Below are 144,179 nucleotides of genomic sequence, written 5' to 3'. Positions count from 1 at the left end.
AATTGCTTGCTTATACAAAACGTTTCTATAAACTTTTTTTTTGGGGGGGGGGAAAGGAATGTAATTAATTTCATCAGCATTTACAAATTCTTTGTGTACATTTCAGGTTTGTTTGCAAGAACAGCCTTTAGCCTCATTTTGCAATGAAATACCATCTATTTGTGAAGGCTCTGATGTAAGGTGATAACTAATGTATAATTAAATTGCTTCCTTATATACATTTAAAATGTTCTATAAAGTAATTTTTTGGTAAAAGGAATGTAATTAATTTCATCAATAGTTGCAAAAAAAAAACAACCTTTAGTCTCATCTTGCAACCAAATTGTAATTAATTTTAATTAATTTCATCAGCATTTGTGAAGGCTGTGATATAAGTTGATAATTTGTGTTATTAAATTGCTCATGATTATGGAGATAATTGATCCCTTGAAAAGCTGGAAATAAATTTTAAAAATCTATTTTTAAGTGAAATAAATTTTAAATATTAGAAAATAAAATAAAAATAATCTAGAAAATGCTGAAAACAATAGAGTCAAATTTAAAAACCCACCACAGTATAGGGAAAGAGACCTGGAAGTTTCATTTTTATTTTGTGGATTTATTATCTGTTTAAGTTTGGCATTTAATCCAAAGGGGCTTTGTCCCTGAAGGACTATTGTTTTCGTTTTGTATTGAAACACTATAAATGGCTGCATCACTTTTCAAATTGTTTCCACCAAATATTATCATCCTGTACTATATTTAAAGAAATTATATAGTGAAGAATCTGCATAAATGCATGTATGTTTTTCGCATTCTGATAAAACAACGGTACCTAGAGCCATCAAATTTTGAATGACTTAATTCTACTGTGTATATGGACATCTGGAAGCCCGAATTTGAAATTCGGAATTTGTTTTAATATAGATTTTATATGTTGTAAAACTTTAACGAATTTTTGATTAACAAACTTGACGATTTCAAAGCGAACAATGGCAATGTTTTACAGAAAAGACACTTTTATCTCCAGCGCGTGAGACAATGAATCGGGAATTCTGAAGATATGCTCATTTTAAAATTATCTTGCAATATTGCTGTTGAACTGAACTTTATAGTTTAAGTGCGAAAAACTTGATATTTAATAAATAAAGGTAAAACACAAAATGTTAAAAAAAGCCCCTTTGGGTGTAATTTAAAATCTGAAACCTTTCAGATCTTTTTTGTTTGTTGTGTTCCCCCCCTTATATATGATTTATATATGATTATTCATATAGATTTTTTCTTTATTCCAGGATGTTCTTTTAAGGACTTTTATAAAACAGCAGACTGAATTGATCTAGCTTCTGCAATGCCAGAACAAAATATTACTGAAAGAACTTACAGCAACCAAAAAAAAAATGAAATTAATGTTTTAAAAAAATGGCATAGCACTGAAATTCAACTTCATGACCTTCAAGTACAGCACGAGGAATTGCTGAAAGGAGTGAAAACATTTCATTCAGATGAACAAATAGCAATATTGAAAATTCCTCGTACAAGCATTGCAAAATGGTCTAACGAGGGAATAATAAAAGGCCTCAAAGTTAGATTTGCCTTGGGCAAGCATGGTTATAATTACTTGCACAGAATAGGTTATAGAGAATAGGTATAGAATAGGTTATAATTACTTGCTCATCTCAGTAAAGAAGACCTCTTCCCCTCACATTTTGATAAAATGAATGTTGCTTCTGCTGTGAGTTTTTTTTTTTAATTAAAACAGCTGTGGGATTGGAGAAGGCAGTAGCTTTAAAAGAGATAAGCCCTAATGCTCTTACAACAGTATGGTGGATAAGATTTATATGTCAGTGTTTTCAAATGCTTTCCTGTGCCTTCATACAGCACTTTAAATAAAAGACTTCAAGGTCTTGAAATGAATTTTGGAATCATCAGTGACATGATTGAACTTTTGAAAATTAAAGGAGAAAAAATGAATGCTAGTGATAAAGACTGTATTTTATCATTGGATGAAATGGAGATTTCTGGCAATCCTGATTTTGATATTTCAAAACGTAAATTTATTGGTAAATGTACATTAGGAAATCAAAAGGGTGCAGGAAATCACTATTTAGTTATTTTACTAAGAGGTCTGAAGCTGAAATGGAAGCAAGTGGTTGCCCATGAGATAACTGGACAGGTAACAGGATGCCAGCTGAAACAACTTGTTGTCAATGTTATCGAAGCTGTCATTTCTGTTGGATTTAATGTTGTTGGTATTGTTAGCGATATGGCAGCAGTAAATAGAAGCTTGTGGAATTCTTTGGGAATATCTGTTTCTCGAAACCAAAGAAATAATTTCACTACTGAAATTAAGGGCAAAATTATTTATGTATTTGCAGATGTGCCACATCTTTTAAAAAATCTCTGGTCTGCAACTCTTAATCATAGTATAAAACTGCCCAGTTATGTTTGCAGTAAAGAAAATTTCATTACTTTGCATGTATCTGCAGGATTTATTAAAAGATATCTGGTTTACTGAAACAAACCAAAATTATGGTTTGAGAACTATGCATCATCTCAGTAAAGAAGACCTCTTCCCCTCACATTTTGATAAAATGAATGTTGCTTCTGCTGTGAGGTTTTTTTTTAATTAAAACAGCTGTGGGATTGGAGAAGGCAGTAGCTTTAAAAGAGATAAGCCCTAATGCTCTTACAACAGTATGGTGGATAAGATTTATATGTCAGTGGTTTCAAATGCTATCCTCTAGATGTAGAAAGAACTCAATTTCTGTGACAAATAAAAGCAAAAAAAATTGAGTTACTTTTTGAATTTATTAATGTTATACAGCTTATAGAAATTGGTAAAGGGTGGAAACCATTACATACTGGTTTGATTCTCTCTACTTTATCAGCCATACAGTTAGCAGAGGCCTGTTTTCTGAATGATTTTCAGTTTATTTTGACCAGCAGATTGACACAAGATGCTCTAGAAAATGTATTTTCTCAGATACGCAGAAAAGCTGGTTTGAGGCCAAGTGCTTTGCAAGCTGTGAAAGCATTAAAGCTTATCTGTTTATCTCAGTTTATATCTCACATTAAGAACTCCAGTCATGCTACTGATTCAGATATTTATTTATTAAACTATGTGAAAGATGAATTTGAATTTCCGAAGGAGAAAAAAGCTTTAGAGCCTGTTACCATACCAGAAGTTTCTGACGTATCTCTACAGAATCTCACCCTTAGTGAGGAAAATAACGTCTGTTATATTGCAGGAGCTGCAATAAATTCTGTTTTGAAAAATGCTTGTAATTCATGCTCAAAGTTTCTCTTAGTTTGTGAGCAAAATACTCCTTCCATCGATGAAAATAAGCAGTACATAATTAATTTTGCAAATTTAGGTGGGCTTAAATGTCCTTCTCCAGAAATTTTTAAATTGTGCCTTCTGTGTGAAAAAATAATTCAAAATTTTCGAAACGAAATAATACATGGAAATGTAATTATGGATGTGGAATTTGTTAATATGATTTGTAAGAAAGCAGGCGAGGTAAATATTCCCTCCTGTTGCAATATCAAAATAAAGATAATAAAATATTATTTGACTGCCCGTGGAATTGGTCTCAAGAAGCTTCTTCAAAATAAAAGGCAGCAGCGGCAAAGTTTTGCATCTCCTGCTTTTAAAAGGAAGAAAGTAAATTAGAATCTAATCAAGAGTTTAAGAAGTTTTTGCTGTTCAGTTCTGTCTGTAAAAAAGTAGAGTAGTTGTCACTGAAAATTTGCTGCTTGTCTCTTCGAATAATAACTAGGCCCACCAACAGCTGAATGGTTAAAGTTACTTAATGCTGGGAGTTCCATCTTCTGTTCTATTTCCGAACAGGCTGGCTGCATGGTTGGTTTTTTTGTGGGTTTTCCCCATGTGTAATGTGAGTACAAGCCAGTTCTCCTTACAAAGTCCTCTACAATAGAAGATCTCATAGTCAGCTAAATCGGATTTACTTTAGTGTGACCTCAAATGAGGCATCAATTGTGAATCTGTTTTGGCATGTTATTAGGAATTTTGAATGAAACATTTATTGCTGTTGTGAAAGAATGATCAACTGATGTTTACCTTACTAATCAATGTCTTATAGTATTGTAATGGCTTGCAGGATTTTTTATAATGTGATGTTGCATATGCTTCTTTGTTACCAAATAAATAGAGTATGTTCCTAATCCGACATTTCTTCTTTTGTACCAGGGTTATGTAATATGATGTGATAATTTGGATTTGTTTATAGAATACATAACAGTATTTTTTGACATTCTAATAGAACCAGTGTATTTTATTTATTTACTTATTGCTTTAAAACTGATTTTGAATCAAGGCTTACTTCCCACCCCTTTGAGTATGCACATAAAACATGTTTAAGCTATATTTATAATACAGTCAAAAGTCGTTAATTCGGACACCCGTAATCCGGAATGATCTATAATCCGGACCTCAAAGCTAAAATCTTTCTGCGCATGCGCCGCATTGACGCATGCGCATAGGCGTTTTACTCGTGCGCGCAAGACATTTACGACTGCGCATATGCGTCTGCGCAAGTGCAGAATACGTTTTCGCGTGCGCGTTTAATGTATAACGAACGGTATAAGCTAAAATTATCTAATTATCTATTTCAGTTAATGTTGATAATTGCGTTGTTCCTTAATCTTCGAATTGGATCCGGCTTATTATTTTTTGCAGACTGTAAGAGCAATTTTCTAAAAGTAAACTTGAACTTTCGATTATGTCAAATAGAATTTCCGATGCTGGAGCTCCCAAAGGATCTAGAAAACGAAAGTATGTTTCGATGTCCATCAAACAAAAACGAATTGCTACAAAAAATGGATAAAAGCATATCCTTTGTTTATCTAACCGTTCCGAAATCTGTTTATCAATTTCACGCTGCTCTGCGCGGGGGGGGGGGGGGACGTCGCGGCGCGCAATGAACTGGAAGTTGATCTGTCAACACTATCGTTATCTTCAGGGCAGATGTTTTTATTTTATTCGGCTTATAATTCCTTACTAAATGTAGTATTTAATTTCGATGTACTCCGTCTTTATACGATTTAAATCAAATTCCTCGTCATTATAAATATCACGAATACAAATCAAATAGTTTTCTGGTTGCAATTTTCTAATTTCGGCTATGCGTAAGGTATGCTTTAGGCATCCGCGCGTTGAAAGAAATGTTTAATAAAGTAAACAAATAAATATTAGGCTTCTTTTTTCGTAAATTTTGATACCCTTTAGATCATAATTGCTCATTATTTTATAAATTACAGTTTCATATTTTTAATTTTATAATTTCTGCATGCCATCTTACCAGATTTAAACTGATGATCTATAATCCGGAAAAATCGATAATCCGGAATCGCCGAAGTCCCGACGAGTCCGGATTAAAGACTTTTGACTGTATATCAATGAGATATATATAAATGAAATAAGTCTCTTAGGTTAGCTCCTTTAATGGAAAAAGAACAAAATAAAAATTATATACTTTGAAAACAAGAATACTATCTGAATAGTGTTGGCTAAGATTTATTCAGATGGTTTTTTGCATTTATTCAGACATCTCCGCATATAAATGACAATTAATTATATTATATTATCGGGTTGGAGGGAAAGTTCTGTCGTATTTTAAATAGGCAAGTGATTTTTCTTGTAAATAAAAAAAAAAACATCTGGCTAGTGAGTCAATCGGATTTTTTTTTTGTTTTTTTAGCTGCTGTATAATATAAAAGGTGCCCTTTTTTACCATTCATCATTTACTTGTAATATTTAAAGGGAAAAACATGTCGGCAGATAAAGTGCATTTATTACACTGCATTTTATATGAATTCCAAAAAGGAAGCAACGCATCTGTTGCATGTAAAAATTTATGTGCGGTATTTGGAAAAGATATTGTAAATGTTCGTACTTGTCAAAGATGGTTTAGCAAATTTCGTTCCGGGGACCTGAGCCTCAAAGAAAGTGTTCGATCTGGACGACCATCCAAGATCGATAATGATGTTTTGCGATCCATGTTGGAAAATAATCCACATTTAACAAGTCGAGAAATTGCAGAAGAGTTTGGCATTCATCATACAACTGTTGGAGATCACATTAAATCTCTTGGGTTTGTGTTAAAGCAAAGTGTTTGGGTTCCACATGAATTAACGGAAAAGAATTTGTCTGATCGTGTAAGAATATGTTCATCACATCTGATTAGACACAATGTGGAGCCGTTTTTGGACAGGCTGGTTACTGGAGATGAAAAGTGGATTCTTTACGAGAATATTAAAAGAAAAAAATCTTACTGCAAACCAGGAACATCATCAGCAACAGTTCCAAAACCAAGTATCCATCAACGAAAAGTACTGCTTTGTTTGTGGTGGGACAGGAAAGGTCCAGTGTATTACGAGTTGCTGAAACAGGGAAAAAACATCAACGCTGATCTGTACTGCAATCAGCTGGATAAATTGAATGCAGCTATCAAAGAAGAAAGGCCAGCATTAGCGTCCAGAAAAGGAATAGTGTTCCATCACGATAATGCTCGCCCACATACTGCAGTGGTGACACTACAAAAACTGAATGCGTTAGGATGGGAAATCCTTAGTCACCCCCCGTATTCACCTGACATTGCACCCTCTGATTATTAACTGTTCAGATCTCTGCAAAATTATCTAACGGGAAAAAAATTCAAGTCTTTTGAAAGTGTTTCTAAGGCAGTTGCTGACTATTTTAACTCCATGGATGAGAACTTCTACAAAACAGGAATTTACAGGTTACCTGGAAGATGGCAACAGGTTGTAACAAATAACGGAGCATATATAATTGATTAATATTAAACACATATTTTTATAAATGAATTCAAATATTTTCTTTAAAATACGACAGAACTTTCCCTCCAACCCAATAGTTTTAAAAGTAAAACTAATATAATATCATTCTATATAAAGCTGTTTGATGTATAATGGAAAAAATTCAATTACTGCAGTATGTTTTAATAAAATTTGAATATAATAGACTGAATTGCACTACATTAGACAAAAAAGCAAAACATTTTTATTTATTTATCTTTATTTTCACTATATGTGTTTGTCATATGTTTGTTACTAGAGGACTTATTTTATAGATTTGAAGCTAAATAATATTTTTATGTTTTTACTTATGCAAATTAATTAATAAAAAGAACTGTGATTTAAGTATTGTCTTTGCTGTGATATAGATTGAATCTTATTATGTTATGGAATTATCATTTAAATATTCAGATACGTGTAATATTAAGAGCATATGTATGTAAGTATAATTTTTCCAAGTGTAATAAAAAGTAACTATCAACAACAAATAAACTTATAAGTAAATAGTATCTGTAAATTCTGTATGTAAAGGTATTATTTTTATTTTTATTTATTTGTGTGTGTATTATTTTAATATTGTTTTTAGCTAAATAAAGAACAACAATATATATATATATATATATATATATATATATATATTGTTGTTCTTTATTATTATATATATATATTTAATGGAATTTTTTACTCTATTAAATCTATGAATCCCACAGTCATCTGAGCATTGAAGTAATTTTTATAGCATTCTGCACTTCATTCTAAAAGCATTATAATTTAAAGGTGTATATCCTGAATCAGTATTTAAAATCATAAAGTGTTTAGCAGCTTTTTCTGGAAACACACACAAAATAACTTTTTTAACAAATTTGCTACAGTAATAGACGTTTGATTCCATGTGAGCAAAATTCAAATAACATATTAAAAATAAAAAACAAGAATTAAAGATCAAATCTTGTCCTAAATTAATGGAGGTTGAGGGATTTCCCTCAACCATATTAAGAATGTGGTTGAGGGACAGCTCTTGTCAAAAAATACATTTTGAGAGGAATAACATTATGCATGTATTTAAAAGAAAAAATTGAAAATTCAATAAAGGAATTCAAAAAGAAAGTATTTTTAACTAAAAATACAAATTTGAAATATGATATGTGAAAATGTTTTAGAAACTTTTAAAATAACTTGAATCATACAATAAATTTGGCAATTAAAAAAAAAATACGAGAAAGAATCTGCACTTCAGACAAAAGAAGGGGAAAAAGCCACACATCTTTATAGGAGTGCAGAAAAAAGCTGAAATTTGGATTCTCTAGAATGTTAAACTTTAGCGGACAGCGCTAAAGAGCCAAAGTTGCCGCTCCACACCTAAATTGCAACCCTAAAGCTTAGATTCAAAATGGCTGATGAGTCAGCCTGTATCTCTAGTAACTCTACTTGGGGTCAAAACGTAAAAGTATAAGAATAAAACTAAACTCTAATTTAACTTTAGAATAATAAACGTGGAAGATTGGCCTTATATTAACAGGAAGCGTATGTAGTACAGAGAACTGTGAATACTACAATACGTTTAAAATTTATCAAGAGGATTAAAACCTCTGGCCTGGAAGGCAACAAGCAACTGCGTAACTTCTAAGGTAAGCGGCCTGCTTCGACTCACTGCTTCCTCTCTTCGCTTGGCAAAAAGCCACAACTTAAATACTTGGCGTTCGCCAGACAAACTTTGCATAAAAACCTTAACGCTTATAATTCTGGCCGGAAGTAGAAAATAAGAAGTGATAGTAAAGATTTAAAATAAAATAAACGTTAGTAAAACTTAAGATCCTTACAAACTAATTCTTTTTACTTCCTTGTACGAAGTAAAAAGGAAGCATTGTAATTGCGAAAAGTTTCAGGCAGCATATTTCAACGAAAATATCAATTTTGACCGCTATTGAAAGCAATTTAACTTAAGGATGTTTTTGAGTGACATCTGTACGTAAGGACAGAATAAAAGACTTTTCCTCCAAAAAAATTATAAATCTGCTTTAAAATGAATTCTGAAGAGAATTTTTCGTGGTGTCTTCACGTACGTACGTATCTCGCGTAACTCAAAAACGGGTAGCCTTAGAACGTTGAAATTTTGTATATAGGACTGCTATAACATGTAGATGTGCACCTCATATTTTGGTTGCAATCGCCCACACCAAATATATATAAACATATTTATATATATACATATCCACTCTGTTACCCGGCTCAGTGATCTCAGTTTCTTTACTCTTATACGTTTATAAATTGTGCATTTTTTGCTTTAAAAATGATTGAATTATGTTGTTCTTATCTTCCGGTTACAACAATTTAAAAGTTGTTTAAGTGCGGTTAAGCCTAATTTTTATTAAATAACATGGCAGACATGTTTGTTTACATTTGAAACAGCAGAATAGTAGAGTTGTTGCCAATCTAGAGAGACTAAGCTTCGCAACAACAAAGATAATGCCTTCATTTATTATTGCAAATCAAATCATGCTTAATCCTTTCGGGAATTTTTTAGATGTGTATTTAATTATTTCAAGGCACACTAGGGCTATCTGCCTAAGGGAAGGGATGCCTTCGCGGAGGCATTTCTAAGGGAAACTGGCTCGTATACACGTTACACATGGGGAAAACAACAGAAACACCCATGCAGCCAGCCCGTTCGCGGGATTCAAACCTTGGATCGAACTACCAGTGTTCAGCGACTTTGCCGCTCAGCCGCTGGTGGGCCTATTTTTTCATGGAAATAAGTGTTTAAAATTTACTTCGTAATTTTTAATAAAATTAATTTGAGTTTTTATGTATTTTTGCCTTGTCGCGAAGTGAGAACTGAATTAATTGAATGAGAAATACTGAATCGTCTGTGAAAAACTGTTTCTTTTTCTGTTTTGTTTGATTAATTTCTTTTATACATTGTTCTAGCTTTATTATAGTATTTGAATAGAACATGTGGCAATGATTAGGTAATTCTTCAAATGATATAAGTTAATGTGCATTCTGAGTTATAATATGAACGAAATATAATGCTTTTAAGTGAAGCTAGTGCCAGAGTGTCACTACGGTAAACAAATATAGTGAATTTTAAAGAGTGCATTTATTCTATTGTGGTTTATGCGCTATCGACGAAGTAGATTTAATTCAATCCAATAAGTTTAAATGAAATGCAAGAAAATATGTGTATAATTTAATATTCCGTACAAGGAAGTCATGTGGTGTACACATCAGATTTTTTATATAAGTATTCAAATAAATTTATATACATAAAGTGACCTCTATTTATTTAACATACTCTAAATTGCATATGACTTAAACTTATGTACTTTTATCAGTTTTAAAGATAAAAATATTAATTCCTGAGACAGCAGTATATAGATAGTCACATTAAAAATGAAAAGTGAAATAAAATTATGATGAGAAATGCATTTAACAGTGAAATGCACATTCAGCAAGCCATAAAATATGAAATACTAGGCCAATTGTTTCTGCAAGCAATATTTGGACACACAAATCCTGATTTCTTCAGTAATCTGTTTATGCAATTGTATTAATGTTTAAGTATGTAATACATGCATAATGAATGTTTACTTTTAAAATTTACCCTATGATGTAATATTTTTAATGCTGCTTTTTTTAATTTTCCTTGCAAAGCACTAATTTTTTTTCAGCAAATATCCCACTCTTCCTCCTCTAAATTAACAACAAAATCCTGGAATTTCATTTACTGTATTTATTTGCTTAGGTCATGTGCCTGAACTTTTAACTATTTTAACGTTCCAAATATATGTTTAATTTCTTCTTAAAACATGTTAATCTAAACATGCATCTTGCTCAGCAGATTCAGATATAATAAGAAGCCATTGCAAGTTATAAAAATTTTTAGTTACAATACTTTTACACTAGAAAGAACTATATAAATAAGTAGAAGAGATAAAAATATATTTATGTTAAGATTTTATCTACTTCATGTATTAACACAGTTTTCTAGTTTTGAATTATAAACATTTTGCACCAAAACTAATTGTTAAATAGTTTGAAAAATATTTATCAGTTAAATTTCAAATAAGTGGGATAAAATATCTGTATCATAATATTATTACACATAAAACTAGGGTACAAGGAAAATAAAAGTAAAGACTTACTTGCGAAGCCGTTGTCGTAAATCTTTGATTTGTTCATTTTTAGTTGCTAAGATTTGCTTCATGTTTTGGAAAGCTCCAGTCTGACTAAATTTCAACTCTAATTCCTGTGTAGTAGAAGTATAACATATTATGTTATAGGTGCACAGTTTGAAAAAATAGAATATAAAAAAGTTTGAAAAAATAGAATGCTTAAGGTGACCAAATTTTTAACATTGGTAAAGTGGGATACCATTGACCAGGGGAGGTTGTTGATTAAAAATTTGGTCTATATGAAACGTCTAAAATTTTCACGGAATGCAAAAATAGTATTGTAATATACATTTTTTTATTTCCACATAAGTGCAGTTTACAAATATAATACATTAAAAAAATTATGTATAATATTATTTTATTCTTTGGCATATTTTTCATTTGAATGATTTTTTTTTAAAGTAAATTGCTGTCGTTGTTTAAAAGGTCATGAAATTTTTCACAAGAATTTGTTAAATTATATTTCACACATAAAATGGTTTTCAAGGTGTCAACACATAATTGTGATTTTTCTGATGTCCATACTTTATTTACCGTAGAAAACCACATCCAGTCGCAACATTAGTTCCTGGTAAAGATAGCGCATATATTTTCTGTGCATTATAATGGTTTATACGGTTTGTTTCAAAATGATGAAATATTTCTAACCATTTGTTCTCTATTGTGATTTTTTCTGATGCCTAAGATTTAACTTTTTCCTTATCAATATATTTTTTTAATAATGATACCTCATTAAAAAAATCATTTTTAGAAATATTACTATATGGGAAATTTTGAGTAATATGATCGAATGATTTTTGCACATCATTCCAATTAAGTTCTTGTTTGAATGTAATCCAATGAAAATGTTCGATATCACTGTAATGTACCATCCATTCTAAATAATCTATGCAGTTACTATAGAACTTTTTAACATGATTCATGATATCTGCATGATTTATTGCACCTTGTTGTTCTAGCTGGCTTATACTATTATGGATAGTTAATCGAAGAAAATTATTTTCTAACCGCTCTTGACACTGGAATTTTAGATTATTAACTTCATTTGCTACTTAGATACCCGAAATTTTGTCACCTTCAATAACTTTTATAGCATTTTGAAAAAGAGCTGCTTGATTGTGTACAAACTCTAGCCAAATTTTTTAAGATTCTTTTTCAAAGAACTCTTCTAAAATTCTAGGGCATTTATCCTGTGATAGAAAGTAGAATTTCAAAGGATTGTATATTTTCAGATATTCGACTTCCGCAGTTTCACAAAATTCTTTAAGCATTTCAACAAGCACAGTGTATATATAGAAATAAGAATATATTTTAATAACAATATTTTCCACATCTGCGGGCAACAAGTCAGGAGCTGTTTGAATGGCATTATGTATTATATACGTGCTGTGCAACCAACACCAATAATGTTTTGATTAAGGTTTTTGTTTAATTTATAAGAGATATTATTTGTACCTTTTCTCGCTTTTCGTCTTGCATATTTGCACTCATGTTATCTGCACCATATGCAATCATTTTATGTTTTTTTTTTTTTTTTTTTCCAAAATATTAACAATGGTACTGAAAATTGTTTCAGAAGCTTCGCCGGACAAAGAAAAGAAATTTAAAACTCTAATTTTTATTCCAGTTTCCGAATCAAAAAATCTAATTATGGTTGGAAATAACTTTATATCCTTATGATTAGGTACTTCAGAATATATGAATATAAAATTATTTGTTCTAGATTATTGTTTAATTCTGAAAATGCATGCGGGGAAAGCACATTATACACAATTGCCTCGGATTTTGTTCTGGCATAAGTCCAAAAGACACTAATCCTGCTACTGCTAATTTCTTTTCTTCGTCTCCAGAAGTTATTTTCCGAAAAAATTCCTGTATTTTAGAGGAAGATGCAGCAGTATTTAAATATCTTTTATGTTTCTGTGTCTCCAAGTGCTTTGAAATATCATTCTTCCCGCCAAACGAAATAGAAAATTCACTATTACATATCTCACATTTTACCATGTAATTGCTTTTAGTTTTTTTTAATAAAAGGAAATTCACATCTTAAATCATCATTGAATTTGCATTCTCTTTTCTTACTCACTGTATTAAAAATCTAAAAAAAAATTATATTATAAATTATTATATACATATTGCTTAAAACACAGTAAGTAGGTACATGAAGATATCTTATTGTTAGTTTTTATAAATTAAATTAACTTGATTGTTATAAAGTAACTATATTTTAAAAATTATTTTAATATTTCTTTCTAAATAATAACAATACTAACTTCTATTATTTTTCCTCTGAATTTACCGTAATGTAAGTCGTAAGTCTCACTTTCAAGGCCTGCGCTAGACATTTTGCAGCCACAATAAAATATAAATAACACGAGCAATGTCTGCTAAATTCAGAAAAATATTTGTATTTATGAAATAAATTGCTAACCTAAATTATCTGAATAACTCATTTGTTGGCATCACTTGTTTAACTAGCACTAGTATGATGCAGGGGTGGCCCAAGAGCGATGCGTAGTGCAGGGAGAAAATTATGGCACATGCGCATGACGTCATGTGAGTGACAGTCGTTAGTTCTTGGTCTTTGTTTACATTCGTTGCATTAACAGTTTGATTTGATTTGTGTTGTTAATGTGCTATTATACCTAGTCGGAAGTGGCAAATTGTGCTATAGCATTGTGTCAGAATTATACACGGCAATACGTTTCTTAGCGGAAAACACTCTTTACAACCAGATAAAATAACTGACTATTTTTTAATCAATTTATGTAGTTTTCATACATAACTGTGATGTAATTTTACAGTTATTTTTCATTTTACTGCTATTTTACATTTAAAATTGAAAAATTTCTCATTTTTTATCATAATCTTCATTTTGTGAATGAGACTTACATCATAGTGAGGTATTTAAACTCAGTGACATGTTTACCAATACTGAGTACCTGAATGATTAGTTCATAAATTCACTTATCCAACTTCATTCACATGTTTTAGTTACTTTCTTTACATCCCAAATGTAATTCTATGTATTGAAGCAATGTCTGTTCGCAAGCAAGCATTGCGAACTAAGTAAACTGATACATGCTTCACTGTGAGAAAAGAACAATTTCTTGACCACACTATAATGCAAACATCGTATGATTGAGTGACCTATTTTCTTCGGTGTTATTTAACTGATGCAGTTTAATTGATATAACTAAGTGACACATGCTTAACCCCAAAAGGAAAACAAATCTGTGTATTGTGCTGAAATACAAATAGCGAAAGATTAAGTAAGATATTCTCTTCAGTGTTATTTAACTGATGCATATGTTTTAATTTTGATTCCATGTAATTTGTTTTTAATTATAAGAGAAAGACAAATAATTAAATACTGAACACTATTTTGAACATAACAAAAAATTTTAAGATACAACCTGATATAAATACATTGATAATTAAAAATATTTAATTTGAATACAGGCTGAAATGAAATTAAGATGTAGGGAAGTTTATTACCATTATTATTGTGCATTCATGTGTAAGAAATGTATTTTAATTATTACATTTTTAATGTATGGAGGGAAGAACAGGACGTGAAAATCGAAGATTATTTGCTGCAAATAAACATGCCAGGATAAATGTTCTATAGAAATTTTAGGAGTGTAAGGGATTATAAGAGTGCTATTAGATAAAACAGAAAATATATGAATTTCTGCTGAAGTCTGAAGTGAATCAGTATAAGTAAGTGACTTTAAAAGAATGTGATAAGTCTATTTAAAAGTATAAGGATGTGATATTAAGAAATTTGTAGAATTTTAGGATAATTAAATATGAATTTGTTGGTTTAAATCTTTTTATATATATTTTTGCTTGAGTTATGTAATTTAAACTGAAAATCACGATCATATATTTCTGTGGAATGTCAAAGTTCATTTGTATCAAAAAAATGCATGAGCAATGCAAATAAATATGAAAATACTTTTTGATTATGTTATTACCGTGGTTTTAGCAGTTATGCCTTCATGTGTTTATTCAACAGGATTTATTTAATGCAGACAATACAACACAAAAGTATTGAAAAACACCTTGTTTTACAACATTTATTTCTCTTAATTAACTTAAATATGGTTTTTCATTTTCTAATGATTTCCTTTAAGAAAAGGATGTAATGTTTACATTATTTTCAGCATTCGTACGAATTCTGTGCATAAAATAAACATTTACTTTAACAAAATGCTTAATCAGAAAGTATATACCCCGTATTTCCGTTATGTTATTATAACTATCACATATACAATGATCATTTTGCTTTAGTTTATGTTCCCCCCCCCCATTACCAAAATCATGTAGCGACCCTTGTGTCTTGTCACCCGGGTGACGTCATTTCCAGCAACCAATGGCACGCTTTTCCCTTTCCTGGCCTAACCTTTAATATTAAAATATTGAACTGCGGTGCTTAACCACCAGGGTGCCTGGGCGCCATAGCCCTACCCCTCATCGAATAACATGATAAAAGTTTCGAATTATAGAACTTTGAGTATGATGTGTATCATCTGAGAGACAGTTACAAAATGTTTTCGTCGTTGCCAATGCCAAAAAATGCCATTGTTCATTAAATCCAAATAATGGTGTTAAATTCCAACAACTGATCAACAATGCTAACTTTGATAAGCAGTTCTCGACGATCCATTCTGAACAATTATTTTATTATTAATGTTTAACATCATAAAATTAACTAAAATAATATAAAACTCATATCCTAGCCACATGGCCATCCAAAACCGTATATTCCCTTCCCATTCCCTAGCTTGTCGTGCTTCCAAAAATCGGGACTTTTTTAAAACGTTGCGGGACAAATTGTTAAAAATCGGGATTGTCCCGTCAAAAGCAGGACATATGGTCACCTTGAGAGTATCCAAGGTCTTGTTTATCTTCGTTATTTCTGAATGATTTTAATTTTATATATAACTATTTGCAACTCATACATAAAAACATTTGCAAAAATTAATTAAAAAGTGGTTATTACAACTTAAAAACTGTAATTAAATTTCCTTATAAAATCAGGATAGTTAAAAAGTAGCATAAATATTTTAAAAAAATATTTTATAAAAATATGCATTTACTTTTGCTTTGCATAAAATAAATGCTTTTTAATATTGCAATAAAAAGAGTATGGATTTTAAATGTTGTCTTAGTAAAAATATTCAATGTAGCTTTAGGTATTTTTGGAAATGCAATGATCTATTTTAGAAAATTGCCATTTTTCTTAAATTTCTTTTTTACTATTATCATCGAAAAGAATCAATTAAATGGCTTCAATGAACATAAGATTTTAAAGTTTATTCGTCAATATTTATTAGATCATTTTTGGCATAATCCTCTCTAACTGCAATGCACTGGCAACCTTTTTTTCTCCATTCCTCAAAAATTGCTATCATGAAACCTCTTCAGGACTTGCAGGGAATTATCTTATATTGCATCAAAAATGGCCATGAAGCAATAGTTTTAATGATGGATATAAGAAAATAAAATCACACGGTACACAAATGAATACAGAAAATGCTGGGCTGTATTTGTTGAACAACAAGAGCATTGTGAACAGATGCATTCTTGTGATACGAAATCTATGAGTTATTTTCCTAAAATGTATTTCATACAAAATACTCACATCATATTCTCTGTCAACTGATTAGCCACTTGATAAAAATCTGTGATGTACAACAGTTGAAGAAAAAGTGGATATTACCTTGATTTAACAGCTCTCATATGATCTTTTCGCTCTTGTTTTAACTTCTAAGTGCCATTATTAAACTATTTTTATATTAGAAAGCTGTATTCATGCTTCATCTCCGGTAATAATGCATTTTAAGAACTTGCCATAAGAAATTTCATGGGACACTTAAATATGTTGTTTTGGGGAAAATTCAACATGTTTTAAAATTTATATATGTTAGTATGTATCCAAATAATATAGGAGCTAGTTAGTAGCTTCCAAATAATATAGGAATTTGTTCAATTATATCCCTAATTATTAAGCAATAACTGTTAAACATCAGATTGCTAATTTGATTTAAACGTTGTTTATTAATTGAAGTGGATATCTTCCAGAGTGTGGTTGATCTTTGATTCATTCTGTGCCTTCCTGAAATAACATGTCCCATTTGCAAACACTCATTTTGAATAAATTCATGTATTGTAATATTTTGAATGTATTCCACTGCAAAAATAAAATTTATTGCATGTTGTCTATTTACTATGAATGAATTTATTTGGGAAGATTTCTTATTAATTTTTATTTTCTTTATTCATTAAAAACAAATTTATTTACAAATGATAAAAAGAAATGAATTGTGAATTTTTGTTAAATGTTGATGAAAGTTATAAAACTTCTGAAGAAACTTTGAAAGTAATATTTTCACGTGCATATTTTAAATTAATGATTTCCAATACTTTTTGATTGCAGTAATATTTCTAACAGTAGTGACAACCTATATCTGAAATTTGTCAAATTTTTACATCTCAGTGTCAGGAGCATATGCTATCGATGAGGGATCCTGTCTCTGATCCCATCAGATACATATCTTATTGTCACAGTATTTTGTCTAAAAGAATACTGGATGAAACACTCATGAATATTTTTAAAAGAACTTAAAAAAAAAAAAAAAAAAATATGGTAACATAAAAATTCCAAGAATATTATATATATATATATTTCCTGATTTAATATATAAATTTATTTATAATTATTTATTAGGAGAAAATATCCTAGACATAAAATATTTCAGTATAGTATTCATCTGTATACATCTAGTGCTGAACTACATTCATTTTAAAGAACTGAGGATAATAATGCATGAAATACTGCCATTTTTTCATTTATTCTCACAAACTTTTACGTGCATTGCAGATTCAAGCAGTTATACTGCCCTGAGGTGTTATTTACAATGGTTTGCCTTAAAATTCTTTTTTAGATACAATTTTTGTAATTATTTGTTATACCTAAAATTATTGTCTTTCTTAAGAAAAAAATATAACAAATCATTTTATTAATATAAAATATTGTTGCATGCTCATGGGTTCATAATAGATCCGAGTGCACACAAAACCGATGGTAGTTTGATAAAATTTATTTTACCAAAAGGAACACTTAACAGTTCTTGAATTTTCCTCAAAAATATTCATAAAGCTCTTCTCAGTATCACAGAGCACAGTGAGTAGTTACACTTGAAAACTACTAAGAACATTAAAACACAATGCAATGCAAAGCGCATCTAAAAAGGGAAAACTTCCACACAGATCTTTCAAGACTCCAAACTCATGCTGATATAAACAACTAAGAAACTGATACTCTCCCCAATCTTATATAATTTTCCTTTGGCCAATGAGAAATCTTTAGTACATTCCAATTCTTGAAATTATTGAATGCATATGAGGGCCGGATATGGTTACAGTTACGTATAGTGATCAATTACATTCATCAAATGTTGGCAAGTTTGGCGACATTTGATGATTTCTCACCAAATTTGGCGACAAAAAATAGTCATAAAAAAATCATCAGGGTGACGATATCTTATCAATTTAATGAGACAGCCATTTACTCAATGTTAAATAGACTTACCCTGTAATCTTACTCTTTCCAGCAGAGCTTTCTTTCAAGTATTTCATGTTACATTATACAAAACCTATTTGAATTTCACTAAAATTGTTCACATATATACAAAATTCATAACAGTATTAATGCTTTTTGATAAAAAGGAGGTAATGCATTGCAATAAAATTCCTTTCATATATGTTGTCTGTAACATATAAAACAAAATTACTCATTGTATGTTGCCTAGAAATACATTTTTCCTATACATACCTTTTCTGCTAATTTCAGTTGAGACTGAACCTCAAGAAACCTTTGTTTTGTTTCCATTAGATCACATTGCAAAGTTTGTTGAGTATAGGCACTCTCACACATAGTCTGAAAAAACATATTCTCTTCTTTTCAGTTTTCTATGTAGAACATGCATAATTATAATTTTTTTCATGAATATAAAATATAGTTTACAGATAGATGCATAATCTGGAAGAAGAGTTGCTTGTAATTTTATTTATAGTTAAATATGTAAGATCAGAGAAGGAAAGCTAAAATTATTTTATCAATGAACCTGGAATATGAATAGTATTTTCGTAATATAGTTTAGAATATTTGAAAAGGAAAATATGTTCCTTTTAACTGTAATGTTATTTTTATTTATTTATTAGTCTAAAGGACTACTGTTTTCATTCCGCGTTGAAAACTTTAAAAGGCTGTATCACTTTCCAAATCGTTGCCACTAAATACTATTTCCCTGTATTATATTTGAAGAAATTAAATAATAAAGAATCTGCATAAATGTATGCATGTTTCTCACATTGTGATAAAAAACAGTACCTAGAGCCATCCAATTTTGAATGACTTAATGAACTTAATACTGTGAATATGGGCATTTGAAAGCCCAAATTTGAAATTTGTTTTATTATCAATTTCATATTTTGTAAAACTTTAACGAATTTTTGATTAACAAACTCAGTGATTTAAAAGTAAGCAATGGCAACACTCTATGGGGGAAACAAAACCTTTTTATCTCCAGCACACGGAACTGTGAAAATTCTAAAGATTGAAAATTCTAAAGATATGCTCATTTTTAAATTACTTCGCTATATTACTGTTGAATTGAATTTTATGTTTTAAGTGCAAAGAACATGATATTTAATAAATAAAGGTAACACAGAAAATGTAAAAAAAAAACGCCCCTTTGGACGTAATTTAAAATGTAAAAACCTTTCAGATTTTTTTTTTTTATTTATTTAAATCAGCCTTGAATATCAAGTTTTTTACTTATTATTTTTTTCCGAGTAAAAAAGTGAATAGAAAGTTGTAATGCTTGAAAATCAATAGTTTAAACATTCAATGAAAAATAGACAAAACTTCTGTTCTGCATACCAACAGAAGTGTTAATATAGATACAAATATGTAATCATTGAGCTGGTTGATAATTAACTTTAGTTTCAAAATTTTTTATTTGAAATTAATATTTGAAAGACAAAATTTGATAAAAAAAAAAAAGCAAATGAAAATTTTTACTAGATTTACCTGATATTGGTCAGTTATCCAAAAGAAATACTGCTTAATAAATTGAACTCAATAAATAACATTATGTAAAAATTAAATGCTGTATTTTCCATAATATTAACTAGTTTTAAATTCAGTCAACTTTGACATGCTTACTATAATCTACGGATTCATAGAAACATTACCAGCACATAATTGTGTATGAAAATATGTGCAAATTATACAAAATCAGAAATTTCCATTAAGCACATTTCTTAACGAAAGATTATGGCAAATCTGAAATATTTCCTGGGACAAATAATTCAACTTTGCTTGCCTACGAAAAGTTTATTAAAAAAAAGGAAAATAAATTGCTGAACATTAATACTTAACTGATTCCAATTCTTTCTTGACTTGAAACATTTCATCTTCTAAATGCTTTAACTCCTTTTCCACACATTCAGTCTAAGGTGAAATATATACATTTTAAAAACTTAGATATACAGAAATGATCATAATTCAAAGTGTGAATTTACTCTTTTATCCTGTTATGGTATTCCTTTATTGAATATTTTGACAGGATAAAAGAAAAATATTACTATATTCCTATATTGAATACTGTAAATTTATTAGCTTTGGAAATACAGGGATGTGGATACAAAGATTCTCATGTAAAATACTCATATTCTAAACAATAGGCAAAAGTGTACTTTTATCTTCAGTTAAAATTAACTGAAGATTATTTGTAATGCTAGGAATGTTTACACCAATATTTTATTTCATAAAAGATAATCTTTCAAATTCTATAAATATTAATATTAGACTTTACACAATTGAAAATGACTGAGATGCAAACATTTATACTGATAAATGGCTATTGACTTCTACTGATACCATTACAGAGTAATTTGCAGTTATCACATTAATTAATAAATATGATAGGTTTCAAATTTTCATACTAAAAACAAGTAATACAGAAATAATTCATGCTATAAATATTAAAAGATTGATTCCATTAACACAAAACATATTTTTTAGAGAAACAGCTACAGTGGAACCTCGAGATACAAGCACCTCTATATATGAGAAATCCGAGATACGAGGAAAGTATGAGGGGAAAATTTGTCTATAAATATGACCAGTGACTCGAGTACTGAGCAATGAGCCAGGCTATTGGTATACGTGGCGCCATTTTCCGATCCCGCTTGACTCGGGGAATCCCTTCGTCAGATCACTCAGTGTTCTTTGATCTACGTGTTTGTGTGCTTGTGCGTTAATTGTTTATTACATTTAACGTGAAAATAATTATTTCATGATGCCTCCCAAGAAGATTGTTGTCTCAGATAGTGCTTCAAACAAAAGTAAGGAAGCCATGGCCATTAAAATTAAGAAAGAAATCATAGATAAACATAAGCGTGGTGTAAGAGTAATGGAATTGGCAAAGACTTATGGTCTTTTGACATCAACAATCTGTTATATTCTGAAGAAGAAGGAAGGTTTGGTTTGGTTTGGTTTGTTGAGATTATGGCAAAGCACACTAGGGCTATCTGCCTAAGGAGAGGGATGCCTTCATCGAGAACTTTCTAAGGGAAACTGACTCGTATATATGTTACACATGGCGAAAACCATGAAAATGCCCATGTAGCCAGCACGATCGCGGGATTTGAACCTTGGACCGAACTTCCAGTGTTCAGCAACTTTACCACTCAGCTGCTGGTAGACCCAAAGAAGAAGGAAGAAATTAAGAAACTTGATGTAGCCAAAGGAGTTACTGTTACTTCCAAGCACCGTCCAAAACTCCTAGAAGCTGTTGCTGGCGTAAATTAATGAAAAGTAGTTAAAAGGTCCACCACTTGAAATCTCAGAGAAACCTTTAAAATTTATGAAGTTCCACTTGCATATTTCCAGCTAAAAAACATGTCAGATACAAGTAATATTTGATTAATTAAAAAAAATTACATTTTTCCCTTTCCACTCAGTCAATTCTTCTTGTACTTGGGCTAGATTTTCAGCTAAAATAGATTTTTGTTCTAGTATTTCAAGTGTCTGTAAAAGATAAATCAATGAAATCAGTAGACAAAATAATTTTGCATGGAAATTTATTTGCTTTATATAACAAAAGGTCATACACTTTTCATTTAATATGCAAGCTATTGACATATTTATTGAATTAAAAATTATGGAGCCAAAGCCTGAACTGGTACATTTTGAAGGTAGAAAAACATTTTAAGTAAATAGTTTATGAAAAATAGTTGATATTTTTTGGTGTTGTTAGTCTAATCAAATATTTTCAATATTAAAAAAAAAGACCAATTGCAATACATGAAAATGTAGGAATAAGAAATATCTGTAAGGGTTCATATTTTAAAAGTCCTCCAAAAGAGGTTTTTAAATCTTTTTCTTTTACCCTGTCACTAAGCTCACAGTCTACCAATCTGCTGTTGCATTCACTCCTGCTAATGAAGCTTAGTTTTCTTCGTACTTGCACCATATACAGTTCAACAGCAAAATTTCAAAAAATTTAAAAGCAGCATTTGTTTAGAATTCCTGTTGAAGTGTTAGGTGCTGGCATATATTTTTCTATTTTCTCAGTTCATCATATCAATATTTAGTTTTTTTTTTTTTTTTTTTGTAAGATGTCTTGCAAAACTTGTTTTTATCTTTTTATTATTAATGTTTCATGTGTTGAATTTGTTAATTAAATTTCATGTTCTTCGCATTTATGCCAAATAAAATTCAAAAGCACAAAATATTTAAAAACTGTGTCTTTAGGATTTCTGATAGACAGTCTCACCCGTAGGAGATAAAAATGTTTTATTCCCTACAGTGTTGATTGCTTGATTTCAAATCATTGGCTTTGTTAATCAAAAATTCATTAAAGTTTTACAAAATATAAAATTCAAAATTTGGGCTTCCAAGAGCTTGTGTTTGGGTAAAGGACTACATTATTCAAAATTTGATGATCCTAGGTACCCTTTCCTTTTTGTAATGAAAAAAATATACCTACATGCATGCAAATTCTTCATTATTTAATTTCTGAAAACATAATATTTGGTGGTAACAATTTGAAAAGTGATACAGCTGTTTATAGTGGATGACGGAAAATCTCGTTTTGAGATTGATAGCTTTCGGGCTAAAAAATTATTATTATGCATACAGTAAGCAACTTGGATATCAGATAGGAAGTACATGCTTTTGATATGTTTCTGCAGTTGTTTGGTTGTAAGTACTGTATATTTTGTTTCTAACATGCTAAGTTAATCATATTTTAACCAAGGAGTGATTTTCAGTGATGAAGAATGGTTGCCTGATGAAAAACAGGTTAGGCTCACACAGAAATGTCCAAAATTAAATGTACCTTAAAATATTCAAGACTGGAGAGAGTTTCAGAATGGTCTGTTATCAACTAGGGCGAAGTTGCTACATAACAATGGTTTTAAAAACCTATCAATGTTATTCATAATATCAGGAGACACTACTAATACCAATTACACAATTAACTTTCAAATTTGCAGTACATACAGAAAAAAAAAAAAAAAAAAAAAAAAAAGATAACATAGCATAATTCTGTAATATCATGCAAGTACATAGATAAAAAATATTGTCACAATAGTGAAATGCTAAAAGAAAGCCAGGATAAAAATTCATCAAGGTGAGAAAGAATATTACACCAGTCAGCTTATTTTACTTCAGTGACATATCCTTGAAAACAAAAGATATCACTAGAAATTATCATTGTTTTCTTTGAACATAAATCCAAATGAGGTCACATATGTTGATTTATGAAATCATGTAGCAGGACTACTCAAAATAACTAATAACATATATGAAATTGTAGCTGCTGCTTAAACTGTAAGTTATCTATGTTTGCCATTATATGTTAGCTATAGAAAACTGCACTGATGAATCTACTTTAAGCTTTTACAGTTTAAAATTGTATACATATACATTTCAGATTTTCAAATTGTAATTGCATTCTGTTTGGGATTGGTCATCATGTAACAATACAACATTTTATACCTAAACAAATTATTTTTAATGAATGCATAGAATTACACTAACTTGTCTGATAATTATTATCTAGTTTCCAATATTGAATGTGTTAAAATTGAAGTTTAATCCTGAAAGACACAATAATTTAATGCAACAGTAAATTTAAAACAATTTTTAACTGATTCTGAAAAAGGCAAGAAAAGAATGAAAAGTACTTTTAAACTTCTGACTACAAACAGATATTTTTTTTTACTTTTTAAACAAATGCAGAAAATGCTATATAATATATATATATAATAAACCCAATTTTATCTAAAATAAAGTATAATACTATGAATAAAACTTAAATTAAAAATTGAATTTTTAAATAAAATTATGAACAAATGCTTGATATTGTAACAATATTATAAAACTGTTAATGTAAATCTCAGATGCAAATGAAATTAATATAAATTAATATTACAATAAATTTTATATTAAAATAACTTTTAAAAAATTATACCCGAGTTTCCACTTCTCTCAGTTTATCACAAAGTTTTTTATTCTCTTCTTTCAATCGGTCAATTTCCTGTATGAAATAAAATGTAAAATTATTATGAACATAAGAAGTACACAGAGTTCCCTCTATATTCACTTATATCCTAAAATTTTACACACATTACAACACTGAATATCAATTTTATATTTTAAGAAGTAAAATATGATATATATCTGTTTTAAATCTTTTCATACATGCAATATGCTTGAACGGATAGCAATAATTCCCACAAGTTATTTAGAAGAAAGAAGTGAACTAATACAAATTTGTTTCAAAAAGCATATACCCATTGTTGTTATAAACACACACACACATAGGAGAAGATTGTACAAGTTATACCACCACTTAAGTCGTACCTTTTAAATATTAGGTGTAATACCACACCAACTGCACTTCTTCTCGCAAAACAAGTTACTCTCTTGCCAACCATACTGTTTCATATCATGTTCATCTGCCTGTAACATTTGTAAGGGAGACTGTAAAGAGAATATGATTTAGTGTCTAAAATGCAAAGGATGAGTACATGAATTATGTGTTGAAGTTGATAAGAAAATGAAAAAATATCTTTGTGATCATTGTTGCAATTAATTGTATAAACAAATTGATAAAAAAAAGTTTTATTATAATTGTCCAATTTTAAAAGTAGTACGACTTAAGCTACAGGTGGTACAACTTAGAGTATTGGTTGTCTAAGTCATTAAGTTTATGTCCATAAATTTTATAATTTTATCTAAGAGTAACTGTCTGTAATTTTATTGTAATCTATATCATCAATGACAGCACAAGATATTATCACACATAATTTTTATTTTTTTCATAAAGCTACAATTTATACTTTTTTTTTGGGCCCCTCTTAAGTGGTTCAACTAATGCAACCTTATTCTACATTGATAGCATCACTACACTGATAAATGAGGGAACATACAGCTAAATTTCTAAGATCCTTTAAATTCTGACTTCACAAAAGTTAAAACTGTTAAATCTTCTCATAAACTTCCAACTCAGCTTAAAAAATCACTCATTCCACCTCATGCTAACTGTGCTAGGTTTTATGCTCTCCATAAGTTCACAAAAATGGAAATCTTTTTCGATCTATAGTTTCTAACTTGTAGATTACATCACATCCTTTGGGAAAATACATAATTTTTAGATGTTCTCCTTTACTTTCTAACAATATTTACCCTGTAAAAAATTCTCTTGAAATCATTGGTAAACTTAAAGACATTTCTTCTCAGCATTCAGCTGTGGTTTCTCTTGATGTTAAATTACTGGTTACTAATGTTTCAGTCAAAGGAGCACTAAAATACCATGACAACTAACATTTCTTCAAGAACTCCATTTTACACACATTGAGGCTGAAGAGTTAATTTGTCTGATTAAAGTCTTTTTAAGTCAAAACCACTTTCTTTTCCAAAATAAATATTGTTGCCAAATGGAAAGCTTAGCTATGGGTAATCCCTCCATCCTTTACTTGCTGACACTTACAAACACTATTTTGAGGTCAAATTACTTGAGAAACTATCTTTTTGTCTCTGGATTTGCTACATAGATGATACTTTCACACTTTTTGATGGTAATAAAGAAGATTTATTCCAGATTTTATCTGTTATAAATTCGATTGATCCAGCCATACAGTTTATTTTTGAAACTTAATCTGATAATATCCTCCCTTCCTTGATATTCTTATAATCTGCAATGAATCTCATTTTAACACTACTGCTTACCATAAACCCTTTTCTGTTTGCTTGTCTCACCACACTAAATTATATCACCTAGCTAACAAAAAATGGCTTCTTTTTACTATTATGTATTTTGCGCTCTCAAAGTTTGCTCCTCTTTGATTGCTAATGAACTCAATTATTTGAAATCATTTGCCATTGGCAGAGGATTTTCTCCCATGGTTACTGCTAAAAACCTTTAAAATAATTTCATTTTGCCATCAAAGAAGACATTATGCTGTTAGAAATAACATTAATAACCTTGTCATCCTTCTATCAATTATAAAAGTGCATGGTTTCTCCAGAAGTTCAGTTTTCAAGTCATTTTCTCAGCTATGAATAAAATCCATTCTTCATGAAGTTCTTAAAATAGTCCATTTCAGAATTTAATTCTTGGGGAATTTGTAGCATAAATTTTTAATGTGGTTTGAGGTATATTGGCCAAACTAAAAGAGTGTTCACATTATGCATCAAGAAACACAAATCTTATATGCAAAAAGAAGAAATAAACAGGTCTTTCAAGGCTAATTACAGTTGGAAATTTAATCACAGTTTTGACTTGGGTCTGCTAAAATTATCCATAAAGCTTCTTTAATTGATGAATTGGATTCCTTGGAGCTTCACAAAGATTTATCTCGATCACACAGATTCACAAAGATTTATCTTGTTTAGTTAACGACTTTAATTCCAATATCTTTCTTCTTAACACTTTTAGAATGCTTATTAACTTAATTTTTTTATGTTTCGTTACTATTTCTGTGGACAGATAGCATTACCTTCTCATTCATTTTACTCTTTTGCTTTTAGTTTAAAAGCAAAGCCCTTCTTTTCAGAATTTCTTTTCTTCATCTGATGAGGAACCTGCACCTGTTGCCTTTGAAACTAATAGTTCCTTGGTTAAAATATACGATAAATAGAAGGTTGTTGCTTTGCTTAATTTTATACATCCATCTACTCATACGTGAAGTAACAGTTTTAAAAATTATATCTATCAAGCCAATTAATGCAATCAGTAATTTCAAACATTAGAAAAATAAAATGCACCAAATAGATTTCTATTTCTAGAGTAAAATGCAGTACAAACAATAAAGAGGCAATAAAGTAATACAATTAAAGCTAATAAAAAGTAGTCGGTAATCATGTAGTATGCAAGCTATCACTTTTAGTTATTGCTAAGATAAGCTAAACATGACAACTGAAACATATTTTAAAATTTTAATAAATGGCAAGAAAAAGAAATGATTAAAACAATAACTAATTTTAGTGCCACCACCGAAAAAAATAACTAACTAAAAGTGGTAGATTGCATACTACATAATTACCAAGTAACCTTATATTTTTTCAATGCTTTTATTTTACACATTTAGTATTTTCACCCTTCATCTCCATAACTTAAAAATAATATTCTTCACAACTTAAATGTTTTACATAGCTTAAAATTTATTCCTTTTCTATGCACATTATATGCTTCATAGTTATTTTTATGACAGTTAAAATAATAATTTTAAATAAATGTTAATCACCAATTGAAGTAATTGATTGGCTCCAACATTTTCAGCTAGGGGTTGTAGTTTATTCAAACGCAGCGGAGAGCCAGTTAAAGATTTATCAAGAGAATTGCTGTTCACAAATCTTTCTTCAAACTTATTTACTTTTTCCAACATGTCTCTAAAAAGACAAATATAAGATATTACACAATATTAAACATAACAGCATCAAGAAATCAGAAGAATGATATATACAATATATATTAAAGAATTCATCTACAAATTTATTTCCTCTTTCTTTCACAATAAGAAAACTGTGTTAATTTAGTTATACTATGTAATTGTAATCAGGAAAACTGAAATACTGATATTTAAAAATGTTATTTTTTTTTCATATATTTAAAACACTGATGAAAAATTTTGCTTTCATGAAATTTTAAAACTATGTATATATATACAAAAAGTAAAGAGTAAGGAATTTATAACTTATTTTACACAAACACCAAAAAAGTGAAATTCAATACCACCAAATATAAAAATTTCCATAAATATACAATATAAGAATTAAAGAAATGTGAAATTAAAACCTAAAAATTATATATACATATACAAAACACACATATATGTATATATATATATATATATATATATATATATATATATTTATAATAATTTATTTCCTAAACAGTATTGATTAATTGATTATATTATCTCCTAAGTTTAATTAAAGTAGAAAGTTCATACAACATTATATATATATATATATATATATTGATGATAGAAAAGGAGTACATGAAAAGCTCTGCTCTGCTATTTTAGATAATAATCTGAATCATTCTTCACCTCATGAAGATATTTTAAATAGTACTTCTGCTTCTAATACTCGATAACAAGTAGTGAATGAAAGAAAAAGTAAAGAAGAAAGCATTTAATACCAAATGGGTCTTTTAGCTTCATGAATATTCATTCAAATTCCACACTATTTTAATGTTGATTAAATGGAAACTAGATTTAAGTTGATAAAAACAATAGAAAGTTGCTTCGTATTTTCCACTTAAAAATTAATAAAGAGGAAAAGGATTTTATGACACAAAATTTTTGTCAAAAAGAGAGGGGTAAAGGGTGCTGATAAAATGTGTTTATAACAATTCTAAGGTAGTAGTTATATAAGCATTCTTTATACATTCACAAATAAGTAATAAATACTAATTATAAAAATAATACAAAGGAACATATTTAGGAAAGATATTAGAGATATAAAAGTAGAGAACATTTTACATTCAAACTAACTGTCTGACTGCTAACAGAATACTATCAAAGGCTAAGATGTCTGACTGCTTTTAAAGGCTAAGGTGTCTGACTGCTTTTAAAGGCTAAGGTGTCATATACAGATACATGTGGTCGCCAAATGTGGTGATATTTTGTGTTGGATAGAGATTTTGGTCAGATTTTGTTTGTATGACAACCCTTTTTTAAATGGAAACTTTTGTGGGGAATATGGTTTTATTTCATTATGGTGATTTTTTGGTTATGTGTTGAATTATGGCATATAGTTCCATGAAGGAAGTTGTGGAAAGATATCAGCTACATGTTTTAGAGTGTATCCAAGCTAGATTTAATTCAAGAAGATATGTTGTTGAAGTTATTAATGAAGCATTTGTTCATAGTTGTCTTCATGCTGACAGAAGTGTATTTTGGCAGTTTTTATGGGATACAGGATTTTTGATTTTTTTGAAGCCATACTTGACATGTGAAATGTGCGGCTGTGATATGAAGATTTGGAAGAAAAATTGTGTTTTTGATGAATTTGTGTGGATTTCCAGAAAAATTGTTGAGGGTAAAGAATGTGGTTCTGAATGAATTTTGGGGTTTGGATCCTGGTTTTCCTGCAGTAAGTTGACTTTAGAGGAAATTTTTATTGCAACATTTGAAATTTTGAACCATAGAAAGACATCTGATATAGCTAAGTCGTGGCATTTTGGTTCGCATGCTTTGTATGATTGTCATAGTTTTATTAATGAAAATATATTGGATTATATGTATGATATGTCTGTCCTTACAAGTTTTTGTTTGAAATTAATATTTTGCTTTTTTGGTAACTATTTTGATGGTAAGTAAATTTGTTTTTATTTTTTTAATTTTGTAGAGAGTTATTTTAATTGTTGCATTGCTTTAATTTTGTGTTGTTATTTTTTTTAATTTTTAAAATTATTTGAGTTGAAATTGTTTGGAATTTATTATTATTTTAGTCTAAAGGGCTGTAGTGTAGAATTGGGTGCCCCTTCAACTGGCAACAAATTTTGTTCAATTTTGGTGATGAAACCCTATTTCTGGTTACCTTAATAATTTTAACTTGGTTTTAGCTTCCTGATTTTTTTAACCCATTAGCCGCTGGTGTTGCGTTGATGCAACGGTCAAAATAAATGTGTATATAAATATAACTACTTAAGATATTTTTACAAGCACATGATTTTGTGTAGGGAATATTATGAAGATTATTTCTGTAAAAAATATTTGCCTTCAACAATCAGTTTGTTTATAATAATTAATTTTATACTTTAAGCAAAATTTTCGACCGGGTATTTTTGCTGAAAATATTTAACCAAAGAATCACCGTCTTTATGAGTGATCTATTTTTAGTCAAGGTCACCGTTTATCAGAACATTACATCAGTAAGAAGTTTATATTTGTGTTGGGAAGGAAGGAAAGATAGGTGTTGCGTTGATGCAACGTCAGAAGGAAACGGGTAGTCAATCTCCTTTTTCCCTCATTCCTTTCGAAGTTCTGGTTCATGCTCTGGTTGTTTAAAAATGCCCGGAACGAGGTATCTTACAATAGAAGAAGCCCTTCAAAAATTTTTTGATGAAGAAACAGATGATGATAATGTGAATAATGACCAGAATGAAACTGCCATTGTTGTTGTTCCCCTAGAAATTGCAGAAACTAGTAACAAAGAAGAAAGGAATGGCAATGTTTTAAATAATGATAATAATATTTTACCAAATAATACTGCTGGGGAAGTTGAAATTCACGTAAGAAGTAAGTTTCAGCCTTCTAAAAGCAGTTATAGTCATACTAAAAAGTTTAAAAAGCAGAAGACTGAAATCTTGAAGTGGATAGAAAAGGAACTGTTAGTTATGTCTCAGTAAAAACATGAAGAAAAATTTAAAAGAGAAATTATAAAAGACAAAATACAAGGTAAAACTAGTGCAAAGATTTTCGATTTTCTTTTTGGTTTAGACATTTACTCTCTTCTCGTTGAACAGACAAATATATACGCTCAGCAAAAAAAAAAAAAAAAAAAAAAAGCCCAGAATTTATTGCATCTGAAGCCTGAGAAGATTTATTGGAATATTATTGCTTACACGATATCATTCTTTACCTTAAGAAAAAATGTGTTGGTCTGTTGTACGAGAATCGATATCATGTTTGCAGTACAGGAATATGAAGCAGAACTTGCATTTGACAATAGTCAAATTGACAATACTGATAAATTATATGAGGTGAGACCGTATCTAAACTTACTGAATATCACCACTTTTTACTACTGGAAATATAAAGTCTCTTTTAGATTTCAGACGCGAGAATGCATTATTCCTTTTGAAAACTCCTATTGAGAGTGTAGAATTAGCCAGAAATAGATCAGCAACAGGAAGACCTAGTGAATTCAGCATTCAAAAACCATTGCATGGAGATGGTAGACATTTTATCGTAAAGTCCGTTGATAACAAAAGACTTTGCTGTAAAGAGTACCATAGCCAGACTGTTTATAGATGCAAAGTATGTAATGTAGCTTTACATCATGGTTGTAATCAAGCTTTTCATGCTTGAATCTTTCAATTGAAATAAACTGTATTTGTAAAAGAAATACAATGTATATTTTAATATTAAATTAATTACAAGTAAAGTGATTTGTAGATTTATAAAACGTTACACAGCTAAAAAGTAATCCTGCACTCCACTCAAAAAAAAACATCACATGAGTACAATCCTACTCACTAAACATCCATAGTCTTATTCTGCTGACGTTGCGCGAATGCAACACTCGCTTTTTCCACATGTAAGAGCATTTTTTTAATTTTCAATGTAAATTTATGTTATAAATGCTTAATTTAATATTTGTCATTATTTTCATGAGAAAAGAAACATTCCTTGCAGTTTTGGCGGTTAATGGGTTAAAGTGAAAATAGATCGATGTGTACATGGACAAAGTCAAGGCAGTGCAAAATGCCAAGTTTGTGCAATTCTCTAATGTTTTCTTAAGTGCAAATAGATCGATATGTACATGGACACCGAGTTTGTGCAATTCTTTGACTTCTTATTTTGGTTTTGTGTAGTGGCCATCTTGAAATTGTGCCTTCCTGCCGCTAATCTTGGCATCAAAAAAGAATTGAAAAAAAAAAAAAAAAAAAAAAACAAGGGGCAACCAACTGTAAACTTTTCCCTTTTAAATTTGCCGTCACACATTTTTGGTGAGAACCTTCATGCTTATCTAAATTTTTTGTTTTTATTTTGGATTTTTAGTGTAAATCGCACATGCGAAAACCATGTTTTTTTTTTCCTTACATTTTAGGCTTTAAGTTTGAAATGTAAACAGACAATTTAGATAAGTAAAATCAAGGAGTTTCTCGCCAACCCAGTCCATATATGACAGCTGTTCTGATTCAAAACTATCAAAGTGACAACTAAAACAAAATACTATAACAAAAATTAATAAATAGCTTTCTTTATTATTATTATTATTATTAACTTTCCTTATTATTATTAATATTCTTTTCCTTATTATTATTATTTCCTTTTATTATTATTATTTTGCCTGTTGACATTCATATTAAATAATCAAAGAGATTTGAATGTTTTTAATGGATTTATCATAATGCATCATGTAAACTATATTATTAATTACTCTCATGTTTTTATCTCTCTTTCATTTTATAAATATTATAAAAATCACATTACATTAAAAAGGCTTCAAAATTAGTAGTACCTATTTTCCAGTTCTGAGATGTCAGCATTAAGTTTCAGATGCCACTGCTGTGACTGAACACACATCTGACACAGAAGAAGTGCTGCTGTATGAGCTGTGTTCATCAATTCTATCTCAAGATCACCTTTTAGCAATGAACATAATTCATCTAACATTTCTTTTACTTCTTCAACTGTATACGTTTCTTCCATTAACCTAAATTATAATATTTTACTGTCAAAAAACATAATTTTATGATCACAATGAAAAAACAATTCAAGGGAAATTTCATAAATTTTATGCAGTACATATTTAAAATAATATTAAGTTATTTTACAGCACTAATTGTAATGATTTTTACAATACCTACAATCAAATTTAAGCACTATTTTATATGGCTATAAGAGATGCACTCAATAAAAGAGATGTTATTCTAAATTAATTTTGATATCAAACATCACATTTCCAACAAAGAGATTAAGTCATGCACCAAAACTATTTTGCAATTATATTACTAGCAGATTTGTAGTATGCAAGTACCTAATATTAAATATTTTAAAAGAGAATCAGAGTTCTTGTACAATTTAAATTATAAGAGAATTTATATATAAAACAAACTCTTCACAACTTAAAACTAATTAAAATAAGATTTTGAACACCATGAGAACCTTTCTTTTCTAAATCCAGATTTTGATCATTCTACAGAGAGAAGTAAGTTTTCTAATTGTGAAGGAGCTTGTTTTGACAGGAATTTCAGATATTCATTTATATCTCCCCCTCCCTGTAGTTAATGTGAAAATAATTAAGAACTTTATTTATTTAAGGTAAAACTTTTGATAGAAAACACCTTTTATCCCTTTTTCTTGGATAGGTTGATTATAATTCTGATTTTTTAGCTGTGTAATTTGCAAATCATATTTTTTAATGCTTTCATACACTTTTATTTCAATATATTATTTCTGATGTGTGCTGCTTTTCTGATTTACTGTTTATTACCTTTCATTAGTGTTTACTAAAAGTACAGGAAATTACATGAACTAAATATCATAACCATTCTAGACTTTAAAATTCTGGTAAATGTATTACAGACGTAGAATATTAACAGAGGTTTCTACATATATACACCTAGGCAGAACCCTGTGAAATATCAATACAGAATCATTTGAAATATATATACAACTCTATAACTTTCCATACTGAATTCCGCAAAGAGTTTGTAGCAGTCTCAAGGGTCAATCAAATGCTTGCACGACAAAGCAGTTCAAATATCAGGAACTGTCACACATGAGTTCTTTTATGATAGCAACATGGTATTTAATTGCCACTTAACAGATCCAGGACCATCACTACTCAGAAAAACTGGCCATTATTCTAAAGTTGACCAATATTAAACCTTATTTAGAACAATTTATAATTAACATTAATCATAAATGATTCTAATCAAGTTTCTACCTTCTAAACAATTTTGGAAAAAAAAAAAAAAACTGTTATTAAGTAAGAGTTTATCAGTAAAAAATGGAGAATCAATTAAAAGATGCATCAAGATCTTTTCAATTTTTGACTATCAAGATGTACATAAGTTTACTTGAAGGATGATTCATATAATTAAATTAATTTCACAAATTAGGTATTATGAATAGTGATTACAGTCTTAAGAATCATAAAGGTAGGATAATAATTTTTGACATTCCTAATTTCCTGATAGCTGGAATGTTCAACAGTAAAGAAAAAATGGTGAGATTGACTCAAATACATCCCTACTATCAATTTTAAGATTTTCAACTCAAACAGAAAGTTACAGTATTTTCCTAAGAAATTATTTCAACATGTTTTGATTTGAAATTATTGAAGACAGAATTTCTGAACTGAAATCAATGCAAATATAACATAAATACATAATTATAGAAAAAGTAATATTAATTTGACTAGAAATATAATTTATCATATTAGATACAAATCATTTATTTTATCTGTAATTCACATATAAACTAATAGCAGTTACACTTTCTAACAACAATTCTAAAACCTGAACAGTTTTCTACCAAAAAAGAATTAATATTCTTTTTGAAGAAGAACGAAAAGGTAATTTAAAACTTTCTGAAAATGCATGCATATCTCTAAAATTAATGACAATCTTAAAGTATGCTGCCCTTACATTTATTATTACTTTGACCAGATAGAATATTCTCTTATTTTGTGCAATGCTCTACTGCTAAAGAAGGAAGTTACTAGACTTTATCCTTTTAATGATCTTGTTTAAAACTATTAGTGCATTTAAATGAAGTAAAAATAATGACATCTAATTCTCAACATAAGCACTGCCTAAATAAAAAAAGTGTTTTTTTTTAACATTATTTATGATTCAGATATTTTAACATCTAAGATTCTTATGTCTACATACAATGTGCATTTTAAATTACCTCGACAGTTTAATGTCTTCAAAAGTTTGCTCCACAGTTCGTAAATGCTTCCCTCTTCTAAATTTTGCAAATCGTAAATAATTTCCAATCATTTCACTATGATGGTCATTTAAAGTAAGATCTTCAGCCTGTAATTTTTTTTTTAAAAAAAAGATTCAAATAGTCATATTTTATGCAAATATAAACATTTAATGTCATTAAAACATTATGAGGTTATTATTATGAAATACTCCATTATTATGGCAAGTAACTGTTAAATAAAGTTTAATTATTAGCAGTACTTGCAGTAATACTTATGTATCACAGCATTAAAATCACTGTGCTAAGATTATGGTAATTTGAATATGGTAAAGCACATGAGAGCTATCTTTTCAAGAGAAGGCATGCCTTCATGGAGGGCTTTGTAATGGATACTGGTTCATATTCATGTTGCACAAATATTAATCAGGTAGCCAGCCCCTTCATCTGGGTTCAAACCCAGGTCAAAGTAACAGTATTCAGCAACTGCTAAGCTAAGAACTACCACTGTATTACTCCATACATCTAACAGCGTTATAAGTATTCATAAACAATACATTAATTAATGTACAATAATAATTATAATATTATTGAAAAATAAACTAACCAAAGTGATGTTAGTAAAATACTACACTCGCTTCACATTCATTTCTTTTTTAATTTCAGTTTAAAGCTCCTTAAGTGAGACAGCTTTATCTGAGAATGAACCATTTTTTCAAAAAAAAAAAAAAAAAAAAAAAAAAAAAAAACACTGGTCTTAGGATCAGGAGACCTTGGTGGCCATCTGAAAAATGCCAAATTGCATTTCCATGTCATCTAATTCAGTAACATGGGAGCTCATTATTCAGATAGTAATCACCTTCACTGTACCTAAATTGATGATAAGAAAAATTGGGCACAACTTTATAATTAGTGAGATGGAACTACACCTACATGATAAATTTTGACTCTGGTATCTTGCCCCAATTGTATATGTATCTGTCATTCCAGGAAATAATCACATCTGCAGTATATCAAGATATGGCAAACTTATCATAGAGTCTCAAAGAAAAAAAAATTATCCATACACCTTTGTTTGAGAAAGATAACAGAAGATATTTAGCTTTCATAAATCCAATTTCTGTTCAATTGAAAGCATGACAAATTTTCATATTAAAAATCAACACATTGGAATGACTTACAGTTCTTCACAAATAAAATATAACTTCATCATTGAATATTAAATTGGTAACAAAATCATTGTCTTCGAATGCTTCTTGCATGTGATTACAAAATTCATATGGCTTGATATATCATGCTACAAATATTGCAATATCTACAAATCAAGCAGTTTCAGTTGCAGCAGCCATCGCAAAATCTTTCAAATGGTTTCAAACCATTTGAAATTCCTAGCATAATTTGTTATTTTTGAAAACATACATGAAATTCTATCTATCTTCACTATTTGATTAGAAGTACTTAGCCATCCGAGCTTTTGCCTTTACACTGCCAACCAGATTTCAAAAACTACTAATACCATGATAGAAAGTTAGGGCAGATGGATATGTAGCTATTAACTTTGAAATGCATACTGCATCGTAACAACACATAAACGTTTTACACATTCTAAACCACAAACTGCTTTCTGCTGATCATTTTGGAAAAGAACTCATATCTGCTTCAGTGTCTCACAAGAATGTTTGCATGCAAGTTTAAAAATTTCAGATACTTTGTTTCATTCATTTCAAAATAATGTGCAATCTACAACTTAAAAATTACAGATCTTTAAAATTCATGAATTATTTGTAATAACACTATACTTCAAAATATTATAAGTATTTCCAAAGATACACAAATTATCAAAATATAAAAAAGTCTACATAAATATTTAACAAATTTTATAAAGGAATTACTTTTTATGCAATAATTAAGATGGTAACTTTAATACAGAAAAACTGATTAATTATGGATGTATCAACAATAAAATAATGAAAATTTGGTACATTTTTGTGTTCAAATTGTTTGTCATGAGATGGATTTATAAAAATTAAAATTACAACAAATGCATAATAATATGAATAAATTTCTACAAGCAGAAAGAAAAAAATGATAAATAAGGGGCGAAAAATTTCCTAAATTTGGCGTACGTAAATAATTCAAGTATTACATAAAAATAAGCAGTATTACTTCACATTTAAATGCATAATTTCAACATTATTTTTCCAGTTTCAAGAGATCTTTGCAAAAACTGCACAGGGTTTTGCTTTTATATCAGAAAACAACATACTATATACACAATTCAATATTTTTCGCATTAATTTTTATTTTTTGGTTATTTCACTTAGTTACATAATATTTCTATTAACAGTTGCATTAATGTATAATTTGGGGTTCATCAGTTAAAAACTTAGACATAAAATGATATCATGTTATAAATTTTATATAATATATTTTAACCAGATTTAAATATTGTTTACGTTTTCCATATCTCGTTGCCATGGTTACCATTATAACTAGTTGCGGCAAACAACATTTAACATCAGGAGCGTGAAAAAAAATGCATAAACATTCTTTCATGGAACAAAAAACTTTCCTTTAATATTATGTGTCTACTTACCATGATCGGTTAAATTTTATTCAACAGTGTTCAATAATTTAGTTAAGCATTTAACTTCTACGAACACCCACACATCTTTAATACAGAAACTATAGTTCCGTCTGACCGACGTTCAACGTCGACGGGAGGGAATCGGCGCGAAAATAACATAACAACACATGCGCGCAAGAGTTTTGGCAACGCCCCTCGGGAGGCTTTTGAAATAGTGGAATCATGCAGGTAAAAGTAGTTGAACTGCGGTGCTTAACCACCAGGGTGCCTGGGCGCCATAGCCCTACCCCTCATCGAATAACATGATAAAAGTTTCGAATTATGAGAAATATAACTGAATGTGCTAAATAATTAAATGAGCAAGAGTTTAAATTCATAATTGCTAATAGTTAAATACACATTTTTTTTCCTTAAGTACCTAATTACTAATCCATACATAATTAACTATTTTTTAACAACTATTTCACAGAAGAATACATGTACACACAAGAGAAACAAAATACGAAGTGCGACCAAAGAATCTATATGGAATCTCTCTTTGGTACGGCCGTTTCTAGCGGGTAATCTAAAGTGGTGCCAGACACCAGAGTACCTGAGAGTACCCTCATCGAACAAATTATAGTATAGTTTCGAATATATGTGAATTATAACTGAATGCATTAATGAACATATCTTAAAATGTTGTGGATATACATAATTATCAGGCAATGGTACATAAGTTTTTGACAGCATATCTCCTAACGGTAATTAAAGCAATAATCTGGATAGAAAGCCAGTCAAGCACAGAAGCTGTCGAGTGGTAGAGCTGGAAAGAGAACATAGACAAACATGGCAAAACAAAAGAGGTAAGTGCGCTACTTGGCCGTTTTTAGCGGGGGGGGCGGGTAGAACGCGTAAAAGCACGCGGGTGGCCAAAATCAGGGGCAACAGGACTCTCGCGATACCACGCCTAAATATTTCAAATTCATTGTAAGTACTTGTCATATGTAAGTACGTTATATACAATTTGTAAGAACTTAGTGAGTATAAAATCAAAATTTTATTAATCTGAGCATTTGTTTTTAAGTTTACAATTGGGGGCGGCAATTTTAGAAAAATGCACAGATACACAGATCGTATTTTATTCTCAAGTGTCAAGATGTAGAAATTTTAGGGAAGTACGCGGGCAGCCAATAACCTAGGAAGGACCCTGGAGGTTAGAATCGTGAAACCATGGGCCGATGCTATTCGCACTAGTGGTGCGATTAGCCGCCTGAGCTATTCGCACCAACATTAACCACACATGCCAACACCTCCTAGAACTAACTGAAGGCCACGGCGCGTTTCCCAGGAGGAGGTGTGACGTCAGTGTCAGTAGGGATTGTATTTCATTTAACTCTCCCTACCCAGGACTGTGGTGGGTGGATTTCCGGAGTTTTGACGGTCATTTGGTCAGAAATCGTCCATAAGAACAGTCGACATTTTCTTTCTTTTTTCAGATATTTCTATATTATAAGTATTCCACTATATTATTTGTTTTTCAAATTTTTGATATGGTTTACACATGCTGTGTACCTAACTGTAAAGGGAACTATCCAAATGGTCCAAAAGTACAGGTTTTCTCTTTTCCGAAAGAGAAAGAATTCTTAAATAAATGGATAAAGTCGATTCATAGAAGCAATTTCAAGCCAACAAAATTTTCGAAGGTAAGTTGCGTTTTTTTTTTTTTTTTTTTTTTTTTTTTTTATGAATAAGTTTATACTTATCTGTGCTTTTTAAAAAGTGCTTCTGTGTTAAGTATGTTATAATTATCATAAACTAAAGCGAGTACATACATTTATAGAAAGTAAACATATTTAATATTATTGTAAGTCTAATAGTGATTATATAAGTATGATGATTTAATCATACTATTAATTTAATTTATAGCAGATAGTACTGTTTATCATCATGCTAATCGTTCAATCCATAGCAGATGGCATTCTTTATCGTCATGCTAGTCAATTTGTAGTAAATAGCATCATTTACCAAGTTAAGTAAATTAAACAAATGTGTGACTTAAAAGTAGGATTAGATTAAATGTAGGATTAATAAAAATTCAAAATTATAAATACATTTTGTATGTTGCAAAATGCTTGCATTTAAATATCTCGATACATTTGTCACAGGAACAGCGTATTTATTAAAATCCGAAGACCTTGAAAAATCTTGATAATATCTCTGAAACTAATACCAATTTTGTTTCTGATGTTAATGCGAAAAAATACGCTATTTAAATTTTTGTGAGTTCAAGCCTGATATTCTTAAAATTCACTTAATATAACATAAATAATTAAATATGAAGTTTTACAAAATCTTGTATTTAATTCTAGTTTAGATAATTAAATCCGATTATAACAATCTTTGCATGCAAGTGTTTCGTATTTTTTGTAAGTAAATAATTAAATTTATGCAACACTTTATTTGACAAAAGATTTTTCTATCGAATTAGACATTATTCTTCAAAACTAGTACCTGTTTCACTTTATACAATTAATAGATAAGTATGATTTTCTTTCTATTAGTCGTGAATAAACATTAACTTATATTATTTTAGTGGCCGACCAGCGGCCGAGCGGTTAAATCGCTGAACACTGGTAGTTCGGTCCGAGGTTCGATTCCCGCCAACGGGCTTGCTGCATTGGTGCTTTCGGGATTTTCCCCATGTGTAACGTATATACGAGCCAGCTTCCCTTAGAAAGTCCTCCATGAAGGCATCCCTCCCCTTAGGCAGATAGCCCTCGAGGCTTTGCCATAATTAAAATAACTTAACCTGTATTATTTTATGCTACAAATTTAATGAAATTTAATAATGTATGCTCAGTTTAAAGCCGAAAACTTAATGTATACAAATTCTTGCTGATAGGTTTGTGCCCTTCATTTTCACCCTGAGGACATTTCAAAATGTACAGAATTCGTTGATGAAAGGACTGGAAGGAAGGTGACTGCTCCCTTATCGAGGTACAAATTAAAACGTTTTGCGATTCCTAGTATTTTCCCAAACTGCCCAAAATATATTTCAAGGGAATTTATCGTGAGAGAAAGCCCAGATGAACGTCGTAAAAGGCTAGAAAATAAAAATCTTCAGTGGGCTGTAACTGAAAGTATATCCCAGTTTCAGACGAATGAAAAAGAAAAATCCTTTTGTTCTTTTTCTGAATTTTTAGATAAGATGGGAAAAGAAAAGCTACCTGGCTTGTGGAACTGTATTAAAAGAGCACGGGAAGCTATCTTTTTAATTATTGAGCTAACACCGTGCCCTGAAATAAATATTTCAGCATTAATAAACGAAAAACTTGAACTTTCAGTTTACATTCGGTAAACTGAACTTAAAAAATTTAATAATTTAACTTTGCCAGCATGTAGATGAGGTAATTTCTATTTTAAACGCTTTGTTGTCGTATGAATTTAAAAGTGATGTGCAGAATTTAAGAATAAATTCTGTTTGTGAAACTTCAGAAAATATTGAAGAACAATACGATGAAAATAAGCAGAAAGCCATACAATTCATTAGGGAGCAATTAACATTAATTAATACATCCAAAGAAAACTTACGGTATTCTCCAGAGAGTATGATACTATTCAGTATTTTATGTACAATTTCACCCCATGCTTATAAATTTTTAAGGAGTTCTGGGTGTATTTTGGCTCCTCACCCTCGGACAATTCAAAGGTTATGCTCATCTTTGGTAGCTAATTGTATATTTTATATAGCAGTATGTCGAAGCAATTTTTTTTTTCCAAAGAAATATTGTCATACATACAGGGTGATTATAATTAAAGTTTAAGTTTCAAAACGCTATAAAAAAAGAACCACTGATGAAAATGATGTGAAATTTCAAAGGAATGTTATTGAAGAAGGCGGAAAGCGTATGGCAGAAGAAAAAATTTAGTTTCAAAAGTTAGCAACAGATGGCGCTGTAAGCGGCAGAATCACGACGAGAAACGAGAAGCGATTCGTAAAACAATGGCTAAGGTGGAAGTTACACATTAAAACGCATTGACAAATTAGAATTGTTGAATAATTTTATTTGCATGACTGTACATATCACATCGAAAGGGACAAATCGGTTTCAAGAGTTTTGCCGCGACATACCGCATAAGAACCATTCATCAAAGAAGTTCGGAACTGTCGCGAGACTGGCACAAAACATGTTCAATATGGTGTCCACCGTCGTGTGCAACAAGTTGAAAGCGACAAACAGCATGTTCCACAACGGATCGCAGTGTCTCCGGGGTGATGTTCAGAATGTGTTGCGAAATGCGTGCCTTTAATTCCGCTAAATTTGCAATTGGAGCACGGAACACACATCCTTCAGATACTCCCACAGCCAGAAATCACACGGAGTAAGATCAGGCGATCGGGACGGCCAAGCTGTAGGGAAATGACGGCTGATAATTCGAGCATTTCCGAAATGGCGCCTCAACAGCTGCTTCACGGGATGTGCTATGTGCGGAGGAGCGCCATCTTGCATAAAAATGATTTCATCCACACATCCACGCTGTTGCAGAGCTGGAATCACGTGGTTGCGCAAAAGAGACGCATACCTCTGACCAGTGACGGTTGCAGTAACAGGACCGGAAGCACCCGTCTGCTCGAAAAAATATGGTTTTAGGATGAATGATGCTGTAAAGCCACACCATACCGTGACCTTTTCAGGAAGAAGTGGTACGGGGTGCGTTGCCAGTGGATTTTCTGTTGCCCATATTTGAAAATTCTGGGTATTCACGTATCCTGTCAGATGGAAATGGGCTTCATCTCTCCACAAAACTTTCCACGGCCATTCATTATCCACTTCCATGCGAGCCAGGAATTCTAACGCAAACGTCTCCCTAGCTGTCAGGTCAGGCGGAAGCAACTCCTGCACATGGCCAATTTTATACGGATAGCATTGCAGGATGTTTCGTACAATTTTCAGCACCGTGCTCGTAGGCCTGTCCAATGTTCGGGCAATTCCTCGTGCACTGCACGGTTGCACACCACCGGCCGACCCCTCCTGTAATGCTGTGGCCACTTCTTCAACTACCGTCGAATGCACTCGTTTTCTCCCTCTACCAGATTGCACATCAAACGAACCTGTCGTTTCGAATTTTTGCATCATTTTCTTTAGACCTACGACACTCATTGGACCAACGCTTTCTTTTATACCCTTCAGTGTCCTGAATTTTTGCAGAGCTACTCTTGCACAATCATCATTCTTGTAATACAGCTTTAACAGCAGAGCGCGGTCCTGCAGTGAAACACCCATGGCGAACGTCTGAGACGCAAAATGAGGAACAGCCTGGTACCTGACGGCTTTATAACACTGAAATTTAACTAACATTTTAATTTGTCTTCTTCCGCTTGCAGCGCCATCTATTGCTAACTTTTGAAACTAATTTTTTTCTTCTGCCATACGCTTTCCGCCTTCTTCAATAACATTCCTTTCAAATTTGGCGTCATTTTCATGAGTGGTTCTTTTTCTATAGCGTTTTGAAACTTAAACTTTAATTATAATCACCCTGTATATACGCATGCATATACATACATATGGAAATAAAAATGTATGGCATGATATTTCATAAAGACTACAATTTAAATTCTTTCTAAAGATAGAAATGTAGTCTTTATGAAATATTATGCCATACATTTTTATTTGATGAAATGCAGTCTGTGATAAAAAAAAAAAAAAAAAAAAAAAAAAAAAAAAAAAAAAGCAATATTTATCGTTCCCCGTTTACAGACAGTTTTGAATAATTCTGAATTGACTGCAAAGACAATTTCGATGATTTTCTTCTTTTCCTCTATCCTTCCTCTTTTTAGTTGACTGATTGAAAATAAGCATATACATATTATCTAAAGTATTTCTGTATAAATTGTTTCGAATTGTAATGTATAATTTAGTGCATCCTAAGGCCATTTATATGTTAGTAATTTTATTCGGCAGTAATAATGCAATGATAGTTGTGTTTTTTATTTGTTGTGTTCAATATCCCAGTTTAGGATTTGTTACATTTGCCTTCCACACAATACTGCTAAACCATGTTATAAAATTTCCCTGTAAAGATCAGAGGTTAGCTATTTAGATCTATATCAGATCTCTATCAGAGATTTGATATTTGCCATTTAAAATGCAAAATAATATGCAATTCTCTCTGTGCACCTAATGTCTCAAATAATTATAAAAACTTATTTAAATCGTTGCAAGCTTAGCGTTATTTGTTTCAAACATGAGTATTTATTATTATTCGGCAACATATGTCAAAAATAAGATATATTACTTATACTTATCAAAGATGTTTATTAGTCAAGACATAAATTGTTGTAAGTATAATTAATACGACCCTTGACCAATAAACATCTCTGATTAATTATATTTGTTTTCAACTAATGATTTTATGTTGCTACATGATTCCAGGTAAATTAGCTTCATAATTTAAATCAGTTAGAATTTATCTCAATTTTTTAGGATCTATATCCTGCCTTCATGTCTTAAATTGTCTTTCTGTTTAATTGTTGCGTACAAATAAAATTCCGATTCATTAAGTGTGAAGTTTCTTTCGTTAACAAGAGTTTCTCAGCGATTAAATTTAGTAACATCAGTAATAACTTTTAATGGAATTAAAAATTCTAGTTATTCGTATCGAAAACATTCTAAAAATAAAAATCTCGGTTCTTCACATTCTAATGAAAGCAAGGTATTTTCCAGATTTATAAACGATGAGAATTAAATATAAAAATTTCAGTTTTTATATAAGCCTGTCAAATGGATATTTAAGAAGGCACCCTTAAAGTTGGCGAGGACGAAAGTATCCCTACTGCAGTGACGTCACGAACTGCGCGCCGTGGCCTTGAGTTAGTTCTAGGTGGTGTTGCACATGCGCATTGAGTTGTCGGAGCCGTCATTTGAACGCAATCGAAAAGAACGGATTCTACGTACGCGAACTGCCTAAGTGTTGTAGTGAATCTTTTTTTTTTTCAAAGGCGGGTTACTACCTTGGCGTAGTTTATCATTTTTTAAGCGTTGGCGACTTTCAAAAGTTTAGAAAGGAAATTGGGTTCCTTTTCTTCTAAATTTTAAAAGAAACAACACATTTCCTTTTATTACATGTATAAAAAAGGACAGATTAAATAGTATATATAAAAAAAAGGGTAGATTTTTATGTTCACAATGTATGTTTATCGTTTTCCTGAACGATTGGATTAGTTTAAATGACTGATTTGGGGCGGGACAAAATCTTGTTTACATTTTTTGTACTTCTTAGAACACAAAGATGTGTTTTGCCCAATCAAGACTTTAATTCATTCCTCTTTGAAAATTGTCTCAGAAAAGATAATAAAAATTAGACAGAGGATTGTGTAGAAAATTTAGACATGAAATAAGTTAAAAGCGATTAAATCAACTATTAAATTAAATTGAAACAAATAATGGGATGTAATTTAAAAGACAGAAATAATTTAATGTAAGAGATTTATATTTAAAAATTTGCACACACAAATGATTTATCAGCTTTTATAAGGTTTTATTTAATAAATAACTTTGATTTTGAAATATAAACATATGTGGATACTGAAAAAGTGATGAATATATAAGACTATTGTAATGTTCAGTAAGTTTTCTTATTGAATAATAAAGTCTGACAGTCCTGTGCTATAAGACTAGGGTCTAAGTTTGCACAAAAATTCCTCAGTTAAATAAAATAATTTAAGTAATTTCTGCAGCCTTTTTGTCAAGACATTAAAGATTTTTTAACTAATTACACGTCCTCGCTTGCAATTAGAACCATCATTAAATCCATATTTTATCTAATCATTTCCTGAACATTATCATGTATATAGATTGACCTCGTCTTTGTAACTGATAATTATTACTTGCAAATTATTCTCTTGCTATTAACAATTAACAACTATTAACAACCCTTTCTGTTGAACTATTACCAACCCTTTCTGTTGCTGAGTTAGGGTTAACAACTTTCGCTCTCCCTAACGCCTGCCTTACAGAAATCGGCGTAAAATGCTGGTACATGAGGTGATTGTGCTCATTCGCGAACGTAGGTGGTGTGAATAGCGTCTTAGCTATTCGCACCGTCAGTGCGATTAGCCACTGGGGGAACCATAGAGGTTAGAATTCAAACCTCCATGAGTGGAACCGAAAAATTTTTAAGCATGCGAAGAAAAGTGATCATTGTTTCTCTGTTTTAAAGTGAAATGCGAAACTGCGAAAAAAAGCAGCTCGTACTGAGTTTACTTCTATGCATTTTTACTAATAAATATTTATGTGGTCTAACTGTAAGAACTGGTTGCTGTTTGAACAGAAATTTTTGAGAAACATTTTAAGTTTCATATCTACTGTTATAGTTTCATTATAGTTCTTTGAAGGCAGATCTAAGCATTTAGCACTTTATATCCACCTGAGATTATTAGTGCCATCTTGTACGCTATTTCATATTTTGGGATTTATCTTCCCATCTGTTTAATGTAATCTGACGGTGTCCAAGCTATAATTTCTAAATCAAATGACACCATGAGAAATCACAATGACAGCATGAGAAATCCGTGTCAAACTGCGCAGTATATAGGCTCAAAAGCGAGTTCGTAATTGCATTTTAACGTATCGACGAGCGACAACTGTAAACAATGCCAGCCCAGAGAAAATGACAATTTAAATTCTAAACCTGGCCTTATAACTCTGTAGTACGGTAACAGGCCTCTAAGTTACATAATTTTTCTCAGTATAAAAATAATTTGTCCAAATTTTATTTCTTTACTTAACCGACTATCCTAGTAGTGTTTTAGGATATTCTAAAGTCGATACACGATTATCTGAACTCCAATACAATAGTGATTTCTGAAACTTTACGTATTCTTTTTTTACTCGGCGTTTGAAGGTAGGGAGAAATTAAGAAATACACACAATAATATTATATTAATCAAATGGACCATTTTATCATTGATATAAGTTCAAACAAGATCATTTTGTTACATTTTTCCTCTTTCGAAGATTAGTTTTAATCAACAAGCTGGCAATGACACCGACAAATGAGCAACCTGTTTATGAAAGATCGGGAAACCTAGTAAGTACACAGAAAGCTGTATATTTGAAATAAGTCCCGAATGATTCGAAACAGCAATTACACTAAACAGAGAGAGTAAGTATAAGATTTATTTTGTGAGAGCCTTAAAGATTTATTTCGAGAGATCTTGAAGATTCATTTCGTGAGATCTTCAAATAGAAAGAGTTTACTAGTATCTATCTGTCGACTTACTAGCACATAATACCTTTAAAACTATCTCCAACTTCTGATTGAAATCCTAAAAAATGTTTCGAACTTTACCATAGATCAGGGGTTCACAACCGGTAGTACGCATACCACTGATGGTACGCAAAGGAAAACTAGGTGATATACAAAGAAGCAGAGTATTTTTAACTATCAAATTCAAAAATTAAAACCCCAACATCTTGAGTGAGTTTTTTCTCTAACACTTGTAAGTTTGTGGGATCTGAGCTTTGTTCAAGAGTTGTGGTGGTAGTAGTACTTCGTAGTGGTGGTACTAAAGCTTTTCAATTTTTGTTTAGATGGTACGCGTTAGTCAAAAGGTTGAGAACGGCTGCCATACATCTTCTGCCTTTTGTTACTTTTCTTTCCCTCCCAGAGCTTTACTTCAAAACTTCGTATTGAAGTTTGATGTATAAAAAATAAAAATATGTTTTGATCTGCATTTATTCGCAGACGAAGCTATTTTAACTTCTTTTTTTGAAGTAGAGGAAGTACTGTAATTGCGAAAAAATTCCGTTATCATAGCTCAATGAAAATATCCATTTTGACTATACTTGAGTCCATTCTGACTTTTTTTTTTTGCGTGATGTCTGTACGTACGGACTGAATAAAGGAGTGTTTTATCCAAACCAGATTGTTAACTGCATTTAAATTGGATTCAAAAGAGAGTTTTTTCGTGAAGTCTGTACGTACGTGCATACTTATACCTGTATCTCACATAACTTAAAAACGATTAATAGTAGAACATATATATATATATAGAGAGAGAGAGATGTTATATATATATATATATATATATAACAAACATTCTCTACTCGTAAAAAGCAAATTTAAAGTTAATTAAATTTTAGGTACAGCTTGAGTATAGGACCCCACTGGTGATTTTTGGCTTGGCGCACTTTTTGGACGTTTCTTTTTCTGGTAACCCAGTAAATTCTAGAAAACTCTACTTCGGCAACCCTGTCGCATTCCCGCGTGTTTTTTAAACCGGAAAGTCTGATTTTCATCGAAGGAGCAAAATATTGATGTATTCAACAAATTTCTCGAAATTGTAAGGGACATAATTTGGGCAGAGTATAGCATTTCTTTGTAAATTTACCATGATTTTATAAACTTTACTAAATTTCCAGCATTTCTTTTATTTTTAATTTAAACATGTATTCTGAACTCCTGTTTTCAGTTTTATAACTTAAAACTTGCATTTTCAATATTGATGCTTAAAATATGCCTCCATGTACTTGTGTACTTTCAAACTTTTCCTTACTTTTAATTTAAACATGCATTCTTAACTCATTTTCATATTTTAAATTTAAACATGTATTCTGAGCTTCTATTTTCAATTTTACAGCTTGTAATTTGTATTCTCAGTATGACTGCTAAAAATATGCCGTTACTGTGTTGTATTCTATATATATGTTGGGTATGTGCTCAGTGATAATTACAAGATGTACACAAACATCGTTTATTCTACATTGCTCATCTACTATTCTATATTACAGTTATGATTAAAGATAATAATAGATACAGTTACATATATAATATCTCCCTTTTTTATAAAAAATAACAATAGTAGTAAAATTAAATATATTCTTTTAAATAATCAGGTTTCTTAACAGTCCTACCAGATCGAGTAACGTAGTTATGTCCATTTGAAAAATTTGATGATACTATACCTCTTTCACTATTTGGTGACACAACACTTCTGTTAGGTTTTGAAGGACTTACAGGCACATCTAAATTTGTAGTGCTCCTACTATTTTCATGTATCTCGGGTTCATCTATAGCTTCATTCTCATAGTTGTTTGGTATTGCAAACTCTTTCTGATTATTTCCTTTAAGAAGGTCTCTTCCGTTCCTTTCTACAATTCTTCCATCTGTTCTTATAATCCTATATGAACATGGTCTTTCTGCCTCTTCTATAATTTTCCCTCTTTCATTTAGTTTTTCCCTTTCTCTTTTATGTAAACATGATCTCCTGTTTTCAATGGTTTTAACGGTCTTGCATTCCTATCATAATAACTTTTTTGTAAGGTTTGTCTCTTCAGTAAATGTTGTTCATGGTCTTCATATCGTTTAACTTGGACAAAATTCTTTTTTATAGGCATCAATCCATTTACTTTTCTTCCAAACATCAATTCTGAAGGTGACTTAATTTCATCTGAAATAGGAGAGTTACGATATTCCAGTAATGCTAAATATGGATCCTTGTTGTCAACTACAGCTTTTTCTAACATTCGCTTGACAGTTTGAATATGTCTTTCAACCATTCCATTAGACTGTGGATAATTTGGACTTGAAGTTCTGGTTTCAAAATTCCATCTTCTTTCAAAATCTTTATATTTCCTGCAATTATATTGTGGACCATTATCGAATATACTATTTTCAGAATACCATGTCTTGCAAAAATTGATTTTAATTGCTTTATCACTGCTACACTTGACAAATCTTCCAAATGCCCAATTTCAACATATTTGCTAAAATAATCTATTACTATTAGATAATCCCTTCCTTGAAAGTAAAAGAGACCTGCTCCCAATACTTCCCATGGACCATTAGGTATTTCTTTAGATATAATTGGTTTTTTAGTATTAGCTTTTTGTAAACTTAAACATGTTTGACAATTCAGTACCAAATCTTCAATTTCTTTCGACATTCCTGGCCAATATAATATTTCTCTTGCTTTGATCTTGCATTTTACTACTCCTAAATAGCCATAATGAATTCTGCTTAACATATCTTTTCGTAAACTTCTTGGTACAACAACACAGGAATTTTTAAATATTAATCCATTTGCTTCTGATAATTCTTCTCTAAAGTTAAAATATGGTTTTGCCAATTCTGGAACCATACATTTTTCATCTGGTCATCCAGTTTTAATTAATTTTCTTAAAACTTGTAGTTCTTTATCTTTTTATGTTCCCAGTTGAAAAACTTCCATTTGACCATTAGACTTTGGTATACATTCTACAACCAATCCAACATGAGCTTCTATGTCTCCTTCAAAGAAATCAGGTCCTTTATCAGTGAATGATCTTGATAATGCATCCGCTATAAAAAGTTCTTTTCCTGGTTTGTATTTTATCTCAAACTGATATGTCTGTAATCTTATATGCATTCTTTGTAGTCTTACAGGGCATTTATTTAATGGCTTTTTGAAAATTGATTCCAGTGGTTTATGATCACTTTCCACAGTAATATTTTTTCCAAATATATACTGGTGAAATTTCTCACACGCAAATACAATAGCTAAAGTTTCCTTTTCAATTTGAGCATAATTCTTCTGTGTATCTGTTAATGCCTTAAATGCATATGTTATTGGTAAATTATTCTGTAGTAAGACTGCTACTAGTCCTTCTTGAGATACATCTTCAGATAAAACTACTGGCATCTTTATATCATAATACTGTAAAACTGGTTTATTTACTAAGACATCTTTTAGTCTTCTAAATGCTTTTCCATGTGTTGCATTCCAGTTCCAGATAACTTGTTTTTTCAACAAATCTCTTAAACATGATCTCAATTCTGATACATTAGGTATAAATCTAGAAACATATGTAATCATCCCTAGAAAAGTTTCTAATTCTTTCACATTTTTTGGTGGTTTTATATCTAGAATAGCCTTAATTTTGTCGTCATCTGGTTTTAAACCATCTTTAGAAAATATATGTCCCATATATTTCACTTGATTCAGCCCAAATTTACATTTATTTAAATTAAATTTAACATTCTTTTCTTTGGCTTTGTCCAACAACTTCTTTAATCTTGAATCATGTTCTTTTTTATCTTTACCCTAAACTAATAAGTCATCTATATATATTTGAACTCCTTCTAAATCAATAAAAATTTCAGAAAAACTTCTGTGGAAAACTTCTGGTGATGAACTCAGTCCATATGGCAACCTCAAAAAACAATATCTACCAAACGGAGTGTTAAATGTAGTAAATTCACAACTTGAATCTGACAGTTTAATTTGTCAAAATGCTTTGTTTGCATTTAAAATACTAAAGACCTTTGCATTTGTCATTTGAGATGAAATTTCTTCAAAGGTTGGTATGTGATAATGTTCTCTCAGTATATTTTGGTTAAGCTGCTGAGGATCTAAACACACTCTTAAATTACCATCCTTTTTCCATACTACCACTAATGAATTCACGAATTCTGTTGGTTGGTTAACTTTCTTTATAATGCCATCTTTTTCCATTCTTGCTAATTCCTTTTTTAATGGATTTAATAAGCTAAGTGAAATTTTCCTACAGCTTACCAACAGCTCCTGGTTTTAATTTAATATGATATGTATATCCAGTTAAATTCCCAGTTCCTTTAAACAAATCTTGATATCCTTTAAAGATTCTGGTAACTTTTCATTGGAATCAGGATTTACTGTACAAATCCTTTGTATAAGTTTAATTTTTGCAATGTAGGTAAACCTAAAATAGCTGGAACAGTTTTATCACATGCTACGACTAGAAATTCTATTTCATTCTAGTCCCCTTTCGATGTTTCACATAATAATTTACATTTTCCAACTACATCAATTGTAGTACCATTGTAATTATTTAAAGTGACTTTTGATTTAGTCAAAAATTTCTCTCTTAAATTTATTGTTTAAATTTAGGCAATGGTAGCACATTACACTGAGCCACAGTATCCAACTTAACAAATAAATATTTAGATATGTTTACTTTTTGTTTTTCAAACTATTCGGTTTTATTTTTAGAAAATGGATTTGTATCTTCTACTGACCCTAAAATATATTCATTACCATTATTATGTAACTCATGCTCTAAATTATTCTGTACAACATTAACATTTTTATAAGTGCACATTTTAGAAAAGTGATTTTTCTTTTTACAGTACAAGCAAATCTTATTATAAGCAGGACAGTTGTATAACTTATGAAAAATTCCACATTTTCTACACGGTTTTGGATTATTGTACTTGATATTATTCCTTGATAGTTTGAAGAAGATTTAGTACTTTGTTGCTTTTGTTTTACAGGATAGTTTTTCATACAAGGCTGACTTTTTCTCTCTGAAGGTGGAAATTTATTAGGTTTGATCGCTTCTATTTTATTTTCTTCAGTTAAAGTTTTCAGCTGAAGTTCTGATAATTCAGAAGCTTTACACATTTTAATACATTTCTCCAATGTTAACTGATCTTCCCTTAATAATCTATCTTTGAAATTTTTATTTAGAATTCCACTTACTATTCTATTCCTTATTAAACTATCTTTTAATTCTGCAAATCCACAGTTGCTACTTAATTTCTTTAAATCGGTTAAGAAATCATCAAAAGATTCACCTACATGTTGTGTTCGACAGAAAAATATATGTCTATCAACACTTTCGTTTGCTTTCGGTATGGAAAAATTTTCGAAAGCTTCAATTACTTTGTCAACATCCTTCTTATCTTCTTCACTTAAATTAAAAGTTTTAAACTTTTCAAGTGCTTCTTCACCAATAATGTGTAATAAAATAGCTACTTTAATTTCAGGTGATTTAGTAATACCACCAGACGCTAACATATAAATTTGGAACTTTTGTTTCCATTTCTTCCAATTTTCGCTTAAATTACCTTCGAAATTTAGATTACTTGGTGGCTTTAATCCATCCATATTTAATTTAGGGCTTTAAATACTTTATATATGTGGGGTTTCTTTCAAATCAGAGCACGAACGTACCATTTTTAAATGCTTAATTTTAATAATAAGAAATAAAAAGTAATAAAGATAAATTAAGTAGAGATTAATGTTGCAGGATTAAGTTAACAGTCCACCGGATTCATATAATGATGCACAGACAATCCTTTCACACAAATGACTATGGCTAGCTTTAAATAGTATTACGGCTAATGGCATAACAGGTAAAGGCGAAACATCAAAAGAAGACCAAGAAGACCGTCTGTCTTCTTTAACTCTTGAAGAAATGCGAGCCGTCTGCTCACATCTACTCTTCACTCTCGACCACGTCTGGACGCTATCTGACGCTGTCTGGAATGCTTCGCACTGAGCTATGCTGCGATGACGTCATTGCTGGTATTCTAATTCAGCATCGGGCGTTGATGATTTCCACAGCTTCGGCCAGCCTGAAGAGACATCGTCCTCGATGTCTGTTAAGTGGACATTACCATCATGTACCTGCAAAGATAATAAAAGAAACAAAAAAAAAAAAAAAGAAAAAGAAAAAGAAAAATAGTATCAGGTCCTTAGGTTTTGAGCTGATACAAACATCAAATTAATTTGACCATGGCTTCATATGGTCAGCCGCAGTAGATGTCAAATTCGGTCCTTCATGGCATCCTACTTTTTCAACTTCATATCTGTCATTTGATCTAACAGCTATGATTTTATACGGTCCATGAAATTTAGGTCGTAGTTTCAAACCAGTCCCATATTGAGTTCTCTGAATGGCTATCGAGTCGCCAATCTTGTACAGTTTCGGTTTATTTCGTCTTTTGTTAAATTGTTTTCGATTCTCTTCTTGAATCTTCAAAAATGTTGTTTTTCGCATCTTCTCTCATTTCATCACGTTCTTGCATCAATTGCAAGAATCTAGATTCATGCATATATCTAGATTCAATATTTCACTAATTCTCAGATCTTTATTCTTCATTTTCGTGCCTATGAGAAGCTTAAACGGTGAATATTTTGTACTTCTCGTACTTGTGCTGCTGTTGCATATATCTAGATTCAATATTTCACTAATTCTCAGATCTTTATTCTTCATTTTCGTGCCTATGAGAAGCTTAAACGGTGAATATTTTGTACTTCTCGTAGTTGTGCTGTTGATTATTCTCTGGACATCTGAAACATACTTAAACCATTTCATTGAATCTTCATGTGACAATTTCGACAAAACAGGAATCAAAATTCTATGGATTCGCTCTATCTGTCCTTTACCTCGTGGAATACCGGTAGTAATTTTGACATGTTCTATGCCTTCTTCAGTACAATAAGCTGAAAATTCTTTCAATGTAAAGGCAGTACCTCGATCTGAAATGATTCTGGCTGGATTCCCAAATACAGTCTGTTGTTGCTTCAATTTCGAAATAACTTCTTGCGTAGTTGGTGATTTCACTGGATAGAACCAAGTAAATTTCGTAAAAGCATCGACCACAGTCAGAATGTGTTGGTATCTCTTGTTCGTTGATGGAAGAGGTCCAATAAAGTCGACATGGTACGTACTCAAGGGAACGTTTTCCTTCGGTACAGGATGAAGAAATCCTTCTGATTTTCCTTGCTTCTTGTTGTACAGTATACATTCTATACAGTTAGCAATTACTCTTTCAACTTTGCATTTCAGTCTGGGAATATAGAATTCTTGCTCTACAGCATTCACAGTTTTGTCTACAGCAAAGTGACCTTTTTTATGTACCTTCTGTATGACTTCGTTCTGTAAGGATTCTGGCACTACTAGCAGATCTTTACCATTTTCAAATTTGTACAAAATATCATTTATCACTAAGAATCCATTTTCTTCTCCCTTCTCAACTGAATTCTTTATCAATTTCACATGTTCATCTTCATTCTGTTGCTGCGCTAACCGAATCTTCTCAGTTACATCGGATGTGTATGATGTTAAAATCAGAGCATTTCTACTTAGAGCATCAGCATGTTTCATTTGGCTTCCTGAACGATGTACAATTTCATAATCGAATTCTTCAATAAACATTGCCCATCTTGCAACCTTAGGAGTTAAATCTTTTTTATCTAAAGTTTTCTGAAAAGCACTCAATCAGTTACAATTTTGAATTTAGACCCTAACAAATAGTTTCTAAACTTCTTCAGGGCTTCTATAACTGCAAGGGCTTCTAATTCGTAACTACAGAGTTTCTCTTGCTGCGGGGAAGTCTTCTTACTCATATACTGGATTGGGTGATGATTACCATCATCAGACAATTGGAGTAGTACCGCACCAAAGTATTGATTACTAGCATCAGTATGAAGTTCTAATAGATGTCCTTGTCTAAATATATGTAGAACAGGTGCTTGAGAGAGAATTTCTTTCAATCTGCAAAATGCTTCCTGTTGTTCGGAATCGAACTTAAAACCAATACCTTTTCTAAGTAAGTCGCTAAGAGGTTTAGCTATTTTAGCATAATGAGGAATGAATTTACGAAAATATCCCGTTAGTCCTAAAAAACTTTGTAGTTGTTTACAGTTACGCGGTTGTGGAAAGTTTCGAACAGCAACAGTTTTGGAAGGTGATGGTCGAATAGTTCCGTTTTCAATTACATGTCCCAAAAATTCAATTTTACATTTTAAGAATTGGCACTTTTTGAAATTTATTTGTAATCCGTATTCCCAAGCAGTTTTGAATATTCTTTCTAATTTGTCAAACATTCAACTTCATCATTAGCCGGTAATACTATATCATCCATATAAATAATTAGTACACCTTCATTTAGCAAGTCACGAAATACTGAATAAATATACCTTTGAAAAACATTTGGACTAATACATAAACCAAAAGGAGCTTTAAGAAATTCGTAAATCCCATTATGTGTTACAAACGCAGTATATTTTGTGCAATTTTCATCTATGTCTACATGGAAAAAGCCATTTTTCAAATCTAGTGTCGTGAAGACCTTTGATTGTTCTAAACGATCAAGTACTTCCGGAATTAAAGGCAGTGGAAATTTGTCTGTAATAATAAAATAATCTTCTTATTTAATTTCCGATAGTCAATGCATGATCTTTTAGAATTATCCCGCCTGTTACACAAAACAATAGGAGCCGCATAGTTAGAGTTGCTAGGCTTTATTATTCTTTTCCTTCAGCCATTCCTTAATTTGATCCTCAACAATTTTTTGTTCCGCAAAAGGCATGTATCTTCTGTTTTGACAGACAGGAATTTCATCGCATTTATTTGCATCTTGAAGTCAGATTGTCTATTTTTCCGAGGCTGGTACGAATTAATTAAATTACACAGTCTTTCTTTATGTTCTGCATTTGAAATATGCGATAAATCAATCTCGTTGACAGAAATAGCATTCACGAGATGTGATTTTTCAAGCCACTTCCGCTTTCGGGGTTTTTGTTTACATTAACAGAGACGTCCGACGATTGAGAAAGATCATAAACATTATTCAATCACACAGCAATATTCAAATTTCCCATAACGCAACGAACGTTAGCATTTCGATATGACTCAGCAGTTATCAAGTTTACATTACTTTTATTCCGATGAGAAATTATTTGAAGGCCATTCTCGGTAAAAGAGAAGTTAAACTGATTCATTACATCCAAACCTAATACAATTTGATTACATAACGACTTGACCATATAAATTTTCGTACGAAGTGAAAAACTATCAATTAAAATATCGGAAATAAAAAAGCCGATGGAGGTACGTTTGCTTTGATTCAATTCTGTTTAATGTGATATTGCTACAATTTCAATTAGGAGAACCAATCTGCTTGTGTAACTCCACGCTGCATATCGTCACATCCGAACCAGTGTCAACTAGACTTTCAACTAAATGATTATTTATTTCTACTGTCTTCATAATTCTATGCTTATCAAAAATTCGTTGTATTAAAGCTTGTTTCCCGGGGGGCATATTTCACAAGTGCACATCTGTGTAGCCACCGAGGGAGTGGCTTCTAGGGTGGACCAATGAGCATCCAGTAATATTTCTGTCATGTCACATGACCTTTCGTGTGCTTTAAGATTTAAGCAAGATGGCTGAAAATATTCTGCCACGCAATTTTTTTTACAAAATAATTAAAGCATCGTCGATTGCTTCTAAAACTTTTCATTGCGAAGTTAGGTGAAATATAGGAATTTATGAAGATTTCACTATCTGGTTGAAATAAATACAAACACATGTTGGAAACTTCGCAAAAATATCGATGTGAAATATTATTTAATAAGTAGTAAATAAGATGAAGAAAGAAATATGTGATAAACATCTGAGCCCAAATGCAATCTTTACATAAAACTTTACTAATTTGCATTCGTATACATTTAGAGCATTAAATTTCCCATTTAATAAATGCTAACTCTCAAATGTACTGTCTACACAAGAAATACTCATCAAACAGAGGGAATTTATCATCGAGTATATTCAATTTATTCACATATAATTTTTAATGTTAAACAATGGATATAATCAGATCATATGTATTCTGAATCTTACATTTTAAAAATCAAAAGAATGCAAGCACTGAAATAAGAAAACACTAGATTCAACACTTTCAGTCATTCTCCGCTCAATTAAAAAATATATATATACTTGAATTCTCTTAATCCACATAATATGCCGTGGACATCAATCCTAATATTAATGCGTGATAAAAATCGCGAAAGCGAAATGTCAGCGATTAATCAAATTCAGAAAACGAAAGCACCACGAGATGTTCTACTATTACGTCATATATTTATAACTGCGAAACAAATGCAAATTAAAACGTAAACTACATACGCCCACATGCACGAAGATTTAGTATCACAAGAGCAATAGCAGCTCATTGGTCCATTTTCGAAACCCCTCCCTCAGTGGCTGCGCTGATGTGCACTTGTGAAATATGCTCCCGGGGGTATGCTCTGGACAATCAGTTGATTTATGCCCAAAAATTTTACATTTAAAACATTTTATACCCTTCTATTTGTTTACACAGTGCGATGACCGATGCCCAAATTCCTGGCAATTAAAACATTTGATCTTATTAACGTTAGATTGATTTCGGTTTGATGATGTAAGCTTGCTTCTATCTTTAACTTGGGTGTCTACTTTCGGTTTCGGATTTTTAAACTTATCATTGTCCGATCTCATTTTATCATAAATTTTAAGGCCTTTGTTTAAATTCAGATATTGTTTCGCAACCACATAGTATAGTTTTCCTCACTACAGAATCGGGAATACCATCAATAACATATTTAATTAATGAAGCATTTTCAATATTACCTCGCGAACACATTTCTTTCATTTTCAAAAAATACTCATCTAAAGATTCATTAGGCATTAATTTACGCTTACATAACATTTCATGCAATTCAGCAGAATTAAAAGCTTTACCATATTCAGATTTCAAAAACTTTTTTTAACTTACACCAGTCATTAACTTTAGGTTCACTCTGAATAAATAGTTTCGCTTTACCTTTTAATGATCTTTTAGCAAAAACTAATTTATGCAAATCACTCAATTTCAAAGAATTTATAACATCTTCAAATTCATCAATCCATTTTTATCAACATTTTCATATGCATTACCAGAAAAAGTATTAACAATACTTTCAATATCCGAAAAACTAAGATGAGGTTTAAAATGATCTTGAATTGGAAGCTGCATACTGTTATTTACTTGAGACTCGTTGAAACCAGGATTGTCTCTTTGATTATCATCAAGCATTACTTCAGACATTTTATTAATAGTTTCATCTTCAATATCACTATTTTCTTCATGCAAAATATTTTCAAATAATACAGATAAATCACACAGGAAAGAGACAATTCGGCTTACGACTTCTGATTTTAAACCTTCTGAATTTATGCACAATACATTGCAAACTTTAATTAACTCATTCAAAGTAAAACTATTCTGCACTGTATCTATTTTCTTATTAAATTCTTCAGAACCTGGTTTAAATATAAAGCCAGAAAATTCACGTAATCTTTTCCGGTTATTTCAATCTCCATCAGTATTAAAAATAAGCTTATGCAAACTTTTGATTTCAGAACTTTTACTGTTCTTTAAAGCTGCTTCCAATTCTGGAATTTCTACTAACTTTATATTGGAAAGAAAGTTTTGTACTCACCCGACAGATAATCGTCTTCAATAGGGGGTAATCCACACACTTAAACAGTAATCCAATAAACCGAATAACTCGTGACAACAGTTCACTCAGTTCATAGTTCAGAACACTGTTGGCACACTTTCGAGTTCGAGGCCGCACGGGTGGTCGCCATAAATTGTGGGGTTTCTTTCAAATCAGAGCACGAACGTAGCATTTTTAAATGCTTTATTTTAATAATAAGAAATAAAAAGTAATAAAGATAAATTAAGTAAAGACTAATGTTGCAGGATTAAGTTAACAGACCACCGGATTCATATAATGATGCACAGACAGTCCTTTCACACAAATGACTATGGCTAGCTTTAAATAGTATGTACGGCTAAAGGCATAACAGCTAAAGGCGAAACATCAAAAGAAGACCGTCTGTCTTCTTTAACTCTTGAAGAAATGCGAGCCGTCTGCTCACATCTACTCTCCACTCTCGACCACGTCTGGACGCTATCTGACGCTGTCTGGAATGCTTCGCACTGAGCTATGCTGCGATGACGTCATTGCTGGTATTCTAATTCAGCATCGGGCGTTGATGATTTCCACAGCTTCGGCCAGCCTGAAGAGGCATCGTCCTCGATGTCTGTTAAGTGGACATTACCATCATGTACCTGCAAAGATAATAAAAGAAACAAAAAAAAAAAAAAAAAAAAAAGAAAAAGAAAAAGAAAAATAGTATCAGGTCCTTAGGTTTTGAGCTGATACAAACATCAAATTAATTTGACCATGGCTTCATATGGTCAGCCGCAGTAGATGTCAAATTCGGTCCTTCATGGCATCCTACTTTTTCAACTTCATATCTGTCATTTGATCTAACAGCTATGATTTTATACGGTCCATGAAATTTAGGTCGTAGTTTCAAACCAGTCCCATATTGAGTTCTCTGAATGGCTATCGAGTCGCCATTCTTGTACAGTTTCGGTTTATTTCGTCTTTTGTTAAATTGTTTTCGATTCTCTTCTTGAATCTTCAAAAATGTTGTTTTTCGCATCTTCTCTCATTTCATCACGTTCTTGCATCAATTGCAAGAATCTAGATTCATGCATATATCTAGATTCAATATTTCACTAATTCTCAGATCTTTATTCTTCATTTTCGTGCCTATGAGAAGCTTAAACGGTGAATATTTTGTACTTCTCGTACTTGTGCTGCTGTTGCATATATCTAGATTCAATATTTCACTAATTCTCAGATCTTTATTCTTCATTTTCGTGCCTATGAGAAGCTTAAACGGTGAATATTTTGTACTTCTCGTAGTTGTGCTGTTGATTATTCTCTGGACATCTGAAACATACTTAAACCATTTCATTGAATCTTCATGTGACAATTTCGACAAAACAGGAATTAAAATTCTATGGATTCGCTCTATCTGTCCTTTACCTCGTGGAATACCGGTAGTAATTTTGACATGTTCTATGCCTTCTTCAGTACAATAAGCTGAAAATTCTTTCAATGTAAAGGCAGTACCTCGATCTGAAATGATTCTGGCTGGATTCCCAAATACAGTCTGTTGTTGCTTCAATTTCGAAATAACTTCTTGCGTAGTTGGTGATTTCACTGGATAGAACCAAGTAAATTTCGTAAAAGCATCGACCACAGTCAGAATGTGTTGGTATCTCTTGTTCGTTGATGGAAGAGGTCCAATAAAGTCGACATGGTACGTACTCAAGGGAACGTTTTCCTTCGGTACAGGATGAAGAAATCCTTCTGATTTTCCTTGCTTCTTGTTGTACAGTATACATTCTATACAGTTAGCAATTACTCTTTCAACTTTGCATTTCAGTCTGGGAATATAGAATTCTTGCTCTACAGCATTCACAGTTTTGTCTACAGCAAAGTGACCTTTTTTATGTACCTTCTGTATGACTTCGTTCTGTAAGGATTCTGGCACTACTAGCAGATCTTTACCATTTTCAAATTTGTACAAAATATCATTTATCACTAAGAATCCATTTTCTTCTCCCTTCTCAACTGAATTCTTTATCAATTTCACATGTTCATCTTCATTCTGTTGCTGCGCTAACCGAATCTTCTCAGTTACATCGGATGTGTATGATGTTAAAATCAGAGCATTTCTACTTAGAGCATCAGCATGTTTCATTTGGCTTCCTGAACGATGTACAATTTCATAATCGAATTCTTCAATAAACATTGCCCATCTTGCAACCTTAGGAGTTAAATCTTTTTTATCTAAAGTTTTCTGAAAAGCACTACAATCAGTTACAATTTTGAATTTAGACCCTAACAAATAGTTTCTAAACTTCTTCAGGGCTTCTATAACTACAAGGGCTTCTAATTCGTAACTACAGAGTTTCTCTTGCTGCGGGGAAGTCTTCTTACTCATATACTGGATTGGGTGATGATTACCATCATCAGACAATTGGAGTAGTACCGCACCAAAGTATTGATTACTAGCATCAGTATGAAGTTCTAATAGATGTCCTTGTCTAAATATATGTAGAACAGGTGCTTGAGAGAGAATTTCTTTCAATCTGCAAAATGCTTCCTGTTGTTCGGAATCGAACTTAAAACCAATACCTTTTCTAAGTAAGTCGCTAAGAGGTTTAGCTATTTTAGCATAATGAGGAATGAATTTACGAAAATATCCCGTTAGTCCTAAAAAACTTTGTAGTTGTTTACAGTTACGCGGTTGTGGAAAGTTTCGAACAGCAACAGTTTTGGAAGGTGATGGTCGAATAGTTCCGTTTTCAATTACATGTCCCAAAAATTCAATTTTACATTTTAAGAATTGGCACTTTTTGAAATTTATTTGTAATCCGTATTCCCAAGCAGTTTTGAATATTCTTTCTAATTTGTCAAACATTCAACTTCATCATTAGCCGGTATGACTATATCATCCATATAAATAATTAGTACACCTTCATTTAGCAAGTCACGAAATACTGAATAAATATACCTTTGAAAAACATTTGGACTAATACATAAACCAAAAGGAGCTTTAAGAAATTCGTAAATCCCATTATGTGTTACAAACGCAGTATATTTTGTGCAATTTTCATCTATGTCTACATGGAAAAAGCCATTTTTCAAATCTAGTGTCGTGAAGACCTTTGATTGTTCTAAACGATCAAGTACTTCCGGAATTAAAGGCAGTGGAAATTTGTCTGTAATAATAAAATAATCTTCTTATTTAATTTCCGATAGTCAATGCATGATCTTTTAGAATTATCCCGCCTGTTACACAAAACAATAGGAGCCGCATAGTTAGAGTTGCTAGGCTTTATTATTCTTTTCCTTCAGCCATTCCTTAATTTGATCCTCAACAATTTTTTGTTCCGCAAAAGGCATGTATCTTCTGTTTTGACAGACAGGAATTTCATCGCATTTATTTGCATCTTGAAGTCAGATTGTCTATTTTTCCGAGGCTGGTACGAATTAATTAAATTACACAGTCTTTCTTTATGTTCTGCATTTGAAATATGCGATAAATCAATCTCGTTGACAGAAATAGCATTCACGAGATGTGATTTTTCAAGCCACTTCCGCTTTCGGGGTTTTTGTTTACATTAACAGAGACATCCGACGATTGAGAAAGATCATAAACATTATTCAATCACACAGCAATATTCAAATTTCCCATAACGCAACGAACGTTAGCATTTCGATATGACTCAGCAGTTATCAAGTTTACATTACTTTTATTCCGATGAGAAATTATTTGAAGGCCATTCTCGGTAAAAGAGAAGTTAAACTGATTCATTACATCCAAACCTAATACAATTTGATTACATAACGACTTGACCATATAAATTTTCGTACGAAGTGAAAAACTATCAATTAAAATATCGGAAATAAAAAAGCCGATGGAGGTACGTTTGCTTTGATTCAATTCTGTTTAATGTGATATTGCTACAATTTCAATTAGGAGAACCAATCTGCTTGTGTAACTCCACGCTGCATATCGTCACATCCGAACCAGTGTCAACTAGACTTTCAACTAAATGATTATTTATTTCTACTGTCTTCATAATTCTATGCTTATCAAAAATTCGTTGTATTAAAGCTTGTTTCCCGGGGGGCATATTTCACAAGTGCACATCTGTGTAGCCACCGAGGGAGTGGCTTCTAGGGTGGACCAATGAGCATCCAGTAATATTTCTGTCATGTCACATGACCTTTCGTGTGCTTTAAGATTTAAGCAAGATGGCTGAAAATATTCTGCCACGCAATTTTTTTTACAAAATAATTAAAGCATCGTCGATTGCTTCTAAAACTTTTCATTGCGAAGTTAGGTGAAATATAGGAATTTATGAAGATTTCACTATCTGGTTGAAATAAATACAAACACATGTTGGAAACTTCGCAAAAATATCGATGTGAAATATTATTTAATAAGTAGTAAATAAGATGAAGAAAGAAATATGTGATAAACATCTGAGCCCAAATGCAATCTTTACATAAAACTTTACTAATTTGCATTCGTATACATTTAGAGCATTAAATTTCCCATTTAATAAATGCTAACTCTCAAATGTACTGTCTACACAAGAAATACTCATCAAACAGAGGGAATTTATCATCGAGTATATTCAATTTATTCACATATAATTTTTAATGTTAAACAATGGATATAATCAGATCATATGTATTCTGAATCTTACATTTTAAAAATCAAAAGAATGCAAGCACTGAAATAAGAAAACACTAGATTCAACACTTTCAGTCATTCTCCGCTCAATTAAAAAATATATATATACTTGAATTCTCTTAATCCACATAATATGCCGTGGACATCAATCCTAATATTAATGCGTGATAAAAATCGCGAAAGCGAAATGTCAGCGATTAATCAAATTCAGAAAACGAAAGCACCACGAGATGTTCTACTATTACGTCATATATTTATAACTGCGAAACAAATGCAAATTAAAACGTAAACTACATACGCCACATGCACGAAGATTTAGTATCACAAGAGGAATAGCAGCTCATTGGTCCATTTTCGAAACCCCTCCCTCAGTGGCTGCGCTGATGTGCACTTGTGAAATATGCTCCCGGGGGTATGCTCTGGACAATCAGTTGATTTATGCCCAAAAATTTTACATTTAAAATATTTTATACCCTTCTATTTGTTTACACAGTGCGATGACCGATGCCCAAATTCCTGGCAATTAAAACATTTGATCTTATTAATGTTAGATTGATTTCGGTTTGATGATGTAAGCTTGCTTCTATCTTTAACTTGGGTGTCTACTTTCGGTTTCGGATTTTTAAACTTATCATTGTCCGATCTCATTTTATCATAAATTTTAAGGCCTTTGTTTAAATTCAGATATTGTTTCGCAACCACATAGTATAGTTTTCCTCACTACAGAATCGGGAATACCATCAATAACATATTTAATTAATGAAGCATTTTCAATATTACCTCGCGAACACATTTCTTTCATTTTCAAAAAATACTCATCTAAAGATTCATTAGGCATTAATTTACGCTTACATAACATTTCATGCAATTCAGCAGAATTAAAAGCTTTACCATATTCAGATTTCAAAAACTTTTTTTAACTTACACCAGTCATTAACTTTAGGTTCACTCTGAATAAATAGTTTCGCTTTACCTTTTAATGATCTTTTAGCAAAAACTAATTTATGCAAATCACTCAATTTCAAAGAATTTATAACATCTTCAAATTCATCAATCCATTTTTATCAACATTTTCATATGCATTACCAGAAAAAGTATTAACAATACTTTCAATATCCGAAAAACTAAGATGAGGTTTAAAATGATCTTGAATTGGAAGCTGCATACTGTTATTTACTTGAGACTCGTTGAAACCAGGATTGTCTCTTTGATTATCATCAAGCATTACTTCAGACATTTTATTAATAGTTTCATCTTCAATATCACTATTTTCTTCATGCAAAATATTTTCAAATAATACAGATAAATCACACAGGAAAGAGACAATTCGGTTTACGACTTCTGATTTTAAACCTTCTGAATTTATGCACAATACATTGCAAACTTTAATTAACTCATTCAAAGTAAAACTATTCTGCACTGTATCTATTTTCTTATTAAATTCTTCAGAACCTGGTTTAAATATAAAGCCAGAAAATTCACGTAATCTTTTCCGGTTATTTCAATCTCCATCAGTATTAAAAATAAGCTTATGCAAACTTTTGATTTCAGAACTTTTACTGTTCTTTAAAGCTGCTTCCAATTCTGGAATTTCTACTAACTTTATATTGGAAAGAAAGTTTTGTACTCACCCGACAGATAATCGTCTTCAATAGGGGGTAATCCACACACTTAAACAGTAATCCAATAAACCGAATAACTCGTGACAACAGTTCACTCAGTTCATAGTTCAGAACACTGTTGGCACACTTTCGAGTTCGAGGCTGCACGGGTGGTCGCCATAAATTGTGGGGTTTCTTTCAAATCAGAGCACGAACGTAGCATTTTTAAATGCTTTATTTTAATAATAAGAAATAAAAAGTAATAAAGATAAATTAAGTAAAGACTAATGTTGCAGGATTAAGTTAACAGACCACCGGATTCATATAATGATGCACAGACAGTCCTTTCACACAAATGACTATGGCTAGCTTTAAATAGTATGTACGGCTAAAGGCATAACAGCTAAAGGCGAAACATCAAAAGAAGACCGTCTGTCTTCTTTAACTCTTGAAGAAATGCGAGCCGTCTGCTCACATCTACTCTCCACTCTCGACCACGTCTGGACGCTATCTGACGCTGTCTGGAATGCTTCGCACTGAGCTATGCTGCGATGACGTCATTGTTGGTATTCTAATCCAGCATCAGGCGTTGATGATTTCCACATATATACGTATTTTTAGCCACTTCCAATAAAAATAAACAACGCACTTACCAGCGATAAAAGTTTCGATTTCACAGTAAACAACTTTCCATCATGCTTTTGTTTAGAATATCTTTACCGACGCTGCATGGTTCTTCAAGAAAGATTTTCTTTTTAAATCAACGACGGGCTGCACAATGTGTTGTATTTTATATATGTTGGGTATGTGCTCAGTGATGATTACAAGATGTACACAAACATCGTTTATTCTACATTGCTCATCTACTATTGTATATTACAGTTATGATTAAAGATAATAATAGATACAGTTACAGTTACATATATAACAGTTATTTATTTATTTTCAGTTTCACTGTTTAAATGTATATTCTAAATTTGTATTTAAAATTTTTCTTGTTAAAATGTGCATTCTAACATCTATTTTCAATTTTAACTGCTTTTACAAGACTAAACGGTTGATCTTTACATTATGGTAACTTGGCGATTTTTTGGCGAAAATTTGGCAACCAACTCTCCTACAGCAATTCTCTACTTTTTTTTCCCGCCGCCATTTTGTCTTCACGAAGTAAAGACATGTTTCTTTTCTTTTTATCTACCGAACACTTCTTCCAACAATCTACTAGCCGAATTACACTTATGCTAGAAATTTTATCTAACAAAACTGCTTAATCATGACAAATATTCACTGCAAAATTGGGAAAAAGTGCACAATAGCAAACTCCTTGCGCGTTTTTCAAAATAACATATACACGTAAACCATGTACATGTCGACTTATTTTTACTTAAAAAAACATCCCAGAATTGCACAAAAATGGCATTGCGCACACTCTTCACTATATCCATGTACACCGCTTTTTTCTCATAAATTAGAAAAATTTCACGAAAATGCATGACAATTTTCTAAATCTTTAAACCCGGTAAAAAGAACATATATGAAATTACCTGATCGCGAAAAAGTATATACCCTTTCCAAATATGAACATTTCCACATATAAAATAAATAAAATATCCAAAAACTTTTACCTCTCAATTATCTATTATATTATAAACGTCACCAACGAATTCATACCGCAAACATTACAAATACTTCGTGTCAAATATTTAAATTATTTCCATGCACGTTTACTTCAACTAAAACGTATATCAAATTCCTACAAACATAAAATTCACAAAATAACTATCATTTAATTAAAATATCACTAAACCATGTACACGTCGACTTATTTTTACTTAAAAAGACATCCCAGAATTGCACAAAAATGGCATTGCGCACACTCTTCACTATATCCATGTGCACTGCTTTTTTCTCATAAATTAGAAAAATTTCACGAAAATGCATGAAAATTTTGTGAATCTTTAAATCCGATAAAAAGGACATACATGAAATTACCTGATCGCGAAAAAGTATATACACCCTTTCCAAGGATGAACATTTGCACGTATAAAATAAATAAAATATCCAAAAACTTTTACCTCTAAATTATCTATTATAAACGTCACCAACAAATTCATAACGCAAACATTAAAAATGGTTGCAAATACTTAGTGTCAAATACTTAAATTATTTCCATGCACGTTTACTTCCATTGAAACGTATACCAAATTGCTACAAACATATAGTTCACAAAATAACTATCATTTAATTAAAATATAATTAAATTAAAAAACACTACTTAAAATATAAATAAGCACATACATTAAATTAATAAAAATTAGCTTACAATCATAATTACTTTAAACTAAATCATTGCTAATAACAATTTTCCAATAATACCATATTATTTTATTTACTCCTTACATTTAGAACAATGCATAAAAATAATATCCTCAAATAATTAAAAATACTAACTTACCTAATCTTCTTCAGAATCTTGATTACGTGTCCGATAAACTTTTCTTATTTCCTCTGCTAAATAAAAAGCAAGCGTATGTGCGCCTGTTGCAGGATCTTTAAAATCATTCTTATAGTTCACAGCAAGGTACCAGGTAAAATAAATAACTTAATAAAACATCTTTGCTTCTATCTCGCACAACCTTAAAGAAACACTTATCCCTTTCAATCTCACTAAATACCCATTTCGAATTCACTTTAGTTAGGGCCATGGGATCCAAAAATTAACGAACACTGTTTCACACAACACAAAATAAAGCTAAATACAAAATTTCCAGATTTTTTCCCGATTTTCCCCTTTTCCGATTAAAGAACCGTAATTCGTCCATTAATATCACATGACATATCCCATGATCTCTCATTTCCCTCACACAAAATAATGCGTAATCGGAACTGAGTACTGCTCACATTATTACCAAAGTTCCAGGTAGTAACCTTTATCGCCTCCAAAATGTCGCCAAACTACCAGTTACCATATTCTAAAGATCAGCCGGCTAAACTTTTATTTTCAATATTACTGCTTAAAATCTGCCCCTACTTACTTATGTACCTTCAAATTTGCTGTTTAAACATATAATCTAAAATTTTTTCTGGTTAAAACGTACTTTCTAACTTGTGTTTTCAATTTTAACGGCTTTTCCATAGCCAAAAAATCGCCAATGGTGTCCTATACTCAAGCTGTTCCAAATTTTAAATAATGAAATTTAATTGCAAACAAATAAATGATTAATTATTGTTACGAACTAATCTATAATATCATTTAAATTCTGAGAGCACATGTAAATCAAGTGCAAGTATCAAAATCTATGAAATAATATATAATTCCAAAAAATTTTTTAATCCTAAAAAATTTATAAAAAGGCATAAGTGAATAATTGTTGAGCAGGCTGGAGACAGACTTATCAAGGGGAAGTTGCCTCCAAACCTAACTCTTCAATTATTCAATTCGTGTTTCGTCATCCATGTAGGCAAGGGTAAAAGTTAAAACCAAAAGTAAAACTAAATGTTGTGAATTACTAAAAAGAAATTTAAACAAGTGGAATTTTGAGAAATTAGCAAGTAAATGACTAGAATTAAAATTTTAAAAAGTTCAATTAGAAGTAGAAAACCAAATTTTTTAGAAAACCAAAGTAATTTAAAATTCTGTAATAAAACGCAGGCAGTTGAATCTCTAATGAACAGAGACAATTTTAATGTTATAGAATGCTGAAAAGCCGATCCACAATGAATAGGAAATTTGGCAGGACTCCCTTAACATACTCCATACTTATACAGTCACCCATAAATTTTAACATGCATTTACCATAATTTCACATTATTTATCTGTATTAATTTCACTTATTTCTTTAACGTTTTCAAGATAAACTTTGAAGAACTTCATAGAATTTAAAATTGTCAAATAATAATTTCATTCTTAAAATATTGCAAAAATGCAAAAATATAAATTGAGACATTTAAACAATAATAAAAAAATATTAATCGTATTAGAAACCTTCCTTAAGTAAAATCTAAAAATTCTTTACTTTTTATCAAATTCAGTATTTTTTAACTCAAATATACGAAACTGCTCTATAAATAAATCATACAATTTTTTAATTAATGACTTTCATCTTAAAATGATTTAAACAAAATATTACCATCAATAAATCATAAAGCAATACAATTACTTATAAATGTAATATTATTTTAAAACTTAATTTACTCGATGAAGAAACATTGGTTTTTGGAACTTAACAGAGCTTCAATACTACTTTTCATGAAGTCCATTCTTTGAATGAGATGAGCACTGAAAACGCAAACGTGCACAAAACACTATTCCGTATTTCACATTTCACCGATAAGGATTGTTGATCTTCAAAGCACTTTGCATATTTAATTTACTTTTATGTCATGATCGAAAATGCATAAACATTGCGAATATTTGAAGAGAACACTACATTGCGACACTGATCTAATGACCTTGACTCGAAACAATTTTTCTTCTGTGCATCAAATTAGTGCAGAATAATGTTATATTTTATTTTTCTCTTTTAGGGTTTTGAACTTGCATATACTCGATATCCATTACGAATATCCTTTACAAAATCGAAGATTTGAAGAAGTGGTCGGTGAATGCAGACACTGTGATGACTAATCCATTGGACAAGTTGGACCCAAAGGTACACATTCCTGTCGACTCTGTTGTAATCTGTAGCAGAACGCAGGCGGTTGAATCCGTAATGAACAGCAAAAAATTTGATGTCGTAGAATGCTGAAAAGCCGATCCACAATGAATAAGAAGTTTGGCAGTCAAGGCATATTTAATTCAACTTTTATTTCAGTAAACATTTTGCGGCCACAATCAAGTTGGCACATTAATTGTGCCTACTCAAAAAAAAAAAAAAAAAAAAAAAAACTTCTCTCTAGCGCGAAGAATTACGATTTCGCAATTCTTCGTGAATAGCAATTACTTTACTGACTAATTTCTGATTTTTTTACAATTTTTCAACTGCTTTTGGCCAGATTAACCCTTTCTTAGATTTTCGTCATTCTGTTTTCGCCTTCACAATTTTTTTCACGACTCAGTTTTGAACAAGACGTCATTTTATAAGAATAGCATCCATCTTCCATCTTCGAACCCCCCCCCCATTTATGGATCCAAGGTTTTCCCCAATGGCCGTTACGTACTATTGGCTACTGCTTCATTACTTTTGTTTCCCCCTTTAACGCCATCTCACCTAATTGGAGAATTTTACTTATTTTGTATTGTATTATTGTTTATACATAGTGTAACTTTTTTACTCTGGAACTACAATATCAAATGTACTTTTAAGCTATAGCTTTTTAGAACTTTCCTCGTCTTTGCAAATATATATATATATATGTAAGACATAACAAAATATGATAGCTGTTTCAAAAAAAAAAAAATAATAATTGGAGACCTCAAAATTAACATTCTAAATTTGATGATCTGCCCCTAAATTCATCTCTTCTCACAGGTTCCAGATTTTTCTATCTTAACGTTTTAATGCAGATGCCTCTTGTCCAATCAAATTAATTGTAAACCAAAACTCTGAACTGAAACTTTCCCACTCCCAATCTTCTTCCTCTGAAGTTCTATCATAATCTTCCCTTTTTCGCATAAGCTATCCTGTCAACTTTTTATAAATATGTAATAATTCCAAATGTGTAGATGAAAACAGTGGAACTTTTAATAGTTTAACAGTGGAACTTTTAATGCGTAGATGACCGAGAAGACCGTAGTGGCTTGAGGTGGCAGAGTGGAAAGCATGATGACGCAATTTAGGACAATGTATCTTGAAAAATGACAATGTTAATTTTTTTTTTACGTATATCAAATCATCCTTTTTTCGGACAAGATGTTTCCTAATTATATTTGAATACAGAAGTTACATTTTGAAGTACGACGTTATCTTAAGCATGTAAGCGGCAGTTTCACCTCAGTAAGTAGTTTTGCAGTAAGCAAAGTTTCAGCTCAGAGTTTTGGTTTACAATTCATTTGACTGGACAAGAGGCAACTGCATTAAAACGTTACGTAAGATAGAAAAATCTGGAACATGTGAGCAGAGATGAATTTAGGGGCAGATGACCAAATTTAAAATGTTCAGTTTGAGGTCACCAATTATTTTTTTGAAACAGCTATTATATTTTGTTATATATATCTTTATATATATAAGCGGCTATAGTGTGCGTCGCCGATAGTTTATTGTAGCCACTCCGAAAAATGAGCGCGGAAATTAACGTTTCCACAGTTTTTAATTAATATCTCAACCGATTAAAGTCGTATGAAAATGAGAATATCGATGGATTCGGAGAAATTTTTGGAATCTGAGGATGCGCGTCTCGAATTTCAACTCGGCGCCGTTCCTTAGATATTCGAGAAAAAAGAATTTGGCACGTAGCCAAACCCCTTTCATAGGGAAAAACCACGAAAGAAAGTGGAAAATGTAGGGTAAACGTAGGGGAAAATTAGTTTTTAATTAATATCTCGGCTAACTAAAGTCTCAAGAAGACACGAATGGTCAAAATGGCGTGCCACGGACCTGCGGAATTCAACGGTGTGCTTCGCTAAGCCCGGGAGCCAGCCGTTTCGTAGGAGATAATGTTACTTCACCCCATATATATATGCCGCTTAAGTGTCTGTTTGTCGCCGATAGTTTATTGGTTGCTTGCGTAACTGTACTAGCCAATGGAGTGAAGTTGCTACGGCATAGGGTTGCCGTTTCAGTTGAGACGTACACAATTTCCTGTAAAACTTGCCTTTGCTATGACCATCAGTAAGTCTCATGGCCAAACGCTTAAGCGCTTGGACATGAGACAAACTTTTTTTTTACCTGAGCCTGCATTTGGACATGCTCAACTTTATGTTGCCTGTTGAAGAGTTCGAGAAAGAACGGACGTAAAATTAAAAATATTGGATGGTCCTCTGCAAAGCGAGCTTAAAAATGATGGAAAGATCTACACAAGAAATGTTGTGTACAAAGAAATCTTTGACATGTGAATTAACATTTCATTACTTAAATCACCTTTATTTATTGAGCTAGCGGTGGCTCTTAAGAAATGTACCGCCAGTGGTTTCCTTCATTGCACTCTACTTTAAGTAATTACGCAAGTAGAAGGGGGAAACCCATGGGGCAGTAAGCAAAGGGTCGTCCTCGCCGCCTGCCCTGGGTAATTCAGTTTAAATTAGCAGACACCTTTGCACAAATCATTTTAATTACAATTTATAATATCTAGAACAGCGGTCATTTCGTATGACCGCCGGGCTTTCTAGTATATATATATATATACCCAACCCCATGGCAGGCTTAAAAGTCTTTACCCAGCCTTTATTTTCGCAATCGTTGGTCACTGTTTTACAGAAGTGTTTTAAATGGCGAAATATTCCTGTTTTAGTAATGTCAAATGAAAAAAAAAATAATTTTCGACAAACAGCGAAATCTAACTACATATATATTAATAGTTAATCTATGTAGTTAGTCAAACAATAAATATATAACAGTATTTAATATCAGCTTATTGCTGTAAGTATCTAACAATAGTTAATACCAGTTGTTGCAACAAAAAATGTGTATTATTTAATAGGCCATATAAGGAATCTTATGTGGTGTCCACATAAGATTTTCGAAAAATGTTTCACTGTATTGACAAGTTAGGCGAAAGCAACATGGAAATTTTGTCTTTTCTCACACGCAGCCAAATAGCTGATAGTATGACGAATAAAAATCGATAATGGCGATTAATTGTGCAATAAAATGCAAACAAGTTTGAGTTTATGATAACTGTTAATACAAATCAAACTTTCAGTGCGGCATTCACTTCACGAGTCAAAAGATAAGATTCTCTTTTACAAAGGCAAGCGACTAGTAACAGAATTTCCATTCCAACTATTCATTACCAGCAAATGTGTTCGCAATTCTTTTTGCTAAATTTCTGTTAACTCTAGTCTGTCCCTAATATTGGAATAAACTCCATTGTTGTAAAAGTGATCTGTCAAGCTAAGGATATATCTTGTAATTGGTGAAGTAACTTATAAGAATAATAGCACCCTTCCAAAATATAATGAGACCTTATTATTAAAAAGATTTACCTCATAAATTATTTATTTTTGTGCTTTCTGAATTGACTGAGTCTGAACTTGAGTTAAAAATTATCAATTAGTTCTGAACATTATTTTTTGGGGGAAAAGGGGGGTTTCCTCAACATAATTTGTGAAATAGATTTTTCTACATTAACGATGAAAGTCACGGCAAGTTATAATTTTCTTTATTCACTATCATTCCGTAAAAGCATAAAGTAGGAAAAGCTGGAGGTTTCTCGTTGCCACGGATATATAATTTTTGTATGAAAATACATGTACATAATTCTTTACACTAAGTATTCAAATAGATCTTTAAAACATACTATTCATTTACGCAAGTTTAAAATAAGTGACGTAAGAAAAATTTTTTATTTGCTAACATAATGCGTACAGAAAAGTTTCGGACACTAAGCTTCAGAATAGCTACATCATAATAAAATAAATAAGAATTTCTTACAAACCGAAACGAAAAGTATTTTCAGCAGTTACAAAGAAATAAAAAAGACATTAAACTAAAATATATTGTTTATTTACTTCAAAGAATTTAAAATATTATCTTCTAATGGTTACAAGCGAAAACAGTGCGGCAATGGCATCACAAACGGAAACATCGCGGTGAAAGCAACGGAGGGCAAAACATCGTGGGAGAAAAGAAAGCAAAGCAAACTTCGCAGTTTTCAAACATCGTTTTGGTACAAAACATTGTCGTAGAAAATATCGCGGTAAAAAATAAAGCATCTACAAATCATCGCATGATGATACAATTGCAGACATGAGTTTTTCAGGCTTTAGAAGTTGTGAATGAATATTCGCATAATGATTTATGAGCGCGAGAAGGAATTAGGAATATTTTTAACTCTATATTTCATATTTTTGAATTAATCAATAATTTTTGCTAAAAATGCAAGAAAGAAATTCGCCTTCAAAGTCTGTAAATGAACTGATTAATTAAACAATTTTAATTAAACTGAATTAATTAATTAAATAATTTTAATTAAACTTAATTAATTAAACAATTTTAATATAGGTAATCTCATGCTATTTATTTCCTCTTATCTAATATTTTCTAGACTATATTTTTTCTGAAACTCTACCTATACAACTTTATAAAAGAGATTAATTAAGTAATGGCCCTTTAATAAATAACTCTATAAGTTTAAAATTCTGATAACTGCAATGCATAACATTAATTATCTACTTATTTTTAGTTTCTGAATGCGTAAATGTATTCCTTGCTTTTTTAGCCAAAAATTATTGATTAGTTCAAAAACATGAACTATAGAAGTAAAACTATTCCTCATTCCTTCTTGCATCAAATCATTATGCGAATATACATTTAAAATTACAAGCTTGAAAAAACAACGATGTTTTAGAATTGCGATGGTCCACCAGAGGCTGAGCGGTAAAATCTCTGAACACTGGTAGTTCTTTCCAAGGTTCGAATCCCGCGAATGGGCTGGTTGCATGTGGGGTTTCGTGGTTTTCCTCATGTGTAATATGTATACGAGCCAGTTTTCCTTAGAATGTCCTCCATGAAGGCATCCCTCTCCTCAGGCAGATAGCCTTCGAAGCTTTGCTGTATCACATAAACCAAAACCAGAACTACGATGTTTTCTTCTTGCTTTCTCCCCCCCCCCCAAAAATTTTGCACGAGGGTTTTACTTTGCGTTCTGTTCTCCGCAACGTTTTCGTCCGCGACGTTTTCGGCAGACACCTTTCTAATCAGAGTTACACTTTTTTACAAAGGTCAATTCTTTCATGTAGTATTACAGAAACAGCCAAAAACATACTTATAAACACAGTAAAAAAATCATTTTCACTTACATAGAAATGAAAAGCATCACTTAAAATCACTTTACATACAAACTCGTATCAGATAGCATGCATGTATGGTTATTCTAGTCAAGCTGCCTCTTCAGAAGTCACATAATGTAATGAATAAGATAATCTTGTGTTTTTAAATGTTTACCTACATATACATCAGCATTCCATACAATAGCTACGTCTCATGAGTGACATTTTCTAAAGGTTTAAGATGCGAAATGCAGATATATAAACATTAACTTTAAAATCCCACTATGTTATACTTGCATACTCACTAAGACACTGAGGGGTAAATAATTTGTCTTTTTTTTCTTCACTAAGCATTACTCATATTTATATATTACAAAATGATATAAGTACATCTAATTATCTCACATAAGCTCTTTAAATAAATGTTCAGTTATTATATCATGTTACATTATGAATATTCCACGTAAAGTGCACTTCATAGATTAAGAATAATGCGACTAGATAAAGAGATATAAGATGTATCAGTTTAGCGACATTGCCAAAAAAATTTGGAAATGCCCTAAATACTGCTTTCAAACCGACAAAGTTTTAAAGATGGAACAATGTTAAATCCTTTTCGATACCTCTATAAAAAATAAGTTGCTGAATCTTTTAGACTAGTTCGCCCATTCAACAATGGTCATATTTTACTCAAATAATAACAAAATTACCGGTAAATTGAGGTTTCAGCAACAATTGGCGCAAAAAAATTAACACCCGCTTTGACTTAATAGGTTAAAAAGAATTTTTGAGCCTTTTAATACGAGATATCCTAATATTATTTGCGACATCTTCAACAATAACCAAACTATCTCGACTAGCTATATGAACAGTTAGCTAACATACACTGTGATCTGAACGTGTGTATAAAATTATTCCTGCTATTAATTTGAATGACTATTCATAAAAAAGATGGCAAAAATGCAACAAGTACTGTCAGAAATGCAAGCTCCTTTAATGGCTTTGACTAGAAAAACGGAAGGAAAACTAATTACCCTCACTGTAACTAGAACTCAAGCAATTACTCTCATTTCTGCTAACTACGATTCTAGAAATGTGCATATCGCTGTAGATACCGATTAAATTGCTAATCATATGAAATGGGAAAATGAGAAAACAAGAAAACAAGGTACTGACACGTAAACTTTCTTTCCTTTGATACCGGTTTCCCTGAAACCCATACATTTTCTGAAAGCTTATGCCACAAGTAGAAAAACTGAAATCTTAGAGGCAGAGGGACAAGCGTTGAGGAGCTATAGGATCCACCAAGTATCAGTATAATGTTGGAAACATGACACCAAACGTAACGAAAATGCGCGTTTCACATATTTATATGAGTTAATAATACGGTAAGAAGATGGAGATTTCAATATAAAGGAAACAACAACTCGTTGAAAAGAAACGATATACGTTGGGATGTTGAAAATGTGACTTGTTGTTAACTTTAAAATCTATTACAAGAGACAATCAATGTGCAGTTCATCAAATAAACAGTGAAACGGGAAGAGAGACAGATAACATTGAGCATATTTTACAAAAGCGATAGCCTTACTCTTTGCACACTCATCATTTGTCAATGAATCGAAGCAGTAATCCACATTTCAGGTTCGTCGTCCAAGTATCCACCCTTAAAAAGGCATACTTAATCAAATTCTTGAAACGATGAGAGCTGAACTGACATAGTGAAAAGTCTGCAGGGCCAGAAAACTATCGCGATGCCAAAGGTACTCCTGGTGTCTTGATAATGATTGTGTCCATTATGGAAGGAACAAAATATTTGTAGTGCTTGAAGAAATAAATATCCAGAGGCTGGATCTTTCCTCTACATTCTTCAGGTACTAGTTCTTTTATTAGGACTTTAACATCAGGTACTTCGGAAGCAGACAATGCATGAACATACAAGAAATAGGGACAGTTACTACGGGAATATGTCCATCTACACACACTTTAATGATAATTTATGGGTCCTATAGCTCCTAAACGCTTCTCTGACCCTAAGACTTCACAGTTTTTCCACTTGTGACATAAGCTTTCAGAAAATGTATAGGTTTCCGGAAAACCGGTATCAAAGGAGAGAAGGTTTACTTGTGAGGAGGAAAAAAAGAAAAAGGAAGATTGCTGAAGATCTTGTGAGACAATGCTAATACGATTAAACAAGAAGCCACAACTGGGGTAAAAAAAATGCTTTCAAATATATACTTAATATAAATTCGACACCTTAGGACACTGTCTGACTTAGACTGTCAATGAAATAGTTGAACTACCGGAGAAGATAATGATAATTGCTATAAAATAAAAACTGGAATGACTAGGTGGGGCAATCCAGAAGCCAAGTCTGTTCTTAAATATTTTACACATCAATCTGTTTCAATTCCTAAAATTTATTTTTGGATTCGGAAAAACTGTTTGTTGGTAATCCTGAAACACTTGATATGTGAATGGCTAAATAAAAAACTTTTTCTCCCTTAAACTGTTGATATGACAAGTTATCATGGATAAAACGAAAGCAATATGCAAAACACTCATATCAAATAGCATGAGATCTGGGGATGTATTGAGATACGTGGAATAAGCTGGTTATCGAATAAATACTTTAAAATATGAGATACATATTATACTAAAAAAGGCTGAACAGTAATAAAATATTTTTACGACATCATTGCTTCTAGCAGCAATTTTCAGATAGTTTTCTGACCGATATTTATAAGATCACAGAGGATCACAGACGTTACCAATAATATCAATAGGAATAGGAGTTTAAAGAACAAAATATAAACCTCAGAGCTCAATATAATCTTTGGTGAATCTAAGTAACATACTGACTAGATATGGGTTTTATTGTATTAACTAAGTAATATCAAATTTCTCTCCTTCTGGAGATATCGGTATCGAGGAATGAAATTCATTTTGATCTATTCCACATCATGCGAGATGCAGTCTTCAACCGCTCCAAAAAGTTCTGCGTTGGAGACCATTGAAAGAATCATACACAATTCATACAATATTAAAATTTTCATATTTCCGGAGACATCAGCAACGCGGTGTGAAATGTATCCGAAGAGGATCTACATTGCGAATGATGAGGTCAGGCATAACATTCACTCTATCCCTGGGGTCCAAGGATACGATCCGGAATCTTCTAAGTATGTTAGCCAACACTGTTTTTTCCTCCATAATAGCGAATTTTTGTCCTGAAAAAAGAAACAGAAGAATTAAATCCATGAAACAGTACTATCTTTATTGTTTATATTACTGACAATGAATACAGCATGAACTCGATGCGTTGCCGGAAATTCTAAAAAACTGAAAATCGGACAACCTTAAAATGAGACAGTTAACACTTTTTCAATGAGATAGCTTAATAACAATAACCGCAAAGAACCAAACACCATTAAAGTATACTCATATTGGATCCCACGTAAGTTCATAAGGTATTAGAATTCACACACATTAAGTGAAATAGTTTTATTTGCTAAATTAGGCTGCTTGTTTTAAATCTTATTTTCTAATTATAGATCCTAATTCAAAGTTTTGTTGCTCAAAGTTTTGAAACGTGTTTGTGATCTCTTATTTCATTAGCAGTCTTTTACTTTAAGATCTTAGTTCTAAAATGTTAAATATTGACAATGACTTGCTCATTCAGTGCTACCATATTGGAATCGTCATGGTACGAAAGGACACATGCTATAATTCCCTAAAAATAAGACAGTATTGTTCCCAAAATTTTGACGTGAAGTTCGATCTCAGGCGAATGGGCTCGCTGCATGGTTGGTTTTCGTGGTTTTCAAATGTGTAACGTGAATACGAGCCAGCTTCCCTAACCTAGCTTTTCCCTTGACGAAGGCATCATTCCTTTCGCGTGCTTTGCCATATTCTAATTAATATTACCGTAATATTTGAAAAATAAGATAGTTTAAAAATACATTATACAATATAAAAATGATTACATTTTGTCTTTCTTGAATACACGAGCTTTATTTGAGAGGCAGGTTAGATTTCGTTTCGAGCAGGTTACGATCGCATGGATGTTTCTAGAATATTCTAGAATCTATTTATTCTGTAGTCTTTGGTGATATAAATTTAGCATTTGTTTCTAATTTTTCTGAGGGAAAAAAAGCAAAGTGTTTGCGCAGGTTTTACCTAGCTGAGTACTATAATGAGGTATACTAAATGAATAAAGTAGTGCAAAAGGTAAAATCTAAGAAAATCGTACAGCCCAATAGTAAAGGGAAAAAAAGGCCACATGAAACTAAAAAATAAAATTAAAATAATTATTAAAAAAACTTAAAAATTATGGTTGTACTATTTGCGAAAACAAACGCAAACTAGAAAATTCACAAAGGTAACTAGAAAATCTGATCACAGAAATGTTTTTTTCAGTTAAAGACAAAGGTAAAAACAATGGAGTCAGGGATTCTAAAACAGATCTTCCTCCTGTTCAAGAAAGAAATCCGTTATCAGATTGAAACTTATGGCTAAATTTAACCAATTTAGATGATTTAGCCGAACATACACCTGCTAAACAAAAGGGGATTATTAAAATCTGTTGCTGATTTTGATGCCATACGAGTTTGTATTGGGTCATCCAGAAAGTTCTGCGGTTTTTTTATGATAACTATAAATAAAGCAACATAAAAACATAAGAAAATTTCATTGAATTACATAATCACCATTTGTTCTATGACTTTTCGCCATCTCCCCGGCAGCTGGAAAATTTTTTTATTCAAAAGTAGTTAGATTTATTTGCAAAGGAATTATTAAGATGCTGTTGGACTGACTTCAAAGAAGTGAATTTCAGTTCTCCAGGTTAGTTTTAAGTGACCTGAAGAGATGAAAATCTGAGGAGATAAGGTGTCGTGAATATGGAGAATGATACAAAACATCTCAGCCATAATCAGAAAGTTTCTGTCTGATATTCACCGAAATGTGGGGGGCCCGGCATTGTCATGCCGGAGAAAACACCTCAAATATAGGTCAGTTCTGGGCGCTTTGCTTTTAAAACTGCCGTTTGAGAATAATATATTTCAGAATTTGTTGTTTGTTTTGTGGCAACAATTCATACTATATCATTTCTTCGTAGTTCTACAATACACAAAGCATCACGTTCTTGGGAGGCAGGTCACCTTTTGATGCTACTAAAAAAGGTTCTTTGACTCAGGCCCATGATATTTTTCTTATAACATTATTATTTTATAACACGCCTGATTTTCAGTGATGAGCAATTTCAAGAAAGGAGCTTCTTTATTTTTTCAGCAAAGAATCACATTCCGGAGCTCGAGCAGGCATATTCTATTTAAAGTATATTTTGTTTAAAGTATAGGGAACCCACACATCGTAGTGGCCTTTTTTTTAAAGAAAAAGAGCATAATATGGTGATATTGAACTTTTGTGCTCTCCATTCTTGACACTGTGCTGAAATAAAAATAATGTTACAGCACATAATTAGAATATGCAACGTGATCAGAAAAGACCGTATTTACACATCCGCTTCAATCAGTGTCACTCCTAATCAGCAGTGACACAATAATTAGAAGAAAAAGCGGTTCTATTAGAAAAACCGCAGAATTTTCCGGATGACCCAATATAATATGAGCGATCATCTTTGATTCACGCATTTTTACGTATTATCTAATTAATTTAAAGAATCCTGCACTTTTAGAATCAAGCAGAAAAATATAGCCAAAGACAAGTTCCCAGTTAATGACGTGAATTCGAAAAATTTTAGCAAATGACGACGTCTTTGAATCTTCATAACAAAACAGTAGGAACTGAGATGAAAATATTTTTCTGATTAACTAAGAAGCTGGGCACATCTCTGTCAGAATTGTTTTTCTCAACAGAATTATAGAATCGGGACAATTTAAGACTCTTCAAACCTGATTATTCTTCAGTATATTCTTAATAAAAGTTAAAAACTGAGTAGCTATCAAAATGATTCAAGGGAATTAGAAATGATAGTTCTCTTTCTGCTTAGCTATCATTCATTTTCAAACTTTTAGTGAAACACACAAAAAGAAATTCCAAAAATGCTTTTGGTGAACTTACCTATGCAGTTTCTAGGTCCTGCTGAAAATGGAACATAAGAGTATGGATGTCTTCCAACGCTGTTTTGAGGAAAAAAGCGTTCTGGATCAAACTTCTCCGGTTCTGGAAATGATTCTGGATCCCTGTGTAACATCCAGGGGAAAATGAAACATACACTTCCCCCCGGTATTTTGTATTTTCCTGAAACACAGATATGATTTATGGCTATAATTAAAATAATCCAAAAATACATCTACAATTCTTACATGCAAAATAGTTTACAACCTCTCTAATATTAACATGTAACATGCATATTAGCAAGTTTTTGTCAAAATAATTAAAGCACCGTTTATTGTTTTGATAAAAATTTGTTAGTTTGCAGCAGCTACTCAGAGTTGATTTGGAATATTTTATTAACTTAACGCAGAAAACCGTGAAAGGTGCTGCCGAGATGTTAGTGATGGATATCGACTGCTTACTTTATTCCTTAATAATTCAACGATACTGATGTCCGAAAATTTGTGCGTGTGAGGGATGATATCTTATTTTGTCTTTGTATTTCTAATACCACAGTCTAGATATATAGATTTTATCATCCTACAATAAAAAATACTTGCATCACAGAATGGATCTAATTAGCTAAAATTTTGATTTAATCATTCTCGGTCAATCTCTCTTTCAGTATTATAATATGGCTTGCAATCATGTCAGATTTTCAGCATATTTGAAAGTTGGTAATAGGGATTCGAATTACAGACTTCTTTAGGTGTTCCCTTGATATACACATATCCTGTTATGAGAACAAACGTGAAAGATTATTCGTTTACCGGAAGACTTTCATATACCAGTCAATCAGGATTTGTGTTTATCGCTCCGGCTCCACTACAGACAACGCTTTGCAATCGTATATGTTACAACTGGTGCTTAATACTATAAATGGTAATTGCTATCTAACTGTAATAGTTGATACTCGAATCTGCAAAGGTTGATTGAGCTCAGCAGTTACCTATAATGCAGTTGCTTTCCTTTTCGATCCCACAAACCGATTCAATGCCCGTTAGTCTCTCTCATTCAGTTTTCTTTCATACACTAGCATATTTTGTAGAATAGGCTTTACCCTGAACTTATAAGCTGTTATGACCATTAACTTGGAAAACACATTACACTGACAGATGGTCCATGCAGACGTGAACCAAGAACTTGCCTTCTGTGAATGCCGGCGAGGTGGACAATTTAGCGCGATGGTTACAGAATACTTACTGACAGCAAACAGCACAGCAATTTCAAAACTATTTTCGCGAGAGGAAATATGTCATTTTTATCAATACGGAGCACATATACACAAAACATCAAACTGTGCTACCATCATTTTGATAGATATACATCTTCTGTTTTTTAAACAAATATTCATCTAGGAATAGGTATTATGTTCAACTATTTGACAACTGCATGAGGTCGACGAACGCCAGGGTGACTGGATGAGAACAAGAAGAGATTACATTATAGGAAAATTAAGTAGGATATTGTCAGTTTGGATGGCCAAAAATAAATAGTTTAACTAATGGTTAACTGAACCATGTGATCAGTTCAGTAGAAAATTGGCATATTCATAGACTAATTGAACAAAAGGAATAATAACGTAAAGGCTCATTAACGAAATAACAATTAATTTACATGAAATTTTAATTAGATTTTTTAACTTTACATTGAATCAAATTTTAGCTTTAAAATTCGCTATCAGACTTTTGATTGTTAATTAATCGATTCCTAAAGTTCCGCGATCCAGATTTTAAGAAATCGTGCAATAACTCATAGTGATGCCTCCATTTATTAATGGTATTCACTTCTCTTTCGTAGAAATATTCTTTTGTAAAAAGTGGTCTATTTAACCAATCGATTAATGCAACTAAAGTGCATTCTGTGTTAGTTCGCATAGCAACTAGAACACAAAAACAACACACGTCACAACTGCAACATTAATCAATAATTTCAATAAATAAACAGCTTACCGACTTCGATGGAGTCATTTAATTCTCTCGCAATGAATGGAACGGACGGATATAAACGAAGAGTTTCCTTTAAAAATTAAATGCAGTACATTAATATAGGCAAAAACAAACCGGATCAAAATAACAATGCTCTTTCATAATAAAAACTGAGCATTTAATTAAGGATTAATTACGGTTGAGAAGGAAACAGATTATAAAACAAACTGAAAAAATATTATTTTATTTATTAAATAAATGTACAAACGACGGTATATAAACGGTGGGATCTAGAACTACCAAATCTTGCATACACATAGTCCTCCCCCGGAATATACGCACTTCCTAGCCCGAATTTTAAAAATTTTGTTTCATTTGTTGTGGGAATTTAATGTATTTTCATAAACCGTCTCAGCGATTAAAAGCAATGCATTGTCACTCGGAAAAGTGTAAGATACGTTTGCTTCAAATTAAAAGAAAAAACTCTTAAAAATAACCTGTTCCGAAGAGTAAGCTATTTGTTTTTCAAATTTAATCAACAAATCCAGTGATTTAAAAGAAACGCGTTGCCACTTCTCGAAATAAACTATTTTTATTTTCCCCGCGCTAGTATGTTAAGCATAGGATATATTATTTTTCTTTCAAATTTTATACATCTTTTATTGTTTAACATATTAAGTAATTTGAAAGCAATAAATGCAATATTCATCTCTATTGTTGTTAACTACTAGCTGGACTTGCAAAATTATGCTAGGTGGACTCATTAAATTCATTACAATTTTTTCTTTCTTATAACAACTTAGGTCTCAACATATGAGTCAGATGTTTTACGTCTCAAAGGAAATTACTCGAAATTCAGTTGAAGTAAATACCAGTTTTAGTTTAACCGTTAAATCTCATGTCAACCCATTGAGAATTTAATGGTGGCTTAATGCACTCAAAAGGAATTATGTGATACTGGCTAAATATACGGATCCGAAATGCAGGTATGACACAAACTTCAACACTTATCGACAGCACAGAACTCTTTTCATTTACTAAAATTAAAAACATCCAGTACCACATCATATGCACTGAAACGTCTTTCAATAAGCTAGAGTTGCACTAGTTTTTAGAAGCATTATCATGTATTCACAATAGTTAAGTTTCATTTTCCTTATTTATTCATAACTAGCACAACATGTTGTTATTTCTGGAAATTAATAAGATTTTTTTTCCAGGCATAATTGTTTAGCAGTAAAAGCCAGCTGTAAAGCAACTCTTTTTTTACTGTTTCAATCAGTTTATTAATTTAAATTTAAGGGGTACTATCTATACAGAGAAACAGAAAACAATTATAGAGGATGATTCAGTAATATGGTTGCACTTCTGTGCAATGTATTATTGGACACTGTAAAGAAAAATGGCAAGTGGTATATTGAACTTGAAACTTTATTAGTCCAAAGGGGAAATTTTCCCAGAAGGGCTATTAATGTCGTTTTGGCATTTAGCGTAGTACACTATAAAACGGCGTTTCACTTTTCAAATTGTTGCTACCAAATATTAGCGCCCTGCATTATATTTAAATAAATTAAATAATGAAGCATCTGCATGAATGTATGTTTCTCGTATTGTGAAAAAACAACGGTCTCTAGAGACATCAAATTTTGTATAATGTACTCCTCCACTCGATTATGGGCAACTGGAAGCGTAAATTTGTAATTTGTTTTATCTATTTCATATTTTGTAAAACTTCAACGGATTTTTGATTAACAAACTCAATGATTCAAAAGCGAACAATGATAATACTAATACTGTACAGAAAAAAAAAAAAAAAAAAAAAAAAAAAAACATAAAATTCAATTCAACAGCAATATCGGGGGGAAAGAAAAAAAAATTAAAAAGAGTATATGTTTAGAATTTCCGATACACAGTCTCGCGCGCTCGAGATATTTTTTTTTTTTTGTTTTGTTTTGTTCAGTGTTGCCATTGCTGGCTTTAAGATCTTTGAGTTTCTTAATCAAAAACTTATAAATACTTTATAAAATATGAACTAGATAACAAAACAAATTCCAAATTTGTTCTTACAGATGCCCATATTCAGGTGAAGACCTACGTTATATCTTCAGCGCGCGAGACTGTATATCGCAAATTCTAAAGATATACTCTTTTTAAATATTTTAAAATATTGCTGTTGAATTGAATTTTATGCTTTAAGTGCAGAGAACATGATATTTAATAAATAAACGTAACATAAAACGTTACAAAAACGCCCCTTTGGCGGTAATATAGAATCTGAAAGCTTCCAGACTTTTTCCATTAATTTTCTTAATTAATTTATTTATTTCATTTTAAATAAGACTCACGTACAAGTCACAATAGTTTAATAATACGATGCTGAACATGCAGCAAAAATTTACACATGCGACATGGTGCTTTTGCTTAGTCGCCCATGGGGCAACTAATGATAATTATAAAATCAGAAAAATCATTTATCGAGAATAAACAAATCAGGTGAACGCTTGACATCTATCTGATGCTCAGCACTGATCACGATAATAAGTAATTATATTTTGGGATTATTTCAATAAAAGCACAAATATTTAATAAAATTTAATATTGGAGCATCTAAGTTGTACATTACACACATTCTAAAGCATTTGCATTACAGCAACCTTATTACGTTACGGTTCGCAGTTTGGTTTCGCTGCTGACGGATTTCCTACCAATAATGATTGGGTTAGCATTTGATCCTAGAATAATCGTGAAGCCATGAGACTTGACGTTATTTTTAATGCGACACTGATGCAGCTTATTGTGGGAAAACGTAAAAACGATTACTTATGCCCTCCAAAAATATTTAAAAACATAATCTCTAGACCAAATTTTGGCATATGTATATTGAAAAGTTCTGAAACGGTTCAGAATTTAACGATCGTGCTTTTTACGCCGTATCTGAGTTCGCAGCTTACCAGTCTGCTATTGCGTTCACGCCTGCTAATCCATTTCTTTTTGTATCTTTAGCTTTATTATTAAGCATAATTTTCTTCGCACTTAGCTATATGCAGTTCTAGCATATGTTTGGAATATTTCGATGCAGTCTTAAGTGTTGGCATATTTTTTCTATTTTTTTTAGCCTTTTCTCAGTTTATCATATCAATGCTTAATTTTCTTAGTAAGATGGCTTGGAAAACTTGTTTTTTTTGTCTTTTAATTGTTAACGGTTTGTGTGTTAACTTTTAAATATTATATTCTTCGTACTTCACCACATAAAATTCAATTCAACAGCAAAATCTCAAAATAGTTAAAAATAGCATATCCTTAAAATTTAATATATATAGTCTCGGGCGAGTTTTTGTCAGTCTTTTTTGAGTTTATCATTCCTCAGGTCTTTTTATTAGCAGCGTTTTATCTTTTAACTTTATTTAGATACTTAAAATCGTTAAATAAAAATGCCATATAAAATTCAACAACAAAATCACAAAATATTTAAGAGAATATATCTTTAGAATTACCGACAGAAATGTTAAGTCTTGCCATATACTCGTATTTTTTATTCCCTATATTATTCCTCAAAAATAATACATGCCGATAGTGGCAACATCCTTTTATTTGAAAAATGATATAGAAACAAAAGTGATACGGACAAAATAGTGAGGATTAAGATTAATAACACAACTGGTGCTAAAAATAAAAAAATAAATATGAGAAATCTCAGCAGCACTGTTGCAGCAACATCGGCGAGAACCGGAAGCATTCGTAACGACAAGCAGTTTAAGGTTACAATGAGTTTTCTTGAATTTGTTCATCAATTTTGAAGACTTAAATTTCCAATGGCACTACCTCATTTCTCCTACCCATAATACTTTGTCATCACAGTATTATGGGTCAGTGTCATTCCATCATCACACGATGCAATCTACATGTAGCCATATTTTCGACTCACACTGTATTTCTCTATATAGATAAAACAGTTAATTGTCGCGCTAAGTGCATAAACTGGCTGAGATAAGCACTTGATGAGATAATTTTGTTCTTAAAACACGGAAACTGCATCATCTGTGCTCTGAAGTGCATTGAGTTATAATTTTAATATCAGGTAACACATTACTTTTATGATAGTTTTTTTTTTCCTGTAGCCTGAGATGATGAACCTATACTTAGCCGACCCCTGAATTGGTCAGGGAAGTTTGTATCAACTAAAGAGTACGATTAGAATCACTAATGCCGGAGTCGAGTTAATGGGTTAAGTTAGATTTTGTATTTTAGTGCTTAAAATACACGAATTTCTGAAACTCTTAATTAACAGTGGTTAGTAATAGCTAATTTTAGTTATACTACAAGAAGTAATAAATCTTTTAATTTAGCATTTGAGTCTGTTACTTAAGTTTAATTAGATTTATATCTGGTTGAACAGACAATTATTCATCACAGGAAGGAGCTGCAATTAAATAGTTAGTTATGTTTAAACTTTATAGTTACCTCTATGAAAATTAGTGGTTAAAAAAAACATCGAAACTTCACTAAATAATGCAATTGAATTTATTCTTAAGAGCTGATCTGTGAATAAAATATAAGACTTAAGGCAAACTTGTTCTATTTATTAAATATGTATATATATATATATATATATATATATATATTAAGTTTAAAAAGTTTGAATAATAGCATAAATTTTTGTAAAGTAATAGTTTTTTCGGAGGAAATGTTCTGAGATGCTGAAAAAGAAAACAATAAGTATTACTCGATTACACTTTACCAAATAGAAAACCAAATATTACTATACAGAAAAAAATCTAAATGAGAAATACAACTGAAACATAAATACGTTTTGTTTTCAGATAAGGGAGTGGAGGACATTTCATATTCAGGCATTCTATTGAAAGTTTAAGGTTGCATTATTTCATTTAATGCAAGTTGGTTAATTCTAAGAAGATTTTTTAATTAAATATAATTTTATATATTCAGCGAAAATTCTGTTTGCAGTTAAGGGGATATTATACATTTTAAAAAGACAGATAATCTGATGCTAAGGAAACCTAAACAATAAAATGTACCTTTATAACACATTCCAAATATTTCATCTGTGTTAGATCTTCACGTGTTGCAGTACGATTTGGGTCGTCTCGGAATATATCATCCAATTCCCTAAAGACTTTTTCTTGTGCCTCCGGATGCAAACCTAGCATATGCAGTGTCCAACAAATAGCCATAGCTGTTGTGTCATGACCCTGAGGGGATGATACCTAATTTAGTATAATGGCACTTAAAACAAGGTAAAAGGAAATGAGAATGTTTGCTGTTACGTAATTAAAAATAATTTATGCTATGAATCTTTAAAATTAAATCTTGCCATCCTCATGTGTTTAAATTAAATGGTCACAATCAAAAGGCAGGTCACAACTTCGAAATTAGAGTACAGTAGCGTAAGACGAAGATAAGCGGAATTAAATCATGTATATATATCAATCATCGGAAATTCGAATCTTATAACGGAAATTCGAATCGGATGATGGGAAAGCCTTTCCGATGGCAGCTGGTACTTCGAAGTTCCCGCACGTCCTTAAAGAACTATATAGCAGCCCTACGGGAGGCCACTTTGGAATAATGAAGACCTTGTGGAGACTTCGTGAGCGCTTTTACTGGAATAATGCAAAGGATAACGTGCAAAAGTGGTGCCGATCTTGCGATGCCTGTGCAGGTCGGAAAGGACTGAGGAAACGCAGCCGAGGCAAGCTGCAACGTTACAACGTAGGTGCGCCGTTTGAACGTATCGCCTTTGACATCTTCAGACCTCTGCCACGAACTACTGATGGCAACAAATACATACTCGTTTTCATTGATTACTTCACCAAGTGGTCTGAAGCGTATCCTATTCCTGATCGAGAAGCTGTTACAGTAGCTGAGGTGATGATACAGCACTGGATTTCCAGGTTCGGAGTGCCTCTTCAGTTACATTCCGATCAGGGAAGGAATTTTACCTCGGTAGTAATCAAAGAACTATGCAAACTATTCGGCATTGACAAAACCCAAACGACGCCATTACATTCCCAGTCGGACGGCATGCTAGAGAGGTTCAATCGAACCATCCTTAATAACCTCTCATTAGTGGTTTCCAGAAACCAGCAGGACTGGGACAAGAAATTATCACTGTTTTTACTGGCTTACCGCAGTGCTGTCCACGAGACTACCGGCTATTCCCCATCACAGATGCTCTTCGGTCGTGACCTTCGTGTGTGTGATCTCTTGTTTGGTCGCCTTCCGGATGCGCCTTCATCGCACGAGGAATATATCCAAGGTCTCCAGAACCGGTTTGAAATGATGCATAATTCTGCACGTGAGCCAGTACTGTTGATGACGGAGAAGATGAGGACCCTATACGACACGAGAGCTACTGGATATCGATTCAACGAAGGAGACAAGGTGTGGTTGTGAAATCCGACTCAACGGAAAGGACTCTGTCCGAAACTACAATCACCTTGGGATGATCCGTGCACAGTCCTAAACGGGCTGAACGACGTAGTGGTTGGGATCTGTAAATCATCGAACTCTAAGCTTAAAGTCGTTCATTACGATAGGTTATCTTTACTATGGTCATAGTACGTAATGTACGTAATTGTAAATAGTATAAGACCATGGTCCTTTTTGTTTCTAAATTTGTATTTTATTTGATTTGTATTTAGTGTCTGATAGTATTTAATTTGTTTTAAGTTACTTATTGCAATAATTGTTTATGTTGTTTGTTATTGTAATGTAATGTATATTATTGCATTGATGCCTAGTCCTTGGGAAGGAGGCAGTGTTACGGATTTTGTATTTAGTTAGTTATTTTTACTAGAATTATAATTAAAATGTTTTATATTCCCGTGCAATGTAGCACGAGACTTATTTTAAAAGAAATCTACGCCGTAAAATTAAAAATGCAGGAGCACGTGCATTTAACATTTAATAAATAGATATCTCGCAATTCTACTCTTGCTTTCCAGAAACCTCGAGAAAACAGAAATTACGAGAACCTTCTCGTGACTGATTAAAAACTTTAAGAAGCCAGAGAGAAACATCTCAGTTCAGTTGTTTAGATAACTATTGTTGTTGACCGTAGAGAATTCGCGGTGAGATCGGATTAGCTTTCTCTGTGCTTTGGATTGCGTTCTATTTAAGGTTTTAGAATTTTAGAATATAGCTACTGTGTGATATTGTACGAATATCTTTGAGGAAAAACCGAGGATTAGCGGATGTGTTACTTTCTTGTGATAAGAATAAATCTTATTAACTTTTTATTGGAGTTGTGCATTCAATCTATTACGAACCCATATGCACGCAGCAATATATTCATTTTTTAACTTTTACATCATTATCATCAACACTATATATATTAAAAGAAATAAAATTATTAAAATTTAAAGTAGATTAAGCCCTTATCCTAGGTTATACTTCACTATCATAGGTTATATTTCACTATATATTCATTATTTAACTTTTACAACATTATCATCAACACTGTATGTATTAAAAGAAATAAAATTATTAAAATTTAAAGTCGATTAAGCCCTTATCGTAAGTTATATTTCATAGCTACTTGTTTAAATAAATAGTGCAGATAGGCAATTATTTGGTTCTGTTGTGTTCAAAAAACGAAAGACATATATCTTTTATTATCAGTTTGGGTAATAAAAATTCCTGATCAGTTGATAATCGCAATATGTTTCTTTACCAGTTAGTTGTTATTAAGATTTCGTCAGTTAACTTATTCTTGATAAATTCTATGGATGTAATACAAAGTACTTTCTCTAAATATCGTATTTCATTGCAGAATACGCACCAAAGATTTGGAGTTTAGGAGCACTAGGGCAATATTACTTGTACTTCCTCATTTCGGCTAAGAAAATTAATTTAGAATAAATCAGCAAAAGAGGAATGTGTGAACATTTCAAAAAAAAAAAAAAATAAATAAAAGGAATCATAAAAGTGCTTTTAATGTAACGAAATGTATCCTTTGTTTTAAATGAGCAATCATTTGACTTACAATAAAAAAAATCACTGCTATTTTATGATTTGATTATTGCTATTTATTTCTTTAGCTGCTATTTTTATTTTTTTTATAAAAACTTCTCTTTAAAATACAATATCTATTGACCTCAGTATAAATGTTTAATTCAGTATGAGACACCGACTTCCAAAGGTCATATTCGGCTGCTAATTAAACTCCTGCTTCATGAATGAAAGGAAATTATAATGTTTATATTGTCGTACAATTTTTGTTGCAAATTTGGTATTTCAAAAATCAAAACATACCTCAAACATAAAAGTATCTACTTCTTCGCGGATGTCCTCTTCTGTGAATGACTCATTTTTCAAATGAAGTTCTAAAAGTAATTCCAAAAACGCCTTCCTCTTTTTTCTTTGAGAAGGACTTCTATCAACGTCCTCTGCTTGAATTCCTCCTCCTGAAGATAACTGAAGCATATATTCTTTCTTCTCTTTTATAACCTGAAACAGTAATCTGATGATTAAGAATATAGTATTTTAGAGAATTAATAAGCTAATGATGAGAACATAAAATCTAAAATTTCATACTATCTAAATTTAGACTCTTCTCAAGTTCCACTCATCACCACATTCACACGATTCTCTAAATGTACAAGACATACTCAATTTTAAATGATTAAAAGGGCCAAGAGTATTTTTTATTTTCTAAATTTAACTCATAGTTGTGCAAGCAAAATGTTTACCATATTATTATTAAATACATCACATAAAAGATTCATAGTAAATTAGCACACATTAGAAAAAGTAACAAAAAATATGGTAGTACATTTAGCATAGTGCTTTGGTTTCAAGCCCTAACTCCACAGGATATAGAGCGAGTGTAACGCATTATTAAAATATTTTTTATTATCTTAAAAAAAGCATATTTATTGGCGTCGAATTAATAGATCAAGACAAGCACATTCGGTTTCAGAGTCCGAAGTCCGGAATGATTTAATATCCAGATCTCTGGACCACCAGCACAAATCCCCCCCTTACAAATTTTAGGAAGGAAGAATATAATATTCAAAGAAAAAAGGTGTGCCATAAATTACTTTTGTCCCCACTACTCTAGATTCCACCACATAACTGTCAAAAACTTGCACGCTAGGAAAGCGCACAGTGATTACCGTTGTAATGATGTTAGTCGCGATCACATTTTCGGTCCGAATGCTTGTGGAAGTCAGCGTTTTTCTAGCTGATCTAAACAATACGTAAAGCCCCAATGTTCCCATGTCTGCATGTCATCTTACTAGATTTAAATTAATGGTTCAAAATCCAGAAATTTCCAAAATCTAGAATCGCTGAAGTCCCGAAGATTCCTGATCTCATATTTCGTACTACATTGCAATTGCACTCAACTCTGCTTACAGTGAGCTCGTAATAGTTAACATTTGATTACAATGAACCTAAGTTTTTGACTCTAAGTTGCATACAGATGAAAGGTACATTGAAAGATTCATTTATAGTGAAATTAAAAACAAAACTGTTCAGAAAACAACAATGTAGAAATTTTTAATATTTCTTGAAAAATGTAAAATCATAAACGAACGTGTTGAGAACGGTAGTCCAATTGAAACTATCTCCCCACCCTATTTTCCTTCCTCCAAAACTCTGAAAAGTTTCGGATTTTGATGGTCGCCCAAAAAGGGCTTGTTAAGGTTTTTTTACGCTGTCGCTGATCTCGCAGTCTAATAGTTTGTTCTTGCACTTTACTCGTCTTAACACTTTTTCTGTCTTTTTAGTTATATTATTATGCATTTACAACATAAATTTAAGTATTGGCATAAAGTTTTTACAGTTTTTTAAGTCTTTTCTCAGTTTATCATATCAATATTGACTTTTCTTAGCAAAATGGTAATCTTCTCTTCTTGTTCTTTTAGTATAACTCTTTTATGTGTTAACTTTATTAAATATCAAAAGATTTCAAAACAGCATGTCTTTAGAATTCCCTGTAGACTGTTAGAGGTTGCCATATTATTATCTCTTTAAAAACTAGCCGCTAGTTAAAATAGTTATCGTAAATAAGAAAACGTATATAATGATTTTCATGAGTCCGCCAGTTTATTTCATTAAATTATTGAATATTTCTAATTAGACATCTCATGATTTTAATACATGTTTATTTAAATCAATCATATTATAAAGTAGTAAAACATATTCTTGAGAACTGTGTTTATTGCTTTTAAATCGCTTAGTTTATTACTCATTGACTTTCCAGATTAAATTTGAAAGTATCTTAAGCTTTACTGAATGGAAGATACGTTTGGAAGATAAAAGTATTTCATTCCCGGCCGTGACAACTTACTGCTTTCATACAGCCGAGTTGCTTAATTAAAACTGAAAGATATCCGAAAGGTAACAGTCTCTTGCGTTGGCGATAAATATATTTCGTTTCTAACAATGTTGCCACTATTCACTTTGAAATCGCTGATTTTGTTAATCAAAAATTCATTAAGTTTTACAAGATATGAAATAAATAAATAAAAACTGGAAATTTAAAATTCAAGCCTTCAGATGCACATGCTCGGGTAGAGGACTATGTTATTCAAATTTTGGTGTCTCTAAGTGCCGTCGATTTTTCACAGTGCGAGGAACATACATGCAGATTCTTCATTATTTAATTTCTTTAAAAATAATACAGAGTGATAATATCTCTAGTGGCGACAATTTAAAAAGTGATACGCTGCTTATAGAGAGCCAAAATAAAATCCCATTTCGAAACAAGTAGCCTTTTTTCGGATAAATATAGCTCATCGTTTATTGTTTTTCCGAAGTTCTTGAATCAGTTTTCAATAAAATTCTTCCAATTCTATGTGTACTTCTTATTTAGTTTGGTGACAGTTTAATTAACTGTTATCGATGCTGTTCGTTTTATGAATAAAGTATGGATACTGGGTCAACAGTCACTATAGAAAAATAATAGACGAAGGAAACACGCCTGCAGTCTCCTAAAACTTTAAGTCAGCACCTAATCTCTGCTCTTACAAAACTTAAGTAGAATTGTAAATTCTACGTAAGAGCGAAGATCAAAGGCTCACTTAGAGTTTCAGGAGATTGCTGGCGTGTTCCCTTCACTTGAATCACTTTATGGAAATCTTCCGTATAACTAGTTTTGTATAATTACCGCCCAGATTTTGCAGAGTACTTGATCTTCATTATATCTCTTTTTAGTAAATTTACATTTTATATGCTATGTTATTCCAAAAATTAAGCTTCGAATAGGAAGAATACACTGGTTATCATAAATTAAGGAAAAAAAAAAATAGCGATAACTCCCTCAAAAATAAGCCAAACCGTGTAAAATTTGAATATGTTGCCAAGTAAGAATAGCTGAGTAAAACTCCAATATGCAAATTAGTGGCGCTGCACTCGGAATACGTCATCTGCGAGGACCATAAAAGTCCATGTTTGAGAGCAAGCCCGCATCGTAGATTGTTGCAACTCACAGGGCTACAACGTGCAGGTTACAAATTAAATAATCACAGCAGGGATTATTAATATAAAGATTTAGTATGGATATCTCACACAAGCTGAAAACGTTACATTACTTTAAGTGCATACATAACTGCTTGAAAAGGGAATTTCCCCGCTTAGTTCGCAGTTAAAGAAAAAATAAGAATAATAAAAAATAATCCAATCAGATGCGGCGCTCCTTCTGTTGACCTTCGCCGAGGCGTTATGTAATCGTCTGTCTGCAGCCGCCGTCTCCAACATTCTCCCCCTCTTTGAGTCGACTCAGATTGGCTCAAAGACATACAGTACCTGGTCGAAGAGATCCAATTTCTGAGGCACCTTGATCACACGTCCAAATCTCGACACTTTAGTACCTTGCAGGATGTTACTAGAGTCATTAGAATCTAAATGCTCATCACTAGAAATTGAAGAAATAGAATTAGTAAAAGAGTTATCGTTTATGGGATCAGTGGGTGTGTCCCTTAACTGCACTTCCAATGGAAAGACTCGCTGAATGGGACGAAGCAGCGTAACAGCTCGAGTCTTTAGTTCTACAGTTCTCACCTTGACATCTTTCTCAGGAATTAGTCGAATGACCTTAGCTACAGGCCAATGCATCCGTTTTTTGATGTCATCTTCTATTAGGACAATTTCATCCAACCGTAGCTCTGACGATGGATCCTTCTTATTTTGGACGAGAAGGCCTAAATATTCTTTCCTAAATCTATGCCTTAAATCATTAAGCAGTTTTTGGCGATATCAAGCCCTTTTTCGAAGACCTTTCGAATCGCAGAAATCAACATCAGGAACACCTAAGCTACGATTCTCGATGAGAAACATGGCTGGGGAAAGTGGGATTAAATCATCCGGATTTTCCGACAGAGAGGTAAGAGGTCTAGAGTTAATTATTGACTCGCAGTCGCACAATACTGTGAACAACTCTTCGGTTGTAAGAACCGTGTTACCGAGTGTCCTTCTCAACAGTTCCTTTAGTACACGAACTAACCTCTTCGCAACGAAAACTGACCAATCACCACGGTTCTTAATCCACCACAGTGCTACCATAGAATCACTCCATGCAAATAATTTTCAAATCACGCAAGTCTAAGGCGGCGTATACTGAGTGAACCAGTCTCGCGCCAATACAACAGGCCATCAATTCTAACCGAGGTATTGTCAGAGATTTTAACGGCGCTACCCTGGATTTGGCTCTGATCAATCGAATTTTGACTCCCACGGGCGTTACAGCTCTAATGTAAACACATGCACCATAGGAGCTCTTACATGCATCAACGAATAGATGCAGCTCTGAATTCTCATTTATCTCTACATATCGAGGAATACAAATTTTCTCAAGATATTTAATTTCATCCCGCCACTTCTGAAAAGTTTTCTGAATGTTTTCTGGCAAGGGGTCATCCCATTTTAATTTCATAGTCCAAGCCTCCTGTAATAGTAACTTAGGTAACAAGGTAGTTGGACTCAAAAAACCCTGCGGATTAGAAATTTTATGTACTATAGCCAAAATATTACGTTTACTTATCTCATTATCCATTGAATAATTAAGATTACATTTTAATGTATCGTTATCCAAATCCCATAAGATTCCAAGAAGAGAAGTTATACCTGAACTACAGGAAATACAATGACCTGGAACATTACTTTCCCAACCCCGTAGGTTAAAACATCCCCGAGCCATTACTTCTGTAGCCTTAACTATAAAATTTTCTTGCTGTTTGATATCGTGAACCCCAGTGACACAATTGTCAACATAAAACGAATGCTTTAATTTTTGGGTCACATCGTCAAACTCAGCAGGGGAATTATCCAAGAGATGCTCTATCGATGCAGAGAGTTGGAACGGAGATAAACAAATGCCGAACACCACTCTGCAGTGTCTGTAAATCATAGGTTCTTCAAGAGTTGGAAGAAAAAACCTCAAATAATCTCTGTGTTCTGGGATAATACTCAGCTGAAGAAATGCTTTCTCAATGTCCGATGATAAACCAACAGAATTCATTCTGTCAATTATATCAGGTATGAGTTCAATTAAGTTCGGCCCTCTATTTAAACAAACATTTAGGGACGGTTGATTTCTCTCTCGGGCTGAAGCGTCGAACACCGGCCTTACCTTCATTGTCTGGCTAGTATGCTTTATAACAGGTCTGTGGGGCAAATAATAACTCAAATTATCAATTTCAGTTTCAGGAACCTTTTCTATTACTTTAAGGTCTTCACATTCCTTAAAACCTATCTTATATTCATCTGATTTTCCTCGTTAATTCGTTGACACATTTTTTTTATGCCTTTTAAAAGTCATAGATTATAGTTAGGTAACAGAATTTCAGATTTAAAGGGTAGTGGCAATTCGTATCCGCCATCAGGAAGAACATTTAAATTCTCTTTAAATTGCTTAACGGTGTCAGAGTGAGCAAGTTTACGTTTAACATCTTCAGTTAGATCTGTTATGCCAATGGCATCTAAATTCCAGAGCTCAGTTACGCTGAGATTAGCACAATGCAACGAAACTACATTATTGCACAAATTATTTTGTAATAATGCTGGAACAGCAGCTGAAGTAGGTTCTTTAGATAAGCTGTTTACTTTACCAATCACATTGTATCCGGATTTAGTCTCAACTACAGTTACATTAGAGTTCAGTTTCAGAGAACTGCCAGTAAAAATGTCCCCGATGGCATCTGCTCCTAAAAGCAATTCAATGTCATATTCTTTAGCTTGCAAATCAGACAAGGTAATATTTCTTTCTTTTAATTCTTTTAGGGTATTGGGATCAACTACTTTTGAAACACACCCACATATTTTGTTTTGAGAAAGTACTTCAAAGTTATGGTCATAAGTGCCCTAAAAATTTCTTAAATTAACATCAAACACTAAATGGGAATGAGGACTTGTCTCTCTCCCCCCCCCCCAAACAAACCGTGTATAATGGTTTGTTTCGATTTAGGACGCAGTTGCAAAAACGCGAAAACCCTTTCTGAAAGATAATATTTCTGAGAAACACTGTCCAAAATCGCACGAACTGTAAGTTGTCTACCCTCAAAAACTTTTTGCAAAACAAGTGTTTGGTGTTTGCAAATACACATTTTCATTAACAGTTGACTGATTAGACAACACATTACTTGAAATAACAGTACTGTCAGTTTCATTTGGCTTTACAGGTTCGCCATTTGAGCACATAATGGTATAGTGAAATCTATCACATGTTAAACATTTTACTTTAGTTTTGCATGCCCGTGAACTATGTCCAACTCGTAGGCAGCGAAAACAGGCGCGCTTCTGCACCAGAAGTTTTCGTTTGTCTTCTAAAGACATTTTGCGAGCAGAAAAACATTCGGCAGAATTGTGGGATTTCTCACAAAAAATACAACGTAAATTTCGCCTACCTGTATTGTCTTGAACATTTACCAAGGCAGCAGCTGTAGAGCAACCCGGATCATTACAATCTTGACGCTTTAGAATCTGCTACCACACATTGTAAAAGATATTGAAATTTATCTTCATCGACAATGGAGAGGTCGTTGTGAATGTTTTCAAACTGGGACCAAAAAGCAAGAAAGTCTTTCGGTTCTCCACTAAATTTCCTCAATTCAAGTTTCGGAAGCTTGAATTTCCTTTTTTGCTCGGTTGTTGTTCCTTCCGAAACCGAATTTCCCTTCTTTGCATTTTCTAACAGCGAACAGATCAAGCAGAACTTGTCACGGTATTCTTCTGCTTTCAAAAAATCTTCAGAATATTCCCCTTGAAGGGCATCATCACTCAGCAACAAATTCGAAACTGCTTCTTGAGTTGTTTCCAAACGTGAGAATTTGTCTTGAATCTGCTGAAACAACGTACTGACTTCGTCACTTCCTAAACTTTTGTTTTCGATCTTCTGAGCTATATCGTTGCAGCATACCGTAAAAGCTGTTCTCAGCCACTTTCGTTTTGCTTTCAAAACTTTTATATCCATATTTTATCAAAAATATAAAGTAGCGGACGTCAAATTTACTATGTTGCAACTCACAGGGCTACAACGTGCAGGTTACAAATTAAATAATCACAGCAGGGATTATTAATATAAAGATTTAATATGGATATCTCACACAAGCTGAAAAAATAGTCCAATCAGATGCGGCGCTTCTTCTGTTGACCTTCGCCGAGCCGTTATGTAATCGTCTGTCTGCAGCCGCGGTCTCCAACATAGATCATTATCTTCAACAGGAAACAATTATGCGCATGGAGTGGCCAGCTCAATCCCCGGACTTGAATCCTATCGAGCACGTTTGGGATGCTTTAGGGAGACTTCTAGCTGCTCTCAATCCGCCCCCTCAGACCCTTGCCGCGCTTGCAACTGCTTTGCAAGAGAAATGGTTCTCGCTTCCTATGGAACTGATAGACCGCATAATTGAAAGCATCACACATCGCTGAATGTGCTGTATTGCTTCTAGAGGCGATTGTATTCCATATTGAAGGTACTTTTACTATAGCAAACTGACATCATCGATTTTTTTCATTTTATACATTTTCATTTTATACATAATTTCTATACTACCATAATTGTCTGGTAATTTCTTTTTATGTTATTTGATACCTTACTATGTGTTGTATATTGTGAGTAAGTTTCATAAAATTCTACATGTAACTTTTTCAGTAATCGTAATTTTTGTGATTTTTCCTTAATTTATGATAACTAGTGTATTTGCACATCATACTGTATTTACTAGATCTGAAGAATTTCGTTTACTTCCAGATTTTTACCTTACATGTCTGCATAACCTGCATTTATTCCATTCGTCTTCTAATAGGAAAACTTACAGTTACATGTGAGATTTGGAATACTGAAGTTCATATGAATGGGAACAAATCCGGCATTCTATCATAATTGACAACTATTCTGAATAATAAAACTTTTTAAGGAAACATCAGTTTCATTCACGTGAATAAAATACATACATTTTCCAAAACGCCCAAGAAATCTATCACAAGTGTCAACATAAACGTTCTACAAATATATTTTTAATGTTTAAATAACTCATAAACTGAAAATAAAACAAAAGAAAAAGCATCGAGTATTCATCGGCATATACCAACAGCATAGATAAAATAGTTCCCAATAGCAAAGAGAAAACAATTTCGAAGTTTCCAAACGACTACCGAGAGCCCACTCTCAAAACGTTTGCGAAAAGGCAACGACATCACAAATAGATAAATTTTATGGAACATGACATTATTTAAAAATTTTTTATGATATTATTTTTAAATTTCGTTCGAAATTCTAGTTCTGATACAGGAAAATATTCCTTTAATTATTAAATGTGGGTATTCGTGTACGCGTTTGTAAAGGAAAAAATATGAAAAATTTTGCATGTTTTCTATTGCGGTAGTAATATTGGTAAGTTAGTAAAATTTTCTGTACTGAACATATATATATATAACATTCAATTTAACCTTTGAGATTTTACTAAAGAAGTCTCTGTAACAATAAAATGCTGGTTAAAATTGTGCTAACAGAATGTAAAAAATATGCCTCTCTTAAAATATTTGCATGTTATGTAATAAAAATGAAAGCATGGCCTCGGTTCAGCAATGCAATACAAGGTGTTAAGAAAGAAAAGTTTCTAAACTGAGTTTTTGTCACTTAACGAAATGCATTGAAAAAGCGAAAATTAGCAATATATCAGCACTGGACTCGGAAACGAATTTTCAAAGATATTCAAGTGTATGAAAATTAATCAAAAAGTATAACATGTATAAATTTTTCTTCGCAATAAAGAGCATCTAATGAACAAAAAGTTAAACGAATTAAGGTGGAGGAACTAATAATGAAAATTGATCCAAACGAACAGAGAAGGGGACATTTTATGACAACTATCGAAAAATTTTGCACTGTTACAGCGAAGTGTTTAATGAACTGCGTCAGACATCGTCCCACGCAAAATTCATCAGCCATTTAAAAAAAATAATTGTATCATGTACCTACTTTTTAAGCACTAATAGAAGCTTTCTCAGTTAACATTTGTTTAATTTTCTCCTTTTAATCAGCATAATATTAAGGTTTGTACAAATTATACATACTTTCTTAATTTGAGATGTTACTAACCAATTTTTTACATACAAAGTTAGCCCACCAGCGGCCGAGCGGTAAAGTCGCTGAACAGTGGTAATTCGGTCCGAAGTTCGAATCCCGCGAACGGGCTGGCTGCATGGGTGTTTTCGTGGTTTTTCCCATGTGTAACGTGTATACAAGCCAGTTTCGCTTAGATAGTCCTCCACAAGGCATCCCTCCCCTTAGGCAGATAGCCCTAGTGTGCTTTGCCATAATTAAATACACCACACCACCATACAAAGTTAACTTTGTGGAACGCGATTTAGGTCATACGCGCTATGTAGTAAAGACGTAAACTTCGCCCTCGATAAGAGTTTACTGTATTCAGTGAAACCAAATCGTATTCTAAAATCTTATTTTAAATATTCCTCGGTTAAGTCTAATGTAATATACCTTCCAGACATACATTCACCGATCAAATTTTCGAAATTACTTATTTTAAAACATTTTTATAACTGCAAAATTTTGTTGAGGCAATTTTAATGTTCTAAAAGACATCTATAATAAAAAAATTTCAAACCTGAAAGAACTGAACAGTCCTTTTTGATTTACCTCTTCCTAATATTTACTCTGAAAATCATTATGATTAATTGGAAAAAAAAAAAAAAAAAGCTATGTATAATTCCATTTTTATTGTATTGTATAAATATTTTAAGAATGCAAAAATGTCAAAATATGCCTCTTCAGAAACAGACCCATACCTTTCTCGAAAACCCATGAACGTTTTGAAGGTTGGTTTTAAACTTTCGCCCTGATGGATGACAGTTGAAAATTAAATCACTCCAAAGCCACGGACGGAGAGCTCTATGTAGAAATGTTTCACCAATTCTGAAATACGGATAAAAAGGTTCCGTTATTAATGATTCCCTTTCTAAGTACATACATAAAAAACTTAATTTTTAATTTATATTCTAAATAATTAACTGTAATAAATAAATTATTTTATTTTCTGTGTTATCGGAGATTCATAAATATGCTGTTTTTTATTATTTAGATTCAACTAAGAATGCCCAAATTTGAATGATTATCGAAAATCGAATATAGTAGAGAGATTAAATATCTTGTTAGAGTAGGCATGCATACTTATACGCTATGCAAATACTTTAATATTCGCCGTGAGAGTACAAAATACTTTTTTTATTTTTTTCTTTCATGAAACATTTCTTTCCGCAATCATTACCCGAAGTACAAAAATCTATTTCAGTAATGAATACAGGAAGAAATTGCTTCATTGTTATACTGCTTTCATTCTTCCTGATTTATAAAACCATTGCGTTTTCATGAGATATATTAAACTTTAACTTAGGGGAAAGCGGTAAACCGTGGAAAAAATTTAAAGGGCTTAATTAAAAAGAAGTACAATTTGCATCAGCAAAAGTGACCCTATAAAGACTGTTAAGTTTTTCGGAGCAAGAAAAGTGACAGATCAACTGCTCCTTCGCCGAGATACGAACTGCGTATCTTCGAATTTGCTACGAGACGTGACAACCCCTCACGCTACATCAGCGAGCATGGGGCGATTCGATAATTCGTTACAATATAAACGCAAATAAAATTTTCTAATGAACAGAAATGTACAAAGAATAAAATAATAAAGAATATCAGAACTTTTTAGTTAAATATTTTATGTGAATATAACGAAGCCGATAAAAAACGGCATCTAAAAATTTTGGAATAGGGCAAGAAACCCGTGGTTACTGACAGTAAAAGTGTATTATAATGTTGTAAGGTATATTTTAATTTCATAACAGTTATTTTAATTTTAAAGTGCTTTCCTATCAATTTTTGGTTCCACTTACAACTCCCTACCAGAATGAGGTTTTAGAATCGCGTTGAATGCAAATGAGTTAGAAGTAGTATTTAAGGAAGGTTCAACTTACTTCGCGCGAGAGAGAGCTAGGAATCCTGAGTAGCGCGTGTTTCCCTTCGGGCTAAATCTCTCTTCAAGCTATTACGCTCGGCCGTATATTACGTGCCTTTTGATATTCGCCGGCTAGTTTAAATTAATGGCCAACTACATTAGATATTTGTGTTAGCTTCGACTAAGTCTCTTAGTTAGTTGCAGTTAGTTCTTATTTCTTATTTTGAGTTCAAGCCCGAGTGAAGGCTTTGTTGCAAGCCCGAGAAAGGGGGCAACTGTTCATCTTATTTTGAGTGAAATAAAGGGTATTTAACCCTTCTTGAGTTTACGTCTTCAGTTATTTGAACTCAGCGATAAATTGCTTAACAGTTCACCAGGTTTCTCAAAGTTCATTTAGTAGAATAGGAGGGACGAACCCTACAATGTATAGCAGGGGTTTTCAACCGAGGGAGAATTCACTTTTTAGGGGATTTCATAGTTCAAGCGGAAATTCGATCAGTATTTTATTTAGCTGTTGAGTACTTAGTTTTAGTTTTACGAACATAAAAACTACTTTTATTCAAGTTTTCGCATTTGTCAACATTTTCTTTATTTTCTGTTATAACTCATAAAACACATTAAAAATAATCTTTCGAGTTTGAGAAAGGACGGGGGAATGGGGCAAAATAGGTTATAAATCAGTGATGTATAGCATTCTGAAAACTTGCAGTGCTCAGCTTCATGAAAATTACATTCCTTACAAACTTGTTTATTCAACAAATGATTTGTCAAGATCAACAAATGATTTCTATGCTCCTAAAAGGCAATATAAAAATTTAAACCAGTATTTTACCCTCCACAATCCTGCAAGAAAATAAATAATAATCTAGAAATACATAATTTCCTTTTGCTTGGCGTTATGCATGCATAAAAACTTTCGCTAAAATAAATGATAAATTTAGTTATACAACAGGATATTTCCTAACGTTTTTACATCCGCTCACTCATCAGGACACTCAAATAAATGCTCATGGCAGGTACTGGAGTCTAACGGAATAAAAGGTGCCTCTACACTAGCTTTGAATGATTTAACGAGCAGGTTTCATCTGTCGGATACACCGATCGAAATCAAACTCTCAGAATTAGCACAGCTCAGTAACTCTAAAGACATAAACTTGATTCGTTTAAGAATAATACGAAATACGCGCCTGAAAATGAAAATTGCTTACAAGATAGGGTCTAGTAACAATAGCTGAGCATAAAATTTCGGAATTTGTAAAGGTATAGCTAACAAGACAATGAGCAACTAGGTTTTCTGAGATTTGGATATGGAGTTAATATCTGCAGGGATGAAATTAAATGCAACAAGTACAGAAAAACCTTAACGAACGCGGGGTTACGTTATTAACACAATGCGGGCACCTCAAAATTGGGTTCCCTTCCTCAAGATTGGGTTCCTAGTTAATTTTCTGTGAAAAAAACGGGTGAGGTACAGTTCTGATTGCGAAAATATATGTAATTTATACAAACTTAGAAATTAAAAGGGAAAAGTGAAAGAAATGTTAATTGAGAGAATTTATATTACTGCTTAAAAAGTAGATATATCATAAAATATTTTTTTAAATAGCTGGTGATTTTTGCTTGGGGCAATGTCTGACACAACTCATTAAGCGTTTCGTGGCAAACAGTGTAACGTTTTTGAATATCTCTCATATAGTGTCCTATTCACGCCTGACATACCTGACATGTAAATATGACTGACATAATAGGCTTTGATTGTTTTTATCATTCTTCAGTCTATTGATTGGATTAAGGAAGTGGTGTTTGGAGGAAGGAATTAAACTTATACATTTGGATGCGATCTTGCGAGGGCTTCAGTACCGTGTCCTGAAGCATTATCGAGAATTAGAAGAATTTTAAAGCTCAGGTTTTGCTTTTCTAAGTAATACCAGACTTCTTTAAGGAATGGATTTTCAAACCAGTTATTAAAGAGGATTATCGCAACACGGCCGATATTCTGCGGTGTACTGCATATAACTTTTTTTTTTTTTTTTTCCGAACGGCGAGCACTTGTCTGTTTTTTCGACATTGGCCACTCCTAAGGTCGGAAGTGGTGACCATTTTATTGTGGATGCACCTAATAGGCGGCCACCGTTACCGATCTTCGTTATGAAGGCGGTCATCATTATGAAGGGACAGACAATTTACATCCATGCCTTCTCTTGGACTCGAACTCGGGCCCTTCGGTATCGCAGTCAGGATCCCCTAACTCTACACCGTCTGGGTGGCGTACCCCGTATAACTGAAAAGGGAGACAATAAAAGAAACGCGCATATGCAAAATCGCATCCTGCAAGTCCGCGTTTGACAAAGGTTTACTAAAGCGAGAAATTTACTTATTAAGTGTGCATTATGTACTGACATTCATGAAGCTCTTCTCTGAATGATCTTCTCAAATATAAAAAAGAAATCAAAATAATATTCAAGTACAGACAATCATGTCCTAACAACAGATTGTTAGAAGAATCATATCAAACAGGGAAGCTTGTGCGGTAGGAGCAGGAAGCAGGATGTCAGGTGACGCGGCAAAAACAAAATTTGAATTCATGAAAGGTGATAATACCAGTTGTGACTTCTCTTCAAAATAAATTTGTTACTGCATTACAGCAGAAAGCTGAAGACTTAGGAAATGTGTTGTTGAGCCAAGAATCGAAATATGAAGATATGATAATAAAAATGCAAGGCAAATTAAACGCTAATCAAAATGAACTTAGATGTATTAAAGAGAAACACATGTGCAAAAGATACTTTGACACTGGAAAGTGTAGAGGAAATAGGATTGGCAGTTAAAGAAGTAGATGAATGCATTAGAAGAAATGGAGAAGTCTAGTTCCAAGATGGACTCCATGCTAATGGAATCAGGCAGCAAAAGCCTGAGAAGGAGTAAGTATTTAAATCAAAGTTCCACTGACTTCGAGATAGAGAACTGGGATTCCTGAATAACTCTCGTTTGCCTTTGGGATACATATCTTTAACTGTTACTACGCTCGGCCGTATTATGTGCCTTTTGATAGCTTCGCTAGCTAATTTTATATTACAGGCCAACTAGTTTAGAACTGTGTTAGCTTCGGCAAAAATCTCTTTAGTTAATCATTAGTTAGTTCTTATTTCTTACATTTTTGAGTTTAAGCCCAAGTGGAGGCTTTGTTGTACTCCCTGAGAAAGGGCCGACCGTGAAACTTTATTTTGAGCAATAAAGGGCCTTTTTAAGTTAACATTTCTGTTTTTAGACTTATTATTTAATACTCTATATAATTAATACTTATAATTATTTTTTAGACTTATTATACTCTCAGTTGGAACGATTATTCGCTTAGTAGTTCACTAGGTTCCTCAACACTTAGTTAATAGATCAAAGTGAGGAGCCCTACAAGTTAAAGTTTACAAATAATTTATATAATAGTCATAATTCAATTTTGTTTGATATATGTATATATCACTATTGTACTACCTAAGCTATTAAGTCGCCCAGGTGCCATTGATCAGCAAGACTACGCTCGTCCACATACTGCGCGACTCTCCCAACAATGTCTTCAAGAATTAATCATCTGTTTATCTCCTCATATACTATATACATGTTGAGTTTCGTGATAGTAGTTAATTTCCTTCTGAGTGGATATATTTTTTGTTTCAGAGTATCTATAGCGTCTTCTCGGTGGATCATTGATGAGCAGCAAGTGTGTAGCAGAATATCTGCTTTAGAAACCAATGTGCTTAAAAGTACATCATACTACAATACGAAGAATTTATGTTCCACTGCCGCTGCTAAACTGAGACATTAATTTTTCTACAAGATTGTAAGCTAACAATCTTTATGACCTTATTTCATTTTGCATTTCCCCGATGTTTTGAGACTTTGCGCAATTTTCTACATTTTTGTCTGCTGGAAAAGATTTAATCCTGTTTGAGAAATCTATGGAAACCTTTATTACGCTTGACTTGTAATCAAGGAAATATGGTACTTATGCATTTACTTTTTCACAGGTAATGAAGATTTTTTTAAAGATCCCATATTTTTATAATTTTTCATTTTTGGATATGGATACTAGAACAGAACCACGAAATTGTTAAAATATTCTGGGAAGCATAAGAAAAACTGTAACCTTTGGACCTAACATGCCGAGCGTTTTTTTCCCCCTTTTTAGAAGGAGGTAGAAATAAATAGTTAACGTTTTGAAGTGATTATATATATCATCTTCAGGATATTTTCTGGACCCTAAGTGACAACCCTAAGTGATTTTGATAAAAAAATCTGCAACAAGTGCATAAGTAGTTCTTTTATGGGCGGCAATGCTTTCTCTTCTTGAAACTGTCATCATTTTCTAAATATTAAAGAACCCACAATGATTTCACATATTCTTAACCTTTTTTTCAGACTACTACTAATAGATACTAAATATATCACTTACTAATATTACTAATTTAATTATAACTTACTCGTGTAAATAATATTATGGTTAATAACATTATTTATATGAGTAAGGTTAATTCAACATATATTAAAGAAACACAAGTCTTCACAATTATAATTTGTAAGATTCTGTACTGTGTACTTTTAAGTTACAGTTGAATGTGAAGAATCTTAAGAAGTAGTAAGTGAATAATCGCTTGAGTTCGTGATATAAAAAACAACAAGTAAGAAGGGTGAAATGACCCTTTATTATTCCAATAAGATGTAACAGACCTCCGTCTTGGAGTTGTACCGACACTCGGGATTGAACTTAAGAGACTATGAACTAAACTAAACTAATCTTAACAAAAAAAATATAGCCGAAGCCATCAAGCTTAAGGGAGAGTAGCATAAAAAGGCGGACGCGTGCTAGCCAGAATCTCTGGTCCTCTCTGACTAAAACAGTAGAACTTCGCGGTTAAATACTACTCCTCAAATTTGCATTCAAACGTGATTCTAAAACTACGTTCTGGCCGGAAGTTGTAAGTTGAAATTAAGAAACGATAGGAAAGGAACTTTAACTCAAAATTTAACTGTTAGGAAAAGTAACATAATCCTTACAAATTGATAGGCTCGCTAAAAGAATGATCACTGTTCACTTCAACTGAAAATAAATAAATTTCTTAAATTTTTAATGTTTTAGTTTCTAAAGCTTAATTATTCACTGAAAACAGAACTTTTAAATGATGAAAATCTTAGTTAAAAAAATATCCTAGCGTGATTGATCATAAAATCATCAGCATTCAGTTCGCAAAAATTATTTTAGAGCCCCCCAAATCATCATATTTATGACACAGATAAGACAAGATAGTAATAAGCTTCTTCCATGAAGCAAATATGACGTTTCTCGAAAGAAAGTTATAAAAGTTATGTTTCTTGAGTTCTGACAAGGATCCTGTGCGTATTATAATACCGCTCAGTAACGAGGATGTATGAGAATGTGCACCAATTAACTCATTTAACAGTCTGCTGAAATTCCAAAACTTTTTAATGCCAATATCGAAAAGGGTAAAAAAAAAAAGGGACAACAAAAAAATTCATTTAAAATTCCCGATCACGGCTCGTTGTATTCAACCTGAAATGGGTTGCAAGTTATCTTGCTTCAGAAATCAGTATCATCCTTCTGAAGGACCCATACACAATGGATTTTGGACTAAGTCGAAATTATTTTCGTACTCTTTGAAAGTATGCCTTTTTACAGGAAATATCAGTTTTACACTTTCAGTTGCAAAGTAAATAAGTGACGTTCGAAAAGAAAATGGCGGATGTACCTAATTAAGTACATTGTATACCTAATTTAATATTAATTTATTAAACAACGCCCTCAATACTGTGTAATTTTGATTTTGTTTCCTGCCAAGTAACGCAAAAAAATATATAATTAATTTGCTTTACAGTCAAGGTTGTTAATAACCATGAAAATCGCATTGAAGCTGTTATCAATCGACACTGAAGCTACATATTGAAACACATTATAATCTTTACTGCGGTTAAATAACTGAAATTGGATTGAATTTCCTAAAAAAGTAGGGAACTTCATATTTTTTTTCTGCTGTTTTGATTGATTTGTGATAATTTTTTTCCCCAGCAATTCTTTTTTTTTTTTAATTTGCCTCTGGAAAGAAGCATAATTGCTTTTTTACTAAATTGACTTTATTGTTGTATTTTCTGCTTTGTAGTCTCTATAATGGCATGTTAATTCAAAACAGTTGTAGGGTTTATATTTATTTTAACTAACATTTATTTTAAGTTTAAACTATCTTTCCTGTCAAGCCTTACTTTCCCCTGGAACTGCCAATGCCAGAATATGTAAATTTGAGTAGAACGCGCAAGGATTCAAATTATCAGCGGAAGTATTCTGATTTAAATAGAAGGAATCAAGTTCGGTGTGTGATATTCTTACTTCACGAGCGCGGAGGTAGTTAGCGAGAAATTGAAGAACCCCGCGTCTCGGCCTATGTGCTTGGCGGGAAGTAGTGTTAATCGTTCAAGCGCGCTTCAAGTCTGCTGAATTAGCAGCGGAGTTGTAAAACGCGGTGAGTTAGTTATTTTAGAGAGCCTCGTAGGTAGAGTCTTGTCTTTAAGTTCTTTTCAGGTTATTATTATTTTTATTTGACCGCCGAGTTGGCGCCGTCTGTAAGGGTCAAGAGCACGCAATTGTAATTTATTAAGTTGAATAAAAAGGGACTTAAACCCTTTACAAGACTCTGTGTTTTATCCTGTTTTCACAGTCACCCCTTGGTTGCGTGCAAGTTTTAGGCGCGCAACGTTACATTGGCGCCCGAACACTTATCGAACTGAAATGGCCGAAAATTGGATGGAAGCCGCTGGACAACACCAAGAAATGACAAGCCAGTTAGAAGGATTTGGATACCTGGTCCAGACTTTGAGAGCGTCAATCAAGCCAAACGTCCATTTCGACGGAAAAAATTCGGTGGCGGTATTTCTAGAAGGTCTAGAAAACCACTTTCAGCTCTACCCTGTTCCCGAAAGACAAACAGTTGCCATCGCCACATCAGCACTAAGAGGACAGGCCGCGCTATGGTGGAAAAACATAGGCAAATTTTTATTAGGGGAATTTGGAAGCCAGACGTATACATTTGAAAATTTCAAAAAATCGTTAGTAAAGGCCTTCCCCATAGTGAAAGATCGCGCACGGCTGGAAGCCGAACTATATAGTTTCTATCAACGGGATATAGCAGAATTGACGGACTTTATTCTACGAAAAATCAAGCTAACGGATATGCTGTATGGAAAGAAACCCGATGCGGAGATAATTGAAATAATATTACCAAGATTGTTACCAGCTGTTCAAGACTACTTTGAAATTAGAAACCCAAGTACATTGCAGGAACTCTTCGAATTGGCGGTGAAGTTTCAAAATCGCAGAATAGCGGAAAAAGCGAGAGGGAAAACATATTCTCAAAGTACCCGAAGGAAATCTTCAAAGGAGGAAACCAGAAATGGAAATCGCTCTTATGGGGGAAAAAGCTACCAAGCTAACGCATCGAAACTCGAAGGTCAAGGCCCAAAAAGAAAATTTGAAAAGAAACATCCGCGTACCCAGAAGACACAGATTGAAAGGAAAGCTTTAAACGAGTAGAGGGGCCTGTGAAAGGGAGGGTCCAGACCCCGGAAGTTTTAAAAAAACCCTCAAATAGACATTTAAATACGGTCATCGTAAAAAACTCACAGCTACCAATTATACAAGTCCTGGTTGGCGATGTACCAGTAGAAGCCCTCATCGATACAGGAGCAGAAGGAAATTTTATGAGTGAAAATTTCTTCAAAAAGAATTTTTATAGGGTACGATTATTTAAAACCAAAAATACGGAAATTATAGCGGCGCAAGGAAAAACATGTTACTGCATCGGGAAATTATCATTAAACTTACAGGTAAAAGAGGAAAGTCTCAAAGTATTAATTTTTGTGGTGAAAGATCTGCAACATTCTCTTATTTTAGGTATGGAGTTTTTAAGGGCCGCGAGGGCCAAATTAAATTTTCAAGATAGTTCCGTGGTGTTGGAGATGGACCAGAGGGTGGTGGAACCTGTGGAGACACCGCAATTGGACCTTAGCCATCTGAATGACCATGAAAGTAAAGCAATACAGCAAGTGGTGAGTAATTTTTCTCATTTGTTTTCAGAAAAACCAGGAAACTGCCAAATAGTAACGCATAAGATTCAATTAAATGCCGAAAAACCTTGTAGGACTAAACCTTATCGCTATGACAAACAAAAAGACGTAATCATCGAGGAACATATTCAGGAGATGTTAAAGAATAAAATAATAACGCCCATAAATAGTGAGTACGCGAGTCCAGTCGTACTATGTAGGAAAAAGAACGAGTTTCCTCCTTCGGATAAAAGGGCTTGGAGGTTTGCTATTGATTACAGAAAACTAAATAGTATTACCAAATTTCCAGTTTACCCTTTGCCGGTTATAGACGAGATCATTAGACAGATCAAATCGACAAGATATATGTCTACTTTGGACTTAACGTCTGGCTACTATCAAATAGCTATGAGACCCGAAGATATACATAAAACTGCGTTTATAACAAAATCGGGCACTTATGCATTTTTACGCATGCCTTTTGGGTTGTGTGGGGCCCCATCAACATTCCAGAGAGCTATGGACATTGTTCTAAAGCCTGTCCTAGGAAAATCAACTTTAATTTATCTAGATGATATAATTATAACGAGTAGTACGTTGGAACAACATATTAATGATCTAGAACAAGTTTTTAAATTATTAAAAGAGGCCGGTCTTACAATTAACGCCTCAAAATGCAAGTTCTCAACTAAAGAACTTAAATATCTAGGTTATAAAATTTCGCAAAAGGGTATAGAAACGCAAGATTCAAAAATAAAAGCTATTAAGAATTTTCCACCGCCCAACACCGCCAAGAAACTTTCTTCCTTCCTTGGGTTATGTTCTTACTATCGATCTTTCATAAAAGATTTCGCTAATATTGTTGAACCACTCTTAGTAATCAAAAGAAAAAAGGGTAAATTTACGTGGACAGCGGAAGCTAACACAGCTTTTGAAAGATTAAAAGAAGGGCTTATTAATGCCCCTGTTTTAAAATTCCCGGAGGGGGACGAAAACCTGGAAATTGCAGCAGATGCGTCAGACTATGCGGTGGGTGCGGTTCTTATGCAAAATAACCATCCTCTGGCATTTTTTAGTAAAACATTGAATCAGACACAAAGGAATTATACAGCTACAGAAAGAGAAACATTAGCCGTATTAATGGCTGTACACAAATTTCGAGTTTATTTCGGCAAAGCGCCAGTAACAGTCTTTTCGGATCATGCGGCTGTTGGTAGACTTTACTCGGGGAAAAACCTAACGCCCAGGTTAATAAGATGGGCTTTAAAACTCCAAGAATATAATATCACAATAAAATATAAACCGGGTAAGGAGAACAATGTAGCTGACGCACTTTCTCGTATAAAACTGGACGATGAAGGAAATGAACTTAAATGCGCTGTGTTGACTTCAAAAATTTTAGATTCTAGAGATACGGTTATTACTGAACTGAAAGCTGATCCTGAATTTGGAAATATCTATGCTTATTTGAAAGACCCCGAAAGCTTTGAGCACACAGATATCGATGCGATAAGAAATAGAGCAAAAAACTATGAAATAATAGATAATTTATTATTCTATACGAAAACAACAAACGAAAATCTTGAGTATAAGCCAGTCATCTGAGCCTCGCTTCGATTAAGCATTTTGAAGGAGTTGCACGAAGCAAAAACAGCGGGCCACCTAGGGGTGAGAAAGACTTTAAAAAGGGTACGCGAGGCGGTATATTTCCCGCAATTATACAAAATAGTAACGGCGTATGTCAGGTGCTGCAATCAATGTCAGTTAATAAATGATATTAATTACAGCCCGGCCGGGTACTTAAATAGCATTCGCGCTACATTTCCGAATGAAATTTTAGGCATAGATCTCCTTGGTCCCTTCCCCCAGAGCGAGTTAAATAAAAATCGTTTTCTTTTAGTAATAGTAGATCATTTTTCAAAATGGACAGAAATTGTTCCACTTAAACGCGCGTCAGCCAAAACAGTCGCAGATGCATTCTTACACAGATACATTTTAAAATACGGTGCACCGATAAAAGTCATTAGCGATAACGGAAAACAATTCATTAGTCAAATATTTGAAAACATATGCAATGGACTTGGCATACGCCATATCAAAATGGTTCCGTATAGACCACAGGCTAACATAGCAGAAAGAGTTAATAAAAACATAGTAAAAATAATTCGAAGTTACGTGAGCACACATCACAAGCGCTGGGATGGCTACATAAATGAATTAGCTTATGCTTTAAGAACGGCACATCATGATACTACGGGAAAAACTCCAGCAGAATTATTCTTAGGCCGAAAATTAATTACGCCTTTAGATAAATTATTCTTTGTGCAACAAAGAGAGCAGGAGTTTAAACAAAAAGATGTGCAAAAGTTGATTGATCAGGCGCTTAAAACCTCGGATACGGCACGAAATAGGCAGAAAACATATTATGATAGAAAACGCCGTGAAGCAGATTTTAAAGTTGGGGATAAAGTATTGAAGCGGAAATTTTCTTTAGCAAGTGCCCCAGACAATTTTACGGCAATGCTAGCTCCAAAGTTTGAAGGCCCCTATGTAATTCAGGAAATCAAAGGAGTAGTCTTATATCTTAAGAACGAGAGAGGGGAAATCTGTAAAGCAAGTCCCGACCAGGTGAAAAAATACTATAATCCAAATGATTTTGAAATCCTTAAAAGTTTCTTGCAGGACTCAAGTCTAAACGAAATAGAAGGTCCGGAGACAACAACAACTATTCCACCACCCAAGAAACAGAGAACTGAAGAGAGACCTAGCCCTTCTACAACCCGGACGTCGGTATCAAAAAGAAAAAATAATTTTCAAACTCCAGCGTTTAAGAAAAACAAGAATACAGATGAACCGGGTAAAGAAACCGTGGTAAAGAGAAAAACACCACCTACAAAGGATAGCAGGAGAAATTACACATCAAGGAGAACGCGCACACGGCCACAGAGTCAGGTGCCAGCAAGGCCGCCGTTCCGGAAACTGAAACGGCAACAGGAGGCACAAAAATACGAGGAACAGAAGAAATTCAAGAAGGACTCCAGACCGGAGGACGTCAAGACCAGCCGTCCCAGGAAAAAACGGAAATGCCAACAACCAGACGATTACTCCGCCAAGACGCCAGCATGTAGAGGACGCAAAAGAAAAAGCAACGTGGACGACACTCGGAGATCAATAAGGAGAAGATTGACATCCATGAAACCTCTAACTTGGGACCAATTCTGCCAAAAACGAATGACGGAGTTTCAAGCATCGAAAGCTCAAAGATAAGTTAAAACCTTCTATAATTTTTTTTTCTCTTTTGTTCCGAAATGTTATGCATAAGTACGAAGTTCTATGTTTTGACGAAAGTCAATATGTCTCGGTTGAGACTTAGTTTTGTTTTACTTTATTTAGCTAAGGCAAAAGTATCATTTTCTTTAAGTGTAAAAGCTAAAAACAAGCATTTTCTGTTGGTCGAAAGACTAATTCTGTTATGTTAAAGCCAAAATTTGGCCGAAGATAAAAAATAACTTCGTATTCTTGTATTAATAAGAATTTTAGTTTCAGTGCCGCCAGCTTGGCGAAGAAGGAGTAAAGTAAAAATTTATTTTCTCTTATTCATTTTATGGTAAATTGTAAAAATCATATGTATTAAAATTTTGTAAATGTACGTAAATACTTGAATGTTATGTAAAAGTAGAATTTAGTCTAGAAGCATAAAATTGTAGATGCTAAAAGTGAATGCTTAAAAGCAATGAAGTCAAAATTTAAGTATTTAATTGTAGATAAAGTCATGCTTTAGAGCGAAAGCCTGCATGCTTAAAGATGAATGAGGGGGAAGTTAGAATGAATGTGTTTTGTAGGGTTCTCCACCTACATTTGAATTTTTAAGAATATTAAAGTAGCTCATTGAGTTGTAGAATGTCGAGTAAGGTGTGTCTATTTGGTCGTTGAATTCTAACAAATCATGGTGGTTAGGGGAAGTGTTGTAAGACTAAAACACGAATATTCCCGTTTGACACCACACACGGTGGAGAGCCAGGGTAAAGTTAAATTAATGCTTGAAAAATTGAATGAATGTGAAGTAAGCAATAACTAAGAAAAACGAATCGTTTAAAAACAAAAATTTATTGTGTCAAGAAAGTGTAAATTATAATGTATGTAGAAAGATACTGATACTTATTCCTTCCAGATGCTGGAAGGAAAGACCAAGATTGATTGATGAAGTCCAGGAAAAGTTGCTGTAAGAAGAGAGCTTTATAACGATCAACAGAATTTTAGTATACAATTTCTTACATAAGATTTTTTTTTTTTTTTTGTGTAAACGAGGTTCTCGCCAGTTAGTTCAGAATTAGAGAAACTTACAACAGGTCGTTTGTAGGACCTGCTTCCAAGTTTTCCAAATTCTGGCAGCGGCAAATGTAGGGTTTATATTTATTTTAACTAACATTTATTTTAAGTTTAAACTATCTTTCCTGTCAAGCCTTACTTTCCCCTGGAACTTCCAATGCCAGAATATGTAAATTTGAGTAGAACGCGCAAGGATTCAAATTATCAGCGGAAGTATTCTGATTTAAATAGAAGGAATCAAGTTCGGTGTGTGATATTCTTACTTCACGAGCGCGGAGGTAGTTAGCGAGAAATTGAAGAACCCCGCGTCTCGGCCTATGTGCTTGGCGGGAAGTAGTGTTAATCGTTCAAGCGAGCTTCAAGTCTGCTGAATTAGCAGCGGTGTTGTAAAACGCGGTGAGTTAGTTATTTTAGAGAGCCTCGTAGTTAGAGTCTTGTCTTTAAGTTCTTTTCAGGTTATTATTATTTTTATTTGACCGCCGAGTTGGCGCCGTCTGTAAGCGTCAAGAGCACGCAATTGTAATTTATTACGTTGAATAAAAAGGGACTTAAACCCTTTACAAGACTCTGTGTTTTATCCTGTTTTCACAGTCACCCCTTGGTTGCGTGCAAGTTGGAGGCGAGCAACGTTACACAGTCAAAGCGTGAACTTCAATCTTTTTTCCTTCAAAATATTTAAATTAATTAATAATAAAATTTTCTTTCAAATTACTTACTCATAAATAGCTTTAACATAATCGCTGCAGCCTCCTCCTTGGGCGTTGATACGGACTCCCATGGCTGTCTCTGAACAGTGACAGAGAAAAAAAGATTCATTAATAAATTGGAACTTTAAAACAATTTGTTATGTATGGACAACTCATACAGCTATTCAAATGCTTTCTCCAAGGGGACTAACATTAAATATTGAGGAAGTCAGAGCTGTCAGCGTTCTTTTTTCCATTTCTGTTATTTTCTTCCCTAGCACGTTTTCTGCCGACAGTATTTGCGAGGGTTTCAAATACAGAATATTATAAACCCCAATTTTTTTTTATATAATCGTGCATGTTTAGGAATCTAAAGTTCGTTTAGATTCCTAAACATGTTATTTGATTAAATTTTCTTTTTGAAAATATGATTTATAGTAAATATGAAAACAATACGACTGAAATATTTGAAAAGATTTAAAGTGTATTTTAGGTATGATGTACGATTCTTACATTAAGCCATGATAAGTTTCTATAAACGTCGGTGTAACAAACATTCATTAGAGTTACTTTTATAGTTCATGAAAATGGAATGAAATGAAAGGCTCTTTTTTTAATGGCGAATTCTGAGCAACACATTATAACAATACAGACTAACGAAGAATAGCTTGTCTCTCTATACGTACCGTTGTTATAAATACAAATACTTTTTTTACCTCTCGGCTAACCTATATGCATATGTAAGATCTAAAATTTCGTTAATGAGTTTTCAGTGAATAAGCACGAATTAGGCTCCCCACAACACTTTTTTTTTTATGATGTCTGTGTGCATGCGTGCGTGTGTGTGACGATTTTGGCGTTCACTATAACTCTTACATGCAACTTCCAAAAATATTTATTTACCGTATTTAAGCTCTCTGCATTCATAAAAGGAGTTGATTTTTGTAAAACTGAACTATCAGAAGCGGTACTTTACACGAACCCGATAATAGTTTTTGATGGACAACCGAAAGTTATATTTTACTTGAAGCCTGCAACAGTTTTTAATGAAAACTATATTACAATACAATCCAAAATGTTTCAATTTTTATTTAAGACATTTTATACCGATGGATCTAGAGTCAATCTAGAGTCGAATCATTTTCAAATAAAAGGGTGCTGCTATCAAATATTATCGCTAGGAATTAAAGAATTAATACAGCAAATGCAAATAGTATAGCGAATATAAAAAATGAATGGCAACAAGCAAGTACGGTTAATTTTACTTAAAGTTCATTGTTATTTAAAACATGGCATTCGTGAGAGTTCATGTTCTAGCCACACGAGGTTTCTTTAACTTGAACTGAAGTGTCGAATGGAGTTGTTTTGAACCCTTCCTAGTTAGCAAGAGACTTATTTCCTGCTTTTCTTAACTATGTGATTTTTTTAAAAAAAACTTTGATATATATATATATATATTGGTTTGAAATATATCATGTGTAAATATATTACTTAGATAACTGCATTGAAACAAAAATTTTCGTGGAAGCGAAAGGGTTAGTTTCATCAATATCAAGAATTCAACATCTGTTTTATCAACATCAAACGAATGTTCATTAAGCTACCACAGTATGTACTTTAATGTCAAATAATTTAGAAATGATAAATAATAATACAAACAGTATTAGTACTTACGACAGATAATATCAAGTGTGCACATTGTTATTAGAGGCACAATGTCCACCCATGGTTCATTGACGACAGACTGTAATTTGGAGACAAGAACCATTGACTGCTCATCAAATATGGGTATGAAATCATCCAGCACTCGAAAGTGAAACGACGGCGTCAATAATTTCCGTCTGAAACGCCATTTATCTCCTTTGCTGCATAAAAAATATTTAAATTATTTCACTGTATTCAAGCTATAAATTTGTATTTCACTGAATTACAAAAGCAAGACAGAAGCGAGTTCTATAAAAGTAATAACGGAATATTTTCTCGTAGGCAAACCCGTAACCAAATTATTCTTTAACTTCCTGATACGACCACTCACAATGTACATGATGTTGATCTTCTGTGGATGTAGGCGCCTTATAAAGGTGCTGTTCAAAAGTAATTTTATTTATCTTCGTCTGTACAGGACAATTTCAGAAACTGCTTTAGGAAGGCGATGGCCAAGAGATCAAGAGATGTTTTACTGTATTTAAATTTTATACCGTTACATAGTTCTGATACTGCTTATGTTGGTATAAATTGGTGGCTTGCTGCTACTCGCATCTTGTATTTGGCATTCCTAGTTTAATATTAGTGTGCGACCAGCCTTATTATCGCGTAGCCTACAAGACCCGGTTATAGAATTCCAGATTTTAGGACACCCTTACAACTGTCCTATGCTTCGTCATACACATTATTGTAAATTTTTCCCCTTAAATAAGAGAAACATAGTTCTGAAAGGCCTTCGAGAGAGGCTCTGCGCCTACAGAATCGGACTGGCTCCTCAGTTCACACCCAGTTAAGTGAATAATCCAACTTTGGAGCTTGCTTGTCAAGCTACAAACAGACAGATGATTATTTTCCACAGAAAGGACGTAAACACCGAGGTATTGGTAAATGCACTATAATACTGAATGTTGTCTTTCTCATAACTTTTCTTAGTAACATTTTCCTTTACTTAGTTTGCTTTATTCTAAGAATATTGTAGTATATAGGAACGGGTGGGGCTCGTTGACCAGAGCGATAAATAAACAAAAAGATGCCACCTTCTTTTTGCAAACTGGTAATTCTTCGTCAAGGCACAAGAGTGCCCCGACATAAGACACAAAAGTACAAAGCACCCTGATGAAGATTATATCACCAAGAATGCGACCTTCGCCAAAATACCGGGATGCCCATGTGGGAAAATCTTAAGCTTCACGAATAGTCACCGACTTGTAGTGCCGTATCTTTATGATACGGAAATCATTATGAAACTCTCTTAGCATTGGGACATGTCAATTCCCTGCATTTATACACTGGAGTAAATAACTAGATACAACAATAAGGAATTTCCGATGGGTTAGCAATGACGGGGTTAAGATGATGTGTTTAGTACAGTGTTTCTCAAACTGTTTTGTTTTATAAACTCCTTTCGCTACTGCTAGAAGATCATTCTTTTACTTTCTTTTAAAAACTCAAAAAATACATATACATTTATTTAGGTTTAATCAGGGGTTCTCAACCAGGGAGGGATTTCATAGTTTTAGGGGAATAAGATATTGTAAGCCTTTTATTTACCTAAGTATTTTTTTGTTTATGAATAAAAAAAAAATTTATTTAAGTTTTGTTATTTATTAAAATTTTATCGACTTTTTGTCATTTAATTTATAGAAACATGTTAAAAAATAACCAAAACATAAATAAATGCGCACGTAATTTTCGAGTTTTGGAAAGGAACGAGGACGAGGATCTTCTAGCAATGGTAAAAGGGGTTGAGAACCACTTTTACCATTGTGGAAAAATAGATTGAGAACCACTGGTTTAGATTATTTTTAATGGCACCAGCAAGAAGCAGGTGGAGTCAGAATGAGAGCATGTTCCCTCCCTTAAAAACTATGAAATTTCCCCTAGGAAGTAATTCTCGCCCGGAAGAGAGTCCCCTGGTTTAGAACGTTTATCATTAGTTTATGTTTTTTCAGAGGGAGGGGGTGCCCAAGGTCCGTATAGTTTGGGGATGCCATTAAATGTTTTTCTTCAAATGAGTTTACTGTTTTTATTGCATATATCCTACAATTAGGATTAATGTTTCAGCCATTTTTAAACCATCCATATCAGGTGATGAGATGGCGTTATTGCAACCGGCTCCGAATCCCCGATAGGCTTATTCGCCTTCTCGTAATATATACACACCAAAATTATGTATGTTATTTATGCTACGGATCTAACCCGGCGCTTCTGAGGCCTCTAATAGAAATACGCCAAAACCACATCTAAACTTAATATATATTAGAAACTACAATATAACCAATTTTACTAATACTTCTAAAATTATGTTTTAATGTAAAAGGTATTTCTTGAGAGAGGGATATGAATTTGCCGTTTTCAGTAAGAATCATGTTTATTGAAAACTATTTGGATAGAAGGCGTAGCCAAAGCTCTATCCAAGATGTTCTTTTGAATTTTCTTTTCTTTTTTACTTTTTGTATACTCCATAGATGGAGAAAGTTGCTCGAAGATCTAAAATGCTTTCAACAAGAGGTGACACGAATAAGAAATGTATCTGAATCGCTAGTAATTTTGGTAAGCAGAAATCACTCATTAAAAAATTACATTCTGGAAGCCTTCATCTTGTAAAATCTCAAAGAGTACATACTACATCAAAATTTCGAAAATTTTAAAATGATTAAAAAAATTAAAACATAAGAGTTATGAGATTGAAAAGAAACTGCTATCTGATGAAACTATCGTAAAAGCTTAACTTTAAACTGCTCCACACATTAAACTGAAATCAACATAATAATATGTTACTATTTTAACAATTAGTTTCCCAAAATTACAGATACATAAATTGCAAAAATTATAACATAAAATCATATTTTTAAAATGAAATGCTTAAAATGGCAAAACCAAATGATAGGAAAAGTTTGCTATGATATTATTTGATTTTAAGCTAACGCCACGTGTAGACTAACACAATTTTTTAATAAAGAAAACAATAATTCGTTAGTATCTGGGTGTTTATTTTAGAGGATTCCTTCCGTACAAGACTGGCAACAAATATTTGCCTCAAATGGCAATATTTTCTGTTTCGACGAGACACGAAATATGCTTACCGAAAACAACAATTACTTTTTCGAATACATTTAAAAACTCACTTAAATTCATTTTCTTTATGTTACATATTAGACTGTAACTCTCTGTAATCTGATTGCAAGTCAGTCGATATGTTTGATGTTAACCGAGAAGTGAGTTGCAAATACACTGAAATGCAGTTAATGTTTATTGAAATCTTGAAATCTATCTTCAAACTTATCTGAAGTAAAAGCAATTAATTCAGTACATCTGTTGCTGTTTAAACGATTTTGTGCAGACAGAAATCCAGAAAGAATTAAATCAGTACTTCGAGAGTAAAAATGCAGTGATGCACCTTAATTTCAAATGTTTTTAGTCTTTAAAACATCATTCATTGGTTGCTTTCGGACGTTTTATTCAGTACACTTAAGTATGCAGCCATATCCAAATAAAATCAACCAAAAGTTTCCGAATTTTTTAATTCACAATCCAATACATTCGGTTTTTCATTTGTTTTTTGGCTGTAAGTCGCGAGCCGAATTAACCATCTCTTAGAAGCGCAAGGGAAACATTCCTCTTTTCATTACACTGTTATAACTAATAAGGCATTCAGTCAACAGTATGTTATTCAATTATAATACTCGGATTTTCAGAGTGAAGTCAGTGGATTTTAATCCTCATTTTCCAGAATACAACTGGGCTAAAATATTTTTAAAACGTAAGAGAGTCATAACTGATATTAAAATAAGCATATTTTGAAATTATACTACCGCAAAATAAATTTTTTTTTTTTCAAAAAGACTCTCGTCGATTGTAATAAATGCGAATAAATGGTTATCCTTAATATGCTCATGATGCTCATGATTAAAATAAATAATGCTAAAATATTCCTGAAATTATCAACAGATTATCAAGAAGAAGCCGGCAAACGTTATGCGGCAGCATTGTTAGAAGCATTATTTTCTTTCTTTTTTCAAGACCTTTTACAGCAGCTTTATGACACGCTAAAATAGCTCTCTTCATTGTTGGGTTATAAAAAAATGACATGTGCTCTTCTCTTTCTACGGTCTTTACTTATGACGCAATTTTAAACCGTGAATAAATAACTGTTCTGGAAACACGGCAGTGAAACATTTAAGTTGTTGGAAGTTAAACGGCAGAAACGGCCTTGGTTTCCATTTTTTAAAGGATGCCGAATTGTTTATGGATGCGCTCCGCAGAAGTACATTTATCCAGCCTTGGAAATAATTTGGATTTTTCACTACAGTTTTAAGCACTCAGTCCTCAATGTGTACCGTTTATATTCTAACAGTTTTCCGGTTCCTCCTGATCTATATGAATCACGATCTCAAATTTTACGAATGGTAAGCGTACAATTATTGATAATGTAGTTTCGCATCTTTAATGCAGAATTTCAGTTATTTATTTATAAATTACACTTTAAAAAGAACTCACAGAATAAAATGCTCATTTTTCACAGACTTTTTATAAATGGAACACTGCTCACCTTGTAAGAAGGCCAGTTCCCAACCAAGGATGCAAAAACTGATATTCACTAGACTTTTCTATTGTAACATTGCTGCTTAGTACCACCTGCAGAAGCAAACAAAACACATTATTAGTCCTTATATCATGAATAAAATTTAAGAAATATGGCTATAATTTTTTATTTTCTCAAACACTGATCCTAACACACATACAAATACAAATGGTAAACGATGTTATGAAAACAATTTCAACAGTGCGAGGGGAAAGGCTTCTGAAAATGTATAATTATTATAAATTATATATATTATAATCTTACTTTTTACATGGTCTCCATACAGAAAAAAAATCCTGTTTAGTAAAAGACTCATTGAAAAATTTGATTGACGATTTAGTAACTGCAAGCGTGCCATGTCGTTTTGCGAAAAAAATAGACACAGACATCTGAGAGCAAATTTATTAACTTAGGTTATTTTTTAGTACCTACCATAGAACAAAATTAAGGATATTTCAACAAAATTTCAGATGCAATAAAAATTTTGCTCATTCCCGCAATTAATGGCTATTGGGCGAAACTAGCATTAGCTATAAGTCAGCTCGCGCATTCTGCAAACTTCAGTGGTAAAATAATGGTCGGAAAAAATACATTTCTTTCACTGGACTAGATGAAACTGAAAAATAATTTTTCAACTTATTTATATTATTTATTCATATGTAACATTGTTAGACTATTCATTTAAATATTTTCTTTTTCATCGAGTTTTTAACTTCATTTGTATAAATAACCTGCAATAAAATTTTAGCAATAAGAGATGCATAAGAATATATAAGTATGTATTTTTGTGTACTTGTTATGAGATCTGCCTTCAGATCTGCGAATTTACATAAGTTAGATTATTTAGAATCGAAAAAGGTCACAAGAGCTATTTGCTAAGGAGGAAATTTTAAGGAAAACTGGCCTGTATTCAAGAATTTAGATAGATTTCTAAATTTAAGTTTATTTCATAACAATAACATAAATAACAAAATAATATTATTATTTAGACATGACAGAGAACAATTGACAAACTGAATTAAAAAAGAAAATTAAAAACAAACTGAATTAAAAAAGAAAATTAAAAACAAACTGAATTAAAAAAGAAAATTAAATAAAAAAATGAATCTACATCATTACAAAAAAAAAAAAAAACAGTGATTTGGAAACGTTTGTAGAAATTGCTTTTCTAGGATTTCTCGAGGGGGAGCAGGAGAAAAAGAAAAGATTAAGTAACTTGATTGTTAGTTTTCAATTGAAAAATTAAGAATGTCTAGTAAGAAATATGGCCACAACAAGATTTAAAACAAAACAGAAAAAAAAAAAAAAAAAATAAATAAAAAAAATAAAAATAAATAATAATAATAATAATAATAATAATAATAATAATAATAATAAATAAAAAATAAATAAATAAATAAATAAATTTGAATTAATTCAAGCACTGACCTTTCTTAAATTTTGAATGAATGAACTCATAATGGAAGAAACTCTACTCTAATTCTGCCGAACTTTAATCTCAATTACATCACTTCATGTGAAATTTCAGAAATGGCACATTCATTTCTACCATACAAGGTTTAATGTATTGCGTCGCCCAGACATTAACCTAAGTATTTTAAAAGAGAGGCGTGGTCAATGCTTAAATGATAATTGGCCCATCAGCGGCCGAGCGGTAAAAGCGCTGAACACTGGTAGTTCGGTCCGGGGTTCGAGTCCCGGTGAACGGGCTAGCTGCATGGGCGTTTTTGTGGTTTACCCCATGTGTAACGTGGATACGAGCCAGTTTCCCTTAGAAAGACCTCCACGGGGCATCCCTCCCTTTCCGTCTAGTGCCTAAAGGCGAAGCACGTAATAAGTAAAAAATGCTAATTGCTTATGCATTATGCCCAATTGAGCTTTAATAAACTATATTGATCTAATCCCCTAAGGACAATCAGAGTAGCAAACATCAGCTAGTTCCCAGCCGGGAAATCGGAGCAGGTACGTGTGGTCAATAAAATGTCACAAGAATCTCAAGAATGGCGGCATGAACAGCCCATTATAGAGGTCACAAATAATTTATACCTCTGCTTGTCTTAAAAATTACCTTTTCTAATTTCTTTTTAAGAACAAAATAAAATATTTTTGCTAAATTAACCCTTCACCACCATATGTTTCTATAAAAAGTATAATTCAAGAATAACAACAATTTTTATTGCATTTTTTAGATTTTTCATTACAGGGAAGGGAAATTTCATTACTGGGAGGAGCGAAACGACTTTGGAAGAGAAAGAATGTAACATGATGTATTGAGTAAAATAGTAATGAAACGTAAAGGTATTAGAAACTTGAAAGCATTTGGAAGAGCGAGACTGGAAAATTAATATCATTAAGTAAACGAGAAAAATTATTAATGATGTGAAAGTATTCAAAAGAACCCAGTTGATTAAATGAAGAAGCTTTACGGATAATTTTTGAAGATCCCATATTAAAATGTAATTAAGTGACCGCCATATTTTAGTAATTAAGTTTGCTAATTTTTTTTTTCTTTCGAAATTTAATTCATCTTCCCTGACGAGAAATTTCAGGGCCTTTTTCAATTTGGCCAATATACACAAAACAGCGCGATACATATCAAACAATGCTAAATTAACACAATAAATTAAAAGGAATTAAAAGCACATATGAGATCTTTAAGAATCAAAAAATGAATTTTACTGATAAGTGAAAAAAACAACTTAAATATTAAACTTATGGAGAAGTCGAGAAATTTTGTAATTGATAGATTACAAAATTACAATTAAATAATTATTGAGTACGTGTCAGTCAAACGTCACTGTAGACTTACTATCTTGTTGACTAAATGTCTTGACATTTAAGTGTCCCGTAGGTAAATGTCCTGACGGCAAACTCTCTGCGTCGGCCAAATTTCCTGTCGGCTAAGTGTCCTTGTCGTCTAAATGTCCTGTCAGCTAACTGTCCGTGTCGGCTAAATGGCCTGTCGGCTAAGTGTCTGCGTCGGCTCAATGACCTGTCGGCTAAGTGTCCGTGTCGGCTAAATATCCTGTTGGCTAAGTGGTATCGGTTATGTGTTCCGTCGGCTAAGTGTCACGGACCCGTGCTGAAAGCCTCACATCTTCTCTGCATGGAAGTTCAAACATTCTCAAACTTTCAGAAGTGTCTTGGATTTCCCAGATAGCTGCAATGATGCCTGCTATAAGGTCCTCAGTGCTATCAATGGGGATTCGTAGATAACAGATTTCATATGCCCCCAGAAGAAGTAATCCATACATGGTCAGGCGATCTGGTAGGCCAATTCGCTGGGTCATCACGGCCAATCCATCGTTGGCCAAATATTGTATTTATATGGTTACGTACAGAAAGGCTGAAATAGGCGGGGCTCCATCGCGCTAATACCACAGGGAAAGATACGTCGCAGCGGATCCTAATAACTCTTTTTCCAAGAATATCAAGTCTGCAACTTTCAGGCGATCTGGCAACAGGCATGGCCCGATGAGGCGATCCACTATCATGACGGTCCATACGTTTACCATAAAACATGTCCATGAAGCGCGAGTACGTATCGCACAAGGGTTCGACATCGCCTGTACATAGCTGTTGAAATCGCCTGTACATCGCCTGTAGTGAAAATACCCTCTCTTATGAAATTCGCCTCATCTGTGAACAACTCAGCGGCTGAAAAATGGGGATCTGTAGTTTGTTTCTGCAAATTCCAAAGGGAAAACTCCTGACAAGGTTGAAAGTCACATTCTCCCAATAACTAGACACGCTGTAAGTGATATAGATGCATGTCACTGCTATTCAGAATCCTCCACAGGGCTGTAGCGCCAAATCCCGATTTCATTCGCGATAGCTAATGTACTTCTACTGGGAACGCCCTCTGCCAGACTAGCACAGTTTCCTCGTCGGCTGGTGTATGTGTCGTTCGATCACGATTATGGGAGGCCTTATTAACAGAGCCGCTGTCACATAATTGCTGGTGGAGGCGCGCAGAAATGGTACGGGCGGGAGTTCGCCTCAACATATACTTTTGGACGTACAACCTCTGAGTGGCTCGACCATTTTTCTCTCAGTTCGTGTAGTCGGTCATCCTGTAACCTCCTGTCTGCGTGCGAAATGAAGCTTCATTTGATACTTTGATACTTGCTGTTATGCTGAGCTCAGCGTGAAGATAACCCTCAGATAACCCTGGTGAGGAAAACCTTGCATAATTACCTCACCCATGTAAACTGCACAAAAAAAAAAAAAAAAAAAAAAAAAAAAAAAGAAAACATGAGACTGTTTCCGCTCTACTGGGCCGATTGACGAAATTCAACTCACAGTTTTCATATCTCGAAAGCGCGACTTGGGATATACATATTAGACTCATATATAGCATTATTCTAACATAGGTATTTTGACACAAAATCGGACTTTTTCAGAAATAACATACCATATATTTTTTACATATTTCGATTCTACGACTCAAATTATGCCTAGATATTAAATTTTGTAATTTTTGGTGAGAAATTTAAAAATTTATCTTGGCGCATTTTTTTCAGTTTGCGCAAAGAATAATTCACGTTTCGAACTTCTTTAATGTGTAGTAACCTATTTTCCTTTTCCTTTTTTTCACTGCGCACGAGCGGAAAGAAAAGGCATGGTTCACTCTTTCAAATAAATTTAACAAAATGCGTATTTCACTAATGATCACTTATAATTAATATGCCAAATTTCAAAATGCATCAATATATAAATTCATGTACATCTTTGAAAGCTTTGAATAAAAAAACTCTAATTTTTTGCAAGTATGCTTAGAAATACACATTAAGATGACGTTACAATTTTTATAGGTTATAATACAAAAAGTTTTTTAAAAAATTTATAAAAAATATTAAAAAAAAACGAATTTTGAAAATAAATCATAAAACAAAACAAAATTAAATGTGGATTCTAATTTACGCTTAAAACTACGTAAAATAAGACCAGACATAAAGAAATTGATTTCTCTTAAACAGGCCCAAATTTCGCACTAAAGTATAGAATTAAAAGTATTATAACTTATTTTGATAATTAAAATGGTAACCAATTTTTAATCTAATATTTTTCTGTGTGCATATTTAATTCAAATAGCCAATAGGTTGTGTAAATGGAAAAATATTTTTTAGCCTAAAGGACGTTAGCACAGAAGGGCTATTAATTTCAAAACGGCATTTTGCGTCGATTCACTTTTCAAACTGTTGTCGCCAAATATTATCGCCATGTATTATATTTAAAGAAACTAAATAATGAAGAATCTGCATGAATATTTCTTGCATTGTGAAAAAACAACGGTACCTAGATCCATCAAATTTTGAATAAAATAGTCTTCCAACCGAACATGGCCACTTGGAAGCCCGAATTTTGAATTTGTTTTAATATCAATTTCAAACTTTGCAAAACTTTACGGTAATTTTGATAAACTCAACGATTTCAAAACGAGCAATGGCAAACCTGTACGAAAAGAAAGAAAGAAAAAAAAAAAAAAATTAATCTCCAGCGCGCGAGACTGCGTATCGGAAATTCTAAAGGTATGCTGTTTTTAAGTATTTTGTGATATTGTTTTTGAATTTGATTTTACGTGGTTGTACAGACATTAGGTATCTTATGGTATCCTATGGAAGCCGGAGAGATGAAAAATTAACAACGCCTTCGCCGGGAATCGAACCGCGGACCTCTGGAGTACGCGCAGCGTGCAGACCACCACACCACGAAGGCACGCTAGGAAAGCGGGAGAAATACCTTATATGGCTTAAGTGCGAAGAACGTGATATTTAATGAACAAAGGTAACCCTCAAAACATTAAAAAAACGCCCTTTTGGGCGTATTGTAAAATCTGAAAGCATTCAGATTTTCTTTCTTTTTTTAGGCCAAAGGGCGTTAGGACAGAGGACTGTTACTTCGTTTTGGCATTTTGTGTTGAAAACTTACAATGTTCGCTCACTTTTCAAATTGTTGCTACCAAATATTATCTCCCTGTGTTATATTTAAAGAAATTAAATAATGAAGAATCTGCATAAAGGTATGTTTGTTTCTCGCAATGTGATAAAACAATGGTACCTAGAGCCATCAAATTTTGAATAACGTGACCTCCACGGAATATGGGTATCTGGAAGCCATAATTTGGAATTTGTTTTATTATAGATTTCATATTTTGTAACACTTTAACGAAATTTTGATTAGCTAACTCAACGAATTCAAAGCGAACAATGGCAACACTGTACGGAATAAAAAAAGAGAAAAGAAAAATAAGCATTTTTATTTCCAGTGCGTGAGACTGTGTATCGGAAATTTCAAATATATGCTCTTTTAAATATTTTGTGATATTGCTGTTGAATTGAATTTTATGGTTTAAGTGCGACGAACATGATATTTAATAAATAAAGGTAACACACAAAACGTTTAAAAAAAGTCCCTTTGGGCGTAATTTAAAATCTGAAAGCTTTCAGATTTTTTTTAATACTTCTATTCAGAAACTGAAAAATAATCATTGTGAAATGTAGTCGGTGGTATTAAAGGTTTCCAATTTTTGTTTAGGTGGTACGCGTTAGTCAAAAGGTTGGGAATCGCTGGCATATTGCATTACTTTATATACCCGATTCCCCTTCAAACGAAGAAGCAAAGAAAAAGCATTAATTGATATTTTGTTTCATTTTAGCAAAACATCTGAATAGAAACTACATAATTAGCTGCTTGGTTAATTTTCTGCACAGCAACCGCAAAAGTGCCTAAACACTGCTGCTATAAAAATTGCCAGTAATCTTTGTTTCTTATTTGTGTTTAGCGCAAAGACTGCAGTATTTGAGCTTTTGTAGCAAATGGCATATACATTACTCGGTGTTCTGTCGTATAACTGATAAAACAAATAATTACATAGTTGTATTTCATTCTAGTTGTCAAAGCATAGAAATAGATCATGCATGTGATATAGAAGTCCATAAAATGAAACTTCTGGAGAGAGATGAATAAAAGAATTGCATTAACTTACCTCTACTGTTTCTGGTTTGTAGAAGAATACAAAAGGTCTTGTAGCCACAAAAATTCTAAAGAGTTTTTCCTTTTCAAACATCTGACATAAGCCACTTGCTACTTGCAGCAGCACTAGAATATTACAAAAATATAAATAAATATTCAGAGCAGAAAAGATAAGTAAATTGCCTGCTTCTTAAACGAGAAAAGAAAAATGAAAAAGCGTTAAAAACATTATATCATGAGGAGGTATCTAAATGCTTTATTATTATTTCTATTTAACATGTAGGTTTGTAGCAGATAAGAAAAAATGTACAGGCATTTCAATTAGATGCAACTTGTACTGCATTACCAAAACCCTTCTGCTTTAACTTTTAAAGTTCTCGACTTCAATTTATCTAGACACCTATATCGTTGTTTTCTTGCATGTTCTTAGTTTTACCGGGATGTCATTCCTTACTGATTAGTGCAAATTTACGTTATATTTATAATGGGTTTCTTGCGCTTTTAGCATATACGGTTATAAGGTATTTCTCCCACCTTCTTGGCATGCCTTCGTGGTGTGGTGGTCTGCACTCTGGGCGCATATTCCAGAGGTCCGCGGTTAGATTCCCGGCGAAGGCTTTGCAAATTTTTCATATTTCCTGCTTTCAAAAAGTTACCTAATATCTGTACACGGTTCTCGTACTAACTGGATATCTCTAAAGCTAGGAAATACGATATCCGCAATGCGTTACATGAATTGTATATTAAGAACCGCTGTCTTTAAGAAAGAATGTTTTTGAGATTTAACATGTCATATTCAATGTTAGCATAAATGAATGCATATACTGAATATTTCGCCTCTATAATCAATTTTAAATTAAAAGCGTAATTTACATTTGACGTAGAAGCTACTTACGACATAATGAGTTCATAGACTTCTCCTTTCCACAGTAAACTGTCTTCATCATCATGCAATATAATATCAAGGCTCTTGATCTTGGACCAGGGAGGGGCTCTGTTTTTAAACATCTTCTCTTCGTAAGGAAGAATGCAGTCATTAAGATAGGAGTGATAATGAGAAGAAGATGAGTCCAGTTGAAATCCAACGCACGGTTCCACTTAACGATATAAATAAATAAGTATGAAGGAGGAGAATGATTAAATAGAAAAAAATTAACGACAAACGTATCACGGACGATTAACATGCATAGGATTATTAGGGTTTCCTAAAAACAAAAAATTACTAGAGAAATCAATAGGAAAATTTGCATTTTCCATTAATAGAAGGCTTTGGTTACAAAAGTACTTGAAAATGTCACATGTACAGGTAATAATGATGATATTGCCTTCAAAAAATTAAACAGAAACATGTGCAGCATTCTGAGGGAATAAGGTCCCTTTTCTTTCAGGAGGAAAGGTGATTTGCTCTTTAAATAGTACTTTTACTATGTGAAGAAGGAGAGCTTTCTTTGTCTGAATTCCTCGAAATCGATACAGTGATTATAAAACACATGCCTACTCAAAGCTGAAATTTTTATCTACATTTATTTATTACTTTCATGCGTATATCTTCTACATATGTCGAAAATATATTCATGTATTAACCGAATAAAGTTATAATCCAAATAGCTGTAGGCAAGTTAGTTCAAGCTAATGGATCCTATTGTATAATCTGCTCCAATTGGGCACCAAATTACTGTTTACCTATATGATTTTATGCTAATTAACCAGTTATTATGAGTTGAACCTTTACTTTAATTTCTTCTTCCCATAGTCCTCACCAGAATGCAAATTAGTTGTTGGTTATTTAAGCTGAGGGTTTGAATGTTTAAGAGTTAGAGCTTCTGGCAGCCCCGGCTTATTCTTAATATCGCCAGACCAGTCAAAGTTATGCGGCTTTAGCATCTTGCTAACTGACGTTTAAAATACGCATCGTTACCCCCACCTTAAGCAGTCTACTATACGTGTAGTCTTATATTACATTACCTATATTTGAATTTAACTTTATCTTATATTAAATACTCGCAAGTAGCGAAGGTTTGTCTCTCACAAGTAGACACTCTCTCTTCTATTCATCTAAGAGTTAAATAAAAAGGTGATTCAAAACTTCGTAAGACTTGGTGACTTGTTTCAGACTAAACTGATAACTCGCTTCCAGTCTAATGGGGTCTACAGGACATTGACGCAACCCTCTAGGCGTAGCAAAACCTTACAACACTTTTATTGAAATTTTAAAATACATTTTGATTTTGATATGCAGAGCTCAAGATCTTCAAAGAGCAAAACTATAAATTTATTTTCACATTCAGATTCTCAAGCAAAAGATACATTGTCAAATAAAGGGTGAATGAATGGAACCTATGTCTGTAATGCTGTACATAAACTTTAAGCATATATTCTTTAAAAAAACGTTCCCATTAAATAGCTGAACAATTTTACTGCAAACATACATTTCAACAAACTTCATGGTAAATTAAACACTAGTAATACAGATTTAGTACTACATAATGTTACAATAACTGGATGTACCAAGGTTGATTTGACAGAGCTTTCGCACTGCAAATTACAGCTAAATGTAAATTAGGTAATACGGTAACTTTTTAAAAGTTAACCGTGCGACAGAAAAATCAATAAAAACGAAAAGGCAAAGCTTTAGTTAGAAGCAAATTGCAGATGAATGTAACAAATGTGTTTATGCATGAAGGAAAAGGTGCCACAGTAGATTCGACAGAGCCTTCATAGTGTAAAAATTCTAAAATAATGCAAATTTGGCGAATAGTACATGCTTATGAATATTCGGTGCAGTTTGTTTTAATAAGGCCATAATTTAAAGAGAGTCTATGGAACAGAATGGAACAGAATACGTTGATTCCAGTTATAATAAACCTACAGCTACCTCCAAACAGGTGCTATCATCATCAACCGAACAGTTTTCAGAAAAAATTGAATTTTTTTTTATACCATTGCTACAAGCTTCACGGCATTTTGTAATTACCTATTAACTCAGTTTTATTTCATGCCAAAGCGAATAACTATATGGTATTTGCTATGAATGTAGAGATATCATACAAATATTCTTAAATAACTGTACATTCGGCACAAACAGGTCAAAACGCTGACCTGTTTGTCTGAAGTGACCTGTTTGTCCGCAGCTGAAGATGAAAGTTTGTCGTCTAAGGTCACATATGTTCAAGGCTTGAAATACGATAGGACAGAAGAGGAAGAATTGGGTGGGAAACCAGTACTTGACTTGAGTATCTTACAGTTCCGATCCTGTTTGGATGGCGAACTAGAGTTGAACCATTCGGTTCGAAAATGTTTCAAAGAACAGATTAATTTTACTGAGCTTTAATTCCAGAAAACGGAGTAGTAGTTCTTTTCAGTTCACGGAGCGCCCCTATTGGAAGCATACCAAGAACACAGATGTGCTGTTCGTGCACAAACTGATTCTATTCACTGAGCAAGCGAAGGTCTGATTCGGAAAAAAAAAGGGGGGGATAGAGATTTTTTTGGAGTTCATCCATTGAGAGCTCTTGTTGAAACCTTACCAGGAAAGTTATATTCTCATTTTACGGGAGAAAAGAATGTTTATTCTCCCATGTGAATTTCATTTTTAACATGTGAGTTTCATTTTTTAACATTTCCTAACTTTTTGAAAAAATAGTTATTCTAGAATTTTATTGTCAGTTCTATGTAGAAAGGAAGCTTTAGAGAACATCAAAAGTACAGCTGAAAGAAATAAGTTCAGAGATTCATAATTTAGTCGATTCTTCCGAACTCACTGCTCGTTCGATTCTTTCCATTCTTCTCTCCAATCTCGCTAATCGCCTTTGATTCCTTCCTTGCTCCTGATGTTTTTCATCAAGGTTATTTTTAGTGGGTTGTAAGTCGAACTGATTGAGTTCAGTCAATTCTGATCCGATCCCATATAAGAGCGGCTTTTTTCAACTCTATGAAGAACAACGCAGGCTACGGATCCAAGGATCTTCTACACCTCTTTGCCTACTACTAAACTTCCCACGAGAACTTTCACCTCACCAGGATTTTAACTGCTTCCACTCTGCACATACACAATTTGCAAGCCAACATCGCTAAAGATACACTGATCAGAGGGACAGGTTTAAAATAAGACAACACTTTTGCTACTTAACTTCACAAATATTTTTCAGCGTGTTACACAAGCTTCTGCAGTTCCATCCTAAGAAATTTCACTTGGTATGAGTGCAGAAAACTACCGATAAATCAAAACAGAAAATTTTTGAATGAATTTGCACGCGTGGATAAAATGGATGGTTTCGTAGACCGAAACGGAGCTATGTTTCACTCGTGAAACAAAGTGAACAAGCATAATTTGAGATTCTGGTGAATGGAAAATTTGCATATGATTTTGGAACATAAACGTCATTCTTCCAAGATAAACGTTTTCTGCGCCATAACCGTCTGCAATGTGTTTCGATCTTTTTTCTTTAACAATGCAGAAGAATAGGGTTCTTTTACTGCAAGGTTCACTTCTATTGTTACAGCATTCACATGCAGTCCAAGTGGTTGTTTTCCCAAAGGGAAGAAGAGATAAATGATTTCATTTATGAAATAAGAAAGTGCCCCCTACATCGGCACAGTTAAGAGTTACACTGCAAAAAGAGGACTGCTGGCCCTGTAGCTATGTGCTAGACTATCTTAACCAGCATCTTCCAGGACGCTAGACAAGCCATGCTGATGTAATGCTCTGACAATGTTGCTCTGCCCCCCCAAAGGCACCCGATCTAACGTCAGCGATTTGTTTCTTTGAAAGTATGTGAAAGGCAAGATAATCCTACCCTTCTTAAAGGAGACCTTAGCAGAAGTTACACGATGTTAAAAATTAAGACAATTTTCACATTTGGTTGATAATCTCTAGAAGTGAAGAACCGACTTTAATGAAATCTGGTATGGACATAGGTTAATATAATACAAAAAGTGTATTACAGTTGTGCAACGCACGCATAATATTGAGTTACTTGGGCAGGGAGTTCTAAAACAGAGGTCGCAAGGTCAAACATTATCCACTTTAACAGTCATTTAACTCTCACAGTGTTAACTTCTTACTAGGAATAAGACAGTTTACGGGTCTTTGTGGCAGTCGGTCCCGCTGCTGCTGCAACGCTGTTTTCAGATATAGAGGGGTTCCGAGTGGGGAGAAGCTGAGATATATTGCTTTCGAAGACAATTCCGGATAATGTCTACAGAGTTCTTGTGATCTGGTTCGCCATTCTGTTTAGTAAATGCTCCCACTTTTCAGAAAAATCATCCGCTAGATTAGCTCAGTGTAGAAAAGTTGTTATCTACAAAAATAAACTGAGGGCCACACGGACCCCTGAAAAGGCGAACATACGGAGCCAAGACCTCATTCCTGTAGCTCGCAACAGTAAAAGAGCCTTTGTCAAAGATATCATTGTCTTTGCGCCAATACAACAGAACAGGTGTGATGTGTACGCAAACCATGAGACCGCTGTCATACTAGTCGCTTTCTTAGGTGTTGGAGAACAGTCTTCAGATGCCTGGTTTTCTCCAAATGAATGTACGTATAGAATCATTGCTTTGGTTTTCTCCAAATGAATGTACGTATAGAATCATTGCTTAGGCTGAATTGGGACTCATCTCTAAAGAGAATGGTCCACTATTGATGCTTGGTTCAAAGCTGATATTCTCTGCACAATGCGAAACGAGCTCTCTTAAGCATGGAATTGAGCGGAATTCAAATAGAACTATCTCAAGTAGTCTTCTAGAAACACTGACCCTTGAAACTCGGCTTTCTATAGCAGCATAATGGTCTCGAGAATGCTAAAAAACCTGTTGCACTTCTGCTGCTACTCAGTGAAATTGAAAAATTCGATCTTCACGATGGAGATTACGTCGAGAACGTGTTCTGAGTACTATGCGCTGTATGTCTCTCTGTTTCTCACGAACGGCAAGAATTGGTTTGTTTACCTTACACACATATCATCCACTCGCTTTGGCAGTACTGCTGTTGCATGAGACATGAGATTTTTAATCTCTTCTCCATGTGGCCTTGCACACGGCTAGTTCTTAGAGTTTTCTTATTCGGCAAAGCATCAGATTTTTAATTTATTTTTGATATTCAATCAGTTTGTGACTGCCGAGAAACTGAGAAATTTAAAAGCAATAAATGAACTTTTTATATTTTAAATCTTCATTTTATTTTTCAAATAATCTATCTCATTGATATAAACTACATTTAATTCATAATGTATTCAACTGGTAATTGTTAAAAATGCCACTCTGATAAATAAAAGATGTTTCTAATCCTATACATATTGTACCTACTTGGTATCTTTTTTTTTAATCATTTTTATATGTTTAATAAATCAGTTTTTGAGTGACTACCGTAATAATCTTATATAATTAACACGATTTTTGTCTATTTTATCTCTTCCATGCAGTATTTAATTATATAATAATATTTTCTTGTATAACTGGTAATCATGCATCAGTATAATTCGTATCTTTAATCTCCGTTAAAGAAAACTATTTCTTTACTTACTCAAGTTGGATAATAATACATTTTCTTATTGTTTCGAGCAATTACTAAACTATAAAAAGTTCTATAGACATAAATATAGGAATAATTAATCTAAACAATTTTTTAAATACAAAATTTAAAAAATACTCTAGTGTAAAGAAAATTTGGTTCTTTATTTTCGCAAAACAGAATGATCCGGCATGTGTTCCGTATGTATATGTGCACATAGCCAAGAATCCTTTTTACTGTCAAAAAAACTGAATGTTTACAAGACTAGTTCGTTTCAAGTAGCTCCCATTGTTGCAATATGTCACAGTATTGATTTACATAGCTGTACATTATGGTACTTAACTAGAACTTATTGCTGATGTAGGTACTACTTTTTCTCTTAGTTGGAAGATTTATTGAAATGTCAGAATTCATGAAAGATATTTAGAAATAGAAGGCGAAGCAAATAAGACTTGATTCTTAATATTTGACACCTTATCATAGTATGGCCACAGTTTCTGCAGTAAATTTGTGAAGTTTCATTGAAACTATATTTTTATACACAAACATTTTTACAACATACATTAAATCACATAATACATATGTATAAATCCAGTGTTCTTTAAACAAATACAATTTTTTGAAAAACGTATTATATTAATAGTCATTTCAATTTACGCAAAAATTACTCGCACTTTTTTAATCTGGAATTTGCTGTAAATACCGCTGTAACTTGATTCAAGATATAACGATTTATATAGTATTCTATTTTTATTTAATTTTATTTTTAGCCAAAAAGGGCTATTAGTCTCGAAATGGGATTTTGCATCGGTTCATTACAAATGGCGAATCACTTTTCATACTGATACCGCCTAATATTATCGCCCCATATTATTTTTCTAGAAATTAAATAATGAAGAATCTGCAATATGTATGTATGCATGTTCCCCGCACTATGTGTGGGGGAAACGACGATACCTATATAACGTAATCATCCTCCCGAATCTTGAATTTCGAATTTCTTTTCCTATCCATTTCATATTTTTTAAACTTGAACGAATTTTTGATTAAGAAACCCAACGATTTCAAAGCGAGCAGTGGGAAAACTCTGTACGGAATAAAATATTTTTTGGCTGCATTTCGTTTCAACTTATTTCCTCGAACTTCAGTAGAAATATATTTCTAATTGAATTAATTAAGTTCTCACTTGGCGGCAAAGCAAAAATACATAAAATATCGAAACATCTTCATTAAAAATTAGAAAGTACAGAAAAACATTGTAAGGTATTTCTTCCACCTTTCTAGCGTGCCTTTGTGATGTAGTGGTTCTGCTCATTGGGCCGGTATTCCAGAGGTCCGTGGTTCAATTCCCGGCGAAAGCGGTTGCTAATAGTTCATCTTACCTGCTTCCGAAAAATACCTAATGACTCTTCAGTGGCGCCCGTACTAAAAAGGGTTGTGGATGATGACTCTCCACATCCAGAATTTGGCGATTTCGTCCCTTAAAAACACCAGTCGCCTTTTAAAAGGGGGAGTATATAAGGTATTTCTCCCACCTTCCTAGCGTGCCTTCGTTCTGAACACTGGACCGGTATTCCAGAGGTCCGTGGTTCAATTCCCGGCGAAGGCGGTTGCACATTTTTAATCTTGCCTGCTTTTTTTTTTTTTTTTTTTTTTTTTTTTTAAAAAAAAGCTAAAATCTAGGTTGACAGAGGATTCTCTATGTTCTTTAAGTTGCTTGTAAATTTTGAGTGCTTGATGTTTAATGATATTCGTTTTTGACTGCTATCATCAGTCCAAATGCTGAGTGCGTTTTCTATCTTCTCAATTATTGGCGCCCGGGGGCGAGCTGCACGTTTTGCGGATGTCGAAGATGTTGCACCAACTGCACTTTTCGTTCATTTTTCTTAACATGTTGCTTCATTCAAATTAAGATTTTTTCCAATGTGAGATGCCTTTTAAAAGACGATCCAAGATTTGTATCTTTATTTCTAAAAAAAATAATTTTCCTCTTAAACGTTGTCTTTTATCTTTATCGGATATGTTTTGGGATTGAAACTTAATATCTTAAAGACGAAAAAGTTATTGTGGTGATTGAAAAAAAAAAAAAAAAAAAAAAAAAAAAAGCTAATGTCTCTACAAAATAAAACACCAAATGCATTTAAAACAGTTAAAAAAAAAAGAACACAGTTTTTACCATTAAATTACTTTCTGCGCGAAAACAAACAATTCGGTCAGCGTGCAAGAAGGCAGATTTTTCGGTGCACAAGAATGAAAGTTGACTTTTGGTCCCAATCGGTAAAGACACTAAAGGTACAGAAACTGACTTAATTCACTATTCTGTTGCGTTTCAAATGTATAGAAATGGCTGTTCGTTAGGCTTAACTCGCCACTTAAACATTTAAATTGTTGATAATTCTACAACTATTGCCTGCAGATTAACTAAAGGCATAAAAACCTAAACCGGAACATAAAAACCACTTTTAAAGAAAAAAATATGCAACTTACCAATATATTAAAATAAAAAACTAATTCATCGAGGCAGGTAACAAAGTGGGAATACATAGTATATATACATTTATACATATACGGTTGGAGCAGCCGCTTGTAATGAAAAAGGTAGGTGCACAACTACATGTTATAGCAGTGCTATATACAAAATTTCAACTTTCTTCGGATATTTGTTCTTTAGTTAAACGAGATACATACATATGTATGAACAGAGGTTAAGAAAAAGAATCTTTTCTGAATTCTTTTTAAATCCAATTTACTATTCTTTTCGGCAGAAACAGTCCTTTTTTCTGTCCGTACGTACAGCTGTCAAGCAAAAACATCACTCAGATGGTTTTGAGAGCGGTTGAAGTAGATATTTTCTTTGAAATATGGCACCCGAAATTTTTCGTGATTACAATACTGCCTTTACTTCATACACGGACGTAAAAAACACGTTTCCAAATCCATAATAAAACATTTCTGTAATGATCAAATTTTATAATGACATGTACATTACAATCATCTACATTTTTTTTTTTTTTTTTTTTTTTTTTTAAGTCCAAAGGGGCTTTGTCGCTGAAGGAATATTGTTTTCGTTTTGCGTTGGTTCACTATATATATATCCGTTTCACTTTTCAAACTGTTGCCACTAAATGTTAGAGTCCTCCATTATATTTGAAGAAATTAAAAAATGAAAAATCTGCATAAGTGTATGTGTATTTCTCGCATCGTCATAAAACAACGGTACATAGAGCCATCGAATTTTGAATGACGTATTCCTACTGCGAATATGGGCTTGTGGAAGCCCAAATTTAAAATTTGGAATTTGTTTTATTATCGATTTCCTATTTTGTAAAACTTTAACGAATTTTTTGATTAACAAACTGAAGGATTTCAAAGCGAGCAATGGCAACGTTGTACAGAAAAAACATTTTTATCTCCAGCGCGCGATACTCTGTATCGGAAATTCTAAAGATATGCTTAATTTAAAACTATTTTGCGATATTGCTCTTGAACTGAATTTTATGGTCTAAGTGCGAAAAACGTGACATTTAATAAATAAAGGTAACATACAAAATGTTTAAAAAACGCCCCTTTAGACATAATTTAAAATCTGAAACCTTTCAGATTTTTTATTTTATTTATTTATTTATTTTTATTTATTTACTTATTTATTTTTTGGCTAAAAATATTTAGGGACCATTAAATTACGCTACTTTCACTGCTAGCATATTCGCGACATATTACATAGCCTGTTTTCAGAGTTTTGCCATTCATATTTATTTTTCATAACTACTATAACTGCTTAAAAACCTAAGCGATTTCAAAGGAATGAACCTATTTTTCAATGATTTATACCTTTACTTGATTTTCAACAATATGCTTCATTTATATAAGTACAAATAACTTTTATGAACATTTGTAGCATTACTAATTCATAAAATTCGTTTTTAATAGCTTATATAAAGCACAGCTATACAGAATTGCTTGGCTTATTTATTTTATTTATTTTGGTATAAAAGTTAATGTCCTTTTAACATTTTCACGCATTTCAATTTAAACCTTTGTACACTCAGAAACGAAATACAGAAATAAACATTCCAAATTTTGAAAACTGAAGTACAATTTAAATTTAATTTCTTTAAGGTTAAAAATTAAGCTTTATTACATGACAACACATTTTCTTCATCAGTTTTATTTAATAAGAGGAGTCCAGCATACGTATATCCCTGCTGGTTTGTATTTGAATAAAATTGATTTATAAAAGCTAGAATCTCTGAAATCGTATTTGGTTTTTACATATAATAAGTATGCACGAATATATATGATATGATACACATATTTCTCAATGTCAAAATGCTCAATTTCCTTTAGCAAAGATACGACACGTAAGATGGGAGACAATATTCCTCGTCGTAATTTTTTTTTTTTTTAAAAAAAGAATAGGTTTGAAATTTTGTAATTCGGTTTGAAACAAGGGCATCGGCTCAAAACAAACTGACATATATTTAAAATCTAAAACAAAACTGATTTTCTCAGAACAAAATATTTATTACACGAGATGAATTTTAACTCATGTAATTTTTTATCTTTTTTATTGCCAGACATTCCCTATTGTTCCTGCATTCATCTACCTTCCTTCTATGCTTTATATATTCCTGTTTTTAAAGCTGTTAGATTATTGAAATGTTCAAGACAGTATAATTAATCAACATTTCTATAATTGCTGTTATAGCATTCCCAAATTTTCAATCCAGTAACTACTCTTCTCCTCGGGTAGTTTTACTGAACTGTCTACAATGATGCGTGTTTAACGCGAATTTATCATTTCATGTCTCTACAACGTTAGAAAAAGAAGAAATGCTACTCACCATGGCGGTGCGCTCTGGAATACAGACGCTTTGCGAACGCAATATTTACACAATTTGATTGAGCGATCGATGAGCGCATGCGTCATTCCGCCAGAAGCGGGGGAGAGAAAACAGCACCAGACGTGCATCTGAACACACATGGCTTTAAAAGATGAGCTTTGTTTACCACGATGCAATATTTAGCAGCAAGCGTCCATTGGTTCATTGTAACACAACGGATAAAGAAATTTATTGTTTTTCCGTATTTTATGAAAAGATTCGCTTTAAAATTATTTTATCTCAACCTCAGTGAATATTTTGCAAGGTCAGTTCTTGTGAATCTCTGGATAATGAAAAATTTCAAGGTATTCCTTTCATAAATGAAGTTTTTCCCTGCTGATTAGAATAGAATTAATTTACCGCAATTCCTGATCAAAGATGATATTTCAAACACATATTCGAAATGATTATTGCTTTCATTTCATAACAAAATTATGACCGTCATAAATAGACGCTGTTGCAAAGCACTGACGCTCAGTATCTCTCGTTTTATCTTCATTATTATAAAAATGTTCCTCTGCAGAATATTTCTAGAGATTTTGTAGCTTGTATCTCAGAAGTAAACATTCCATACGATTGTCTGCAGCGAAACAGTGATTATTTAGTTTTATTACTAGCAAAGATACTGTATTTTTCAATATAGCATTAAACAATTTTACTCGAACTGCATGAATAATTGCAAATTTTATAATTCTGTTTATTTTGTATTATCGTCTGCTCCAGAATAAAATCTACTGATTACGAGAAAAATGTTTCAGGAATATTTACAATGGTTCAGCCTTTTTTTCTTGAAATTTATTTGCGTAGATCTTGTACTAAATATTGAAACTCAGTCTCCAGATGTTTTCCTGATATATTATTTTTTCTCTACATTAAGACTTGTTTGTTACAAAATATATGTCTTCATATTCTTTGCAATAAAACAATTTATTCCAAAAGTGTTAATCAGGAACGCACATAATAATTCGGACACTCAAAAGTTTTGTTGGGGTGCTTGGAAAACAATTTTTCTTGTCAGATTTTTTATTTTAAATGAAAATACATCGCAATAATCATCGTCTGCATTTGGAAATTATTATTTGTTTAGCAAAATATATTAACAGTTCAATATCTGAAGTGAACATAGCAAGATGAGGCAAATTAATGACATGCTCTTCTTAAAGTTCAACCATTCACGATTTTAAAGATGATAAATGTACTCAAAATATTTTTTAAAAAATATTTTGATAATAATTTGAAGCACTTTTCGTATGTAAATAAATATTTAGAGACTATTAACATTAACGAACGATGGAAAAGGAGACATGAAAAATTATTCACCGCCGCCTTTCGACACTGCCGCTTCGCCGTCATACCATTTCGTTTCTGGGCCAGTTCACCATTGGGCAAAATCACCGTCAAGACATATTTGTTTTACAAGACTGTATGATATCTATTTGTTTACCTATTGAATACTTCTGGCTGTGTTAAATTTTAAAAAAGGAAAACTTTTGTAATTAAAAACATCATCTAGAATTGATAAAATAATAAATTCATTAATGATATGCGATAATTAGTTAAATTCAAATCAAAAATTAAAGCATTCATAATTAAGATGAAAAATAATATAATTAAAAAATTAAAAGCGAAAAGCGATAATGAAACGGAGCATAATATTACAAAATCACACATAATATAATGTAGCATTTGTAATAAAAAGAAAATTAATTCTGACTTCAAAGTAAATAGACCATTTTTAAAATAACATTTAAGGGGTATTGTCTTTATATAATTAAAAAACATTATTAGTCCAAAGGGGTAATTTGCCCAGAAGGACTATTAATTTCGTTTGGGCATTTTGCGATGATTCACTATAAGAGTTGTTTCACTTTTCAAACTGTTGCACCAAATATTATCGCCCTGTATTATATTTAAAGAAATCAAATAATGATGAATCTGCATAAATGTATGTAGTATATTTCTCGCATTGTGATAAAACAACGGTACCTAGAGCCATCAATTTTTGAATGACGTAATCCTGCCAATATGGGCATATGGAAGCCCAAAATTTGAAATTTGGAATTTGTTTTATTATCGATTTCATATTTTGTAAACTTTAACGAATTTGTTATTAATAAACTGAAGGATTTCAAAGCGAGCAATGGCAACGTTGTACAGAAAAAAACATTTTTATCTCCAGCGCGCGAGACCCTATCGGAAATTCTAAAGATATGCTCATTTTAAAATTATTTTGTTTTATGGTTTAAGTGCGAAGAACATGATATTTAATAAATAAAGGTAACACACAAAATGTTAAAAAAAACTTCCCTTTGGACGTAATTTAAAATCTGAAACCTCTCAGATTTTTATTTTTAAAATTTTTTAAATATTTATTTATTCATTTATTTACTTATTTATATCATATTTGTTGGGAAATTAACATTCTCCTTTGCGGGTGCTCAGCACTGAAGATGCGTGAAGTTCAACGCTATATATTTCTGCTGAAGAAACGAAGAATGTGTGTGATGAGAGAAGACTGCTTTTCCTCTCACACACACATTTCTTGGTCGTCCTGGTTATCGAAGTGGTCAATAGCCGTAATTCTCTTCAGCATAGTGCCGTTATCTGATGTATGGAATTCTAACTTGGAAATGAGTTGTCGCAGATTATATCGGAAATAGGATTCTAGCCGGATGTCCCAGACAGCATTTATATGAAGTATCCTACGGAAATTTGTAGCCAAGTGTATGTTGATATACCAGTCAAGTTAATTACACGTTATCCCAATCCCGTCTTTTTCATGTTACGTTTATTCCTCATATGTCATAGGTTGATATATCCTGATCATCGGTTTTGTTAAACTCAAAGAAAGCCCCATTAAAGTTCATGTTTAACTTCCATCCCGTATGCTGTTTTGGTAAGGAACTAAGTTTCACACTACGCCAAAACTCTTAGTGTCACACCGAATTAAATTTCAACAATATTAAAATTCAATTTCTTTCAAGTATTTTAAAACAAATCGCATGCAAAAATTGCTTTACAATCAAATTATGGAAAAACATCTTCTTAAACTTTTGTCATTCAGAGAATTAGATAGTTCGTTAACATTTAGATTTCAGCACGTTCCTAGTATTAAAACCTTATACTAGGAAATAATATCTAAAATGCTTTTGTATGCAATTTTATACGAATATATAGTTACGCATGACATAAAAAGTAATTAATTTGTGCATCTATCTACATATTTATTAATTTTAAGAGATTAATGTGCTAGCAAAATTCCAAAGTAATTCTATTTCAATTATGATTTCATAAAAATGGGAATTTCCAGCTTGTAGGAATGATTCTTTGAATTGGCTGATTAAAATTTCAAAAAATTTTGACAAATCGTACCGAGAGTGTATCTGCATAATTAAAAAAAAATAATATGACAGAATGTCTCGGAGATTTAGCTCATAATTATGAAATATGATAAATTCGTTGTTTTTGATACTGACAAAACTTTCTAACTAATTATATGCCATTTATTTATATCCCATACTGTAAATACTTAATGATGTATATTATAAGCAATCTGTGTTACGTATTTCATTTCTACTTGACGGCAAAATAGCCCACTGCCGACGGATTGTCCTTTCGGCGAAAGGGCAACGGCGGAAAGTCCTAGACCTTGACAAATCGATTGAGTCCTGGTTTGGATTCGAATCACAGATCTTTCACTTGCTAGCTGGATGTTTGAATCATTTGCATAACCAAAGCATGCATAGAGGAGAACAAGACGAGCGAATGGGAAGAGGGCGAGATCTAGTCGACTCAGTTTAGGTGATGACGATTTATCGCCCACACCATTTTAGTTTCGGTTGCCACTATAACGACCGTTAGGTTTTTCGAAACAGGAGACATGAAGAATCGATCTTGTCACCAGAATTTGAAGCACTTGCTAGCAGGATCTTCCACTTGTTAGCAGAATGTACTAACCACTTACATCATGAAAGCACGCTTGGAGAAATGCGATAATTCCTTGCAAATAT

At 32.5% G+C, this 144,179-nt stretch overlaps 2 protein-coding genes across 6 annotated transcripts in view; both read right to left on the bottom strand.

Annotated features, from left to right (window-relative positions):
* LOC118188821 (leucine zipper transcription factor-like protein 1) overlaps positions 1–37,946 on the bottom strand; it is a 49,290-nt gene extending 11,344 nt beyond the window's left edge. Inside the window, exons 1-9 of one of the 3 annotated variants that reach the window (XM_085821976.1) lie at positions 37,789–37,946; positions 35,175–35,302; positions 32,776–32,970; positions 27,825–27,969; positions 24,548–24,613; positions 22,012–22,098; positions 20,446–20,517; positions 18,835–18,939; positions 10,962–11,065 (exon numbers count right to left, since the gene is read on the bottom strand). In XM_085821976.1, coding sequence (XP_085678102.1) covers positions 10,962–11,065; positions 18,835–18,939; positions 20,446–20,517; positions 22,012–22,098; positions 24,548–24,613; positions 27,825–27,969; positions 32,776–32,970; positions 35,175–35,302; positions 37,789–37,791 — 905 coding nt within the window. In that variant the 5' untranslated portion in view covers positions 37,792–37,946. Of the gene's footprint in view, positions 1–10,961; positions 11,066–18,834; positions 18,972–20,445; positions 20,518–22,011; positions 22,099–24,547; positions 24,614–27,824; positions 27,970–32,775; positions 32,971–35,174; positions 35,303–37,358; positions 37,542–37,788 lie in introns of those variants that run through there. The other 2 variants (XM_085821977.1, XR_004758172.2) reach the window with 2 other exon arrangements.
* A 35,528-nt stretch (positions 37,947–73,474) lies between these two features.
* On the bottom strand, positions 73,475–140,240 carry LOC118195922 (cytochrome P450 4C1-like). Of its 3 annotated transcripts, XM_035367262.2 has the most exons (12): positions 140,131–140,240; positions 129,674–129,875; positions 128,792–128,904; positions 121,771–121,856; positions 117,189–117,379; positions 115,545–115,614; positions 101,237–101,363; positions 91,241–91,435; positions 88,003–88,176; positions 82,991–83,057; positions 81,003–81,182; positions 73,475–78,148 (listed from the first exon to the last, which is right to left on the bottom strand). In XM_035367262.2, exons 1-12 carry the CDS (start codon positions 140,131–140,133, stop codon positions 77,988–77,990), a joined length of 1,569 nt encoding a protein of 522 aa, XP_035223153.1. In that variant the 5' UTR covers positions 140,134–140,240; the 3' UTR covers positions 73,475–77,987. The 3 variants fall into 3 exon arrangements, with proteins under 3 accessions (XP_035223153.1, XP_085678100.1, XP_085678101.1); XM_085821974.1 differs by lacking the exon at positions 82,991–83,057 and having other exon boundaries at positions 78,012–78,148; XM_085821975.1 differs by lacking the exons at positions 73,475–78,148; positions 82,991–83,057 and having other exon boundaries at positions 81,002–81,182.
* Positions 140,241–144,179: the final 3,939 nt, after the last annotated feature.

Source organism: Stegodyphus dumicola, chromosome 8, assembly GCF_044657685.1.
Source record: "Stegodyphus dumicola isolate Sdum_Otavi_A_Nest chromosome 8, ASM4465768v1".
NCBI lineage: Eukaryota > Metazoa > Arthropoda > Arachnida > Araneae > Eresidae > Stegodyphus > Stegodyphus dumicola.
The sequence above is the reverse complement of the archived record's forward strand: the minus strand, read 5'-3'. Positions and strand labels throughout refer to the sequence as shown.

Bases quoted from the DNA above. Each gene is read 5' to 3' on its own strand.
- LOC118195922 (XM_035367262.2), bottom strand. The intron at 115,615-117,188 runs GTAAGTACTAAT...GTCACTGTTCAG, and splicing joins CACACTTGATATTATCTGTC to AGACAGCCATGGGAGTCCGT. The intron at 81,183-82,990 runs GTAAGCTGTTTA...TCTGTGTTTCAG, and splicing joins AAATGACTCCATCGAAGTCG to GAAAATACAAAATACCGGGG.